The sequence below is a fragment of the Schistocerca serialis genome, chromosome 4, assembly GCF_023864345.2.
Source record: "Schistocerca serialis cubense isolate TAMUIC-IGC-003099 chromosome 4, iqSchSeri2.2, whole genome shotgun sequence".
Taxonomy (NCBI): domain Eukaryota; kingdom Metazoa; phylum Arthropoda; class Insecta; order Orthoptera; family Acrididae; genus Schistocerca; species Schistocerca serialis.
Genome location: NC_064641.1, coordinates 379,548,929 through 379,693,107, shown reverse-complemented (window position 1 = coordinate 379,693,107; position 144,179 = coordinate 379,548,929).

The window sequence follows — 144,179 nt, the reverse complement described above, 5'->3', positions numbered from 1 at the left end:
TTCTGAATCCACCGCTGGCACCTGAACAGCATACCACATATCTTATATCCCAGATGTATGTCTCTTGGCATTCGTATTATGTATTTCGTCCAGTCAGTGAACGTGATTGACCTCTGCTCTGTGTTAGCCCTGATGCACTAATATCAATTCATCACTCTGTCTGTAAATAGGCATACTAGACAAAAGTTGTTCTCCCCCAGAAGACATTACGCTAATAAAGTGTAACACCGTCTCTAGTTGATAGTAGCTTCAGTATCCACAAGATTTTTCGGTATGGTATCCTTATACAGCTTAAGCCACCGATTGATTACTAAATACTGTATAGTTATCAAACTGTGTGAATTTGATTACTGTGTTTTAATCTCTGTTCGAAATGATCCAGACAGCTTCTATGCGATTCGTATCTGGTGATTTAGCCGAGTTGCGTTAAGGCACCCATTCACAGCCCAACCGAACGGGCGACCCACTCGTCAAACACAGCAGCAATCTATGTCAGGCTTGAAGCCGACTGTCTCTGGCGAGGGGTGACATCAGAGGTTCCTGCTGGTTACTTTGTTTCTGTTTACGCTACTCCTAAGCAGTGTGACGTGGCTACGATTGATAAACTGTTCCTTGTAGACGCTTTGGACAGCTCGCGTTGTTGTAGCAACCAATCGGGGAACCTCATTCACAATGTGGTCATGGCGAAATCCAAATACGATAGCTTCCTTCTGTCATTTTATCACATCTCCAGACCGATCTGCCTTGCTGCTCTGACACCATACAACCGGCTGGCACGTATGTAACTGTCACGAATTGCAGGAGGGGTGGAACGTTACGCGTGCACCTGCTACCACGTCTACAACATGTACGGCGCTCTAATGTGACCAGTGCTTTGTTTGTAGGAGGCGGCTAGTATTTTGTCCAGTCAGCTGATCAGGCTTGACTGATGACACAGTGGTGCGAGATGGAGTGCTGCTTGTTATTTCTGTGAACCGTACAGTTCGTGGCGGCAGCGGTAATAGAATAATGCTGAAGAGGCTACGAAGAAGGCAGAGGAGCGCAAGGATTTGGCGGTGGCGTCTGAGGGATCGGTGGGGCCATACTGGCGGCCAGATCCACCGGGAATGCCGCCCCCTCCACCGCGGCTGGCGGCAGAGGCAGCGGTTTGGCGGCGCGTGGCTAACGCTGATGCATGGGCAGCGGCCGCCGCGATATTTCCGGCTTATCTGGGCCGAGGCCCAGGGCCAGCCGGGCCGGGAAAGGACGCGGGCCCTCTGGGGAGCGAGGGGGGCTGCCAGGGAGGCGGCGTCGCCAAGTTATGCAACCCCGCCATGATAGTAGTTCTAGAGGACAGGCGTGCTGCAACCCTGCTGCAAACTCTGTAGCAACTGAGCATATTCGCAACTTCGTCTGCATACCACCAACACTACTACCGCAGCACCATGAACGTGGCATCCAATTAATATCATAATAGTGCCAAGTGGTCTATAGGACAAAGCTGACTCGCATAGGCCAGAGAACGCACTTCCCGTTTTTTGTCCATATGTGGTAACATCAATTCTTTCTTTTCTTTCATTTACGCCATAGTCCCGCAGCGATCCGGCGTGGTTACAACGGATTTGGCAGGGTTAGTTTTAGGGGTGGCCGGATGCCCTTCCTGCCGCCACCCGGTACCCCCAGGGATGGAATCAGTGTACCCCAACTGTCTACATCTAGTGTAAATAGTGAATTAGTGCGGACGTATTTCAAATGTTTCTGTCACGTTTAACTGAGGCGGAGTGTGGGGACCAGCCCAGTATTCATCTTGTGGGATGTGGACAACCGCCTAAAAACAACATCCAGGCTGACCGGCACACTGGCCCTCGTTCTTAATCCGCTGGGTGGATTCGATCCGGGGCCGGCGCGCCTACCCAAGTCCAGGAAGCAGCGCATTAGCGCTCTCGGTTACCCTGGCAGGTCATGTGGTAGCATCAATCTGTGCTGCAAATTCTGTAGAAACTGTGAGCATATTCGCAAACCGAATGATGCAGCGATGGACAGGTTACTGAGGATGGCATATGAAGTGTTTAATGCTAGTCAGACGTTTTTTTGTACTGGAAAGCCAAGATGCGTCTTCACTAGCGCTTTAGGACAGTTGATGCATGACAGTAGTAGAAGCGAAGATTCAAACCTAACACGTGTACCAATTACTGTGCGGCAGTTTCGTGCTTAGGGTAGTAGCCTATAGTTTGTCTAAATCATCTGTGCTGTGCTTGCAGGTTACATACATCATGTCCAATATCTCTAACCGGAAAACGAATCCAGCTTCTTGGAATGAAGATGATTTGAGAATTGTGGCCAACGCTGTAATAACTCAAAGAAATTCAGTGGAATTGACAGTGTCAGTTGTTGGAATTTTACTCGCAAACCTGATCTAAAGCTGACTAAAAAGTGTGTAGTGTGCAAACGGTGGTTTGCGAGGAAATTGTTCAATTTACAACAAGTGTGGCCTTTGCGGAAAAAAATGAAAAGAAAAAGCAGCTCAAATTTAAAATATGTAACAGTAGAGTAATACTTCACGTCTTGGCCGGCCGCGGTGGCCAAGCGTTCTAGGCGCTTTAGTCCGGAACCGCGCGACTGCTATGGTCGCATGTTCGAATCCTGCCTCGGGCATGGATGTGTGTGATGTCCTTAGTTTAGTTAGGTTTAAGTAGTTCTAAGTTCTAGGGGACTGATGACCTCAGATGGTAAGTCCCATAGTGCTCAGAGCCATTTGAACCACTTCACGTCTTGTATTTTGTTTGTTTGTTTAGTTACCTATCTATGGACAGGTTAATTCAGTTTTTACGTTTGTACCAGTTACAACAATCTTTTATGACAGTTAAGCTTTACTTGCCCCCTCATTGATTCCATTGGCTTGAAATTGTAATAAAACCTTCTTAATCCAGTTGTAAACTAGAGTAGGCTACACTTATGTTTGTAACTAAACGAACCAGTTTCAAAGTACAGTCATGACGCATCTCTCCTACACGTGGTTCGTAATCTTACCTACTCTAGGAGGAGCGTTAGCAAAATACAATATTTTTCAGCTTATAATTTCATTAGTACGTTTGCAGAAGCGATCTTTTCTCAAAGAAGCAAGCACAGCACATCTGCTTTAGACCAACTATACTACCCTAAAAGCACAAAACGGCAGCATAATAAATAGATACATGGTTTTACATCTACATAGATAGCTACGTGATTACTCTGATATTCACAAAAAGTGATTGTCAAATGGCTCAATTAACCACCTTCAAACTGTCTCTCTATCGTTCCACTCTCGAAGGACGCGCGAGAAAAACGAGGACTTAAAATTTTCTGTGCGAGCCCTGATTTCTCTTATTTTATCGTGTTGATCATTTGTCCCTGTGTAGGTGAGTGCCAACAGAATTTGCGTCTTCTCTCTTACTGCTGTCAGGTGTAAACTGCCCTAAAGCCATAGTGAAAAAGACGCAGCTCGCCCTTCCGGTGAAAAAATTTCTAACTAGCCAATGTGCCCCAAACATCTGGCAAGCATTTATAAATGTTTTTAAGCGATTTAGACAAAGTTTCCGAAATATGCGTTGTCTCTATCCACTTTACTCCAAGTACGAATGTGCAAACAACTGTCATTTCAATGCAAAAGCAATACGTGTACACAAATAATGTCACGAACATTCTGTAAACGTAGGCTTCCGTGGCCGTTGTCACGGTCAATAAAATTCTTCTGGGCTTGTGGCAGCACTATCAACTTCAAAATTCAGACATTTGGGCGACTATGGCAAGACGCCTTCCTCAGGGTCTATTGCTCACTAATACGCTCTGAGGAAGGCGCCTTGCAATAGACACCGAAACGTCGGAATTTTATAGTTGACAATGCGGCCCAAAACCCAGAAGAATTTTATTGACTGTGACGTACATTCTGTTTATAACGAAGTATTAAATAGCGGGTCTCTCCTCCCGAGCTCGCATTTGAATGCTTTTATTCCAAGTTTTTTGCGATGCTTTTGTAGGAGACAGAATTACAATGTCATATACATTACTGTGCTGTATTGCGTGCTTAACATTATTCATGATATTGTATAAATTTTCCTGTAATGTATACTCCATTTAAAACATCTATATCCTAAATCAAAAGTTCGTTTTATGAATGGAGGCTTAATAAATATATAAATAAATCAGCAAAACTCAAACATTTTGCTCCTTCTTACTGAACTTTAATTCATTCTCCAAATTTCTCCTTGGCTTCCTTCACAGCTTGCTTAGTGTACAGATTGCATCACATCGAGGATAGGCTAAACCCTGTCCTATTTCCTTCCCCTCCACCGCTTCCGTTTCATACCCTTCGATTATTATAACTGTAAAAGCTGTAAATAACCTTCGTCTCCCTCTATTTAATAGTTACAAATACAGAATTTCAAATGGTGTATAGCAGTCAACATCATCAAAATCCTTCCCTAAGTCAACAAATGCTATAAACGTAGGTTTGCCTTTTTTAATCTACCTTCTAAGGTCAGTCGTAGGGTGAGGACCGCCTGGGTTGTTCCTAAACTTCGATCTCCCTTGAAATCGGTTTCTACCAGTTTCCCCACACTTCTGCAGAGCACTGGCGGTATATTTTGCAACCATTTCTTATTAAAGTGATGGTTCGGTAAAATACACACCTGTCAGAACGTGCTTTCTTTAGAATTGGAATTGCTATATTCCTCATGAAATCTGAAGGTGATTCCTGTCTCATTTATTTTGCACAGCGGATGCACTAGTTTTTTCAAGGTTGGCTCTTACAAGGACATCAGTGGTTCTTAGGGAATGTCTACTCCAGAGGCCTTGTTTCGACTTACCTGTTTCAATACTGTCAAATTCTTGCCGCAGTATTATACCTCCCATTTCATTTTCATCCGATTCTTCCCTTTCTTTCTACACTGTTAGCTGAAATTTCCTTTTCCTTGTATGTCCCCTTTACCCCTGTATGTACTCCTTCCGACGTAAAGCTTTCCCTTCTTCACTTAGTACCATTTTTCCATCCGAGCTCTTGATATTCATACAGCTGCTTGAGCTTTCTCCAAAGGCCTCTTAGTTTTCATACACTACGGGCCATTAAAACTGCTACACCACGAAGATGACGTGCTACAGACGCGAAATTTAACCGACAGGAAGAAGATGCTGTGATGTGCAAATGATTAGCTTTTCAGACATTCACACAAGGTTGGCGCCGGGGGCGACACCTACAACGTGATGACTGAAGGAAAGATTCCAGCCGATTTCTCATACACAAACAGCAGTTGACCGGCGATGCCTGGTAAACGTTGTTGTGATGCTGCGTGTAAGGAGAAATGCGTACCATCACGTTTCCGACTTTGATAAAGGTCGGATTGTAGCCTATCGCGATTGCGGTTTATCGCATCGCGACATTGCTGCTCGTGTTGGTCGAGATCCAATAACTGCTAGTAGAATATGGAATCGTTGGGTTCAGGAGGGTAATACGGAACGCCGTGCTGGATCCCAACTGCCTCGTATCACTAGCAGTCGAGATGACAGGCATCTTATCTGCATGGCTGTACCGGATCGTGCAGTCACGTCTCGAACCCTGAGTCAACAGATGGGGACGTTTGCAAGACAACAACCATCTGCACGAACAGTTCGACGACGTTTGCAACAGCATGTACTATCAGCTCGGAGATCATGGCTGTGAATACCCTTGGCGCTGCATCACAGACAGGAGCGCCTGGTATGGTATACTCAACGACGAACCTGGGTGCACGAATGGCAAAACGTCATTTTTTCGGATGAATCCAGGTTCTGTTTACTGCATCATGAAGGTGGCATCCGTGTTTGGCGACATCGCGGTGAACGCACATTGGAAGCGTGTATTCGTCATCGCCATACTGGCGTATCACCCGGCGTGATGGTATGGGGTGCCATTGGTTAAACGTCTCGGTCACCTCTTGTTCGCATTGACGGCACTTTGAACTGTGAACGTTACAATTCAGATGTGTTACGACCCGCGGCTCTACCCTTCATTCGATCCCTGCGAAACCGTACATTTCAGCAGGATAATGCACGACCGCATGTTGCAGGTCCTGTACGGGCCTTTCTGGATACAGAAAATGTTCGACTGCTGCCCTGGACAGCGCATTCTCCAGATCTCTCACCAAATGAAAACGTCTGGCAAATGGTGGCCGAGAAACTAGCTCGCCAGTCACTACTCTTGATGAACTGTGGTATCGTGTTGAAGCTGCATGGGCAGCTGTACCTGTACACGCCATCCAAGCTCTGTTTGACTCAATGCCTAGGCGTATCAAGGCCGTTATTACGGCCAGAGGTGGTTGTTCTGGGTACTGATTTCTCATCATCTGTGCACCCAAACTGTGTGAAAATGTAATCACATGTCAGTACTAGTGTAATCTATTTGTCCAATGAATACCCATTTATCATCTGCTTTTCTTCTTGGTGTAGCAATTTTAACGGCCAGTAGTGTATCAAGGTATCTATCTTCCTCCTCTTGTATGTGCTTCTACATCCTCACATTTGTCCTCTAGTGATTCATGCTTAGCCAGTTTACACTTTGTATCAGCCTCTTTTTTTGTACGTCTGTTTTCCCTTTTGCCTGCTTCATTTGCTGCATTTTTATACATTCTTCTTTCCTTAAGTAAATCCAGTACCTCGTATGATATCAAAGGAGTTCTACAACATCTTATCTTTTTACCTATTTGATTCACTGTTACTTCAACAATTTCATCTCTCAAACTTGCTCATTCCCAGTAACAAATGCCCTCCGTGACCATGATGCACAGTTAAGTAGGATAAATAAAATAGAATATTGCAATATGATTACTCCTCAATGGAAATCAATTAGAATACTTGATGACTCCAGGAGAAATGTTTTTAAGAATATTTCACAAGCGATGACCTAGGATGAAATTCATAGTGAACTAAATACTAGAACAAAATGTAATCTATTTCATGATGAATTCAAATCATTATTTGAAAGGTCCTGCAGGAGTCTCACTCTACAAGAACGTCTCAGATCCACGAAGAAAGATTATTAAAAAAATGGGGGAACATACACATAACGTCAGAAATCAGTAAATCTGATAACAGGCTTAAGGCTATATGAAATGTAGGGAAACGAGAGACAGGAGAACCAGCCACTAAGAAAGACAACATCACTATTAAACTGAATGGAATAGCGATAAATGATGTGTCACAGACAGCAAATGCATTTAATAATAATGTCTTAAACAGAAAAGAAAGCATAGGTAGAAACACTTAAGAGAAATATCAGAGCAGTACGTTGAAAACGTAGTCTTCATAAAATTTAACCATATGAATGTATCACCAACTTCTTAAACAGAAATAAAGAAAATTATATTTTCTCTCAAAAATAAAAGCTCATCTGGTTTTGATGGTCTATCGAGGAACGTGATAAAGATATGTTCCCATTTATGGAATCAAGTCTTATTTGAAAACCAACTGAGAAAGTTTCTCCTTGATAATCCCTTCCATTCTTTAGCAGAATTTCTATTATTTCAATTATGTGTAAGACATGATGGGTAGGAATTACAGACTCATATCAGTTTATTACATATCTGTATACGTGAAAGAGGTCAGGAGACACTGGAAGGCTTCATATAGGTTACATAATGGTAAAACAGAGATTTAGGAACCAGGTTTTAAATTGTAAGACATTTCCAGGGACATATGTGGACTCTGACCACAATCTATTGGTTATGAACTGTAGATTAAAACTTAAGAAACCGCAAAAATGTGGGATTTTAAGGAGATGGGACCTGGATAAACTGAAAGAACCAGACATTGTAGAGAGTTTCAGAGTGAGCATTAGGGAACAATGGATACGAACGGTGGAAAGAAATACAGTAGACGAAGAATGAGTAGCTTTGAGAGATGAATTAGTGAAGGCAGCAGAGGATCAAGTAGGTGAAAGACGAGGGCTAGTAGAAATTCTTGGGTACCAGAAGAGATATTGAATTTAATTCATGAAAGGAGGAAATAAAAAAATGCAGTAAATGAAGCAGACAAAAAGGAATACAAACGTCTCCAAAAAGAGATCGACAGGAAGTACAAAATGGCTGAGCAGGGATGGTTAGAGAACAACTGTAAAGATGTAAAGGGGATGTGTCACTAGGGGTAGGATGGATACTGCCCACAAGAAAAAGAGACCTTTGGAGAAAAGAGAACAACTTGTTTGGATATCAAGAGCTCAGATGGGAAACCAGTTCTAAGCAAAGAAGGGAAAGCAGAAAGGTGGAAGGAGTATATAGAGGGTCTATACAAAGCCGATATACTTGACGGCAATGTTATGGAAATGGAAGAGGACGTAGATGAAGTTGAAATGAGAGATATGATACTGCATGAAGAATTGGACGGAGCACTGAAATATCCAAGTCGGGAGTAGACAACATTCAATTGCAGCTACTGATGGCCTTGGGAGAGCAAGCACTGACAAAAGTCTACCATCTGGTGAGCAAGATGTATAAGACAGGTGAAATACCCTCAGACATCAAGAAGAATATAATAATTCCAATCCCAAAGAAAGCAAGTGTTGACTGGTGTGAAAATTGCCTAGTTATGAGTGTAATAAGTCACGGCTGCTAAATATTAACACGAATTATTCACAGACGAATGGAAAAACTGGTAGAAGATAACCTCAGGGGCAGATCAGTTTGGATTCCGTAGAAATGCTGGAACACACTGAGGCAATACCGACCCTATGACTTATCCTAGAAGATAGATTAAGGAAAGGCAAACCTATGTTTCTAGCATTTGTGGACTTCGAGAAAACTTTTGAAAATATTGATTGGAATACTCTCTTTCAAATTCTGAAGGTGACAGGGGTCAAACACAGGGAGCGAAAGGCTATTTACAAATGGTACAGAGACCAAATGACAGTTGTAAGAGTCGAGGAATACGAAAGGAAAGCAGTGGTTGAGAAGAGAGAGAGACAGGGTTGCAGCCTATCCACGATGTTATTCAATCTGTGTACTGAGCAAGCAGTAAAGCAAACAAAAGAAAAATTTGGGTTGTAGCCTATCCACGATGTTATTCATTCTGTGTACTATGCAAGCAGTAAAGCAAACAAAAGAAAAATTTGGAGTAGGAATTAAAATCCATGGAGAAGATACCAAAACTTTGAGATTTGCCGGCGACATTATAATTCTGTCAGAGACAGCAAAGGACCTGGAAGAGCAGTTGAATGTAAAGCAGTGTCTTGAAAGGAGAATATGAGGTGAACGTCAACAAAAGCAAAACGATGATAATGGAATGTAGCCGAATTAAATCAGGTGATTCTGAGGGAATTAGATTAGCAAATGAGACACATAAAATAGTAGATGGGTTTTGATATTTGGGGAGCGAAATAACTGATGATGGTTGAAATAGAGAGGATATAAAATGTAGACTCGCAATGGCAAGGAAAGCGTTTCTGAAGAAGAGAAATTTGTTAACATCGAGTGAAGATTTATGTCTCACGAAGTTTTACTGGAAGTATTTGTATGGATTGTAGCCTTGTATGGAAGTGAAACAGGGACGATAAATAGTTTAGACAAGAAGAGAATAGAAGCTTTCGAAATGTGGTGCTACAGAAGAATACTGAAGATTAGATGGGTAGATCACACAACTAATGAGGAAGTATTGAATAGACTTGGGGGAGAAGAGGAGCTTGTGGCACAACTTGACTAGAAGAAGGGACCGGTTGGTAAGACATGTTCTGAGGCATCAAGGGATCACCTTTTTAGTATTTGAGGGCAGTTTGGAGGGTAAAAATCGTAGAGGGAGACCAAGAGATGGATACACTAAGCAGATGCAGGATGTAGGTAGCAGTAGTTACTGGGAGATGAAGAAGTTTGAACAGGATAGAGTAGCATGGAGGGCTGCATCAAACCAGTCTCAGTGCTGAAAAGCACAGCATAAATATATGTGTATTTTCTATTTTTGGAAAAGAAAAAAAAATATTTAGAAATCTTCAAAATGTAACCATAAATACAAATTTTAATTTGCGATGTAACTGTAAAATGACTCGCTCCACATCCTTACGATTTATTGTGCAAAATGACAAATGGATCATGAAACAATTTAACTGACCAACTTCTACTGTATTACTTTCCCCTCTTTTATCAGTCGTTGCCTAATGCTCTCTTGGAGTCTAAATAATCTCTGGTTATTTCCCCCTATACAGGTCATATCTCCTTAATTTCCTACTATTTTGCATTTTTTTCAGTGTTAGCCTGCAGTTCATAATCAATAAATTGTCGTCAGAGTCAACATCTGGCACTGGAAATGTATTAAAATTTAAAATCCGTTTCTAAAATATCTGTCTTACCATTATATGATGAATCTGAAACATATTCGTGTCTCCAGGTCTCTTCCACGTACATATTATACTACCATTTTCCCTTTTTTCAGACCCCCAACGCAATTAAATTTTCCTATCACTTAACTACCTGAATCATGTCTTTTATCCCATCGTACATCGCTTGAACCTCTTCATCTTCTGTGGAGCTAATTGGCATATAATCTTGTACTACTGGGGTGGGTGTTGGCTTTGTGAACATCTCGGGTACGATGATGCGTTCAGGACGCTGTTCATAGTGGCTTAACGCATTCGTATTTTCTTATTGATTATTAGACCGACTTCTGCATTACCCCAATTTCATTTCATATTAATAACCCTGTTCAACTTGCTACCGAATTTCACTAATTCGCACTGTATCTAACTTCAATGTATCCACTATCCTACAGTTTTACACATGGCTGTTTCTCAGCAAACGTATACAATTTTCAAACATAGGAATTATACAGCCAATCTGTTTCAGATAATTGTTTGGTGCAATTGACCTAGATTTCGACATCTGTCTTCATCAGAATGAAATTTTCAGAAGTCGTAAAATTACATTGCAAGAAAGCACTGGTCAGAATTTAGAGCAGATATGCTCAAGTCAAAAATAAAATAAAATACCTTTCAGCCATGTCACGTATGCTTAGCTAGGAATCAGATGTCATACAATATGTGTAAGAGCCAAGAGGAAATAATAAGAGTGGACGAACGGAATGAACAGCCTAATGAGTACAGAATATGGATTGAGAGTAAATCAAAGAAAGAAGAAAGTAATGAGAAGCAGCAGAATTGGGAACAGCGAGAAACAACATCAGGCTTGATATTCACGAAGTAGATGAAGTTAAGGAATTCTACTACCTAGGTAGCACAATAACCAATGAAGGACGGAGCAAGGAGGACATCAAAAGCAGACTAGCACTGGCAAAAAGGGTGTTACCGGCCAAGAGAAGTGTACTAGTATCAAACATAAACCTTAATCCGAGGAACAAATTTCAAGGAATGTACGTTTGGAGCACAGCATTGTATGGTGGTGAAATATGGACTGTGGGAAAACCGGAACAGAAGGGAATCGAAGAATTTGAGATGGGGTGCACGAAATTAGCTGCACTGGTAAGGTAAGGAATGAAGAGGTTCTGCACAGAATCGGAGAGGAAAGAAATATGTGGTGAACACTGATAAGGAGAAAGTACAGGATGACAGGACATCTGTTAAGACATCTGGGAATGACTTGCATGGTACTTGAGGCTGCTGTAAAAGACAAAAACTGTAGGGGAAGACAGAGATTGGTATATATGCAGCAAATAATTGAGGACGTAGGTTGCAAGTGCTACTCTGAGATGAAGAGGTTACCACTGGAGAGGAATTCGTGGGGGAACTCATCATACCAGTCAGAAGACTGATGACTTAAAAAATATTATAATAATAATAATTTAACAGAAAGTGCAAAATGGCAAAGCAGGAACTGCTAGAGGAGTAATGGAAAGCTGTTGAAGCATACACGTCTATAAGAAAGATAGATGCTGCCTATATGAATATTAAAGAAAACTTTGGAGGAAAGAAAAGCAGTTGTATGAATATTAAGAGCTGAGATAACAATTCAGTAATCAGGAAAGAAGAGAAACCTGTAAGGTGGAAGGAATAAATGGAACGACTACACGAGGAAGTAGACGAACACGAGATGAGAGAGGCGCTACTTCGAGAAGAGTTTGTCACAGCCCTGAAAGACTTGAGTCGAAACATTATTGCAAAATATAGACACAAGTTATTTACAAAGGAATTGAATAAATTGGTGGAAGCGGATTTCAAAGATTTGTTTGATTTCCAGAGAAATATAGGAACACCAGAGACAGTAATGACACTACGACTTGTCTTGGGAGATGGGCTGAAGAAATGAAAACATACGTTTATACGCATAGCATTTGTAAATTTAGATGAAGATTTCAGAGCTCAGTGAAATTCTAAAGGTAGCCAGGATAAAGTACAGGGAGCGAAATATTAACTACAACTTACATAGGAACCGGTTTACATCTAGAAGAGTCGAAGGACACGAGGGAGGAGTGGGGGGGGGGGGCGGGGGGGGGGGGGGGGGCAGCAAGAGTTGAGAAGGAAGATGGGGCCTAATCTATCTCCGATGCTATTCAGTCTACACATTGACGAAGTTATGAAGGAAATGAAGGAGTAATATGGAAAGGGAATTAAAGCTCAGGTATAAGAAATAAAATCCTTGCAGTCGAGCAATGACATTGTAATTCTATCACAGACGGCTAAGGAACTGGAAGATCATTTGAACGAAATGCATAGTAATTGAAAAGAAGTGTGATAATAACACCAAAAAAAGTAAAACAAAGGTGGTGGAAGATAATCATACGAGTATTAATCCATGCAGTGCTGAAGGAATCAGTTTAGGAAATCAGACACAAAACGTGGTAGATATATTGTGTTATTTGGGCAACAGAATATGTGGTGATGACCAAAGCAGGAAGGTTATGTTACGTAGAGTGGCAAAAGCAAGGAAAGAATTTATGAAATTCTGGAATTTACTATCGTCGACACTAAGTTGAAATATACGGAAATCGTTTCTGAACATGTCGGTCTGAATTGTAGGACTGAATGAAAGTGAAAAATGGGTTCTAAACAATTCACACAAAACCAGAATATAAGCTTTTGAAATTTAGTACTACAGGAAAATGATCTGGTACTACAGGAGAATACTGAATTTTGACAGGTAGATCAATTGTGCAATGGATATCACATGGAGACGATACAATTAGCAAAACGAGAATAGATTAGGATTAATACGGCTGATCAAAGGCAGCATCAATATTGCAGTGAGAACCATTAGTCTATAAAAGTAAACTATTAGCGGGACTACAGTATAGTACGTAGCACAGTATGGATGACGACAGCCACACACACTCGGCACAAATACTAAAGACAAAATGTTGAATACTCAGAAATGAGAAGAACTGCAACTGTTTAACAGACGCAATATGGTGAAATGAAATGACCAACACAGACACGTAAACACAAAACTGATAGAATTAGCAACAAAGTAAGGCACAGTAACCTGGAAAATGAAATATTAACTAATGACCTAGCAAACTGAGCCATTAAAATGTTGTACGTTACCAACACTGTTATCCAACACATACGATTATACGATGTAGTAGTAACAGTAAAGACGACAGCACAATAAACACCACTCTGCCGGCCGAAGTGGCCGAGCGGTTCTGGGCGCTTCAGTTTGGAACCGCGCGACCACTACAGTCGCAGGTTCGAATCCTGCCTCGGGCATGGATGTGTGTTATGTTCTTAGGTTAGTTAGGTTTAAGTAGTTCTACGTTCTAGGGGACTGATGACCTCAGATGTTAAGTCCTATAGTGCTCAGGGCCATTTGAACCATTTTTTGAAACACCACTCTACGGAGCGCTGAAGTGTTATCATTCATCGAGTGAGGATTCAGAAGCATATGCAGTCCCTTTGAGATAAGTGATACGATGTGAACTTTAGACATTCTCAACAAATAAAATACACAGGGTCCTAACAGTAAAAAACATTCTGGCTGAAAGTACTTTACTACGTGAAAGCACACCTGTTCATATAAAGGACGAGAATGGATGTTTAACAATGAAAGTAGCTTGGATTTCACACATTAAGCAACCAAGATATACGTTCAGTCAGCATCAGGAAGACATACAGGGAAACTGGTAAATATTATAGGAAAAGTGTTCAGATCCACTCGCCTTCAAGCACTGAGAGCTAGAGTTTATACCGTAAATGCCTCAAGTAACTATGAAGTGTTGCAAATGGAGGCATTGCATCTAAAGCAATAATTAAAAATATTATAAAATACTGCTGACAACAACGGATGAAATGACAACCCTGTTAACTCACCACAATGTGTCAAACACTGTGTTTTCCAGGTAACTTGAAATTATTTCCCTATGACCTGCAGACAATGATTAATTCTGTGCTGATGACTCCGGAGAGTGTATGTTGCTGAAGGACAAAAAGTGAAAGGATGGGGTTCGACAGTATCGAATTTGACACAACGTAGGAGAAGAGGCTAAGCCCCTCGCAGAGTATCTGGCCATTTCCCCATTTCATTCATTGCTGAAACGCCTATGCTAGTGCCTGTCAAATAGATCACGTCCTCGGATCTTCTACAGTTTTTTTTAGAACAAATGCACTCATTTTGGAGTTCAAGAGTCGTACACCACCACCTCTGTCTTTGCTGCCCAGCAACATTCTGCCGACTCCGAAATGCCCTTCTGCAGCATTCTAAGCGACTGGCTCCAGCACGAGAGTCACGACGTTACCGTGGTTTAACAGCATCGACGGCTCGAGAAGACCAATAAACCTTCAGTTTATACGTTCAGGAAAACCAATATCCGGCTTTTAACGTAGCGGCTACGAGTAATCTCAGGCGACCCCTGCAGCTGTTACTTATTCTGTAGGAGGTACGGAAGACAGGAAATTAAACTTCATGCATTCGATACGAGGAGAGCCTGCCTGTAACCGGTGAAGACTCATGGACCATTTACAGTGCATGGAGGCTGGTAGGGGAACGAGGTGTCGATATGGAGGTTTGCTGTTCGAAACTATGTGAGTCCTAGATGGAAACCCCCCGAAGTGGTCCAGAGGTGATACCAGCAGCTGTAAACGTGGCAAATTTGTCGTTAGAGGTGAACGATAACGCCCTTATATTCTCCTTGCTTTATTCCACTTTGAGAGAGGAATTTAATCACAAATAATAGATGTTTAATCACACATAAATTCGAAAATTTCGCAGTAAAGATTTGTACAGACAGCATATAAAGCCCTGCTGAAAGATAATGCCTCTTAATTTTGTGTGTGAAAATTCTTAAAGATGTTAGAATAAAACAAACGATATTAACATTCTACGTCTTTTTTATTTCTTTTATTTATAGTCACTATGGCTACAAACAAATTTCTTACAGTGAGAGATCAGTTTGATGCTAACATCACAGTGGTAGGTTTGACTTGGTTACCGCAACCTCACCTCTGCGCGCATCGCTTCATCACTATCAAAGGAAGTCCTCGAAGGTGTCCTTTAAATTTTGGAAACAATTGAAAATCAGATGGGACAAGTCGGGACTGTGTGAAAGATGTGCAATGGCAGTGAACACAAGGCGTCGGGCTGTTGCAGATATCACAGCGCTCGTGTGGATGAACTCTTCGAATTCGAAAATCAATAACAGTCCGCTGATCTTACGCGACAAGATTAGTTACCTTACACACCGCCACTTTACACGGGACAGTTGGAGCAGTGTAGCGGCAGAAGGCTGCAAATAAGTAGACCTCATGGATAAAGATACAGAATGTTAATGAAATGTTTTATTTAAAAGCTTTAAAATTTTTGACATAAAAATTCGGAGGCATTACTTTTAAGCAAACATTCGTATATGATGGTATGTGCGTATTGTCATGAACAGGGAAGAATTCTATGGGCCTTACAATCAGAGGGAAACACAATTAAACGCTGTAGGTCGTTGGGACGAATTGCGAATTCAACAATAGGATCCGTAGCTTTTATAAAGTGATAGATCCATCTGAAAAATTCACATAAAGAAATCAGTGTAAAATAAGACAATCGTAATCATCAAATGAAAAAAAAGCCTCAAAAAAGAAATAAATCGAATACACATTGCAAGCAAAGGAGCAAAGCCTAATGTTTGCAATATGCAAATACTGTTAATTGAAGACGTCCAAGAAAGTAGTAGAACAACCTATATAAAATCACAAAGTGGGAACTGAGCGATGACATTTATTGCGAGATTTCAAAAAAATGGCTCACGTGGCTCTGAGCACTGTGGGACTTAACTACTGAGGTCATCAGACCCCTAGAACTTAGAAATACTTAAACCTAACTAACCTACGGATATCACACACATCCATGCCCGAGGCAGGATTCGAACCTGCGACCGGAGCGGTCAAGCAGTTCCAGACTGAAGCGCCTAGAACCGCTAGGCCACACCGACCGGCTGGGAGATTTCACTTAGATATTTATCTACCAAGGTAGTTTATGAAAATTAGGCCGGAATAAATACTAAGAAGGAAATTTAGAAAGAGTATATTACAGTTTAATAATAAAACGAAGGTCAACAAATATTTTAAATGAAAATCGAAAGCCAAAGTTCTCTGAATCAATTGAGACCATCAGTCTAACAAGAGGAAAAGATCTGAATCAATACTGTACTAAGCATGTTCATTGAGACGAAGAAACGTTTAATATGGGCTTGTTCTGAGGAGCAGTCCAGGTACATGACATGAGACAGTAGTAACATACACTTAATTCTTAAAGAAATGGTATCTGAAGTCAGTTACAGATTTGTGTATATGAACAGCGTTGGATACAGCTTTGCCCCATAACAAAAGATATAACTATGAAAAAAGAAGAAAATAGTAGCTCGTTTATAAAACGTATGGTATTTGTCAGGTAGGTTCTCTACACTGAGAATTTCATGTTGCTCACGTGCCGTTTACACATTTTGAAACTGCACTCCATTCCTGTGTGACTTCCCCCAAATGCAACCATTCATGAGCGAAATTTTAAGCAATGTTTGTGCACCGCAAGCAACCTCAGCTACTCCGTTTACCTAAAGCTCTCTCATTAACAAATAAAAGTGATGGTAATCCAAGGAAAATACACATATGTGAGATTAAACATATACTAAACTACAGGGTGTCCATAACTTTCAATAATCACAGCTTCATAATAAAATGAAAGTCAAGAAATATTTTAAATGAAAATCGAAAGCCAAAGTTCTCTGAATTTATGGAGACCATCAGTCCATAAAAGCTCTTATTATTTATATTAGCATGCGTTTATCACATGATACTTTCATCATAAGCACCATTCACACCCCATCACAACTTCCATCTGCTGGCTGTGGCCCGCCAGAGTGGCCGAGCGGTTCTAGGCGCTACAGTCTGGCGCCGCGCGACCGCTACGGACGCAGGTTCGAATCCTGCATCGGGCATGGATGCGTGTGATGTCCTTAGGTTAGTTAGGTTTAAGTAGTTCTAAGTTCTAGGGGACTGATGACCTCAGAAGTTAAGCCCCGTAGTGCTCAGAGCCATTTGAACCATTTTTTGCTGGCTGTGGCACGGAAGACATCCTGAAGCATCTGTGGTGCTACAGCTGCTGCAGCTCGTCTAACTCGGTCTCGGAACTCTTACAATAAGCTGATAAGATGTCAGGGAAACAAACGTCCCTTGATAAATCCCTAGACAAGGAAGTCAATGGGGGTGATGTCGGAAGAACGTGCAGCTCAGAGCTAGGGGTCTTGCATGCACAATACTTTTTGCAGAAATCACATCATTCAAAAACGTACGCAAGTCTAGGGCATGATGGCGCGGTGCCCCGTCTTATTGAAATATATACTATGTGATCAAATGTATCAGGACACACGGCTCAAAATGACTTACACAGTCGTGGAGCCCTTCATCGCTAAAGCTGGAATTCAATATATTGTTGGCCCACCTTTAGTCTTGATGACAGCTTCCACTCTCACAGGCATACGTTCAATCGGATGCTTGAAGGTTTCTTGGGGAATAGCAGCCCATTCCACACGGAGTGCTCCACTGAGGAGAGGTATCGATGTCTATCGGTGAGACGTGGCACGACGTCGGCGTTTCAAAACAACCCAAAGGTGTTCTGTAGGATTTAGCTCAAGACTCTGTGCAGGCCAGTCCTTTATAGGGATGTAATTGTCGTGTAACCACTCAGCCACAGGCCGTGCATTATGAATAGGTGCTCGATAGTGCTGAAAGATAAAGTCGCTATCCCCGAATTGCTCTTCAACAGTGAGAAGCAAGAAGTAGCATAAATCATCAATGTAGGCCTGTGCTGTGATAGTGCCACGCAAACCAACAAGGGGTGCAAGACCCCGCTATGAAAAACACGACCATACCATAACACCACCGCCTCAGAATTCTACTGTTGGCACTACGCACGCTGGCAGATGACGTTCACCGGGCATACCCATACCCACACACTGCCATTGGATCGCCACATTGTGAACCATGATTCGTCACTCCACAAAACCTTTTTGAACTGTTCAATCGTCCAATGTTTACGCTCCTTACACCATGTGAGGCGTCGTTTCGCATTTACCGGCATGATGTGTGGCTTATGAGTAGCCGCTCGACCAGGAAATCCAAGTTTTTTCACCTCCCGCCTGTCATAGTAATTGCAGTGGATCCTGATGTAGTTTAGAATTCCTGTGTGATGGTCTGGATAGATGTCTGCCTATTACACATTACGACCATCTTCAACTATTGGTGGTGGCTGTCAGTCAACAGACGAGGTCGGCTTGTACGCTTTTGTGCTGTACGTGTCCCTTCACGTTTTCACGTCACTATCACATCGGAAACAGTGGACCTAGGGATGTTTATGAGTGTGGGAATCTCGCGTACAGTTGTATGACACAAGTGACACCCAATCGCCTGACTACTTTCGAATTCCATGAGTTCCGCGGAGCGCCCCATTCTACTCTCTCACGATATCTAATGACTTCTGAAGTCGCTGATATGGAGTACCTGGCAGTAGGTGGCAGCAAAATGTACCTAATATGAAAAACGTATGTTTTTGGCGGTTTGCTGATACTTTTGATCACGTAGTGTACGTTATGCACTCGTTCATCTTGCACAAGCTATAGGAAAAGAGACTACTGCAGCATATGAAGATAGGCGCGAAAAAACAGGCTAACACTTAAATGTAAAAGCTTAGAGGTTAGTGTTGTCTATTGCTGGGTACAGGAACTATCTAAATTGACACTGGGTTCACCCTTAAATGTCATAATTTGATACATAGGGGTGAGACCCAGGAACAGATGGTAACACTTATCTCTAAGTTTTTACAGTTGTAGGTTAGCCCGTTCCTCCACACATGTCTTCATATCTAGGTACATTGCCCCATCGATGGAGTTTAAAAAAAAAAAAAAAAAAAAAAAAGGTTTTGTCATCGGATATATCTGTACACTCATTAACTTTGGAGTAGTCTCTCTGGAATTCCAGGTGCTCCAGTGGTGGTTGGTGGTGCTTTAGTCCAGTTGATGTAGTTACGTCTTGTAACCCATCAACAAGTGTGGCAGGTTGCTTTGTCAGTCAATAGAATGTCGTTGATGATGTTGCGATTTGCTTCTCCTTCATGGTAGATGTTCATACAACCCGCCAAATGCTTGTCATGTAGAGAATCTGCAGATGACGTGACTGTTTTTCAACGTGCACTTAACAGTTTACTTAGCTTGGAGCGTGGAATGTCCACTATCATCGACAATCGACACACCGATATTGGACTACATTCAATAGATATTCGGAAGTCTTTAGTTGGCCCAGTAGAGGTTGACAGATGACCTTGTTCGCACTCGTTCTCAACGGTACCAGTGCGATTAAACTTTTTCACTAATTCTTGAATTGCTTTATCAGTAGGTCCAGGTTTATGGAATCGGTGATCAAATGTCACGCGAACTCCACTAAGCAACTACCTGTGCATCATTCACCTCACAATGTCCATCCTTTCCTGCACAGATACCATCACGCTTGTTCAGGTACCTGTAACAACAAAACCAAAGGTTACCGCTTCTATGAAGCCAAACCATCGTTTTCAGCAATAACTACAACTTTTACGTGCACAATGCACCTGCAGGACACAAGCATACGAGGTATGTGGGACTGATTTTTTATCTGTCAAAGATTTTATTTGTTTCAAACAACCTTACTGACCCGTTCAAAGTAGGTGCTTTCGGAAGCTACACACCGTAGGAGTTGTTGTTCCCAGTGCTGGTAGCAGCGCTGAATGGCTTCAACTGATAGTGTCTTTAACATCTCAGTTACACTCTTCTGAATGTCCTGCAGACTTCCAAAATGTCGTCCACTTAAGACAATTTCCAGTTTCAGGAAAAGAAAAAAGTCACATTGATTCAGATCAGGTAAAAAGGGGGCTCTGGAACAACAGGAATGGTTTTTTAGGCTAAAAACTCCGTGATGGAAGTGGCTGTGTGACTTGGGGCGATGTCACGATGCAGCATCAACATGTCTGAAGTGTACAGCCTCATTGATTCACCGTTTTGCTGAGCCTTTCAAGAACGTATTTGTAAAACACTTGGTTGACAGTTTGTCTTGCAGGAACAGATTCTATATGGACGACACCCCCACTGTCGGAAAATGAAATCAGCATTGTTTTGATCTTTGATTTGCTCATTCGAGCTTTTTTCGGTCGAGGAGATGTCTCAGTGTGCCACTCTCCATTTTGTCGCTTTGTCTCAGGATCGTACTTAGAAACCCAGACTTCATCACTTGTGGATCATTCGTGATCATTGGTAGTCTTCTCAAAAAGATCAATGAACACGTTTATTCATTGTCCTTTTGCTAGTTGTGAGGTTTTTTGGCACTAATTTGGCACAAACATTTTGCATGTGCAAAACTTCGGTTAAAATTTGATGTATGATGAAAGTGTTGAAGTTTAACTGATCACCTACCATTCTTATTTCTGAACGGCGGTCTGATCTCATAAAAGCATGAACAAATTCGACATTTTCGACTTTTCTGAAGCTGGAGGTCTCCCTGAGAGATGTTCATCTTCAACGTATTCTCGACCTTCCAAAATTGATTTGTGGCAGAGAGCAGCTCTCGCTTTTCAGAGAGAATGTTCCCTGTGGAATTGTTTAAATTTTCCAAAGGCTGCACTCCTGGATTCCTCAAGTTAATAACAAAATTTGGTGGTATTATGTTGTTTTAAATTCCGCCGTTCTATTTTCGTAACACACAACAAAAACACATCTTCAATGATGGCTTTCTCAAAAATCATGTGATTCGTGTATGGAGCTCGGTCTGAGTGTCTGGAAGGGATGAACACAACGGTCTGCACAAGTAAACAATAGAGCGCTGCCAGATAGCTCGCATTGTTGCCAGTCTCATTATTTTCCTCACACACCCCTTACACATCTTACCCCTACACCACAGTTTTCCACAAAATCTATACTTAAATTCTGGACGTCTTTTATATGCTCATCAAGTACCTACATATAGAAAAGTTAAACACCAACAGAAAGTTCTCACTTAATGAGTTTTAAACGTATGGCTATGGTGCGACTTAGCTAGTGTTCTGTTCCGTTGTTTTTGTTTCCTAATTGCACACATTAATCGTATCATTTATGTATAAATTGAATGAAACTGCACAAAGACTCGTTTAACTCCTTAGGTACTTACAATACCATTCTTACCTATTTTGTTCCCTGTTTTCATTACAAATTTTGTTTCATTCTAGAAATATTTTTTGGTTCATATCAAGTGTCGAGGAATTCCGTTATCTTGTAATACTGACCAGAGATTTGTTCTATATCGCAATGCATGTGTTATTCTGATTACAATGCAAAGTTCTTTTGGACATGCATGCATGCCCAAAGGAACAGGCACTGCGGCGACTGCAGCCATTATGAAATACATTAAATGAATTCGGAGTTGGGAATGATGACAATGAAAATTTGTCCCGGACCTGGGCTCGAACCCGGATTTCCCGCTTACCGCGAACGGTCACCTTACCATTTCGCTATCCATGTACAACTCACTTACATATGTCGTCAACCATGCTTCTGTGACCTATACTCTACATCCGTTATGTATATTCCAGGACGACTTAGACGCAGTACTTGAATGTTGCTTACGTGGTATCGGCAGATAAATATGATATCGCAGTGCCTGTATTATTCTGATTACTATGCAGACTTCCGTTGGACATGCATTTGTTCTGTTAAATACGTCGCATGCCTTGACCAAATCTATAAAAGTTGCATGTTTTTCATTATTAAATTCTCTTGTCCTCACAGCTTTACTTCCGCCAGTACCTTGTCTCCTACTTTCCAAACTTCACAGAAGCTCTCCTGCGAACCTTGCAGAACTAGACCACTGGAAGAAAGGATTTTGCGGAGACATGGCTGGGGGATGTTTCCAGAATGATATTTTCACTCTGCAGCGGAGTGTGCGCTGATATGAAACATTCTGGCAGATTAAAACTGTGTGCCGGACCGAGACTCGAACTCGGGACCTTTGCCTTTCACAGGCAAGTGCTCTACCATCTGAGAACTTGCCCGCGAAATTAAATTCTCTTCTTTTATTTATTAATGTCTTCAAAGTGAATATATTAACCACTGTTGCTCATCCAAATCTAAATCCGCTCTGACATTCAGTTACAGTTGTTTTGGCTATCGCTCGTGAACTCAAATGAAATGTTTTTATATGTACTTTATATTCAGCTGTTTAACGACTTATTTCCCTACAATTAGCCACGTCCTTAAAACCTGAGCACACAACAGCTGTTGACCTTATTTCCGAAATTATGACTTTCTCACAGCATAAATTTAACAAATCTGAAAATCTAGATTTTCACCCCTTTATACAATCCTGCGTGTTCCATTACGTTTCGGTCATACCACAACTTTTTATAATGTCCTTCTCACTGTTTTTAGTTGATTTTGTGAATGTTTAATTGTCTCCTCCTTGCCTACTTAATTATTAAATTGTTATACTGACAGCTGCTTGTTTTTCAGAATGTCGTTTCCTAGATATATGTCCGTCCCTTCTCGTTCTGTCCCATCTTGCTCTGTGTGCCTTTTTCTGTTCTCGCTAAGCAATCACTCTCTTTTGATTGCACTGGGTGAATCATCTTAAAACTTGCACTGCAAATATTGCGGAAATGGAGAGTGCTATTGATGCCTGGCTTTCACACAATGGATTGGTAGTCGGAGGCTCTTATCGTTCGCCAATAAACGTATCACAAAAATACTTTGAAACTATATCTTTCGTGCAAACATACTTTTCTAAATGTTACAATATCTACTGACATTAACAAATTAAAAGTAGGGTAAATTAAAATGAATGTCTGTGTTGTTTGTTACACGATTCTAGTACGAGTCGTTTATGAAATGTCGTATTTTGAAAAGTTTGCACACCAACACTTGTTTATGCCATTCAACCTACGTGGTAGCTAGGTACAACGGTGTTATGTTTTCTTACAGTGTGCTTGTGTACTTCCGACTTCCAAGTCAGTCAGTGTGTGACAATCCAAGCAGTGGGTTGTGAGAGGACGAAGGGATTTACCAATACAGAAAAAGCCGACATGCTCATGGTGTATAGAGAGTGCAGGAAGCATATGCAGTTTATTCTTGTACTGCATGTGCGGGAAGATGTCCCAATAGACGTCAACCATCTCGGCAATTATTTATCAACCTCTTCAACATGTTACATGAAAGTGGTAGTGCAAAGCTAGACAACATGACACAAGGAAACACGTGACGATAGAAGGGGAGGGAAACATTCTTGCTACTTCTGCAGCGGATCCGCACATCAGCTCATGAGAAATCGCACGAGGAAGCGGCATGAGTCAGGCAAGTGTCCTACACATTCTCCATCCCTGTGGCATCTCTCTCCATCAAGAGCTACATGGAAACGATTTTGAAAATTGTGTTAACTACTGTACATGCCCATTGAGACAGGACATTCCAGATGTATTATGCATCTTGTTTAGTGATGAACCATATATACAAATTTTTTTGAAGGAGATAACCGCCCTCTGACTGTACAACAGATTTCATTCCACAATATAGATGTCAGCCTTCGTCGTTTGCAAGTGTTGTAACTGCGACAGATTAAAGCACAATGAAGGTACAAGTATCAGAAGAACAGCAGAGCAAACAGTTAAATTAATGTATGGCTACATGATTTATTCTCTTACTTATGTATCAAAAATCATTAGATTTGAATAGAGCTCAAATCATAGTCAAAATATCTGCCTTCGGCTGTTTAAAGCAATTCTGTCAAAAGTAAATGCGGAAACATTTGTGTCATATGTTAATTTACTGGAAATTAGCATGACGCATTCGCTTGATATGATTGTGGATTAAAATAGATGACCAAATCACAGATTTTAAACTTCGCTAGCTGTGTCTAAGCAGCCACTGACATAAGTGAAACAATCGTCAAAGACCATCATAAGGTCTTCGCAATTTGCACCATGTGATCTGTGGTATGTAATGGGAACAGGAGTGGTACTCTTTATTATACAAATGTTTAAATCATCTTTGTAGTGGACAAACGTTTCCAATGTTTGCATTATATAGCGAGAAGAGCCAATTTCCCTGTGGGCATGTAAAAACGGTACTTACACCATGGTAATGAAAGACACATAGAAGTACAATATTACAAGATAGTGAAATATTTGATACATGGACAATTATAAAATAAGCAGTTGTACATTGTTGTTAATCACTCTCATGTTCAAAAATTTGTCAGGTATGTTTTTTTTTTTTTGCGGTATTCAGTCCAGAGACTATTTTGATGCAGTTCCTTACGCTATTCTGTCCTGTGCAAACTCTTCATCCCCAAGTAACTACTGCAATCTACGTCCTTCTTAATCTGCTTAGTGTTCGTATCTCTTGGTCTCCCTCTAAGATTTTTACCCTGCACGCTGCTCTCCAATACTGAATTGGGAATCCTTAGATGCCTCAGAACATGTCCTACCAACCCAATCCCTTCTAGTCAAGATGTGCCGCGAATTTCTCTTCTCCCCAATTCCATTCGGTATCTCCTCATTAGGTACGTGATCTACCCATATAAACTTCAGCATTCTTCTGTTGCACCACATTTCGAAAGCTTCTCTTCTCTTCTTGTCTAAACTATTTATCATCCATGTTTCACTTCCATACATGGCTACACTCCATACAAATATTTCCAGAAAAGACTTCCTCACACTGAAATCTGTACTTTAACAAATTTCTCTTCTGCAGAAATGCTTTCCTTGCCATTGCCAGTCAACATTTTATATACTCTGTACCTCGACCATCACCAGATATTTTGCTTCCCAAATAGAAAAATTCATCTACTGCTTTATGTGTCTCATTTTCTAATCTAATTCCCTCATCATCCCCTAATTTAACTCGACTACATTCCATTATTCTCGATTTGCTTCTGTTGGTGTTCATTTATAGTCTTCTTTCAAGACAGTGTCCGTTCCATTCAAATGCTCTTCCAAGTCCTTTGCTGTCTCTGACAGAATTACAATGTCGTCAGCAAAGTTCAAAGTTTTTTTCTTTTTCTCCATGGATTTTAATTCCTATTCTAAATTTTTATTTTGTTTCCTTTACTGCTTGTTCAGTATACAGATTGAATTACATCACTGAAAGGCTACACCCATATGTCACTCCCTTCTCAACCACTGTTTCCCTTTCATGCCCATCGACTCTTATAACTGCTATCTTGTTTCTGTACAAATTGTACAAATTGTAAATACCCCTTCGCTCTCTATATTTGACCCCTGCCACCATCAGACTGTGAAAGAGAGTATTCCAGTCAATATTGTCAAGAGCTATCTCTAAGTCTACAATTGCTAGAAACGTAGGATGCCTTTTCTTAATCTATCTTCTAGGATAAGTCACAGGGTCAGTATTGTAGCGGCACCAACCGTTAAGATAAAAAAAAAAAAGTGAGATTCGGTGCAATATTTCTGAGCACCAAGCTACAGCCAGGTGCTGGCCTGTTGCTAGTAATTACGCTTACCAGCAATTGCGAAGTAGAATTTAGACCACAGGGCCGTAGACCTGGTGAAAAGAGTAAATGCAGCATTTTGCATGGCGCAAGTTACAGGCAGAAAGCGCCCACTGGCCTACCTAGGAGTTATGAGTACATGACTCGGACCAGCATGTTAGCAAGACAAAGGCGCACAACCACGTATAAATAGGTGCGAGTTTTCGACCGAGGAGATTCAAGTGTGGCAGCTCTCCTGGACGGCAGGATATGTCACACCACTGTCTACACGCAGTAGCAGATGGGACGCCAGCGTTCCGGTAAACGGCGGGTCACTGTTTCGACCCTCAGAGGCCAACGCGGGGTCCATAGCCAGCCAGCAATCGACCACTCCACGGTTTACTACTGCATGCAGTCTTGTTGGCTCCCAACACATGCCAGAGGCATCCTGAAGCGAGGGCCGCTGATTCGGTTGCCAGCGCATCCTGACGTCGTCAGAACACCACGGCTATACATGGCCAGCACGCCGCAGTATGTTGCTCGGATCGTTGAGTTAGCCCTTCCGTGCCAAGCTGTTTTATGGACAGTGAAGAAGCTTCCTCGGCATCACGGGATCTGTTACATAGATAGCAAGGAACGCAGCACTGTAGCTAGGAATAATAAAACACATGATGATCACGGTCGAGTTTTAACAAGGCACATCCTGACAGTTTCCACCCACGTCCTACATTCCTCCACTGCACGCCAACATCTACATTTGGCCGAGATGGCTACAGTATTGCCTCACGTGTTCCAACATTTCTACGGAATCCAAAGTGATCTTCCCGAAGGTCGGCTTCTACCAGTTTTTCCAATCGCCTGTAAAGAATTTGTTATGAAATTTTGCAGCGTTGACTTATTAAATTGATAGGTCGGTAATTTTCACAGTTGTCAATACCTGCTATCTTTGGGATTTGTAACTATTACATCCTTCTTGAAGTGTGAGGGTATTTCGCTTTTGACTCATACATCTTGCTCACTAGATGGTAGAGTTTTGTCAGGGCTGGCTCTCCTAAGGCGATCAGTTGTTCTAACGGAATATTGTCTACTCCCGGGGTCTTGTTTCGACTTACGTCTTTCAGTGCTCTGTCAAATTCTTCACGCAGTATCGTATCTTCCATTTCATCTTCATCTACGTCCTTTTCCATTTCCATAACACTGCCCTCAATTACATCGCCTTTGTATAGATCCTCTATTTACTCCTTCCACCTTTCTGCTTTCCCTTCTTTGCTTAGTACTGGCTTCCCATCTGAGCTCTTGATGTTCATGCAGGTGGTTCATTTTTCATCAAAAGTCTCTTTATTTTTCCTGTAGGCAGTGTGGTGAAATAAGCACTGTATCGTTTGAGAGATACGGAGGCGAGCTAGTGTGCTGCGACTTACCCTAGTTCACTGCTGGTAGCGCCACATCACCATGAAGCATCTGTGCATAGCACACGAGTATTGAACCATAATTAAGAATGAAATTAAAAGTTGAAGTTGCTTTTTCAACCTTTGTCAACATACGGACTAGTGTAATAATGCTTAAACTGTCAAGTCTCAGATTGATTAGGTCAATATTTTTGCCTCAATACGTTGTTTTAAGAAAAAAAAGTGGCTCTAAGTAATAAAGCTAGGAAGTCAGAAATTGGTCATAATGTGCAGATGTATGTCAAAATTAACTGGAATAAGTCTCAACATGATGAATTCAATCTTTTGGTCAGAATCCACGTTTTTAAGAAAAATTGAAGGCACTAAATATTAGACTTAGAAATGTGTGAATTTGTATGACACTTCAGTTCAACATAAAAATAATAACTACGTGACCCCATTAAGTTACCTCTGATAGCGTTCGAGTAATTTATTGAAAACTAGATTTGTAACAAAAACAACCTTATTTGTAATAGTTTCAGCATTTGTTATATTAATGTTAGAAATTGTTGTTTACAGCACGTGATGAAACCTATTAAATAATACTGCTATAACAAATCTTAGGACATTGATGTTAATAACAAACAATACAAGATCTCTTAATGTTGTAGTTCAGAGGTCATCTTCTAGTGACACTTCCGTTCCAAAAATTCTAGAAAGCAAAGTTTTAAAGCAGGCGAGATAAAACTTTTTCTGTGCTTTTAAGCAACTTACCTACATGCATAAAAAATGACGAAGATTCTGAATTGATTCATAACATTGTTATTAAATATTGTGTGTCCGAGAAAGCGGCCATTTAGAGACTGCTGCCGTGTGCATAGGCCGGATGACAGCAGGTGTTCCCTTGGACTTCCACTGCGCCACATACATAAATACAGCCCGAGAGGCAAGACTAGGCTTCTCTTCACACCCAGTCACCGTAAGATCCGCGCCAGTCAAACGCCGGAATGGTGCTGCTTCGGACGACGTCAGCGACAGGCTGTTACAAAAAGCTTATTTTCAGTAATAATAGAAAGTAAACTAGTGAGGACTGTACACCGTCCTGCATCGTTTATATTTCACAAAAGTAACTGTTATTGTGCAACCCGTAATCTTAAAAAATATGCGTGGCAAGTGGTGACCATTATTTTGATTATCAGAAGTCAGGGCGAAAGACAGTTTAGTAGGAACTTACCGTAGAGGTCGCCTCTGAACTGCTCAAAGTGCTGTTTAGGTTACAGAGATTTCCTTGTGTTGTTCTTTAGTGTGTGCTGCCGTAGGTATTGTACAAGTTTCGGTGTGAAAAGTTTTCAAAATGCGATATATCATGAACTACTCGGACTAGAATCCTGCAACAAACGCCACAGACGTTCTAATTAAATAGGCATTGGTCCATTTTCTGAAAAAAGTATGTTTCCACAAAAAATACAATTTCTAAGTATTACTAAAATCTGTTTATTCGCTAACAATACGAACCCCTACTGTGAATAGCACACATCCGTAGCACTTTCCATTTCCGCAATACGTGCGGTGCAAATTCAGGGTGATTCACCCTGTGTTTTGCTCTTAATTATGGCGGTTCTTTTTAAATATTTCAGGTATGTTTTCTTCTTCTCTCTGTGATTACTTTTTCTAATAATTTCCATAGTCACGTTCCTTCTTATTATATCTTTTAAATCTTGTTACCAGTGCTTCAAAAGGTGCTTCCTGAACACTAACGCTGATATTCAGCATTCTTCGTTAATATCTTCAGTGGTGGGTTTCATTGGAAGTTATCCCATATTTTCGTATAATAGTTGCATGCTTTTATTTTGTAATAGGTTTACTTTGTAAGAAGTTTCTTTATTTGGTTAGTACTATAACTCAATCATGTTAAAATATCAATTTTAGAAATTACCAAATAATTGTCGTTAAGCCTCTGTAGTAGCCTAATTTCTCCAATTTTCTCATCGTAGTCGTATGGAGAGATGTATGTGACAGGAAGTAATATGTTGTGTAACTCTTCTTGGAAAATACTCTCTCGAAATTTCAAATGCAAAACTCTCTGTGATGCATAACGCCTCTCAAGCAGCGTCTGCCACAGCTTTTAATGGAGCATCCCTGTAATGTATTTGTGCCTTCTAGCCGAACACGTGATGAAACACGCAGCTCTTTGTTGGATCTTCTCGAGCTCTTCTATCAGTCCTATCTGGTAAGAGTCTCAAATTGATGAACAGTACTCAAGTGCGAGTCACACAATCTCCTTGTACTCCACCTCCTTCGAGCGTGAGTTATATTTCCTTAAGATTCTTCCTACAAATCTCAGTCTGGCATCTACTTTTCTTACAATTTGTTTTATGTATTCAGTACACTGAGAGCCACCCTGTATATTTACTCCTAGATGTTTTGCACTACATACTGTTTACAGAAGTTTGTCATCAGCAGTGTAGCTGTAGAGTAGTCGATTTCGTTTCCTATGTATGCGCAATGTGTTACATGTATTTACGTATAATGTCAGCTGCCATAGCCTGCAACATTCACCAATCATCTGTAAGTCTTTCTGCAAACCATCACTATCTCTGGACTGAGAGATGAGGGGTGATTTCTTCCATTATGTACAAATTCAAGGGACTGACTGATGAGAGGATAGGGAACAAAAACGGTCTAACGAATGTATGTTCGGAAATGCATGGTTTCCATGCCAGAGACAATTTTTTCAGTCTTACATTGTTACAGAGACGACGTGCTGTACCAAGTAGCCACAGTTACAGTATGAGTTGAAAATGGTTTTCACGTGCCTCAACGCTTGCACGTACTCACCGTATCATGTTCCGTCTCAGACGTACGCGTCGGCCAGGCTGCATCTGAAGAGCGTCAAAGACAGCATGAATACTCTGTTCCAGTGTCTCCACATCTGGATTGGCCCTGCGTACGTGACACTTTTGAGATGTTCCCATAAATCTAACGGTTTGAGATCTGGTGAACGAGTAGGTCATGCAACTGGTCCCCATCGTCCAATCCACCGACCATAGAAGACACGATTAAGATGCGTCCGGACGTTAACGACAAAGTGGGCTAGAACACCATTATGTAGCAGCCACGTAATGCTTCGAATCAGCCATGGGACTTTATCCAGAAGGGTAGGCAAAGTCACCCGCAAGAAATTGGGATAGTTCCGACCTGTTAGGCGAAGTGGAAAGAGTACTAGTCCCAAAACACAGTCGCCAGTTATCCCGGCCCACACATTCCGGCTTCACCGATGCTGATGATTCACTGTCGCCATACCACGGGGGTTCTGCATTCTATCCCATAGATGACTGTTGATATACTTTCCGGGATGTGAGGTCGTGGTCCAAGAACTTTTCTGCTCCTTACGTTTCGTCCAGGACTGCGCTGGACTTCCTCAGAGGCACGCTCCGCTGAGTCTTGCCGACTGACTGGTCGGGTGTCTGAGAGCGACTTATATATTGTGAGAAAGGGGGGCGTGGTTCAGATGACACGTGATAAGCAGTGATAATCCATAGCAAAGATGTTGACTATCGATTACCACCTTGTCAAAGATAAAAATTGTTAGCAATTTTGTAGAGCCACTGTCCATATATCGCTAAGTTTCATAGCCTCCTCTTTCCTATTAAAATTATCGTGATGTTTATAAATTTCAATAGCTTCTCTATATAGCCGTGGATAGTAATTTAACGTTGTAGATAAAGCTTCGGTATCCGAAAACTTCACTTGGTGGTTGCCTGGTTGAAGAGCATGTTCCGCTACAGCTGATTTTTCTATTTTTCCAAGTCGACAAAGTCTTTTATGCTCTTTCAGTCGCGTGTTTACGCTTCTTTTGGTAGTACCAATATAAACTTTATCACAGGTACATGGAATTTTATACACACCACATGTCGACAGTGGAGGGCGTTTATCCTTCACAGATCGTAGTACTTGACTTATTTTCTTTGTTGGTTTAAAGACCGGTTTTATGTCACGTTTTCGTAAAATCTTACCGATCCGATCTGTTACTTTTTTAATAAAAGGGAGAACTACTGTATTTTTCTGTCGTTGTGGTTCATTCTAATCTTTTGGTCTTCTGTTCCTTGGACGCAAAATTCTATTTATCTCTTTTCTTGAGTAGCCGTTTTTTTCAAAAGCCTGCTTCAGATGTTTCACTTCAGCATCCAAATGTTCAGGTGTACATATCCGTTCCGCTCGATCGACAAGACTTTTTATGACACCCCTTTTTTTTGTTGTGGATGATGATTGGAATTTTTATGTAAATATCTGTCCGTATGTTTTGCCTTCCGAAAAACTTTATATTCCAAGCTTCTATCGGACCGTCTCATAACTAAGACATTCAAGAAAGATATTCTATTATCCTTTTCTATTTCCATGGTAAACCGTATTTTTGGGTGAATTTTATTTAGATAATCAAAGAAATCGTCCAAGGCCTTTCTACCACGGGACCAAACCACACATTACTGTTATGAAAGCTGAACGTACCACTTCGCTTAAAGGTGGGCTCATGTGTGAATAGGATTATTGTTTCCTAGGGTGAAATAGTTTCGGAAAACCAAATTCAAACTCTGTGTCCTCTCTGCTATCTTCAGTTTTGAGTGCCTGCGCGGTCACTGAGTGACTGAATGGGTGCTTTCGAACCGCTAAGTGATTTTACGTAAGACCAGATCGTCTCAGGGATTTTAGTCGGATCGACTCACAAAATTTTACGTTCAAAACCGTTGAATGCTTCTCTCATTGTTCTCGCAACGGTCTTTTCCACCTTGCTGAGTTTTTGTTTGTCTACCAGATTTTGACTTCTCTTGAGTCTGAGATGAAATTATATTTTTAAGTGGCTGTTTTCCCATCCCTTAATACCTTTCCCGGAACATACTTGTCTAAGGTATTTGAATGATGATTTTAAATTTTTTTCCACTTGAGCTCCACAACTTCGTCCTCAGTACGGAGCATTTAATGCTGACGTCTCAGATACACTGCAATTTGTATCCTGTCACACTTGCTCAGCACAAAAAGGCTTGTCCATTTTTAAAATAATTTCCTCTCGGTTGGAAATTACTTAGTTATACGCTAGTTCCCTAATCTTGCTCTCTTTTTCTGGTGCTTATATTGCCACTACTGGCACGTAGCCTCTGTTGTACTTTAATCTTACCGTCGTTATTCGCTCATTAATATAGAAAAGTATCTGAGTCCACTTTAGACGCCCATGTTTTGTGTCCACAAGCATTGCTACTCCTGCTTGAACTCCACTGTAAAACATGTTCATTGATCCTTTTAACTTCTTGTTCATTTGCGTGGCTGTTGGTGTATCTATTTACTTGTCATTGGTTTTTTTAACTAATGCAGATTCTTTGTCGGCGATTCCTCTGTCTTCCAAGTTGCTATCTTTAAGCTGTGCTGTATATATATATTTTCAACCTGTGCTTTTCCATGATATCGCTGTCCGGATATTTATTTACTGAAATTTGTAAGTGGTTTATTTCTTTTAGTAACAGGCTTCCCCATAGCTCATCCCGTCCAGAAAGCTAGCGAGCTTGACTCCCCTGGAACGGGTGTCAGAATCGCAGGATACTGAGCCTTCTTACCATTATAATTTTAGGCGTGCAGGAAGGTGCAGAACGAGATAAAGGTTACATTTACCTCAAAATACAAAAGATTTAAAGAAAAGCAATGGCTTGGTTTGACGTCCGTAGAGTAGTAACAAGTCGCATTTTTTTCGAGCCATCGGTACAGGGACATGGTGAAAGATTTAGGATGATTCTTGTTTCATCAAATCTGACACTACGAAGAATTCTAATTGGAGAATGTAATGCAGATTAATTTATGAGCTTTGCTGTGTATTATCCGTTCGACTATTGGTAAGCATGCAGTAATTTTCGAGAAGAGTGTTCCATATACCAAAGAAAAGACAAAGGGTAAGCCGAAAGTTTTACATCTTTTCTATAAACGCCAATATCCGGAAGTCATTCCATTGATTAGAAACAATGAACCAGTAAATAATTTATTTATTCCCTGGGACATTTGTAATATGTGGAATGGAAACAAAATTTCTCGTGAAACACTTACCTACAGCATTACACAAATAACAACTGGAAGACCATTCTCGTTGTAGCATCAGGCTTACTATAACTGTAGGAGTTTCTCCAAAATTATGTTTGCCTGTTGCTGTGTGTATTCGTCCATAATTAGGTTCTGTAACCTTCAAAAATAAAACTATACTTTAAAACTGAATTTGACGTGATTGTCACTTGTTGTAGACGGAAAGAACGGTCTGCTTTACAAAAAGTTGAAACATGTCTTCTACGTGTCAACAGGAATGGGTTATCGGAATATATTCGACCACTATAGTAATTTTACCTAGCTTAATAACGGTAGTGCAAACCGTTGTAGTTGCTGAGGTACTGAAACCGTTTTTAAGACTTTCCAGGAGACATTATAACCTGCTAGAGGGATGGGATACTCTCATTGTTTCCACCCTTACAGTCATGCGGCAGCTTTACCCAAATTTTGTGCAGTATCGCACTCAGGACTTTTTTCAGTGCACGCAGTATTTATATTGATTACTTTGCTATATACCACGAGTGTGATTCGTGAGGCATATCATCAAGTAGAAAATTGCTATTAGTTACAGGGAAAATGAACCAACGAGAATGCTCATGGGCAAAGCAAAAGTCCGAACATTCTGCAGCTACAGTGCGAATTAAATGGAATGTGTAAATGAGTCCCAGTCGTTTAAGGAACAAGTGCAACGTAAGATAAAGCCTAGTGCGGACACTGCACCACTATTGCCCTGGAAAACCACCTCTGTCTCTTGCAGTAGTTCTTCGAGTTTGAATAATCGTATAACCGACTCATATAGTTAAGCATACATATTATATACTTACTGTCGTTCTTTAGTCGTTAAGTAGCATGTTGGTATCCACTTAGGGTGAAAAATTCCACCTCTGCATCTAAATGAACGGCTGTTCACTTGATTTCTAGCAGCATTTCCCTCTTTTTTCATTTTCGAATCGTCTTCCGTAGCCCATAATTCATATAATGGCTCTCACTATATATTTAAGATGTGTGATGAAATAGTTATGAACATGTCTTCATGTGTAAAGAAAAACCCTTACAATAAACAAGAATGTAGCTATTGACCAGACCAACGTAAGTAATGACTCACTGATCATGATACACAAATATACTTCAGTACTACAATAAACCCCCCATGAACCATGGACCTTGCCGTTGGTGGGGAGGCTTGCGTGCCTCAGCGATACAGATGGCCGTACCGTAGGTGCAACCACAACGGAGGGGTATCTGTTGAGAGGCCAAACAAACATGTGGTTCCTGAAGAGGGGCAGCAGCCTTTTCAGTAGTTGCAGGGGCAACAGTCTGGATGATTGACTGATCTGGCCTTGTAACATTAACCAAAACGGCCTTGCTGTGGTGGTACTGCGAACGGCTGAAAGCAAGGGGAAACTACAGCCGTAAATTTTCCCGAGGACATGCAGCTTTACTGTATGATTAAATGATGATGGCGTCCTCTTGGGTAAAATATTCCGGAGGTAAAATAGTCCCCCATTCGGATCTCCGGGCGGGGGCTACTTAAGAGGACGTCGTTATCAGGAGAAAGAAAACTGGCGTTCTACGGATCGGAGCGTGGAATGTTAGATCCCTTAATCGGGCAGGTAGGTTAGAAAATTTAAAAAGGGAAATGGATAGGTTAAAGTTAGATATTGTGGGAATTAGTGAAGTTCCGTGGCAGGAGGAACAAGAGTTTTGGTCAGGTGATTACAGGGTTATAAATACAAAATCAAATAGGGGTAATGCAGGAGTAGGTTTAATAATGAATAAAAAAATAGGAGTGCGGGTTAGCTACTACAAACAGCATAGTGAACGCATTATTGTGGCCAAGATAGACACGAAGCCCACGCCCACTACAGTAGTACAAGTTTATTTGCCAACTAGCTCTGCAGATGATGAAGAAATTGATGAAATGTATGACGAAATAAAAGAAATTATTCAGGTAGTGAAGGGAGACGAAAATTTAATAGTCATGGGTGACTGGAATTCGTCAGTAGGAAAAGGGAGAGAAGGAAACATAGTAGGTGAATATGGATTGGGGGGAAGAAATGAAAGAGGAAGCCGCCTTGTAGAATTCTGCACAGAGCTTAACTTAATCATAGCTAACACCTGGTTCAAGAAACATAAAAGAAGGTTGTACACCTGGAAGAATCCTGGAGATACTAAAAGGTATCAGATAGATTGTATAATGGTAAGACAGAGACTTAGGAACCAGGTTTTAAATTGTAAGACATTTCCAGGGGCAGATGTGGATTCTGTCCACAATCTATTAGTTATGAACTGCAGATTGAAACTGAAGAAACTGCAATAAGGTGGGAATTTAGGGAGATGGGACCTGGATAAACTGAAAAAACCAGAGGTTGTGCAGAGTTTCAGGAAGAGCATAAGGGAACAATTGACAGGAATGGGGGAAAGAAATACAGTAGAAGAAGAATGGGTAGCTCTGAGGGATGAAGTAGTGAAGGCAGCAGAGGATCAAGTAGGTAAAAAGACGAGGGCTAGTAGAAATCCTTGGGTAACAGAAGAAATATTGAATTTAATTCATGAAAGGAGAAAATATAAAAATGCAGTAAATGACGCAGACAAAAAGGAATACAAACGTCTCCAAAAATAGATCGACAGGAAGTACAAAATGGCTGAGCAGGGATGGCTAGAGAACAACTGTAAAGATGTAAAGGGGATGTGTCACTAGGGGTAGGATGGATACTGCCCACAAGAAAAAGAGACCTTTGGAGAAAAGAGAACAACTTGTTTGGATATCAAGAGCTCAGATGGGAAACCAGTTCTAAGCAAAGAAGGGAAAGCAGAAGGGTGGAAGGAGTATATAGAGGGTCTATACAAAGCCGATATACTTGAGGGCAATGTTATGGAAATGGAAGAGGACGTAGATGAAGTTGAAATGAGAGATATGATACTGCATGAAGAATTGGACGGAGCATTGAAATATCCAAGTCGGGAGTAGACAACATTCAATTGCAGCTACTGATGGCCTTGGGAGAGCCAGCACTGACAAAACTCTACCATCTGGTGAGCAAGATGTATGCGACAGGCGAAATATCCACAGACTTCAAGAAGAATATAATAATTCCAATCCCAAAGAAAGCAGGTGTTGACAGATGTGAAAATTACCGAACTATCAGTTTAATAAGTCACAGCTGCAAAATACTAACGCGAATTCTTTACAGACGAATGGAAAAACTGGTAGAAGCGGACCTCGGGGAAGATCAGTTTGGATTCCGTAGAAATTTTGGAACACGTGAGGCAATACTAACTTACGACTTATCTTAGAAGAAAGATTAAGAAAAGGCAAACCTACGTTTCTAGAATTTGTAGATTTGGAGAAAGCTTTTGACAATGTTAACTGGAATACACTCTTTCAAATTCTGAAGGTGGCAGGGGTAAAATACAGGAAGCGAAAGGCTATTTACAATTTGTACAGAAACCAGATGGCAGTTATAAAAGTCGAGGGGCATGAAAGGGAAGCAGTGGTTGAGAAAGGAGTGAGACAGGGTTGTAGCCTCTCCCCGATGTTATTCAATCTGTATATTGAGCAAGCAGTAAAGGAAACAAAAGAAAAATTCGGAGTAGGTATTAAAATTCATGGAGAAGAAGTAAAAACTTTGAGGTTCGCCGATGACATTGTAATTCTGTCAGAGACAGCAAAGGACTTGGAAGAGCAGTTGAACGGAATGGACAGTGTCGTGAAAGGAGGATATAAGATGAACATCAACAAAAGCAAAACGAGGATAATGGAATGTAGTCAAATAAAATCGGATGATGCTGAGGGGATTAGATTAGGAAATGAGACACTTAAAGTAGTAAAGGAGTTTTGCTATTTAGGGAGTAAAATAACTGATGATGGTCGAAGTAGAGAGGATATAAAATGTAGACTGGCAATGGCAAGGAAATCGTTTCTGAAGAAGAGAAATTTGTTAACATGGAGTATAGATTTAAGTGTCAGGAAGTTGTTTCTGAAAGTATTTGTATGGAGTGTAGCCATGCATGGAAGTGAAACATGGACGATAACCAGTTTGGACAAGAAGAGAATAGAAGCTTTCGAAATGTGGTGCTACAGAAGAATGCTGAAGATAAGGTGGGTTGATCACGTAACTAATGAGGAGGTATTGAATAGGATTGGGGAGAAGAGAAATTTGTGGCACAACTTGACTAGAAGAAGGGATCGATTGGTAGGACATGTTTTGAGGCATCAAGGGATCACAAATTTAGCATTGGAGGGCAGCGTGGAGGGTAAAAATCGTAGAGGGAGACCAAGAGACGAATACACTAAGCAGATTCAGAAGGATGTAGGTTGCAGTAGGTACTGGGAGATGAAGAAGCTTGCACAGGATAGAGTAGCATGGAGAGCTGCATCAAACCAGTCTCAGGACTGAAGACCACAACAACAACACTATAATAAACAGAGATAATCCATGCAAAGCTGTAAGTCACACAAACTCTCCAGCAGCACCACATTTATCTTTGTGTAAAATAAAAATAAAACACAGATTGCTATAGAAGGGACACACACATAAACACACACACACACACACACACACACACACACACATACTCCTGGAAATGGAAAAAAGAACACATTGACACCGGTGCGTCAGACCCACCATACTTGCTCCGGACACTGCGAGAGGGCTGTACAAGCAATGATCACACGCACGGCACAGCGGACACACCAGGAACCGCGGTGTTGGCCGTCGAATGGCGCTAGCTGCGCAGCATTTGTGCACCGCCGCCGTCAGTGTCAGCCAGTTTGCCGTGGCATACGGAGCTCCATCGCAGTCTTTAACACTGGTAGCATGCCGCGACAGCGTGGACGTGAACCGTATGTGCAGTTGACGGACTTTGAGCGAGGGCGTATAGTGGGCATGCGGGAGGCCGGGTGGACGTACCGCCGAATTGCTCAACACGTGGGGCGTGAGGTCTCCACAGTACATCGATGTTGTCGCCAGTGGTCGGCGGAATGTGCACGTGCCCGTCGACCTGGGATCGGACCGCAGCGACGCACGGATGCACGCCAAGACCGTAGGATCCTACGCAGTGCCGTAGGGGAACGCACCGCCACTTCCCAGCAAATTAGGAACACTGTTGCTCCTGGGGTATCGGCGAGGACCATTCGCAACCGTCTCCATGAAGCTGGGCTACGGTCCCGCACACCGTTAGGCCGTCTTCCGCTCACGCCCCAACATCGTGCAGCCCGCCTCCAGTGGTGTCGCGACAGGCGTGAATGGAGGGACGAATGGAAACGTGTCGTCTTCAGCGATGAGAGTCGCTTCTGCCTTGGTGCCAATGATGGTCGTATGCGTGTTTGGCGCCGTGCAGGTGAGCGCCACAATCAGGACTGCATACGACCGAGGCACACAGGGCCAACACCCGGCATCATGGTGTGGGGAGCGATCTCCTACACTGGCCGCACATCACTGGTGATCGTCGAGGGGACACTGAATAGTGCACGATACATCCAAACCGTCATCGAACCCATCGTTCTACCATTCCTAGACCGGCAAGGGAACTTGCTGTTCCAACAGGACACTGCACGTCCGCATGTATCCCGTGCCACCCAACGTGCTCTAGAAGGTGTAAGTCAACTACCCTGGCCAGCAAGATCTCCGGATCTGTCCCCCATTGAGCATGTTTGGGACTGGATGAAGCGTCGTCTCACGCGGTCTGCACGTCCAGCACGAACGCTGGTCCAACTGAGGCGCCAGGTGGAAATGGCATGGCAAGCCGTTCCACAGGACTACATCCAGCATCTCTACGATCGTCTCCATGGGAGAATAGCAGCCTGCATTGCTGCGAAAGGTGGATATACACTGTACTAGTGCCGACATTGTGCATGCTCTGTTGCCTGTGTCTATGTGCCTGTGGTTCTGTCAGTGTGATCATGTGATGTATCTGACCCCAGGAATGTGTCAATAAAGTTTCCCCTTCCTGGGACAATGAATTCACGGTGTTCTTATTTCAATTTCCAGGAGTGTATATTGTGAAACTCATTTGATATTTCTTGTTCCTAATAAGGTTTAACAATATTGCAGCTTTAAATACTTATAGACTTAAATGTAATTTTGAAAAGAAAATCTTAAAATTGTCGGTTATATATAGAAGATAAGAATTTGGGGAGGCAGAAAGAGGTTATGATATATTAAAATTATAAGATAAATTATAGATTCAGAAAATTTTTCTTAAGTATCAAGATTTCTGCATTTAAGAGGGAGAAATAAAATAGAATAGGGAAGTATGTATTAGGCATCCCAACAACTATCTCAGATGTGGGGGCTCAGCAAATCATTGAGTCTGTCACATTCATACAGCGAACAAAATACACCTTCAATAATTTTTTTCACGTGCAGGTCCAGAGCCTTAATGTACGCTGGAACCATTTTAAGAGCTGTAGGCTGTCAGTTTTACTCTTTTAACGCTCTGTGACTATAAACTAGATAACTGGCCAGCTTTGCCTTAGGCTATGTATGTGTCACATAACACAAAGCAAAAATTTTAAATATGACATCACCAGCATCACTCATTTAATAACTCACACACACATGAGCGCTGTCTCTGGCTGCTGGGGACAGAGTACCAGAACTACACATGACAGAGAAGCAGTCTGGAGTTAGGGATAAAGAGGAGGTTGGGGAAGGGAGGTGGAGGGATATGAGAGCATTGATGGGGAAAGGTAAAGTGCTGTTTATGGAAGCAGATTGGGACGAGTTAGAGAGGGGGTAGGGCAGATAGGTGCAGTCGAGAGGTTAGGCAGAGGGTAGGAGGGGAACAGAGGAGTGGGAAAGGAGAGAAGAAAAAAGACTGTAGGTACGTGTTGGTGGAATAAAAATATGTGTAATGCTGGAGTGGGAACAGGGGAAGGAAGAGGTAGGTGAATGACAATAACGCAGGTTGAGTCCAGAAGGGTTATGGAATGTAGGATGTATTGCAGATAGAGTTTTCACCTGCGCATTTTAGAAAAACTAGTGTCGTTAGGAGGATCCAGATGGCCTAGACTATGGTGCCGCCGTTGGATAAGCAGCTGCAGCAGCAAGTCGTATACTCTTAGCTCACTTATTTGTTACATAGTTTAATTCTTAATTTCTTTGCGTGTTTTTGGTATTTGCGTTGTTTAATTCATAAATTTCGGGCGTATTGTAGTATTTGAGAGTTGTAGCATCGCATTTTAGTACCTGAATAGTGTAAAATCGCGAAGTCTCCTTCCGCCGCCGAGCAGTGTGTCAGCAGTGCGCAAGTAGCAGCATTACTGCATTTACTAGGCAATTTTGTATTTTAATAACGATTTAAATTTTGTGTCGAATTGTTTGTGCTCTCTGTAGATTAGTTCAGACGTTCTTTGCACAACAGTTTTTAGCATGGATAGGGACTGCAAGGTACATGGATAAAATCGTGAAAGATGTGGGATGTAACACCTATAAAGAAATGAAGAGAAAAGCTGAAAGACGCATAGAATGGAGACAAGCTGCCATTGTAGCTGTTGCAAACCAATCCTTGGATTGACCACTACAGAAGAGAAGAGAGGAACTGCAACTGCTGTGTTCGGATGCAGGCTGAGTTGGCATCCCTTCGCTCCCAGCTTCAGGCAGTGTTGGCTTCAGTCACACAGCTTGAGGCTGTTGCCAATGGGCATCACTGTGGGGGTCCGGATGGGGGTTTGTCAGGGACGTCCAGCTCGTCCCCCGCATCCCCCGATCGGACTACGACTGTGGCTGTCCGGAATACTGCCCACATTGAGGCTGATCCCTCACCTGTGGTAGAGTGGGAGGTCGTCTCGAGGTGTGGTAGGAGGCGAAAGACATTCCGGAGGGCTGAACGGAAGGCCTCTCCAGTTTGTCTGACCAACCGGTTTCAGGCTCTGTCTCAGGCTGATACTGATCTTCGGCTGGACATGGCTGCTTGTCCTGTTCCAGAGATTGCCCCTCAGTCTGCAAGATCCGGGCGGACGCAGAGGGTGGGCGTACTGGTAGTTGGGAGCTCCAACGGCAGGCGCGTAACGGGGCCTCTTAGGGATATAGCAGCAAGAGAGGGGAAGAGAACCAATGTGTCCGTTTATCCGGGCTGTTATGCCATGGTCGGTCGATGAATTCTGAGGTGAATTTAATTTTTTTTTTTTTTAACGTTTCGTCTCCGACTGCGGGAGACATCTTCAAGGGGGTCCGTAGCTTGATGGAAGGTCCAACACACACACTGGCTCGCTACCGACTGCCGCTAAATTCAGTGTCCGCGCGCCCCCGTGCCGCGGCGTGACTTCACGTGTTTTGAAAACGTCTGTGCAATTGGCCGCTGTCTGTCGCCGTCGATCGCCGTTCCCATCACCCAGTAGTGGACGAGTGGTACACATCTTCTTTAACACCGGCATCCATATACCGTTTAATTTGACGCCCTCCTCCTTTCGGTTGAAATTATTTGGGTGTTTAGCGATTTCGATTGCCTCCCTGTAGAGCCTTTCGTAGTATCCGCTCGTGGCCGCTAGTACTTGCGTCTCCTCGAAACGAATATTGTGGTTCCCTGGCTGGAAAGCATGCTCCACAACAGCTGATCGTTCCGTTTCTCCTCTTCTACAATTTCTCTTGTGCTCTTCCAAACGTTTAGAAACAGTTCTTTTGGTGGTACCCACATAAACATCACCACAGCTGCATGGGATCCTATACACTCCAGATTTTTCCAGTGGTTTGCGAGCGTCCTTGGCAGGCCTAAGGTATTCCTGTATCTTCCTGGTAGGGTTGTAAATTACGGTAATATTCCGCTTCGTCAAGATCCTCCCAATTCTTTCCGCTACATTTTTAACAAACGGCAGGAAAACCTTAGATTTTGCAGTAGCCTGTACGTCAGTATGATTTCTGCGTGGCTGCCTCAACGCACGTTTTATTTCGGCGGACGAATATCCGTTCTTCGTTAGTGCATTGTGGAGATGTTCCATCTCAGCGTCGAGCAACTCAGGTTCACAAATATTTCTAGCTCTGTCCGCTAACGTCTTGATAACACCCCGCTTCTCTTGTGGGTGGTGGTTCGAATCCCGGTGCAAATAACGGTCCGTGTGCGTAGGTTTGCGGTACACTGAGTGGCCCAAACTACCATTTTCGTTTCTAAACACAAGCACATCGAGGAAATGTAGTTTGCCGTCTACCTCCTCCTCCATTGTAAACTGAATTCTTGAGTTTATACTGTTCAGATGTTCGTGGAACCGGCTTAGTTCCTCCCTACCATGTCTCCACAACACAAACGTGTCATCCACGTATCGGAACCATACATTTGGTTTCTTGCTGGCAGTACCTAAGGCCTGTTCTTCGAATTTCTCCATAAAGAAGTTTGCAATTACGGGACTCAGTGGGCTTCTCATAGCCACGCCATCCGTTTGCTCGTAAAACTGTTCATTCCACTTGAAGTATGTGGTCGTCAAACAACACTTAAACAGCTCTAAGATATCGGCAGGAAAAATTCGATCCAGCTGTTCCAATACATCATTAAGTGGAACCATGGTAAACAGCGATACCACATCGAAGCTGACCAATATGTCCTCCGGCTGCACCAGTATGCCATTCAATCTGCTGATGAAATGTGTCGAATTCTTTATATACGAGTCCGAACGGCCCACATGTGGTTTTAACAGCGTAGTCAAAAACTTGGCTAACGAGTAGGTGGGCGAACCAGTGGCACTTAGTATCGGTCTTAACGGAACATTTTCTTTATGAATTTTGGGCAATCCATAAAGCCTCGGTGGTAGCGCAACCGAACTGCAGAGACCTTTCTGTACACTCTCTTCAATGGAGGACTTTTTTATTAACCGCGACACAGTTCTGAGAACGTAGTTAGTGGGGTCCTTATTCAGCTTCCTATATGCTTGCAGATCCAGTAGATCCGTAATTTTTCTCTGATAGTCGGCCACATCCATAACCACCGTTGCGCTTCCTTTGTCAGCTGGGAGAACCAAAATACTATCGTCGTCATTCAGGAGTTTTAAAGCTCTTCTCTCACCCGCAGTTATATTACTTTTCGGCGGTTTTGCATTGGCTAATATTCTCACTGTTTCTATACGGATTTCTTCAGCTGTTACAGAATCTACACTGCGAATTCCTGCTTCTACATTGGCTATAATTTCTTCCGTGGGCACAAAACGCGGACTAACAGCAAAATTTCCTCCCTTGGCAAGCACAGATGTCTCATCGTCAGATAACGAACGTTTGGACAAATTGATAACGGTCCGGAAAACGTCTAAATGCCGAACAGTCTGATTAGGTAGCAAATTATCAAACTTTTTCTTCTGTCTACTAGACGTCGTCAACATACGCTTCCCCATGGTATCATGCAGTAGTCTATCAATTTTATCCCAGTCACCGCTGCACAGTTTATTACTGATCGTAATACGGATAGACATTAACTTACAGTTTGTGCTTGCCAAGTCCCGTCGGCTCTGCTGAATGCGCTCTCGTAGTAAGGCCTCCTCAGTCCGTTTGAAAATGCGTTGTGCCTTTCCCGAATAGAACAGTCGCTTTATCTTCAGAAACTTCGGTATAACGCCGACGACTCTGCAACGAGACAGGAATGTGAGGGAACACAAAAGCTGCAATCTATTCTTCTGGAGTCCTTCCAGGCGTCGCACTTCTCTTGACATCTCCTCCCCGTAGAGGCGTCTGATACTAAAATGTAAACTTTCACGGCCGGAAATATCATGTCCATTGTAATTATCCGGGCTGTTATGCCGTGGTCGGTTGATGAATTCTGAGGTGATTCCCACCTCAGAATTCATCAACCGACCACGGCATAACAGCCCGGATAATTATAATGGACATCATATTTCCGGCCGTGAAAGTTTACATTTTAGTATAGAGAACCAATGTGCACTCCGTGTTAGTAGTAGTTTATCGTGTAGTGAAGTAGAAGTGGATAGTTCCTGTGAATTATTATGGGTGGAGGTTACACTCAACAACCGAGCTAGGTTAATAGTTGGCTCCTTTTACCGACCTCCCGACTCAGCAGCATTAGTGGCAGAACAACTGAGAGAAAATTTGGAATACATTTCACATAAATTTTCTCAGCATGTTATAGTCTTAGGTGGAGATTTCAATTTACCAGATATAGATTGGGACACTCAAATGTTTAGGACGGGTGGTAGGGACAGAGCATCGAGTGACATTATACTGAGTGCACTATCCGAAAATTACCTCGACCAATTAAACAGAGAACCGACTCGTGGAGATAACACCTCAGACCTACTGATGACAAACAGACCCGAACTTTTCGACTCTGTAAGTGCAGAACAGGGAATCAGTGATCACAAGGCCGTTGCAGCATCCCTGAATATGGAAGTTAATAGGAATATAAAAAAGGGAGGAAGGTTTATCTGTTTAGCAAGAGTAATAGAACGCAGATTTCAGACTACCTAACAGATCAAAACGAAAATTTTTGCTCCGACACTGACAATGTTGAGTGTTTATGGAAAAAGTTCAAGGCAATCGTAAAATGCGTTTTAGAGAGGTACGTGTCGAGTAAAACTGTGAGGGACGAGAAAAACCCACCGTGGTTCAACAACAAAGTTAGGAAACTACTGCGAAAGCAAAGAGAGCTTCACTCAAAGTGTAAACGCAGCCAAAACCTCTCAGACAAACAGAAGCTAAACGATGTCAAAGTTAGCGTAAGGAGGGCTATGCGTGAAGCGTTCAGTGGATTCGAAAGTAAAATTCTATGTATCGACTTGACAGAAAATCCTAGGAAGTTCTGGTCTTACGCTCGAAACAGCATATCCAGACACCCCGGGATGATGGTGGCATTGAAACAGAGGATGACACGCGTAAAGCTGAAATACTAAACAGCTTTTTCCAAAGCTGTTTCACAGAGGAAGATCGCACTGCAGTTCCTTCTCTAAATCCTCGCACAAACGAAAAAATGGCTGACATCGAAATAAGTGTCCAAGGAATAGAAAAGCAACTGGAATCACTCAACAGAGGAACGTCCACTGGACCTGACGGGATACCAATTCGATTCTACACAGAGTACGCGAAAGAACTTGCCCCCCTTCTAACAGCCGTGTACCACAAGTCTCTAGAGGAACGGAAGGTTCCAAATGATTGGAAAAGAGCACAGGTAGTCCCAGTCTTCAAGAAGGGTCGTCGAGCAGATGCGCAAAACTATAGATCTATATCTCTGACGTCGATCTGTTGTAGAATTTTAGAACATGTTTTTTGCTCGCGTATCATGTCGTTTTTGGAAACCGAGAACCTACTCTGTAGGAATCAACATAGATTCGGGAAACAGCGATCGTGTGAGACCCAACTCGTTTTATTTGTTCATGAGACCCTGAAAATATTAGATACAGGCTCCCAGGTAGATGCTATTTTCCTTGACTTCCGGAAGGCGTTCGATACAGTTCCGCACTGTCGCCTGATAAACAAAGTAAGAGCCTACGGAATATCAGACCAGCTGTGTGGCTGGATTGAAGAGTTTTTAGCAAACAGAACACAGCATATTGTTATCAATGGGGAGACGTCTACAGACGTTAAAGTAACCTCTGGCGTGCCACAGGGGAGTGTTATGGGACCATTGCTTTTCACAATATATATGAATGACCTACTAGATAGTGTCGGAAGTTCCATGCGGCTTTTCGCGGATGGTGCTGTAGTATACAGAGAAGTTGCAGCATTAGAAAATTGTAGCGACATGCAGGAAGATCTGCAGCAGATAGGCACTTGGTGCAGGGAGTGGCAACTGACCCTTAACACAGACAAATGGAATGTATTGCGAATACATAGAAAGAAGGATCCTTTATTGTATGATTATTGATAGCGGAACAAACACTGGTAGCAGTTACTTCTGTAAAATATCTGGGAGTATGCGTGCGAAACGATTTGAAGTGGAATGATCATATAAAATTAATTGTTGGTAAGGCGGGTGCCAGGTTGAGATTCACTGGGAGAGTCCTTAGAAAATGTAGTCCATCAACAAAGGAGGTGGATTACAAAACACTAGTTTGACCTATACTTGAGTATTGCTCATCAGTGTGGGATCCGTACCAGATCGGTTTGACGGAGGAGATACAGAAGATCCAAAGAAGAGCGGCGCGTTTCGTCACAGGGTTATTTGGTAATCGTGATAGCGTTACGGAGATGTTAAGCAAACTCAAGTGGCAGACTCTGCAAGAGAGGCGCTCTGCGTCGCGGTGTAGCTTGCTCGCCAGGTTTCGAGAGGGTGCTTTTCTGGATGAGGTATCGAATATATTGCTTCCCCCTACTTATGCCTCCCGAGGAGTTCACGAATGTAAAATTAGAGAGATTCGAGCGCGTACGGAGGCTTTCAGACAGTCGTTCTTCCCGCGAACCATACGCGACTGGAACAGAAAAGGGAGGTAATGACCGTGGCACGTAAAGTGCCCTCCGCCACACACCGTTGGGTGGCTTGCGGAGTATAAATGTAGATGTAGAAAAGCTTTGTGTTGGGCAGCGTGCTCAGCAACTGGGTAGTCCAGTTCTTTCTTTGCCACAGTTTGCCAGATTCATTCGTGCAGGCAGACTTGATGTTGGATGTTATACCCACACAGTCTTTCTGTTGTGCCTGTCTGCGACTCAGCATCTCCTTATGGTGCATAGCAATCTATCATTTTCATAATATTATCTTGAATACTCATTTTATAAATTTATTTGTACAGACATGTATTTGTATTACTCTTATATTACATTTGTAACAGGTTATATGTGCTTTACACAGGGCATAATCGATAAATTATTTGTTCATCTCTGACTTCCTTATTAGCACGGATTGTGTGCGTGGTGTTTGTGTTATATATTAAAACTCTGTCTACACTTAATAAGCAATTACATCATTATCATTACAGATATTATTTTACTGAAGCTTAATAAACAACTATCTCATTTAAATTGAACGTGTTACACAAGACGTTTCTACATATATTAAAATACTTTATAACAGCTGATCCATTCCTGTGTTCTTTGATTTAGTATTATCCGTACATATAGGTCTGTATATTGTTCAAACTATCTGTATCTGCTTCAGCGTCTGTGTCGGTTTCTGTTTTTGTGTCCGTGTCTGTGCCGTTCCAAGTACCCTTCTCCTGCGTTTTGTGTTTGCCATTATTCATGTATGTGATTGTTCTTATTTTTATAGTTTGTGTAAATACATGACACGGTCTCCGTAGTGTCATTCAGTATGCAGTAATCGTCTGGCTGTCATGGAATTTGTCCTACGTTCTCATAGACATTTCGGGGACATATATTTGTAAGCCTGTCACAATTTAAAGTGGCATGTTATGGAGTTCCTAGTTCTCCTCAAGTGCTCAAGGTGAGACTAAACAGACTGGTCGAAATTGGTAACGTTACAAATAATAACCACACGGATTAAATGTACGATTCCGAAAAATATTCGCCAAAATAACGAAGTCTCAATGTGAAAAGTGCACACCTATGCCGATAATGAATGTTCTAAATTGTATAAGGCAACTAAACAGTATTCTATTGCGGACACAAGTTATGTGAAAAGGATCACACGAAGTCGTGTGTGGAACGAGAAACTGTTGAAAAAGTGGAGTGAATTATTCACCAAGAAGTAGTTTGTAGCCCACAAATATGTAAAAAAACTGTAACGTGAAACCAAATCATAATTATTTCACAAGAAACTTAACTCACAAATACAGTGAGAGGCAAAATACATATTGTTGGCCGCCATAGAATGCTAAATAAAGAAGCGAAGCGTGGGTTGCAACCAAACAAACAGCCTTTCATTTAGTTGCACAGACCAGAGAAAGCACTCCTAGTCGCTGCGGTCGTATCATGAATGAGCGTCAGAATAGTTCTATATCTATCCAGTAGCATGGAACAGAACAACTTACACCACTTTCCTCCAGGATGCTGTCCATAGTACAATACAACACGATAATACACTGAGGAGGGGTCCCTCTCTCCTGTCTGCTCTCTCTCCAACAGTATTTTCACTGGTTTGACGCGACCCACCACGATTTCCAATTCTCCACTAACCTCTTCACCCTGTATCAATAGTTATTTGTTGGATGTGTTCCAATCTCTTCCCCCCCCCCCCCCCTCCCCTTGCAGTTTTTACCCTTCACATTTCTCCGTAGTACCATGGAAGTTATTCCCAGACATCTTAACACTGCCCCTTCTTCTTGTCAGTGGTTTTCGTTTGTTCCTTTCTGCGCCGATCCTGTGGAGAACCTCCTCATTCCTTACCCTATCACCTGTAAGAGTTTTGTGATCCCTTACACAACCATGAACACATTTGTGCCTCACAAATGTCGATGGTAGGAAAAATCGATTGTCAACCGCCGTTATTGCTGAGTGAAGTGTCAGTCAGAGGTTTTTTCGAGTATTGAGCACGGGCGGAACTGTGGAACAGTGAACTACGTGTCGTGTTATACCGGCTGAGTGATTCCCTACCGCCATGGGTTGACCCTCAGCAAAACATTACCGATTCGTGACATGTGATACTCCTGACAGGGCCTTACAAAGGCTTGCAGTATATTCACGTTCGCATCCACCCTGCCGGCCATCCATTAGATTGCAGTGAGGATTGTGTATGATACCTATTGTCACTGCGACTGATCCAGTAGCAAAAATACTGGCCTGCGATGAGATTGACAGTAATTAGAAGTGTGAGGCGAAAGTAGTGTCTCTCTCAAAATTGTGTTTAATAAGAAGATATCAGTCAAACAGAGTAAAATGTCTTGATATTGGCTATTGAGAAACCCTTTTTTTTTCATTGTATTGAACATTACTGAGCAGACGCATCCTGATTAGAAATGACTCCCGAAGCAGCTTAATCCGATTAACGCTTATCTGTTAGCCCACGGTTACATCAAAATTAAAGTCAGGCTGCTATTTCGGTTGATAACAAACGACGTCATATTAATCGGCAGTTTCACAGTCACCAAATTTTCAACACTCATCTTAACACCACATCTAAAACGCTTTGACCCTGTTCTGTTCCGATTTTCCCACTGTCCATGAATCGCTACCATACTATGTTGCGTTAGAATCGTATATTGTCAGAAATTTGTTCGTCAACTTAAGGCCCATGTTTGACAGCGGTAGACTACGTTTGATCAGGAATGCCCTCTTTGCCAGTGCTAGTCCGCTTTTTATTTACTCTTTACTCCGTCTGTTGTGGTTTATTTTGCTGCCGAGGAAGGAGAATTTCTTAAAATTCATCTACTTCGTGATTACCAATTTCGAAGTTACATTTCTCGCCATTCTCATTTCTACTATATCTCACCAATTTTGTCTTTTCTTTTTTGGTATACTCTCAGCCCATATTATGTACTCAGGCTGTTCATACCATTCAACGCATCCTGTAATCCTTCTCCGACATCACTGAGAATAAGCAGTGTCATACCCTTTCACTCTAAATTTCAACCCCATTCTTGAACCATCGTTTTACATCCGTAATTGCTTCTTAGATGAACAGATTGAAAAACAGGGCGATAGTCTGCATTCCTATTTTACACCTTTTTAAATTCAAGGGCGCATTTCGTCTTGGAATAATATTGTTCCCTCCTGGTTGTCTTACATAATGTATGTTACTCGTCCCCAAATCTTACTCCTATTTTCCTCAGAATTTCCAACACATTGCACCATTTCACATTGTCGAACGCTTTTTCTAGGTCGACAATTCCTATGAGTGTATCTTGATTTTATCTTTAGCCTTGCTTCCACTGTCAAGCGCACCGTCACAACTGTCCCTCTCTGGCTTTTCCATTCTTCTATATATTTTTCATGCGAGCAACTTGGATACATGAGCTGTCAGGCTGATTGTGTAATAATTCTCGCATATATCTGCTCCTATTATCTTCAAAACTGTGTGAATGATATTTTTGTAAAGTCTGATGGTACGGCGCCAATCTCTTACATTCTATACACCATTCTGAATAGTCATTAGGCTTCCGCTCCCCCCCCCCCCCCCCCCCAAAAACGATGGAACGTTTTCTATCCCTTCTGCGTTATTTCATCTCAGGTTTTCCAGCGCTCTTTTAAATTCTGACTCTAACACTGAATTCTCTATGTTTGCCATGTGGACTTCAGTTTCTCATCCTATCACGCCATCAGACGAGTCTTTCCCTCTTAGAGGCCTTGACATTCAGTGCTTCCACCTATCCGCTCTCTCCTCAGCGTTTAATAGCGGATTTTCCATTACACTCTTAATGTTACGACCGTTGCTTTTAATTTCACCGAAAGCTGTTTTCACTCTTCTATATAAGTCAGTCTTCCCGGCGGTCGTTTCGATTTCTTCACATCTTTCGCACAGTCATTTCGCATTGACTACCCTCCACTTCCTATTTACTTAATTTGCAATAGATTTATACTGCTGTATTCCTGTCTTATCCTGGACGCTTTTGTACTTCCTTTTTTCGTCGATCACGTGAAGTATTTCTTCTGTTAATCAAGGCTATTTTGCAGGTTCCTTCCTTGTACCTACGTTTGTCCATCTAACATCTGTGACTGCCCTTTATAGAGATGTCCACTTCTCTTCACCTACGTTGCCTACTTTGGTACTCCCTACCGCAGTAGCGACGTCCTTAGCGACGTTTAAACACATCTTACAATCCCAGAGTAATTCGATGTCCCACGTTCTTCCACACTGAATCTTCCATACAGTTCTTTTAAATTTCAGTCTACTCTTCATTATTAGTAAATTATGAAATGAGTTTGTATCAGCACCTGGGTCTACCATACAACCCGATATCTGACTGCGTAATCTCTGTCTGATGATGATATAGCTGGAACCTCCACGTGTCTGTGGATCTTTTTAAAGCATACCTCCTCTTCTATCGGTTCTCGAACAGAGTAGTTGCTATTACTAACTGATGTTTATTGCAGAACCCAATTAGTGTTTCTCCTCTTTCGTTCCTACTACCAACCCCATATTCTCCAGTAAGCCTTTCTTTCAATCCCTCGCCTACAACCGCACTCCAATCCCCCTTGACTATTATGGTTTCATCTCCCTTTACTTACTGAATTACCAGTTCCATTTCCTCATATATGTTCTCTATCTCCTCGTCCTACGTCTGTTATGTCTGCATGTATTCCTGAATTATTGTTGTCGGTGTTGGTTTGCAGTCATTCTTATGCGAACAACCTAACCTTTGACCTGTTGACAGTATCTCACTCTTAGCCGCACGTTTCTATACATAACGAATTCTAATCCCGTTATATCATTTTCTGCTCTTATTATATTTTACTGTACTCGTCTCACGAGTCATCCTTGTCCTATTTGCATTTCAGTTCACTGACTCCCACTATATTTGGTTCGAGTATTATGCATATCAGATTCTCTAGCTTCCCTACCACGTTAGAACCTCCCGATTCATAGAACTTTTTTTGTTTTTTTAAAATTGCAGGCCACATATCCAACGAATACACGTCGTGTGTGTTTAATGCAGTGGATTCGATTGCCTTCTACATCATCATGCTGTTGTTCATTGCTGATTCTTCCGCCTTTTAGGGGCAGTTTCCTACCCCAAAGGCAAGAGAATGTCTTCAACCTCTGTCCGCTCCTCTGTACTCAGTGACGATGCCGTTGCCAGATGTCTCATGAGGCCAGTGCTGATGATTGTTATTCAAAACATAAGCAGTGCCGAGGTTCGAACGCAGAACCCAGGACATTTTCGATTATTTGTCAAAGATGCTACCCCTAAAGCAAGGTGGGTGGGAGGCGGTAGCCCTTATATTAAAGAAACAGAGCCATGTATCGGCTCGTATCGATAGAGAGCTTCCGTCTACACTATCTTTGACGCTGAGCTTAGCAACAAGCGTCATAGCGTCTCGCTAACGGGCACTCCATGCACAACCTAGTGACTTAAAAGCGTTCTGTCCCTAGTTTTCCATCTCAGTGTATTCCTTGTTTAGTGCATTGATTTGTGAGAGATTCAGCTGATCCGGGAAGATAGCCACCCGTCGAGCCCCTTTGGTGCATCACTCGGTTTAGACCAGTTCGTTGAAAGAGACACAAACGGTGTATTACAGTTGGGGACGAAAGTTGAGGTCCTAAGGGTGTGGCTAGCGACAGGCCGAGTTCAGTGGCAGCTAAGAAACTAGCTTTTGATGACTTCGTTTATTGCACTGTTGAAGTTAACTAAACCAAAGAAAAAATGAACCTATCAGAGCACAAAAGCCCGAATATGTTCCTCTTTAAAAGAATACGACGGATAGTGGGGAACCAGATGCCTTGGTCCTTATTCTGCATTGAGCACCAAAAATTTTGGCATGTGAAGACAGAATATTATAAATTATTTTACCCAATCTCATCTTTCTTGTAAGCCGTTCCTCTTGCCGCTACTGTCTATACACGTCTCTGTCTCTATACCGTCTCCTTCTTCTCCCGTTGATTTACGGTATAGCCCACTGCCACTGTGTGCTCTCTCGCTTACAATGTCTTCTTTGGTCTCTCTTTCCCACTGTCACTGTCTTCACCATGTCTCGGCAGCTCAAAAATTCTGGGGTCCAACTTATTTTTTCTCCTATACACATATGTTTAAAATTTCGTTCCCAAGTGCATGCTCCCTTGTGTCTGTGTTTTAAAATAAGCTGGTCTGGGAGGGTCCAGACTCCCAACCCTCTGTAAGATCTCTACTCGTTTCTCTCATCGACGCGCAGGTCGCCGAAGTGGCGTCAAATCGAAAGACCTGCACCAGGCGAACGTTCTACCCGACGGGAGGCCCTAGCCACACGACATTTCCATTTTTTCTTTTTCATTGCCACTGTCTCTTCTCTATTTTCGCACACTGCTTCTATGACCACCCACGTCTCTTTCTCTTTTACTGCCGCTGTCTCTTGTGAAGTAACGGGCGAGATGTGGGGCCCCGAAAATATTTGAAGTTCGGAGCTGTCGTGGCCGCACAGGCTGCTCGGCAAGCCAGGGCTCGTCAGCAACCTCGTGGTGCCGAATGTTAGCCGGAGCAAGAGGTGTAGCCCCAGCGCGTGGTCCAGGCCGCCCACGTGGCTGGGTATTCCATGTTGGCGCTGTGTCGATTATCGTGCTTTGTGTCGATGAAGGAGATTCGTATGCCGGGAGTGCCAAAGATGGCGGACTTTGTGAAACCATAACGGCAGACATTTCACAGTTCATGTAGAAATTAATAATAGCCAGAGGAATGATGATACCTTAAAAAGAAACATATACATTACCATTATTTGCATGAACATTCTGATGGTGCAATCAGATTTTCAATATCTTTCTTAGTTTAAAGTTTAGTATCTGACTGTAATTATACAAGTAACACCAAGCAACGAATTTCCAAAATCTATACGGTTCATCCGATTTTGCCGATCGACGTCTCTTTAGAAAGCTATTAATGTAAACCTAAATTGGTATGAATTACAGGTATGTAACTTGAACAGTACACGACTTATTGGAGATCAAAGTGGCCGATTGCAATTGATTGCGTCAGGCCATAAGTACTCCTCACTTACACAAAAAACGGTAGCAGCATGCTTATAAATATATTTATTCATCTATGTGTTTGTTTATATCCGATATAAGCTATTCGTGAAGAAACTGGTCAATATTTACTGTGTTTTAGGAAACACAGAGACATTAGGCTACTGGCCAACGTTTTCTTCTATTCGTATGATATATGTTTATTTAATTTGTTTACATACACTCCTGGAAATTGAAATAAGAACACCGTGAATTCATTGTCCCAGGAAGGGGAAACTTTATTGACACATTCCTGGGGTCAGATACATCACATGATCACACTGACAGAACCACAGGCACATAGACACAGGCAACAGAGCATGCACAATGTCGGCACTAGTACAGTGTATTTCCACCTTTCGCAGCAATGCAGGCTGCTTTTCTCCCATGGAGACGATCGTAGAGATGCTGGATGTAGTCCTGTGGAACGGCTTGCCATGCCATTTCCACCTGGCGCCTCAGTTGGACCAGCGTTCGTGCTGGACGTGCAGACCGCGTGAGACGACGCTTCATCCAGTCCCAAACATGCTCAATGGGGGACAGATCCGGAGATCTTGCTGGCCAGGGTAGTTGACTTACACCTTCTAGAGCACGTTGGGTGGCACGGGATACATGCGGACGTGCATTGTCCTGTTGGAACAGCAAGTTCCCTTGCCGGTCTAGGAATGGTAGAACGATGGGTTCGATGACGGTTTGGATGTACCGTTCACTATTCAGTGTCCCCTCGACGATCACCAGTGGTGTACGGCCAGTGTAGGAGATCGCTCCCCACACCATGATGCCGGGTGTTGGCCCTGTGTGCCTCGGTCGTATGCAGTCCTGATTGTGGCGCTCACCTGCACGGCGCCAAACGCGCATACGACCATCATTGGCACCAAGGCAGAAGCGACTCTCATCGCTGAAGACGACACGTCTCCATTCGTCCCTCCATTCACGCCTGTCGCGACACCACTGGAGGCGGGCTGCACGATGTTGGGGCGTGAGCGGAAGACGGCCTAACGGTGTGCGGGACCGTAGCCCAGCTACATGGAGACGGTTGCGAATGGTCCTCGCCGATACCCCAGGAGCAACAGTGTCCCTAATTTGCTGGGAAGCGGCGGTGCGGTCCCCTACGGCACTGCGTAGGATCCTACGGTCTTGGCGTGCATCCGTGCGTCGCTGCGGTCCGGTCCCAGGTCGACGGGCACGTGCACCTTCCGCCGACCACTGGCGACAACATCGATGTACTGTGGAGACCTCACACCCCACGTGTTGAGCAATTCGGCGGTACGTCCACCCGGCCTCCCGCATGCCCACTATACGCCCTCGCTCAAAGTCCGTCAACTGCACATACGGTTCACATCCACGCTGTCGCGGCATGCTACCAGTGTTAAAGACTGCGATGGAGCTCCGTATGCCACGGCAAACTGGCTGACACTGACGGCGGCGGTGCACAAATGCTGCGCAGCTAGCGCCATTCGACGGCCAACACCGTGGTTCCTGGTGTGTCCGCTGTGCTGTGCGTGTGATCATTGCTTGTACAGCCCTTTCGCAGTGTCCGGAGCAAGTATGGTGGGTCTGACACACCGGTGTCAATGTGTTCTTTTTTCCATTTCCAGGAGTGTATTTAGTAATGTGGGTTAGAGTGTGTTTATGGTCCAACCGTAGGAATATATATTTAATTTCAAGTTATTTAAATGTAAATCCAGTATTTCGTATGTGTTTCAATATGTTTGTGTGTGTGTGTGTGTTGGCTTGGAGAGATGGACGGAGCGATCTAGCCAATCACAGCGCTCGTTACTACGGTAGGCGACTACCGAAGTCAACGGAGAGAAAGTGGGGGAGGAGCATGGGGTCGCTCAGGACATGAAGGGGTGCTGGACAGGAAGGCACGATGGACGGTCGCGGGAAATACTTGGAGAGCGTTGAGGAGTTTCCGCGTGGTCGCGGGGGATAGAAATAGTTCGTAGTGCCGATTGGCGCACTTGTGAAATTTCCATGGCTTCTGCAGTGAAGACGTAGTATGTGTTTAGACGTGAATATCTCGCGAGCTATGTTGTTGTTCATAGCTAATTACGTGAAGTAGTAATCTATTGTTTCCCGGTTATTCAACTTTTATTTTATTTTATTGCTGGACCATCGACACCAATTAGTGTTTTTCAGTAATAAATGGCATTATTCAAGGTTCTTCTGCTATCATACTCATCATTTAAAGTCGTTAAATTAGTACGTAATGATTTTATTTAATTGCAATCTTTCATTTGTAAATTTCTATGTTACATTAAAAATTCGCAATTGCCGAGTGATAGGAATCTTCGACGATTCGATTCATGTGTATGTTCATATTGTATACTGTAGACTCAGCAGTATTTGGCGTGTAATGCGGCAACTATGTATCCCAGCTCCTTGACAATAAAAACAACCAAAACTTTTAAATTTCAACTCTGACTCTGAGGGTACAAATTTGAGGGTCAACATTACTTTTATTTGAAAGCCCGCACTCTCAATGACCACCAATACCTTCTCTGACTTCACTATTAGTTAAGGTCTTTAAACCCAAAGAATTTGGCGGTATCTCATTCCATTCATTATTGTTTTCATCCATCTCCACTTCACTGCCAATTTCTCCCGCCCACGATCACTGATTCCTCTCTCTTGCTCTCCAACTGGCATTCTCTCCGCTCTCCTCCAACGTCACTTTCTCTATGCTGCACTATTTCAACATAAACAGTCGCGGATATGTTCAAATGTCAAAATTTTTGGTGAAGAAGGCGGAACGAGGTTTGAGGCAGCTAGTTTCCGACTATTTTGTGAGTGTCTTTTAAAGAGGTTCATATTCAATTTTTTGTTCTCCGGCAGATGCGTTGTTCCGCTAGTTCTGTTGTCTTCTTCCTACAGCAGAGTATGTTGCTTATATAAAACCAATTATAAAGGTCAGTAAAGTTTCGACGGTTGATTTATATATTTCGGCACATTTCTATATTTTCAGAAACATAAACAAAAAATAAATATGCATAATATAAAGTTATTACAAAATCGTTTGCTTTACATTTTTTGGGGCATTTTGACCATCTACAGCAATCTGCCTCAGACGCCCGAGCTATGATTTGTAGCTGAATAGTGGCTGCGTTGTGTTATCTTTGGATCCTCTGAGCGACTGGCGCCCAGGTAGTAGGCCCATTGTCGCACTGACTCTCTCGGCTGATGGGTGTTTCGAGTGAGGAAAAAGCGGGACTTGTGCCTGGGTGTTGGCACGAGGCGGCAGCAGGTACGGACCGATCGATTGATATGGTGGTCGTGGGGGCCATATAATCGATTATAGTTGATTTCTGGGTTTTGAAGAGAGAGCGGACTAACAATTTGCCTTGTGCAACGTTTTCGGCCGGAACAGTTCTTTGAACGACGGCATATGGAGTACTAAAGAAGTTATGGTGCGTATTGTGTTTATTTCCTCTGTGAAACATACGTGTGGAGCTTGAAATATGAAGTTTTCTTCCAGTCACTCTAACCTATTTGAAGCCGCGAGCATAACTTTGCCGATTTGCTTAGTGATTCTCATCAATGTTTTTATAAGAAGAGTTGTACGGGCAGTTGGTCTTGGTCTATTAGAAACTCCGAGTAAGTATTGGGTTACGTGAACGTTTGCTTAGATGGGCCACTAGCTGCAGTCGTAAATTTGTTTTGAACTGTTGTGCTCCGATTCTGCCAGCGGTACTTAATGTGCACTGGTGTTTTCATTTGTTGTTCCTTACCTTTAAGCCATTCCTTATCTGCTGTAAATTTCGAGCAGTGTTGAATCAGGTTTTATGTATTAAACTTATGTTCATTTAAATTAGTTTTAGACGGGTTTAGAAGTCCATGCCAGGCTAGTAAGCTTTACCTATTAATCTGTAGTTTCGGAAGAGCATTCGATGTCTTTTGGTAAATCTGCTATTTGTTGCGAAAAGTGTCTTATCCTTTTTATAACTGCAGTTTTAATACAGTAATTGAAATTTCTGCTCACAATTAAAAGATTTAAGCCTTATTCACTTGTCTTAGAGTTAAGTAATTGATTAGGTAACTATACTTTACTTTAAGGCCTTAATAAAGTTTTGAAAGACCTGAACAGCTTATTGCCTGAGCTCTTGACTGTGGTCTCGTCGTGTTTATGCTATTTGTTGACAGCCTTGGCTTCTAAGTTAAGTTTTAGTTATGTCATGTTCCGTAGATCATTTTCCCGATTATTTTATCGATATGACGTGGAACAAGTCAGATTACAAGATATATATACACGCATGAATAGTGCTAATATTGATATTACTGAAATTTTTTAGTTCTACACATGCAACTACATTTAGAGGCACATTTTTTTACCATTTCTGAAACAGAAACTCGTCCATGGAGTAGAAGGAGTTGACCAAAAGAAATGATTTTAAGCTATATTTAAAACTTGATCTGCTACCTGTCAGACACTTAGTGTTGTTGGTTAAATGATCAAAGATGTTTGTTGATGAATAATGTACTCCTTTTAGGGAAACGGCAGCTTCAATAGGAAACGTCATTTTTCCCTCTAGTGTTGTATGTATGAACGTCACTGTTCTTCGCGAATTGAGATGTATTATTTGTAACGAATTTCATTAGTGAATATATGTACTCTCATGGTGCAGTTAAAATATCTAACTCCTTGAAAAGGTGCCTACATGACGTCCATGGGTGAACACCACTAATTATTCTCAGTGCTCTTTTTTGTGCAATCAATACTTTATGTCTAAATGGTGAGTTACCCCAGAAAACTATTCCATAAGACATTATTGAATGGAAATACGCAAAGTACGTTAGGAGGCTGATGTGTTTATTACCAAGACTAGCCATTATACGAAAAGCGAAAGAATCTGAACTTAGTTGTTTGAGAAGCTTAGTAATATGCTTCTTCCAGTTCAAGTTGTCAAAAATTTGGAGAAATCTACCCTGTTAATTGAGCCCTGTTCATATGCTACATCAATTGTTGGTATGACTATGCGGTATACAGAACTGAATATAGTGAGTTTTTTCAAAATTAAGGTAGAGTACATTTTATGAGAACCACTTGATAATTCTTTGAAAGACATCCTTATCAATATCTTCAGCTGCTTTTTCTGGAATGGGATTTATTATAACACTCGTGCCATCTGCAATAAGAACTAGCTCCAGTTGCTGAACGTTAAGTGGAAGGTCATTCACATGAATAAGGAACAGCAGAGGACCTACAATTGAACCCTGTGGGACTCCCTTTGGAAACTTCCCGTTCACTAGACTTTACCACCCTCCCAACATTATTTGTGCTATTCAGCACAACTTTTTGTTTCTGTTCATTAAGTATGATTCAAACCAGCTGTGTGTATAGCCTTCAATTCCCTAAAACCTGAGTTTTTCTAAGAGTGTGACGTGATCCACACAGTCAAATGCCTTGGAGAGATAAGAAAAAATACCGAGTGGCGATAATTTGTTATTTGGGGCTTGTACTATTTGCCGGGTAAATGTGTGGATAGTATTCTCAGTCGAGCAACCCTTCCAGAATACGAAATATGACATACTGAGTAAATTATTTTAATTTAAATGTCAGACTAATCTTGAAAACATAACTTTTTCGCATATTTTAGAAAATGAAGTCATAAATGTGATTGCTCCATAATTATTTAAGTCACTCTTGTCTCCTTTCTTATGAAGAGGTTTGACAATTGCATAATTCAATCCGTCTGGAAAAATTCCCTGTGCCAGCGAAGCATTACATATATCGCTAAGGACTCCACTTATTAAATTAGAACAACACTTCAAAATTCTGTTAGAGACTCCATCATCACCACATGACCTCTTGTTTTTCAGTTTATTTATAATTCCCTTAATTTCGGTGGGGAATGTTGGTGCTATTTCTAAAGGCCTAAAACCCCGGGGAATGAAATTTTTAACATATTTTTTTGCTTCTTCAACTGAAACCTTTAAACCTATTTTTGCTGCTACATTCAGAAAGTGATTGTTAAAAATACTTGCAACTTGTGAATTATCATTGACGTCATCATTAGCTTTATTGCTATGATATGCTGTGCACTGTCAGGCTGCCCCGTCTCCCATTTCACAATATTTGACAGTGTAATTGACGCTGCGATAGCCCACGTGTACGCACTCCTGCACTTCGGCCTGCGCATGTACCCGTACGGCGTCTCCAGTGGCAGTTAGCTCTCGGTGGAGTTTTGATTCCAGATGCAGCTGGATGTTCTATTTGATTGGAGGTTTCAATTAATTGCCTTTTCGAGCTTGCCCTGTCTTGTGAAGTAACGTAACGAATATAAGAATCTATTTTACTGTACGTGAGTTTCGACAGTAAATTCCACCTGTAAACACTGCTCTTTTTAGTCAGCTTGACTAACTCCTGTTATAACACACGTTATAATTCATTGCAAGATAACCAGACTTAAAATTGCAAATTTGCCCTATTTCTCGGAGCATTTGTTATTGTTCTACGTTGTTGCGTAAAATAATTTAGGAATCTTTACTTAATTTCACTAGTACACTCATTTGAGTTTTATTTAATGGCTTTATGGCCGTTTAAGATTTGGGCGCCTTAAACTTGTTGTCTACTGAGTTTTAAGAGTTGCGCCTGTGGGGGTGATTGTGGCTTCGGCCTACTTATTGTGATAAATAGTTGTTTATACAGTTATTGTTTCTCCGTTTAAAATTTGCTTGTCTAAGTCAGACTTGTTGTTTAAATTGACATATCTCTTGCCTTAACGACTGCTTATGCAAGAGGAACTTTGTGTTCATTATTATATATCAGGCGCAAGACAAGATTGTGGTATTAGTAAACATTCTGATTGATGGCGTACTGCGGAATGTTGTAATTGCTTCAGGAAAAGTGATGTGTTCAGCCTGGGTCAGCCTTTCTACATCTCCTATCCTTTGTCCATCCTATTTTTTGACTGTTCTGAGGCTTAAAAGAATAAAAACGTTATTAGAAATACCTTACTCAATTTTCAGTCTTTTCAATTTTACAAAATTTGTTGCAGTCATTTTAAGGTCTTTTCAGGTATGTTAAGACCCTTTTTAGCACCATTTTTAGTCAACACACTTTGTGCATATTTGTATAGGCATGAAGTGTCCATTACACAGACAACGAGTCAGAGTTGTATTCTTGAAGAAAAACTGAGTGAAAAAATAGTTTGGAGACCTCAGAATCCTTGTAATGATCGTAAAACCCTGGTCATAGGGTTCGCTACATCACTTAAAACTACATTTACGCCTCAGACCGGATTTTACATGAATATTTTATGTGCATAAATACGGTAACTTTTTGAAACTCTTGATCTTGGTAACTGATAATGATATCGAAAAAAGTTTCAGGTTTCCCCGAGAACATCTTCAGAAATTAAGGTAAAGATTTCGACAACATGCCGTGTGTAGAAATTATAGAATTGATCCTCCCCACAAGTGGTAGTTTTATTACCCAAAACTCATGGTTTTAGGGGTTTTCTCAGGAGCGGCCCATTAACACATTGTCCTTTTATAAAACGCCTAAAGTCGACTGTAGACCACATGTAATGCCAAGAAACAAACGATTTGCTCAATTTGTCTCTGCTGGGGAAGCTGCGTGATGTTTAGATTTTGATCCTGTACCGTAGGATAAGCTACTACGGCAGTTGTTCTAATAGGTATGCAAATGGTCGTAAGGCGAAGAGCTATCGAAAACCTTGGACCTCTTACCGCTGTGATCAGTAGAGCCCGAGAAATGATCCCATGAAAAATCGCATTTTCGTGCTCGGCTTTTTAGAACATACTGGGACCGTGCACTGTCGTGCATCGAGTGAGTGGCAAGAAATCGGTACGATACTCGCTTGCCGCTGTTCGACGTTCCACCACCAGTGAGTGGTGTGTCTGGAATAGACGATGATTAGCTAAATTTGTCTCATCAAACTTCGTTCGTTCCTGCAGCGCCACAACGGTGCGGTATAGCTCTAGTTGTGTTTCCACTACAAGTCGTGAAGTTGCTGAGCACTGCCGTTGAATCTGATATGTGACTATCCACCATAGGTAATATTTTAATTTAATTAGTAGTTGCTGTTGGCATAAATTATTACCTTCTCCTGATTTTTAAATGTTAATAGTTATTTTATTTAATATTATCAGATTTTTTAAAAATACTTGTTCAGAGGTGAGAAAATTACGAATTTACAAGGCCTGAATGTAATATTTGCTAAAATTTTTGTGTACGTTTCGTTCACTGCAGTGTTCAATGAGAGTTACCATGTTCGGCCAGTTTACTAAGTGAAACTGACAAATTTTCCATGCATAGTGCGCATCTTGGTGACAAGGCCAGCTCCCGAAAGTAAATTACCTGCATCGAAATATGTTGTTGTAAATGATTTAAACGCCAGTGTGGCACTTGTGTTTATCGTTAAGCCTTACGGGAAAAAAGTTTCAGATTTTATTGTTTCGGAGCAGCACTGATTTAAAAATAATATAACTTCTTTCTTTGGAGTAAATATTGTCCTTGTATGGCAACTTCCACTCCCTTCTCCCTGCTACAAACATTTCAGAAATATTATAAATATTTTTATAATATAAAATTCCACGACGTTATTGAGAGTAAGCCATTGCTCACTCTTTGTGTGTTACCACTTTACACTGTGTTAATATCGTACAACGAAGCATATTAACGCTGAAATGTGGATGCGTAGCGCACTTCATGTAAAACCAACGACGAGAAAATCCTGAGGTAAATTCCTGGGTTGTGAGTGGCCATTTTCAAAGTGCTTGGAACAAGTCATGACGGCGTTTTCGCATGAAACATTATCCTATGCTATGGTAATCTGTTGATCCACTTCAGTCGCCCACAGGAAGGTGATTCTTACAGCTCTGTATCGCATCGGTAAATAATTTTCAAATTTTCCGTGTTTTGGTATTAACTGCATTTAAATTAAATGGGGGGGGGACACTGGGGAAGGGGAGGGTAATAATTACAGCATATGTTAATTCATGGAATGAGCAGTGCAGAAGGATGCAGGCGGCTTACATTGTCGGCGTGACGTGTTGACGTCAGGAAGGCTAATGAGTCGCATGGCTTTTATCTCTGAGCCGTGTAATGGACCATTTTCTCTCAAATGTCGAGGATGATATGCAAATTTCTTAGAGCAAATACCAGTAGTCATTCTCTACACTGTCCTGAAACTGTAGATGTGGATTAGCAGTGCTAGTGGCAGTTTCCGCCTCACAGTTTGTTCTTCTGTAGCTGATGGTGGTTTCGGTGCTGCAGGCTCACGAGCTGCATGCGTGAGATATCCATTTTAACAGAATTCTGTAGCTATAAAACTGTAGTGTTTCGGGCAGTGGCCTGTACGCGGGAAGCGAGCCTGGAATTCGCATCCCCCAGCATACTCTATGGAAGTGATGGGAAACACATTCCTGTGTCCAAGGAAACATCGAATTCCTGGCAGAACCCATTCTAGGTAGGTGAGAGATCTCTAGGCAGGTGTAACTTCTCTCAAGGGGTGTGGGTGTTCGTTACCATGCCTCGGAGTAATGCCCAGTTTAAGCTTTCAGAATAGCCTGTCGTCATTAGCAGAACCCGCGCTTTTGCGCTGTGCCTACCTGCAGAGAATTTCTTTCGTCTTTTTCAAAATTATGTCATCAATGGGAATAGTCTCCTGGCTCTAGCTACCCGCTTCTGAACAACTGGCTGAAATATAATGAAACAGAAAAGAGTAGGAGACGCTGTTACATATTTTACATGCGTCGGAACTCGGAATCTCCACGCTCATCGCTGACAGTTAACATTGTGATAGCAAGACAGGCGAGTTTTGGGTGGCTCTTTCAGAATACACTTCTTACTCTCTCGAGTAAGCACTTTGCTTTAGCTCTCGTAAAGTACACTTTTGATCAGGTTATTGAAGAGCAGATTAAGTCAGGAGGCAGGAATGATGAGGCTGGCCTTGATAGCGCTCGAAATATGTCTGTACTTCTGCGCTGAGTACAAAAGCGGGTCTGAAATCAAATCTTCCAGCTGGTGCCGCCGCCAGGCTGTTTGTACACGCCCTAAGAGAGTGATAATATGGCACATCATCGCAGCCGCCGAAGCAGTTTAAAAAACGAATCTAACGCGCCCTTTATAGGAGTCGAGTGTGTGATCAGCATGCTTCTTTCAGTACATATTTTTGGCAATCTAGTGTTGTTCGCTGCTATCTTTCTGTGTACGCCCTATATTTAATTAACTATTTACGCAGTCACTGGCCGTATCTGCGAAGTACTACGGTAATTGTGCTTTATCCTCTCCGCCCACCTGTTCCGAAGTTATACTTTGAATTTTACTCCCTTTCCCGATTATTAATGGTTCTTCTTTAAGATTTCAGTGGGTAACTTTCATCTCGAAAGTCAATAAATTTACTTATTACAGCGTCCGTTTATTTCCATTCATAGCTAGAAGATCCCTCCTTCCATTAATATGAGTGGCGAGGTAACCATTTGCTACATGCTTACCTGTGCCAACCCCCATCAATATTCATTTAAATAAGACTTTCCGTTGCTCGACAGTATCCTTGTTTTCAGTTAATTTGCGCGATCAGCTGGGGTGCATCCTCATGCTGTTAGGCACCAAAACTTGTTTTTGTGCATCCTAGGGGTGTGCTCTGTGGCCGAGCGGTTCTAGGCGCTTCAGTCTGGAACCGCGCGAGGGCTACGGTCGCAGGCTCGAATCCAGCCTCGAGCATGGATTTGTTTGATGTCCTTAGGTTAGTTAGGTTTAAGTAGTTCTAGGGGACTGATGACCTCAGATATTAAATAAAGTACTGTACTCTGAAGGAGGCCTTACGTGAATAAGAATTTATAAATAACGCAATGTTGATGAATAATAAGTCGGAGTTGACAATAATACACAAAAGGATCATAGCTGATGCGCGTAATTGACAGCTTAAGAAACAATGAGACGACATGAAAACTGTGTGTCAGCGAGCCACTACGTCTCCACTAGAAATTATTCTTAATCTTTCTTCCTTCTGTCCACAAGGTACACAGTATCTACAACTCAAAGAACTTACGTAAACTTGCATTGCAGTTTTAATCTCACTGTTAACTTTTCTTATCTGATAATAAAGATTCGGTTTTTACTTCTACTTACTTCTTAGCCTCTTGGACAGGAACACTTAAAAGATATGTTTTATTGACTTTTACTTCATTTTGTTCGTTATTTAGTGTTTAGTTACTTTATGTACTGTAGTGTTAAACAGCCAGTGTTTTGAGACTGTGCCTGTCATGAAAACAAACTGTTGCTTCAATGTTTGTCGCATTTTCGGAACGTTTGCATTAATTTACAGTGCGGACAAGTCGGCATGATACCAGTAGGCCATGGATGTGAGAACCCTTCCCCGAGAAATTAGGTAGCACTAGCCTCGGTATAATGGAGATATCAAATACTAAATGAGAGAGCGTTCATCAGAGCGACGATGGAGTTAATGGAACAGTTATTCTGCAGAAGTTGTGAAACAAACGCTGCTGCTAAATTATTCTGAAACGAATATATATCACGCAAAGGAACTTACACTGATTAGCCAGAACTTTATACCCGCAGACCTTGATATAAACCAGTGCAGGCGAAAGGAGTTTCACTTGTCGTGGAATGACTGTTAGTCAGACGCACGCACCGTACAAGTACTATCAGTGAGCGTGCTGTCCGTGTGTAGAATGCGGAAGGCGTACGATCTGAGTTTGGCTGAGGGCAGATTGTGATGGCAGGGAGGCTCAGCACGAGCATTTCGCGAACAGCACGGTTTGCTGGATGTTCCAGGATTGCTGTGGTGAGTGTTTCAACATGTGGCGAAACCAAGCTACAAACACGTCCAGACGTCGTGTGGTTGGTCGGCCACGCCTCACTACAGATTTCGAACGTCGTAGGCTGGGCAGAATAGTAAAACAGAACAGGCGGCGAACTGTGGCGGAACACAAGGCTTTAATTCTGGGTTGAGTAAAAGTGTTTCTGAACACACAGTGTATTGAACTATCCTAACGATGGGCCTCCGCAGCTGAAGCATTTACCAATGTTAACACCACGACATCGGCAGCTACGACTGAAAGAGGTCTTTAGGCACTGTACGTTGACGCAGTGTCCCGAGCCTTCGAGAGGGACAGTCCTTGACACCAGTACTGCAGACCGGAGTCAAGCTGGCGGTGGCTTCATAATGCTCTGGGGAATATTTATGTGGGCATCCATGGTTCCAGCGGAGGTCGTGCAAGGTACCGTGACGGCGAAGGAGTATCGTACAGTTACATCCATTAGTGACTACCATGTTTATCAAATGCTGTGGCGTTTCTCAGCAAGATAATGTGCAGTCTCACAAGACCAGGAGTGTGATAGAGTGGCTCCAGGAACATAGTGGATGTGGTAGCCCACAAACTCACCAGATATGAACCGGCTATTAGGAAGGTGGTTGAATTGTTCTGGCTGATCAATGTATATTGTATGGGAGATATTTCGAAACTAAACTGATAACGACACTGTCAAGATTATAAACTGGAAATAAAGTATTTTGGGATGTAAAAGAATTTGTTTCCTGTTGTTTTTCTCCTTGTTCTGCAGTGAGAGAGGATGTATTGAAATAATTTTTATATTGCTTCCAGCCGCCACGCGCTGTTGCCATTTTTCGGGGTGCACTCAGCCTCATGATGCCAATTGAGGAGCTACTCGACCGAATAGTAGTGTCTTCGGTCAAGAATACCATCACTACAACCGGGAGAACGATGTGCTGACCCCACGCACCTCCTCTCCGCATCCGCCTCTGGGGATGACACGTCAGTCGGATGGTCCCGGTACGCCACTCGTGGCCTGAAGACGGAGTGCTTTTTTCTTTCACTCTTCAAGGCAGCATATTGGGTGTTTATAACAATGCCACAGCCGAAGAAGGCGAAACACAGTATTTCATTATTGTAAAAATAAATCTTATTATTGTTTTGTGAAAAACCAGATATTTTCAGTAGCACTCGAGGATGAAATTAGGGAACAACGAAGTTGGTAGCCGGAGCTACACATCAGTTGAAGAAGAAAGAGTCATAGAATCTTCTCTGCACAAACTTGGCAGATGAGTTGAATAGAGACAGCCAATGTATATGGCTGTCCTTGTCTGTTCTCTTCTTCGTTGCGTGATATGAATATTTCTTCACGATTGTACATGGGCGTAAAAGCACTCTTGTCCAGGTGTAGGTTCTGTTTTGAATTGTATTCTACATCTGTGTCTCCAATTGTCATTTGTTGAGGTAGCAGAATCTAATCAATTCTACCCACTATCCTTCAGCTTTTGTTACTATAGAGCCCCATAAAGCTTACACACTCTAGGAATAATATTTCACTTCGAACAAGATATAGTCTAACTCTCAGCATACTGATTAAAACTCCGATCAGTGGAAATTTTTACCGAGCAAGTTGGGGTGGTGCTATGACAACAGTTTCACATTATGGCTTATATATAGGCCCACCCATCCAGAAATTAAATTTCTGGAAGTCCACCATTATTAAGTAGGAGGACAGGACCACAGCAGACAGGAATATCAGAATTTTCAACGCTACCGTCAGCTGTAATTTCATTATCAATTTATTGGAAACCGATTTCGATGAAACACTTCATCATCAGGCCCTCTAAATATACTGCGGATTTTTGCCGAAAGACATCAGTCAGAAACTATGACGTGAAAATAACAGATAACCGCTTCAGCTGCTGTAGTAAGCAAACACGCACTGTGAGATCGCAAACTTACGTTCATCTGCACAAATAGACTGTAAGACACCGTTTCGTACGTGGACCACTCCTAGTCATTTCCGTCCCTGTTCAACTCGCATAAAGAATCTTCGTAATTCACTTATCTGTGTTGCTCATACGCGAAATGCACGCTGTCTTCCGGCCAGGAATTCCCATTTGCGTTCAAGAAGCATCTCTGAAATATTCGAGTGTTGATTGGACCTCCCGGCAACAAATCTAGCTGCACACCTCTGAATTGCTTCGATGTCTTCCTTCAATGCGACATGGTGCGGATCTCAGAACTCAACCGGTATTCGAAAGTAGGTGGCCTAGTCTTTTATACGTGACCTGCTTTATATATGAGCTTTACTTTCCTAAAATGGTTCCAATAAACTGAAGTCGACCATTCGCCTTCCCTACCATCGTCCTTACTTGATCTTTCCATTTTTAACGCCTTTCAGTGTTACTCTTAAATATTTAATCTATGTAACTGTAGAGAGAAACACACAACTAACGCTGTGCTCAAACATTAGGGGATTGTTTCTTCCTACTCATCCGCAGTAACTTACATTTTTCTACATTTAGAGCTAGCTGCCATTCATCACACCAATTAAAATTTTGGTCTAGGTCATCTTGTATTCTCCCAAGGTCACTCAACTACATCATCTTTCCGTAAACGACATCCTCATCAGGAAAGAGTTGCAGATTATTGCTCATATTTTCCGCCAGATTATTTATGTATAGAGGGAGGAAGAGCAGTTTTATCACTTTTCCATGGTGCACTCCTGACGGTACCCTTGACTCTGAACAATCGCCCTGGAGGACAGCGTACTAAATCCTATTACTTAAAAATTCTTCGAGCCACTCACATATCAGGGAACCTATTGCGTAAGCTCGTACATTCATTAACAATCTGCGTTGGGACACCGTGCCAGACGCTTTTTGGAAATCTAGGAATATGGAATATGCCTGCTGACCCTCACCCATGGTTCGCAGGATACCATGTGAGAAAAGGGCAAGCTGAGTTCCGCACGAGCGATGATTTCTGAAAACCGTACTGACTCGTAGACAGAAGCTTTTCTGTGGCCAGAAAATTTATTATATCCAACTGAGAATACGCTCAAGAATTCTGCGAGAAACCGATATTGACGGTACTTCTTTGTGACTTTGCGAATGCGTTCTTTTATCCTTCTTATACAGGAGGCACCTGCCTCTTTTCCAGTTGCTTGAGGGGTTTGCCCTGGGCCAAAGCCTTACAGGACGATATGTAAAAGTGGAGTTCCAGCCGAAATTGGAAAGTTAATAGTTTTCAAGTCTTTCAGTTGCTTCTCTATGTCGGGGATACCTGTTGGTATATGCTTCATACCAGTCTTTGCGACCGCCTCCTGAGTAAATGATTCCTTAAAAATGAAGTTTAAAACTTCAGATCTCCTTTTGATGTCTTCTATTGCAACAACAGTGGTGAAGCTTAATCGTATTTTCTTCTTCTTTTGGACTGAAGAGACAATTCAGTATTCATTAACGATGGAGATGAATTCCAAGAGTTCGGTCAAGTATGACCAAACAGGTATGCAAATTCCTGTAAACATTAATTAGTCGATCAGTGTTGTCAGGCTGCTGCGTGTCTAAAATGCTGGGCGTGCGAATGATGAGTTCCTTTTATTTTTTTTTTTTTTTTTTGCCTTACGGGATTAGCCGAGCGGTCTCAGGCGCTGCAGTCATGGACTGTGCTGCTGTAACCGGCAGAGGTTCGAGTCCTACCTCGGGCATGGGTGTGTGTGTTTTTCATGAGGCTAATTTAGGTTAAGTAGTGTGTAAGCTTAGGGACTGATGAAAGGTTCAAATGGCTCTGAGCACTATGGGACTTAACTTCTAAGGTCATCAGTCCCCTAGAACTTAAAACTACTTAAACCTAACTAACCTAAGGACATCACACACATCCATGCCCGAGGCAGGATTCGAACCTGCGGCCGGCGGGACTGATGACCTTAGCAGTTTAGTCCCATAAGATTTCACACACATTTGAACATTTGATTATTGGATGGTTTTTTAAAGTGTTATTCACGCGTGTGTGTTTTGTACTTTCTGTTCACACAACTTCAAACAGCGATTTTCATCAAATTTCAAATACTATCAGTTAAGTAATATTTGCAGTGTCATGTACCTGCGGCCAGATGTGTGTGGGTCAGAATGGGTGGAGATCTACAGATGTTCGTAAGAAAACAGAAGACGTTTAATCCTTTCACAGCTGTGTACGCCACGACAGTGCGATCATCCGTGTGTGGTCGGGCCGCTAAACAAAACTGTATCGTGGGGGGTAGCCGTGCGGTCTGGGCGTCTTGACACGGTTTGCGCCGCTCCACCCCGTCGGAGGTTCGAGTCCTCCCTCGGGCATGGGTGTGTGTGTTGTCCTTAGCGTAAGTTACTTTAAGTTAGATTAAGTAGTGCGTAAGCCTAGGGACAGACGACCTCAACAGTTTGGTCTCATAGTCCTTACCGCAAATTAATTAAACGAAACTGTGCCCGCCGCCCTGGGCACGATGTGGTGCGGACTGCTGCAGCGCCAGCTGCACTGAGCTGTGGTCATCGCAGGCTATTCCGTATTTCTTGTCACCAATAAGTTCTTAAAATAAAGTATATTTAAATATGCGTTATTTTCGAAGTTCCTAAAATTAGATAACATTATGAAAAAGCATATTTCATAAAGTTTTTTTCTGTGATATGGCATATCGCAGTCTCACATCACTGTTTACAGAAGTTACACCATTCATTTCACATTTTGTTCTTGCTGCTTATGATGCATCTACTTACAGCTTTGTGTTGTTTTACTGATGATTTAACGGTGCCTGCAAAGTGCGTTTCTCTAAGCCGCAATGAATTTTCCTCCCGCTGTTGCTTTCCTTTCTTGATGGTATGTGCCTAAAATCTCACGAGTGAAGCTGAGATGAGATTCTACGATCGAGATATTATTTCCGGTATGAACCTCGTAAATAACTTAAAAATTTAGCACTTACATGTCCAAGGAGTAAAAATAAGTTTCCTGTGCTATTTCAGCGTTTCGAGAGTACGTTCCGTTGAGCATTTCTCCACTGCACCCGAAGACTTGTAATCCGACACAATTTTGATTGGAATGTTTCGGTATTATTTTGGCTTCTCATTTCGTTTCACCTGTTTGGAAAGTCGTCAACATACACGCTTCTCTTGCCATGGCACTTAAAAGCCATAATTAACGTCTGTTGTGCTAAGTTCCATCTCTACTCTTTGCAGTTTAGCATCAAATTTTGGGATACCTGTCCAGTTTATGGTAACTATACATACTTCGTTTGTTCCTCATTCATGCAAACAGTGGAAGAGAGGTTGAATTTTGTACCAGTTGTCGACATATTGTCAGTAATTTCCAAATAGTCTTCACTGAATAATGTGTCATAAGTTAAAAAGTCAAGTATAAATCCTGTTTCACAATCGCACAGAACAGATATTTTTTATGCCAAAACGACATCTTTTGGATGAAATGTACTCTTCCAAAGATAAGGGATGCTTGAAGAGTAGACGTCTTTGGTAAATACAAATTTTTTGGAACTGAGTGCTATTCTTGACTATCCTTTCAGGTATGAAACAAATGATTTTGTTTTGTAGCGTCTGTGATCGTGAGGAGGAAAATCTTTGTTACAAAAACGCACCATTCGCAGTAACAGCATCTGTCATGAGACATTATTTGACCACTGATGGGAATTTCGAGGCGACGATAATTTGACCATTAACAGGAATATGTGCTTTAGCTCTTTTTAATTTTCTCATTTTCTAAAGCCAAGTTCGCATAAATATTTCTTTATTTAAAATGACCGGTTTCGACAGAAATTACTGTCATTTTCTAGTCTTAAAAGATCTTTTTGTTAAGAAACACGGTCTGTCGCAACTGGTTGTTTCAAGTAAAGAAATATTTATGCGATCTTGCTATTGCTTCCTTCTGTGTGTTCTTGCATGAGAGGAGATACTGCCAGGACAGTATGCACTACTCCTATACGTCCTCAAACGCCGTTTCCCACCAAGTGATGTGCCCTGAACTATGTAGTATATACTAACTGAGAACAACTACTCCGTGAACACTCTGCGAAAACTTGTAGTGCACTAGGGTTTTCCGGAAGTTTAAGAGTCGCAACAGAAGGTGCAGTACCAAAATCGTGAATCCTGCTATTCAGCTTCTTCCTATAACGCTGAAATTTATCCGAAAGCTTGCCTTTCTTCACTGGGGGCACGCCATCGCTGTCAGGCTAATGCATGCAGCGGGGAAACTGCTTTCCGGCCACCGAGACAACGTAGGACGAGTATCAAGACTTATTGTCCTCAGTTACAGACGGAGAAAGAGAAATCTCACTCTCATTACCACTTTCCACGAAAATAAGTTGTATTTCCTCGTAAGACAGCACATGCTTGCACATTTTGAGGCACAATGGAAAAATTCAAAGCAAGCGACGAGGCCTGAAAAACCACCGCTTTCGCTATCTGACTCCTATCGTGGAACCCCTGGTAATCTACAAACTACTCGAATCTCTACCAGTGACGTCGTGTTACAATGTCGTTACCATTTACTTTAAAATCTCGAAATACATAGTCTGACGTTAGTACTCCTCGCACGCTCAGTTAAGGTCGCATGTATACGTCATTTCCGCTGGATCAATATAGGTTTTACGATTCCAACCACTGTTTCTGATGGAGAGCGAGTTACGATTTCACGACAATGTAATATTTCGTAAATGCGCGTTTAAATGCGGTGAGCTCTCGATAACACATGACAAAGTTAAGAGATTTAGAGAGCATGTTTTCATTAATATATGATTTCTCATCTGGCCCTGGATGTAATCGAGCGTTCGCGATGTATTTCGGGCACAGTGTGACGTCACATCGTCTTTTCGGCGCTGGTATTTCTCGTGGGCCCCGTGCTGTATGCACGTATGTTGTGTGGGGAGGCACGCTGATCGGTTTTCAAGAAGGAACACATAACTGGAAACGCATTACGTCAGTGAACGTAACACGAGTGGCCCATCAGCCTTTCTTCGTTATACACTGGCTTCGAAGCGCGTGCCGCGCGGAGTGGCCGCGCTGTTAGGGGCGGCATGCCAAGGATTGCGTGGTCCCTCCCAACGGAGGTTCGAGTCCTCCCTCGGGCGTGGGTGTGTGTGTTGTTCTTAGCATAAGTTAGTTTAAGTTACTTAAGTAGTGTGTAAGTCTAGGGACTGATGACCTCAGCAGTTTGATCCCTTAGAAATTCACACACATTTGAACATTTAGAGCTATGTACCTCTTATGTCAATGCAGAGCCTACATCGGCGGTGCTGAGATTCGTGCACATGAGCCTCATGCACATGAGCTAATATGGGCAGTTATCTTTGAAGTAATTCAATCGCTCCGTGGACTAGAGTCCAACGTTGCATGTGTACCATACACTATACTCTTCACACTGACCCACAGAAAATAAATGAAAGTTGTCGATCTGGCGACCGTGCTGGACATAGAACTGGCCCACCTCCACCACTCAGTCGATTGGTATAGGCAACGTTGACATGACACCTCATCGACATTAAGATGTGCTGGAGCTCCGCCGTGTTGCAGCCAAATACCCATCTGAACATTTAGTGGCACTATCTCACACAGGGTAAGCAGAACATTTCTAATAAATGTGAGGTAGATCGATCCTGTTAGTCCTTTCGGCAACCGATACGTCCCACTGATACGGTCACAGAAGTATCCCTTCCCAGATGTTAATGCAGACCCTGTTTAATGATTTTGAATCACCTGCGCACGCAGATTTTCCTCTGCCCAAATATGCATGTCGTACAAGTTTAATACGCCATCCCTACTAAAAGGGCATTCATCCGTGAATAACACCATGTTCGGGAATTGTGGCTGGAATATGCATTGTTGAAAATACCACTGCGCAAACTGTACCTATCGTGGGTAGGCCACTTCCCATAATACGTAGATTTTCTGCAGATGATATGGATCGACCCGCTGTACATGGATGACACACCACACGGCACTTTTATTCCTGTGCCGCCTGACTAGTGCTGGTGACCAGGTCCTCTTCGAACATTGTCAGCACGTCTTTCTCCAACTGTAGTGATAGAGCAGAGGGTGGATGACCCGCATCACGTTTCGGCACCTATCAGAAGACACAGTAGATTGTGCGGACTATTCACAAGTACCAAGTACAAATTCTTCTACTTTACTGTACAATGGACTCACATCAGGCAGGAAATAGCTACCTGCAACTTTCTCTGTCGGTATCAGTAACACAAAACTTATATATGGCAGAATTCATCTACAAGGCCACCGAATGCGTGTAAAAGTGTTGTGATTGATAGTCGCGAACATGGAATGCAGTGGGGTACAACTGTTTGAAAAACTTTCCACGTACGATCTTGCATCACCTCTCCCATTGGCCGTATGTAAGTACCATATCGGTTATTTCCGCAGCTACATTTTATATGTCGCGCTGCTGTCGGCAACATTTCTGCACTGGCACGGAAAACACAGCAAGGCCCGCAGTAGGATGCGCACGTTCGCTGTGTGGAGAAAAGTAGGGCACGCGCAGGAATATTATTAGGATCAGATCGACCATCGGCAGTACGCAGATGGCTAAGGGGTTGAATACCTTCTGTGTTCAGACATCAAGACGAATCGGAACGAAATGTCTCAAACGTGCGTTCTCAGCCTTCGATGCTCTCCATCGTCCGATCTGTGTATTTCCGGATACTGGTTCCTTCTTGCGAACTGATCAGTTTGCTTTCCCGTACAACATATTAAGTATTGCTAGTTTTTTTTTTGTTCGTGACATCTGGCACACGTTGCTAACTTTAAAGAGTTAGGAGTTAAAAACCAAAATAATGTATTCTGTGATGTTGAGTACAATGAGTGCGCCATAGAGCCGGTGTACAAACCAACGACGACAGCATAGGCTTCATAGTGGCAGATCAGTGATGGACCAGAGTCTGCCAACCAGCAAAGGAGAGTGACGGAGGAAACCACTTCTTGCTTCGAGAGCCAAGACCAGAGACAGAAAGCGCATCCCGATCTGGTCGCGTCTCTGAGGCCAGCAAGTGAATCTCTCACCACGAATCTTTAGTGGCTGCTACACTCGGAGAATAGCTTTACTGACAAGTAGTTTATATTGGAACCAACTACGTCTAGGTTGTAGCGATATTACAAAATGTCACAGAGACCAAGATAGGAAGTATGCAAGGTGGAAAGCACCCAAAGTCTTGACTGTTAAGAAATAAAATTCGAAATGCTATTGAATTACTTTCGCTACCCCTAAGGTTGGTGCGGCCTGTATATTCAGTTGTTTAAAACGCTGATACTTCATTATCACCGGTTTAATTTAGTTTTGTGTACGGCAAAAAATCTGTACATGATGGGTGTGAAGCACTGTGTCAGTGATGAGCCATGAGCTACAGAAAGGAGAGCAACCAATCACCTTTACGGAGTACAGAAGGTTTGTTTTCCAATAATGTACAAAACTGCTTAACAACTAATCATGCGATATGATTCTTAGATACAAACGATCACTATCAACCGTATCGCGTGATGAGAATGCGCTGACTTGCAATAGGTAACAGAAAAATGAAAATCCTACCATCCTGACAGTCGATTGATTATTTTTGAGGTTGCAGGATGAATAAAAATGCTAATCGTTTTAAATCATTGCTTTATTTAACACAAGTGATTCATCAATCACAACACTTTTACATACCTTCGGTGGCCCAGTAATGTTATTGATACCAATAGACTACTGTACAGTGGATCCACAATCAAAGAGCTTTATGTTGCCTTTGCTTTCCTAAGTGAATCCCTAATACGTGTCCACTAACACTAGCCATATGAATGACTTTTCCGAATGGCACCTTTTCAAAATTTTAATTAATATTGTGTTACTATTAAAATGGCTAGAGCGTTTTATCAGCTGTCATGCTCTCGAATTCACGACAAGTACAATGTTTGTTTTTACCGGTACGTGTTGCAAATTTTGTGCAGAAAAAAATTCACAATATTTACACATTAGCTCGGCAAGACGGAAAGAATGATACACTTCGTCATATAAAATACTTTGATGTTAAAGTGATCACGAATCTTAATTTATAATTATTTGCGTGGGTGTCTTTAACTGTGTTTTAGTGTAAATTGGGTCTATGTGTTATCTACCTAATCAGTAAACGTGAATATCCATGTAAATTACACTTTTACAATTTAAACTAAATTAATTTTGTCCCTACTGATTGTGGGATGAACAGCAGTTGGTGAAGTGGCCTTTCCCCTTCGATGCCTGTGTTTCTAGCAGGTGTCTGTATTATATTAACCCACAAGAAACATATTTTGTCTGGAATTTTACGTATAAGAAACTAATTTTGTACGTAATATTAACGCGAAATGGTATCTTTGAGCGCAGAAAACCGCTTAAGTTTGATATGATTTTGGTCATAAACCTGAGGTGATAGGGGTGAGATTATGTCGCAAATGTTTTATTTACGTATTTACCAAATATTACATACACCAGTTCAGGTGTAGTAAAGAGTAGCAGTAACATGGCTGCATCCAAATCATTGTTTCAGAACACGGAATCAAGAAACCCTTGTCAGAGCCAACATATGAAGCAGTCTGCTCATGCTGTATTCTATATGAAATTCACAATCTCGCGCAATAAAACAGGTTTCCTTATTTAACTTCAATTACTTGCCAAATCTACAGTCTTTGTGGTGTGGCTGCTTACAGATTCTCTGAGAAACTTGCAGAACAAATTACTAGTAGCATAAAGCAAAATTGTACCGTCAACTATTTTCGAAATTATCATGAAATTACATGTCTCTAATGTGACTTTCTGCCTACACAAGAATATATAAATAATAACCTCCTACAGTCTGACACAGTAGCCTGTGAATAATAATAATATTTAAAGGCTAAAATTGAGATATCTGTGATTAAATTATAATTGTGGGAAACAGTAAGTTCTGAAAATTCCTGTCAGAATAAAAGTTTATGTGTATCCGGAACTCGAACCTCGAACCTTTTCTTTACAAGCAAGTGTCCTATAACTGAGTTATCTTTCTTTTTCGCTCAAGATCATTTATTATACTGAAATACTATGAACTACAACGTTGTACATGTTTTATGTAAAGCTTAGCCATTTTTACCACATCTTTCAAATTATTTACGCTAAGCAAAGAATTGATTAATTTAAAAAATAAGAAAAGACAACACCAGTTCCATTTTCTAGTTACAAGAATACTAATTTTAATATCACAACTGATTTTAACTTCTTCTCGCTGCAAATTTTCTCTGTACTATCGCGATATATTTTGTGAACTGCTTTTAGATGCAAATTATAATAATTAAAGAGCAAAATTGCAACAATTGTCACAAAATATATGTTCTATTGCTACAATAAGAATTTTAGGTGTACGGACTATCGAAGCACAGATTGAAGGGGATGTTGTACCGTCCTCCACAAGCTTCACTCAAAATACTTGCATGCTAATAAATATGTAATCGATCACGTTAGAAGTCGTACTTCAGTGAACAGCGCCCAAGTGTTGCCGATTATAACGTTAGATGTCAAATTTGCAAGCGTGTCGCTTGATATACACGGTTTCTTCTAAGAGTCAGCAGACGTATTTTCTCCGTTGTTTCGGCAGTTATTTGTCATTCCGTTTCTGCAATGTGTGCCTGGAGTCATACCAAAAAGTACTGCTCATCAGGCCTTTCATGTGACGCTCAGTTGCGAGGGTCGCTTTGTTTTTCGTTGCAATATAAATTACTTTTAAAGCGGCATTTTACGTGCCCAGTCGGTAGAGCGGTCCCAAATAAGTGTAGTAAGATATCTGTCTTATTGACGTGCATTGACAGGGACAGTAAAACACAAAGAATAATCAATACTCCACACGTGACTGAGCAGCACTCCTGCATGACTGTAGCAGTCTGTGCGGACCAGGGCTGTAATGGGCTGGATGATGAGCAGGATAATGAGTGGGACGTTGAATCAGAAGTGCTGCGACATAAACATCATACTCTACGTAAAAAGAACTCGTACACTAATAGAAGGTAACATCTCAACGATATGCGTGGACCCTGAACGTCAGAGCCCAAAAAGCATAAAATATGTCTGCGTGTGTTGGCACCGCCTGGACGCCAGCAGGCAGCAAGTAGCCCCATGATAGTCACTGGATGCGCTGCCTTACGAGCATGCTGCTACGTCAAACGTTCCGCCGACAGCAAAGTGAAGAAGCGTCGGACAGGCAGTTCCCAGCGGTAGGTCAGAAAGACACTGCAAGTATTGTGGCCATAAGTTCTGCGTCCTCCATCGCGGAGTAAGCTGGGCCGTCTGGTCCTTGTAGTGTGAGAATGTAATGTTTCTCCGTGGTGAAGTGTCTGTCTAGCTTCCACACGCCAGGACGTGAGGTATCTAGCCCAGCGAGTTTCTGTCCCCATTGTTCGTTTTTGAATGTTTGTATTTTATCCCGTATTATGACCTGAAGTCTGTTGACGTGCAGTTTATAGAACGGGCGCCTGGTACGCTGCCAGTATCTCCTGAGGCGGTTCGTCATTGAGATAAGACCAAGGATCTCCTGGGGCAGCGCCGTCGAGTGTTGTTTTGGTGTTGTATGTGGAATGGCGCTAGTCATTGCGTCCTGGATGGCAGTTGTGAGAGCCTTCACAGCCTCACCGATTTGCTGCGTGTTGTTAATTTCGTAGGTGTCAGGATTACGACTATCAAGCGTTTCCTTGAACAGTGTCCAATTCGCGCGCTTGTAGTTAAGTATCCTGCGTGGTTTAATGTCCTGCAGTGTTTCTTCCGTGTGCAGTATTACAGGCATGTGGTCTGAGTCCAGATCGTTTTCAGCCGTAAGGTTGAGAGTGCATGTGATGCCCTTTATGAGGGCTATGTCTAACACGTCTGGCCTGTATCGGGGCTGTGTCGGCACGAACGTGGGAACGTCCGGGCCAAGTATAACGTAGTTTCGGTCTAGCGTGTTTTCGTATAGTTTCTTGCCGTTGGAGGTTCGTATTCGTGAGTTCAAATCGGGGTGTTTTGCGTTCAGGTCTCCAGCGGCGATTACCCGCGGTGCTATGTTGAGTACTCTGCTGACATCGCGTGTTACTATGTTTCTAGGAGGATTGCACATCGACACCTGCGCGGCGTTGGCTCCGTTGAACTTGACCCTGACGGCTTTGGCCTCTAGTCTTTCAACCGCAGGGAGCTCGATGTTTGTGTGTTCTATGTCTCTGTATATAATGATTGCTGTGCCGCCTCCCCTCCTGCCATCCGCTCGGTCGGTACGATAGACACAATATCCTAGGATGCTGAGCTGTTTGCGAGTCATAAGCAGTGTTTAGTTCACAAGAGCGATTCGGATACCCTTTCGCTCCATGATCGCGGCCATTTCGGCTTTTTTGTTTGCGATCCCGTTGGCATTCCAAAACAGGATCTGTGAGTTTGTGTTAGCGTCTGCGTTTCGAGGCTGGTGTGGTGTATTGTCCATGTAGTAGTGTAAAAAGTGGCGTGACAGTGGCTTGGAAGCTAGTCCATTTGAGCGTGCTTGACATGAACTGTGTGAAGAGTTGTGTGATACACCCCATAATCTTCGCGACTACTTCGGTGGTCGTGAGTCCGGGGAGTAATGTCTCCATTATTGTCCGGAATGTTGACGTAGTGTTGGGCGTGTCGGCCTGTGTGTTGTTGGTCGTGTTAGCGGCCGCTGGTGCCTGTGTTGGCGTCTGGTGAGGGCTGGCTTGTGTGTCAGCTTTTCGTGTGAGGGTTGTTGGCGCCTGTGTGTTCCTGTGGTGAGTGGGTGTGTTCTGTGGGTTGTCGAGTTGGTGTCCGGATTGTGTTGGTGAGGAATGGTGACCTGTTGCCTGAGTACTTGTTGTGGTGTGGTCGTGTTCCTCCTGTTTCGATTGTTTCTCCTTCTCCTCCTCTGACGCTGTGGTCGTCCCTGTATTGGTGCGACTTCTGTAGCCTATGGTGGGCTGCAGTCCGCCATATCAGGGGGTAGGGTGTTGTTGTTACTGGTGTCGTGTGGTGTACCCGATGCGGTTGTGGTGTTAGGTGTTGTGTTTTGTTTGCTGGATATATTCCAATCTCTGCCTTCCTCTACAGTTTTTGCCCCCTACAGCTCCTTCTAGTAGCATGTAAGTTATTCCCTGATGTTTTAACAGATGTCCTGTCCTCCAGTCTCTTCTGCTTCTCAGTGTTTTCCGCATATTCCTTTCCTCTCCGATTCTGCACAGAACGTCCTCATTCATTACCTTATCAGTCCACCTAATTTTCAACATTCGTCTCTCGCACCACATCTCAGATGTTTCAATTTCTCTTCTGTTCCGGTTTTCCCACACTCCCTGTTTCACTGCCATACAATGCTGTGCTCCGAAAGCAGTTTCTCAAAAATTTCTTCCTCACATTAAGGCTTATGTTTGATACTAGTACGGCCGGCCGATGTGGCCGAACGGTTCTTGGTGCTTCAGTCTGGAGCCGCGCGACCGTTACGGTCGCAGGTTCGAATCCTGCCTCGGGCTTGGATGTGTGTGATGTCCTTAGGTTAGTTAGGTTTAAGTAGTTCTACGTTATAGGGGACTGATGACCTCAGATGTTAAGTGCTCGGAGCCATTTGAACCATTTGATACTAGTACACTTCTCTCGGCCAGGACAGCCCTTTTTGCCATTGCTAGTCTGCTTTTGATGTCCTCCTTGCTCCGTCCGTCGTTGGTTATTTTACTGCCTAGGTAGCAGAATTCCTTCACTTCATTTATTTCGTGACCATCAATCCTGATATTAAATTTCTCGCTGTTCTCATTTCTGTTACTTCTTATTACTTTCGTCTTCCTTCGATTTAGTCTCACGCCGCATTCAGTACTCACTAGATTGTTCATTCCGTTCAGCACATCCTGTAAAGCTTCTTCGCTTTCACTCAGGAAAGCAATGTCATCGGTGAATCGTATCATCGATATTCTTTCACCTTGAATTTCGATTCCACTCCCGAACTTTTATTATATTTCCATTTTCGATGTAAAGATTGAATAGTAAGGGCAAAAGACTGCATCCCTGTCTTTGACACATTTTATTCCGAGCACTTCGCCCATGTTCGACCATTCTTATCAATCCCTCTTGGTTCCTGTACAGATTGTATATTACCGGTCTCCCCTTATATCTTACCCTTATTTTTCTCAGAATTTCAAACATTTTCCACCATTTTACACTGTCGAATGCTTTTTCCAGGTCGACAAATCCTATGAACGCGTCTTCATTTTTCTATAGCCTTGCTTCCGTTATCAACCGCTTCTGTGTATTTATATACTGTGTAAAAGTAGAGAAGGAATAGCGATGGAATTTATTTATTTATTTTTTTGGGAGGAGGAACCATGATGAGTGGACATAAGTACATAGCAGTGTGATGGAGTGTAGGTTAGAGGCGAAGGTGAGGAGCGAGAGGTGAAATGAAACTGTGAGTGGGCCGGGGGGGGGGGGGGGGGGAGGGGTTTGTAGGAGCGTGGGAGGGGGTGAAGGATGGAAAAGGCTCTTTTCTTTTTCATGTGATTTCATCGATTATTCTATGTAGAGGTAGAGTCTGCTTTCTAATATTTATCTGGTAATTTAGCAACTGTTTATTTTGTGTTAATGCTTTTTGTACGAGGAAATTTTCTTGGAAAGGAAGGAGGTGTCAGTCTTTACTAATTTTTATGATATTCATGTCCTTTTTAATATTGCTTGACCTATGGTGTGCTTCCTTTAGAAGATCCGCAAATGTTGAATGACTTGTACCGTATTTGAATGCTCTGATGTGTTATTTATATCTTGTGTTAAATGTCATCTCTCACTCCTCACCTTCTCCTCTTTTGCGTTTAGGGTAATTTCCCCCTCCTAGGACAAGAGAGTGTCCTGAACCTCTGTACGCTCTTCCGCCCTCTTTGATAAGGCCGTTGGAATAATGAGCATAATTTCAGTATATATAAATGATCTGTTGTGTAATGGTCGAGGCTCCGTGAAATTATTCGCCGACGATGCTGATGTCCCTAGGAATGTTAGATCGCCAGAAGATTAAAAAAAAAAATTAGGAAGACCTGCACAGAATCGACGATTGGTGCAGGGTCGGCAAATATCCCTGAAGGCAAAAGAGTGTAAAATATTGCATATAAATAGGCGAAGAGTTCTACTGCTCTTCTATTACGCCGTTGGTGGCATATTAAACAAATGGAAAAATACCTAGGAATAGCCATCCAGAACGGCTTAAAGTAGAATGACTACATAGAACTGAGTGTAAGCAAAGGGGATGGCCGGCTGAATTGATCGCGAGAAAAGCAAATATAGCTAATCAACACCGAGAAAGGTGTCGCAGTGATTAGCAGACTGGATTTCCATTGGTGGGGAGAGAGGAGGGGGAGCGTTCAAATCCGCGTCCAGCTGTCCTGATTTAGGTTTCTGTCATTTTTCCAAATGGCTTCATGCAAATGACGTGATGGCTCCTTTGAAAGGGACGGCCATCTTTCCTCGCCATCCTTCCCTATTCCGATGGGACCGATGACCTCGCTGTTTAGTCCACTCCCCAAATCAACCAATCAACCAACCAACTAACTAATCAACGAAAAATTTGGTATAAAAGTATGTCCGAATTTTTGAGAGGTGCTAACCAATCCAGAAAGCTTACAAAGTAGGATTAATGGAAAATATACAAGAAAGTTGTAAAAGAGCGGCCCGCTTCGTTACAGGAAGGTTTAGCTGTCATTAAACTGTGACGGAGATGATCAGCGAATCACACCAGCAGACGCTGCAAGAAAGGCGTTCTGCGTTACGGAGAGGTTTTCTACTGCAATTCCGGGATCGTAAGTTGCAAAAAGTTTCACACAACACGATACTTCCTCCTACATACGTCTCGTGAAATGAATTGACGAGAAAATTGGAGAAATACGCAAATTATTCTTCCTACTCATCATTTGTGAAAGAAACAGGGAGGGGAGGCAAAGACACTGGTAGAAGTAGTACCCTCCACCACAGAACGTAAAATGTCTTGTGGAATATAGATGCAGATGAAGAGTGATACTTCTATTAGGACACTTTGACGCTAAACCGTCCGTTTTGCTTTAATACTAAAGCCTAGATATACGTTCCAGTAAATATGCTAATGACATTTAAGGGCAAATAATCTGAACGTCCAAAGATTGTATTGTTGAGAATAAGATAACAGAGCAGGTCAGAAAATTTAATTGCATTCTAGGACAAGGAAAGAGATTCACAAACAGAGCAAGTTAATAATGCATTGGTCAACCTCTGGCTCTTATGCAATCAGTTATTCGGGTTGACATTGATCCATAGTTTCTAGATGTGGTCCTGAGGGATTTCTTGTCAATTTATGTCCAGTTGGCGTGTTCGATCGTCAACAGGTACTTTCTAAATTATTATAGCAAGTATATCAAGATAACTAGGTTGTGAATAAATACAATATTTGTATCGTAATTGTACCGAATATCTTTTATGATGGGCATTATGTTACAGGGACAGACAGAACAGTACAACAAAGATCGCTGGCGGGAAATTATATGACTTTGGCATAGACAGTTACGTTTATAACTACTGACGGCGGTGCAAACGTAGTGGCAGCGGCACGATTGTTTTTAGGAGACGAGAAGAGGTTTCCTTGTATGACCACAAACCAAATTTAGTAGTCGATGGTGCACTAAAAGAGAATAAATTGTTTTCAGTGCTTAGAGATCAGGTCAGAATCATTGTGACATATTTTTAACACTCAGTTAACGCTATGGACTTGCTGAGAGCTGAACAGGAAGCAACTGGAAAAAAAGGAGATGTGTTGACTTTAATACAAGCTGTCAGCACAAGATGAAACTCCTGCTTTGATATGGTAGAAAGATAATCAGCAATTGTAGCTGAAAATCTCAGCAACAAAAAGTCAGTGAGTTAGGGGTGCAACTGATACGGTTTCAACGTCGCAGCTTAATGTGATAGATCTTGTTGACCTTGCCCTTTCCAAACAAGCCACTGAAGAGGTTAGTGGCACTAAGTACGTGACTGCAAGCTTGTGCACTTCTATCACAAACATACTTCGACACGAAATGGAGCGTGCAACTCCTTCTAATGATGTGGGGTTGCCAGTAATAAATTGTCTGCTTGTAGGAGTACCAGACAGTCTACGTACTTTGGAAGGAAATACTTTACTTGCCGTAGCTACAATTTTGGATCCGCGGTTCAAGCGCATTCAATTTGATTCTCCCCTTGCAGTGTCAGCTGCAATAGTGGAAGTAACTAAGGAATTTCGTTCCGAGGATAGGTGGATTGGTCAACTGTCACTTGAACAAAAAGCGTCAGATGTAACACAAGAGGATTCCGACAAGTCTTCAGTTTGGTCACGGCATGAAAAACTGTTGTCTAAAAATTCAGTGACAAGAAATTCCAAGCTCTGATTCTCTGCCAGACGAGCTAAAACAAAACCTCGATCAACCACGTGTAGGACGGAACTGTGATCCTGTAAAGTTCTCTACTGATAGTCGTCATTTCACATATATTTTGTCAGAAACTGCTCAAAAATATTTAATTTGTCAAGCCTCTTTTGTTTAGTTTGAAAGAGCGGCTTCCTTAGCAAACCTTGTTGTTCCAGATAACAGAAGCCGATTTATGGGGGAACACATTAAAGAAAGGTTTCTGTTAACGTCTTTTAGTGATGATTATTGGTTTCATTAATTAGTTTCTTGTAAATGAGTGATTTTATAGTACATTGTATGTCTTTCATTGGTTAATCTCGGCTATAATAAAGTATTTGCCAATTTTTAAACGCTTATTATTGATTTCTGTAACTTTGTTCATTTTTTTAAAAAATTTCTTTAAACGTTGAAAATGTCAACCAGTACATAGTAATATCGGTATTTTTGTACCGACAATATCGATATTACTCAAACATATCGATACGACGTATATCTCGATATTCTGAAAACGTTAGCTCATTCCTACTGCAGAGGATGCTCACTTAACAAAACCCTAATTTCCTGTCGTGTATGGTACTGCGGTAGTTCAGTGGGGCAGCGCAACCAAGAGTCCCATACCAAGATCAAGCAGCAGAGAATTTGTGGTCTTACTTTATTCAATACCTATACCGTAAATAGCTTCGCAGATTTTCTATTTATTACCATGATGGATCAAACACGGTTCACTAGCTGTAGATTTAATGATCAAAATGACTCTCAATCCGGGAGATATTTTTTGTGAGACAAAAGTACAAGATGACTGCCTGTCACACTCATTTGGATTGTGTATGAAGAATGATGGGCTTCTCGATAAGATAACTGGTGAAAAATGAGTTTCACCAACATTATATTGTCAAAGGCATACAAAAATAAAACTTTTCAACTATCACACGCAGTATTTAGTTCACAAACAGACGTTACACCATTAACGAAATGCGTAATATTAAACCTCTGAGAAACGTAATCTGTACAGTACAGGAGATACAGTTCAGGAGAGGTTGTTGTTGTTGTTGTTGTTGTGGTCTTCAGTCCTGAGACTGGTTTGATGTAGCTCTCTATGCTACTCTATCCTGTGCAAGCTTCATCTCCCAGTACCTACTGCAACCTACATCCTTCTGAATGTGCTTAGTGTATTCACATCTTGGTCACCCCATACGATTTTTACCCTCCACGCAGCCCTCCAATACTAAATTGGTGATGCCTTGATGCCTCAGAACATGTCCTACCAACCGATCCCTTCTTCTGGTCAAGTTGTGCCACAAATTTCTCTTCTCCCCAATTCTGGTCAATACCTCCTCATTAGTTATGTGATCTACCCATCTAATCTTCAGCATTCTTCTGTGGCACCACATTTCGAAAGCTTCTATTCTCTTCTTGTCCAAACTAGTTATCGTCCATGTTTCACTTCCATACATGGCTACACTCCATACAAACACTTTCAGAAACGACTTCCTCACACTTAAGTCTATACTCGATGTTAACAAATTTTTCTGCTTCAGAAACGCTTTCCTTTCCATTGTCAGTCTACATTTTATATCCTTTCTACTTCGATCATCATCAGTTATTTTTCTCCCCAAATAGCAAAACACCTTTACTACTTCAAGTGTTTTATTTCCTAATCTAATTCCCTCAGCATCACCCGACTTAATTCGACTATATTCCATTATCCTCGTTTTGCTTTTGTTGATGTTCATCTTATATCCTTCTTCTTTCAAGACACTGTCCGTTCCGTTCATCTGCTCTTCCAAATCCTTTGCTGTCTCTGACAGAATTACAATGTCATCGGTGAACCTCAAAGTTTTATTTCTTCTCCATGGATTTTAATACCTATTCTGAATTTTTCTTTTGTTTCCTTTACTGCTTGCGCAAGATACTGATTGAATAACATCGGGGATAGGCTACAACCCTGTCTCACCCCCTTCCCAACCACTGCTTCCCTTTCATGTTCCTCGACCCTTATAACTGCCATCTGGTTTCTGTACAAGTTGTAAATAGTCTTTCGCAGGAGATGTAACAACTCGAATATATCATAACACAAAGCGAAATAAGTAGTATGGAATTCAACAAAAAGCTTCCAAACAGTTGTGAATTACACAAGATTTAAATTGGAGTGATCTTACCGGGTTAGTTGTTAACGGAAAAGGCTGCTCAACTACATGTATCTCCATTTGACAAATGCAGTTGGTTTTCAATCCCATGTATCCTAGAGTACAGCTCTCCAACTTAAAACATAAACCAGAACAGACCACCATGGAAAGAATTGTAGAATAGCACTTCATTCGGACAAGGAAGCTCTATGGCTTGCAACTGACAAATGATTGCTGTTGGTCGAGAGAAGAACGACTCGTCAGAGTCTTCGTACTGGCACAGTGAATAAGCAGAGAACTAGCGAAATAGCTAGTATCGATAGTAATACTGATTATATCCAGATCTGATAGACTATAGTAAAATAAGTATAGCGATTACAAAAATCGTAAATTGTAATGAGAGAAAATGAACACTCTGAGAAACAGCCACCTTTCAAGCTTTTTGCAATGCTACGGTCTTGACAGACCTCCGTAACAGCTTGTGCTTAAGGTCGTATCCTTCTGTGACAGCTTGCTCATCAATAGCATAATGTATTAGTATCACAGCTCAGCAGTCACAAAAAACACTGAGCATCTCATTCACAGGTAATGGCTGGGACTTAGCATATATCGGGGGTAGTGAATCGACATTTTCCCAGCGCTAACGTTAATTTGTCTTGGAGTGTTAGCGACACAGGCAGAAATAGTCCATGGTAGGCGGTTAAAGAAGTCGTCTGGATTGGAATTATAAAGCTGCAACATTTCTTGCTGCCGGGATTTTGAAATGGGTGTGAGCAGTTACGGAACCTTGCGAGCAGCAGCCATAGTCTGATTTCAAATGTAGTGAACTGCAATTGATTTTCACATTTTCCATTATCATCTCGATAGTGGTACATTCTCGAGCAACAAAAACATCATTTGTCTTCTGATTCCCGGTTTTTGCACAGTATGATTATCTACTGGCTCGTTCTTCATTATTCCAACCAGCAGGGACAAATGTGTCGTTAGGAGTGCCACAGGGAAGTGTGATAGGAACGTTGCAATTTTCTATGTAGATGAATGGTTTGGTGGACACTGTGGGCAACCATCTACGGTTGTTTGATGGTGAACCTGTGGTGTTCGGGAAGGTATCGGACTTGAGTGACTATAGGAAGATACAAAACGACTTAGACAAAATACACACATGAAAGAAAGTTTAGCATCAGCGCGATCCCCAGAACTCCTGAAGAAAGACGTTAACTGTGGATTTTATATCACAGACACAGTTTCTTTTACTGTTCAGAGATGTCACTAAACCTGCCCAAAGACGTAAACAACCATGCATGAGCAGCGCCTATTAGACGGAGGGGGTCAGACAACCGATCATTTATATTCATTCCATCAGGAAGGAGGTACACGGCTCATGTTGTCTTCAGTTCAACCATGCCTAGACGGTCAATATCACGGTTCGATCGCGTCCGTACTGTGCTAGGAAGGGCTCTCAACAAGGGAAGTGTCCAGGCGTCTCGGAGTGGACCAAAGCGATGTTGTTCGGACATAAAGGAGATACAGAGAGACAGGAATTGTCGATGACATGCCTCGCTCAGGCCGCCCAATGGCTACTATTCAGTGGATAACCGCTACCTAAGGATTATGGCTCGGGGGAACCCTGACAGCAACGCCACCATGTTGAATATGCTTTTCGTGCAGCCACAGGACGTCACGTTACGACTCAAACTGTGCGAAGTAGTCTACATGATGCGCAACTTCACTCGAGACGTCCATGGCGAGGTTCATCTTTGCAACCACGACATCATGCAGCGCGGTACAGATGGGCACAACAACATGCCGAATGGACCTCTCAGGATTGGCATCACGTTCTCTTCACTGGTGAGTGTCGCATATGCCTTCAACCAGGCAATAGTCGGAGACGTGTTTCGAGGCAACCTGGTCAGGGTGAACGCCTTAGACACACTGTCCAGCAAGTGTAGCAAGGTGGAGGTTTCCTGCTGTTTTGTGGTGGCATTATGTGGGGACGACGTACACTGCAGTTTGTCATGAATTGCGCCGTAGCGTCTGTACGATACGTGAATGCCATCCTCCGACCGATAGTGCAACCATATCGGCAACATATTCGCGAGGCATTCGTCTTCATCGGCGGCAATGAGCGCCCCCATCGTGCACATCTTGTGAATGACATCCTTCAGGATTACGACATCTCTCGACTAGAGTAGCCAGCACGTTCTCTAGACATGAACCCTATCGAACATGTCTGGGATATATTGAAAAGGGCTGTTTATGGACGATGTGACGCAGCAACCACTCTGAGGGAACTACGCCAATCGCTGTTGAGGAGTGGGACAATCTGGACCAACAGTGTGTTGATGAACTTGTGGATAGTATGCCACGACGAATATAGGCATGCATCAATGCAAGCGGACGTGCTACTGGGTATTAGAGGTACCAGTGCGTACAGCAATCTGGACCATCACCTCTGAAGGTCTCGCTGTATCGTGGTACAACATACGATGTGTGGTGTTCATGAGCAGTATAAAATGATGTTTATGTTGATCTCTATTCCTATTTTCTGTACAGGTTTCGAATCTCTCGGAACCGAGGTGATAGAATACTTTTTTTGATGTGTGTATTTAATTGATATGATGAATGACAGCTAGCTCTAAATGCAGAGAAATGCAAGTTAATGCTTATGGGTAGGAAGAACAAATCTGTAATGTTCGGATACAGTATTAGTAGCGTCGCCTTTGATAGTCATGTCGTTTAAGTATCTGGGCGTAACGTTGCAAAACGGTATGAAATGGAAGAAGCATGTGAGAACTGTGGTAGGGAACGCGATTGGCAGACTTCGGTTTATTGGGAGAATTTTAGGAAAGTGTGGCTCACATGTAAAGGAGATCGCATGTAGGACGCTAGTGCGACCTATTCTTGAGTACTGTTCGAGTGTTTTGGATCCGTACCAGGTCGAATGGAAGAGGCCATCGAGGCAATTCAGAGGCGAGCTGCTAGATTTGTTACCGGTTGGTTTGATCAATGCGTAAGTGTTACGAAGATGCTTCGGGACTCAAATAGGAATCTCTGGATAGAAGGCGACGTTCTTTTCGAGGAACACTACCGAGAAAATTTAGAGAACCGACGTTTGAAGGTGACTGCTGAACGATTCTATCGCCGCCAACCTACATTGCGCGTAACGACCGAGTACACAAGATACGAGAAATTAGGTATCACAAGGAGGCACATAGATAGTCGTTTTTCCCCAGCACTATTTGCGAGTGGAACAGGGGAGGGACTGACTAGTAGTAGTACATGGTACCCTCAGCCCTACACCGTACGGTAGCTTGCAGAGTTTCTGTGTAGATGCAGATGTAGATTCAGAATTGTTTGATCATGCTGGACTCATGTCCAACACGTAAACATACGGTGGTGCATTGTTGCCTCACCCTTCCCTCGAGCTGAGTGTGGACTGAGGCAGTGTTGATCCTCCTAAAAGCAGGAAAATGATTACCGCACAATAACTCGTTTTATCAACGACCCGCCCTGATAGCCGAGGCCGCTTCCCACTCATCAGTGATACGACAGTCCCTTGATCGGTCCGTTAGACCTCTGACGTGTGTGGACTTATTGTTCTAGGAATTTAAAGGACAGTGTTCACACTCACCCGTCGCGTGACCGCGACAGTTCAAAGCGGGCTGCCGCTGACACCGTACCTTCATCGGTATACTTTTTGCAGCCGATATTTTCTCTCTTCATTGTCGCGGCACAGTCAGTTTGCTGCGCTGTCGTGCAGTAGTGTATCATCATAAACATGAATGGCGAAAAACTTATTGAAATAGTGCGCTACTGTCCTGTCTTGTGTCATCTCTCCAATCTCAAATACATGGACACAACGCTGAAGAACGTACTCTGTAATAAAATAGGAGCAGAAAAGAAAACATCCGGTAAGTACATACGTGTATATGTCTATTTTTACATCAATGAATACAACCAGCTAAGTAAAACCTGTAACATTTTCTTTTCCGTATACCTGTGCATCAATAGCTAACTAGTTATTTATACTGAGCGTCTACAAGAGGCCACTAAGTATGGAGAATATCTTTGTATAATAAAAGAAAGGAGATCAGATGTTCGAAGACGCCTGAATAAAAACGTGTTTCCCATGAGAAGCTTTTATACATTTCGGAAAAATGCCACATTTCATAAAAACCACCGATTTTCTTTAACATTTCTTCTATCGGTGTAGGCATTAATTCGTCCATTATATTGCCTGAATTTCTCCTGCAGTTTCCCCGTACGATCTTGTGAACTGCAGTATGCCTAATATGATGGCTAGACGAAGTCCTGTTTAGTGGATTTCAAATGACCAAATATCTGAAAAAAAGTAAACACTATGGGAAAATAGTTCATTTTAGTGAAAAATGTGAATATAAAAATCTCAGTTGCTAAAATAACTTTTTGTGCGTTGCAGGGCGGTCGTGCAATGCTATCCGATCAAATATTCGAGGTAACTTCAGAAGCCTACCAAGAAAACTAAAACTGTGAATGGCCAACAGAGGAAAAATGTGGAGCCTTAGAAGCATTTCGAGCAGCTGAGCTTCATGAAATAACTCTTCGAGGAGAAGGAACCAGGACAAACATTGATGACGAAAGAACAAACGAAGTCACAGGTGGTCTTAGCGGTAACGAAGCAGAATCACAGAAAAATGGAAAAAACACTCAAGAATACCCAGCAGAAGCCACTAATCCTGAAAGTGTAGAATCACAAAATCTCACCCTGCACAATTCAAAACCAATAGGCTCTATTCAGTGCGTTATACCAAGGAAAAAAGAAACAGCTGGTACCAAACGCTGCTTTCCCAAAAACTGCTGCCGCTACTTTAATGGAGTATTTCATTACAAAGAAAGGAAGTACGAGCTGCCCTTCATCGCCTCCTCTATATCTCCTTGACTTTTTTATGTGGAGTTGCTCCAGCTTTGAAAAAATTACCCCCATATTACTGGAATAACAGCAAAGCAGATATACATGCTGCCGTTCAAAAATATGAGCTCGAACTTCGTATGGACCACCAGCAAATTACGGAGTCGTTTCGCTTGGCAGTTTATTCTGTATCAGTGCGCTCTGAACTATCTTTTTCTGTCGGAAACTGTCATCTCTCTGCCTCAGGGAATGAATATCACAACACAGCATCTACTGATCAAAGCAAACAGAGAACTTCTCCCTATCATTCATAGCAACAATTCGAAGGAATCTGTTATCAGACTACTTCAGGGAATGAACTGCAAACATCATCATCTGCTGATTGCGGCCAACAGTCCATTTCATTCACCTCTTCAATAGAAGAGTATCTTCATCCTGCTGCCGAATGAAAACGAAGCTAAAAGACAGTTTTATATGTAGTTAGTTTTCTGTCACAGTCGTGATTCATTAGAATGTCTAAGCGAAACTGTTTACATGTTTACCACGCACGTAAACTAACACACAGATCAGAGGTTTATTTCTTGTGTGCTCTTACTTATGTAACATATATCGGATTTGTTATATGGATGTTCTGATTAACTGTTATATATGAATGTTGATTTCAGATATTTGCCAATAATGTGTTGAAGTTTACTGATATTCATGTGTGTGCGGATTATATTATATAGAAAATCTGAGCAATCTGCAGCACAGATCTCAAGAGTATAGTTTGTGAATGATGCAAGCAGCAACAAATACATTTTGAGTGTTTTATTTTACTGTCATAACACGTTTCCGGCTACCACGCCGATATTCAGGTAGCTAACACAGATGTTTTGGTTAACAGCGTGTTGTCTGCTTCACAGTGCACACGAATATTTGAGTATTTAGTACCACTTTATCAATTGTTTCATTAATAAAAATACGCTAAAGTACTAGCATTATATATACATATATTTAATATATGACATATCACCCCATTATATCCTAAACGAACAGCTGCCGCTAGGCAATAATCATATTGTAAATACTTTTCTTGGACTGCTGACAGAAACCAAACACAAATTGCACCCCTAAGAGCAACATAATTGTAGTTTGAAACAGCAGTACATAATTGTATAAATATAAACTACCATGTGAACAAACATACAGCTCTCATCACACCCTCCATCATTTTAATACTGTATCTCCTGTAGTTAACTTATGAACTGCAGTAATACTCAGACATCTGTATACATAAATTTGTGTACATATACATCTACTTTATAATATGCAGTGAGTTGCCTTTTAAGTATTTCGTCAATATTAACCACTGACTGCACAAAAGAAGTCCCACTGAAAACAATTTATCCTGTCTTTTAATAATAAGGTGCAAATATTTTCTTGTCATCAGCATGTTACATTTTCCACGTCCAACATCATTTTGCTCTGTTTACATCTTTGGTCGATATTTAATGAATGATACCTTCGTGTCTTTGCTTAATCATAAACTTTGAATCTTAAAGAAAAACGTGAAGTGTACAACACATGTGCGAGGCTCAACACACATTTTAACAATATAGTGAGCCGTAGCACTGTAACTCTGTTAAAATATGTGTGTAATGGTGGAATTCAAGAACATATATATCCAGAAAGAAAAGCACATGGACCATAACAAAAGGTTCACTGTCTACTAGAATGTGTGTAAGTGAACACAACCATTTTGTAATATATGAAAAAACTGATAAAATGGCACTAAATACGCAATTATTCTTGTGCGCTGTTGAACAGACGACATGCTGTTAACCAAAACATTTATGTAACGAAAAATGTCAGCTATCTGACGATGAGTGAAATCTGGTTTCAGAGGATAGAGCGGATCAGGTTATGGTTGTGGAGGGGGCCGTAATCAGTTACTGTTAGCTGCACACACAAACATTTATTTTGCTAAGAACCACTTAATTACACATTGCCTTAAAAGGACAAGATTAAAACAATATGGCTGAAGGCCTAGTTAAGAAAACTTGCAATACCTTCTGGGCTGAAGGCCCAAATCCACACCAACAACAAGAACGGATGAAGGCTTGAAGACAAGCTGTAAACAAAATACTTCAAAGAATACACGCGGCTGAAGGCCTTATTTAAAAATTAAAAAAAAATCACGTAAGTACCCGGGTGAAGGCCACACACAAGATATTGAAGAACTCAGGGCTTAGGGCCTGGATAACAAGAACTTCAGATAGAGTAAAATAAAAATATCGTTTTAAACAAATGAATCTTCAAATTTTAATTTAACAGGGCTGAAGTCCTTATCTTAAAGATATTTCACGTAAAAGCTCGGCTGAAGGCCACACGCTGGACATTGAATAACTCAGGGCTTAAGGCCTGGATAACAAGAATTTCAGATAGAACAGACTTTCATAATTTAATTTTTAAACAAATCAATCTTCAAATTTGATTTAAGTCAGCTGAAGGCCTTATTTTAAAATTAAAACAAACTAAATTAATACACGGCTGAAGGCCTCGCACAGTACTTCAGACTAAAATGAAAATCATAATCTAAAGCCCAAAGAACAGAAGTGTACCAAGGGTCGGCTTGAGGAGGTAGCTTTAATGTAAGGTGAGGTGAGACAGACAGACCCAGGGATGGCTGAAGGACTGACCAACAACGTAATCAATTCCCTTCCGCCTGACGAATGGCATGACAACGGAAAGTATCAGCCAAGGATGAAGATACCAGCAGCACTACATCTTCAAAATTGGCGTCTAAAAATAGCCAAGAAAAAAATATGAACAAACAACTAAAAGGCAGAAAACACCGCTGGTGCACTTCACTGATAAGTAACAATCAATTTAATAGTTAAAGACCGTACAGGAAGACAGCTGCAAAATTTTTCTGACTCCAACACACCATACGTTGCTGCTAGCCGGAATGGCCCAGGAAGCAACAACTGGCAATGAACGAAGAGATGTCACAGCAGTTGAGGTTTCATAACATGATAACTGGTCACTCAACTTCAGTTTCCAGGTTTGGTGGGCAACGAACTTTGCAGCTCTCGCAGCTGGCGCCTCACAATCCGACTGTGCATGAACGCCCCCAGTGGTCCTGGCCTGACCTTGCGCCGCAGGGACTTACTCACTGCACTGCCCCAGCCGACCGACTGACACACACCACACGGAAATATAGCGGTCACACCAAAGATCGTACAGTAGTACTACTATCGATAAGCGCTGCTGCTGCCACTGACAGAGGCAAGTCAACAACTCGTTATGGTAGTAACTCAAGGAGAAATAAGACGCCACTCAATTGTGACAAAATGCCAAAGAACAAACGGCATCAACGCGAGCCGGACACGGCTCAATGAGCATGGTAATCCAAAACTGGTTGTGACAGTAAAACAAAATCTTCAAAAAGTATTGGTGGCTGGTTGCGTCATTCGTCAACTATCATTAACGGCTGCGGAGTCGCAAGGTCCAACATGCATAAAATAACATCTCAAGAATGTACTCTGGAACAAAATAAGAGCATAAATAAAACAAGTTTTAATTGAGTACATGCCTATCTCTCAATTTATATCAATAAATAGAATCAAGATAGGCAAAAAATTACTGTTTTGTGAATGTTGACTACAGCTCAACATTTTCTTTTTCCTAGGTATCTGATAATTATGGCAGGGACCCAGCTTCAGAATATAAGTATTCAGGAAATGCATCTTCCGTTGCGTTATCTTCTTGAAAACGTAAATTTTGTAATATGTGGCACCCAGTGCTCATATCGACTTGCTGAGTGACGTAATTATATATAGCTATACAGCACTTTTTAATAAAATTATGCAGTAAGCAAGTGGCCATAATTTCGTAATCTATATACTTTGGAGCAGATTGAATCCGACAATTGGAGAGTCTAAATTTTGGAGACTGTATACCAAAACTTTTTTCTGATGTCCTCTTGGCACGACTCAGATGAAAGCTGAAGTTAGGCTTTCGATCCTCCAAAGTATCACCTGGATAGGTTCACATTAAGCAGTTTTTTACAAGGAATGCTGCATCAGCTAAATTACGTATGGCACCTGAGTATCACTGCTTGCTATGGTAGAATTTGCTGGGTGATTGAAGGAGCCTTGATCAAGCGCCTTACCTAATTATGAATTGGAATACCCCCCAACCATCATCCATATTCCCCAACATCAACAGCAATAAAATTACACTGATCATCTACAAGGGCTAACAAAAGTATGGACAATGTCTTTTTGTAATTAAAGAAAAGTGACCCAGTATTCGAAGGAGCCTGAATAGTAACGTGTTTCCCATCCAAAGCTCGTATACAGTTGGGAACATTCCACAGTTCTTAAAAATGTACTTCAAAGTTTCTTCTATCGAAAAAGGCACCAATTCGTCCATAATATTGACTGTAATTGTCTTGTAGGTTTCTCGGATATTTGGCAACTGGAGATACGCTAAACATGATTTCATTTATTTATAGCGTGGGGCATAGCGCAGTTCACAGCAGTGGCATAACAAAGTTTTCGTAGGTAGTAAATTACAATCGCGCGAAACAGAAGAAACACTCAAGACTATACAACAGAAACAAATAACGATAAATGTTGATTTCGTATATTTAACTAGTAATGACCTATCAAAAAGGATGTTCATTATAATATATACTAACAAAGCTCAACGAAACGGCAAACCATTCTCTTTGGCTTTTATCCAGTGTATGTTCCGCTGTTCTGTATGAACATCCAACATAACAAGATATATGAATTTTCTGACGTTCTAAACTTTTCATATAACTTTGCTCCATCATTCATCAATTCACTGTACAAAGGCCCTCTTTCTTTCCACGCCTGCTGAACCTACTTCCGTATTTTCCCTTGTTTTTCCTGTTCATTGTCCAAAATCACAACAGTCAGCACGAGACAGTCGTCCGAAAGCTTCGCCATCCCGGCCGCTAAAGTGCACCGCCACGGTCTGGAAGAAACACTGACCACTTTGAATAAGCGTCACATCCGATTAGTTGAATGTCGGGCTTGGACCTGCGTCCCGCCTGATTTACGTAATTCGCGAGTATTTAGGAACAGTATTTAGGAAACTTTCTTAAAGTTGTGGATGCGACAACACTAGTCGCTGACAGATGAAGAACACAAATTCCGGGCTCGGATGTCGTGAGGTCGGGAACGACATCCGGCCACCCACAACCACTAACGCTGCAAAATCCGAAATAACACACTGACCCCATGATGACCCGGGATAAGGCAACAGAAAAGATCAGAATCTTTTTTATCAATGGACTGCTAGATTTCATTTTGGCGCCAATACAAGGGTACTACGGTACTGGGATTTCAGTGTGTGCCCAGAAACACAGAAGAGATTATGTAAACTCTGTATAAATATCACTACCAATCACGAGAGTTGTTGACGGCTCAACCTGCCATCAAGAGGGGATGAAGTTGAGGAATTTTGGACTTTACATTTAAATATTTATAAAAGCACTAAACCAATAAACTTAATCTATTCGTTTTTCTTTTAAGGCCTGGGTATTAGTTTGTAGTAATGAAACTTCTGGTCTTTGTTATCTTTCGCTGTTATCGGACCGTAAAATTTATAGCAAAAGAAACTGCGTCGGACAACAGCACCCTTCCAATTATTTGTCATGTGATAGCTGTGGATTGATTATGACTATCTGGTGACTTCAGTTGTCCTAAAACTTTATCAATAACTGAAAAATAAATCTGTCAGAGTAATTAAATTTTAATACTAGTTTCAGAATAACACGCACAGAAAGTTTGAGGAGGAAAAGAGGTGATCATAAATTCACTTTATGAAATTCTGAAGAAACACACTTCTGCAGCACTAAAAACCGGTGATCGTTTAGTGTTTTACCATGAAGAGTACGAATCCCGTTTATTAGGATTCCTCTTAGAATTTTATATACGTAGCTCTTGTATATACATACGTATTTTCTTCAGTTCAACCGATTTACGCGGTATTTTCACACTGACAACTCTAATGTTCTCTACCGTGTGATGTAACAAACAAAACTGCGGCCTATGTTACAAACTCGTAAGGCAAGGTACCTACGCTTGCAACAATGACGTCCTCACTTCACCCCTACACTATAACAGACAAATGTTGCTGCTTCCATTGTAACCAACAGTTCCAACATTCATTATGCAACACTCTTGCTACGTTAACGTATTTTGCTACTATAAGAACAGCACGAGAATAGACCGTCAACTTCACCCCAATTCCACCTAGAATTTGCAAAGTCTTATGTAAGTATTTAAAGCAGGTAATTATGAAAGATTAACTATTTTCACTGTTCTAGTTGTCGTTGTGTCTGTTAATGCATTATGCACTTAACACCTAGACAGATGACTCATTGTATGCTAATAACACAAATAAAAGTTTGAGCTAATTAAAAAAGGTTAGAAAATCAGTACTTCTGAAAACCACTGATAATCAGACAGAGGTTCGGTGCACTGTACTTAAACCACTGCCACAAATTAAGGACTTTAGAACTGTAAATATAATAACTAAAAAGAATTTTGATTCCCAGTTTATAATTATTTAATATAATTTTTTTGGACTTTTTAGTCAACTGCATCCCCCTTTGACAGTGTTTAATTAGCAACAGGTTTCGAGGTTAGATATCATAAGAGTATAATGTCAGTACAAAGAACAGTTAACATGAGTGCAGAAAGACACTGATTTGTTTTAGTCTTGCCATGTGATGTGATTATCGTGTGGAGAAAGTGAATTATAACCTATAAGGGGCGGGTTTCCTGAGCATAAATGGACAAACAAAAATGACCAAAGAATTGTTGAAACGTACAAAAATTAACCTTAAAATCATGTCAACACATCTTAAGCAGAACTTTTCCAAACAGAAAACTCGTCGGGCACCCAGTATATATATTGGGGAACTTCAAATCGGTCTTGTACCAATTTCATTCCCTAACTACAAAGAAATTTTGATTGTCCAAGTTACGAAAGGGGATAATATTGATTCTGACCATTATTTAATGCGAATGAAAGTAAAACTTCAATCTCAAAAACTCTCCAAAAAACAAGTTATCCCAAATTTTGACGGTGCTAAAATAACCCCAACTCTAACAAGCAAACTTGACAAATCCGACTATTGAGAAAACCTAAAAGAAAAGTTCATCAAAACAGCACAAAATTTAATTCCACTTAGAAAGAAACAGAAAAGGTTTTAGTGGAACGTTGTGAAACAGCAGTGTAAGCATTCAAAAATTAAAATAGCAACACAACTGATAATACGTACAACACATTTCTAACTGTAAGAAAAGACGTCTAAATTAATGTAACAACCTAAAAGAAACTACGAAAATGCCAAACTCTTAGAAATCGAAAAGGACTTCCAGAGGACACTACAAGAAAGTTTTATAAAACATTCAAAACGAAAACTAACCGGTTGTCAACCTCAACGTCTTTTCTTCAAAAATGGAAATAGCAGTTCGCCTCTCAACAACCAGGCAAACTGTAAGGTATTTGATACTTATTTTGAAAAATTATTAAACGGTCCAGAACCATCGAATAAATACCAACCGTAACTCTAAAGAAACTGAGGAAATCGAAGTAACTAAACAAATTAAGAGACTTAAAAATAATAAAGCGTCCGTAGAAGACGGTATAATTGCAGAACTACTAAAATCAGCTTACCCTAACGCTGTAAAAGACATCACTCAAGTGGTAGGACATACTTGGCAATCTGAGAAAATACTTGAGGTCTGGAAAACTACCGTAATTCATCCATTTCATGGAAAAAGGGGATAGAACCTGTGTTAATAATTACCGAGGAATCTCTCTTCTCTCGGCCACATATTAAATTTTCTCTAAATGTTTAATTAGAGCCCAAGAACAGTTATAACCTAAAATTGATGAATTCCAAGCAGGATTTAGATCAAACAGATCCTGTCCAGAACGAATTATCAATTTAAAACTAATTGTTAGGCACCAAAGGATTTCTATTAATATTATTGTATGTATATTGTGGATTTTAAAAAGGCCTAGGACACAGTTCATAAGCGAGTCTCTTTTACAAATTTTAAAGCAACAAGGGCAAGATAATAGAATTTAGGAACCGTTAACCGATACTGGCTCTAAAGTGAAACTCATGGGAGAAAATTCTGAACCATTTGATATAAAGACCGATGTCAGACTGTGAGGTGAACTCTCGCCATTATTGTTTGACTGTGTTTTGGGAAAGGTAATTAGAGAATGGCGAGAGCAAAGATCGAGTCAAAATACCGATCAGTCAACCAGGTTAGGTAGGTAGAAGTAATAGTAGAATAGACTGCCTTGCCTTTGCAGATGATCTGGCAGCTTTAACTAGGGATATTACCACAGCTCAAAAACAAATTCAAATTCTTAAAGAAGTTGCCGGAAAAGTAAGACTACAAGTATCATTCGAAAAAACGAAATAGATGATATGCAACAAAAAGCACCAAAGTTTTTGAACGAGATATATGGAAAAATAAAAAGGGTTTCTCAGTTTAAATACTTCACGGAAATCATACAAGGAAACGGTACGGAGAAAGCTGCAATCGAAGTTCGCTGTCAAAAAATGGTAACTGCATTCAAATTATACGAAATATATATAATAAAAAATTGCTTCCTAAATTCAGTAAACGTAGGCGTTACAGCACTGTAATCAAATATGTATAATATTGTAAGAGGTCCGAGCAGATGTAATTTCGATGTATTGCTCATGCGCTGCCTGCGATATGCAAGGCATAAAAGAATCTCTGACCAGAGAGCAGTGTTGACTGCAGTAGGAACTGTGTAGCTGAAGCAGTAAGTTGTTGCTAGTCTGCAGTCTGCACTGGTCTGCTCTGGTGTATCGTGTTGGGTGGCCGGTCGCGGTGCAGCGATGTCGGAGCCTGAGTATTATTGTATAAGGTAAAAAGCAACCTCGCGCATATGTAGTAATGTTATCTCAAGTCCCATGTAAATGTTTTTAAAAATCTCGTAATAATAATCTTTCTCATAAAAAGTAACTTTTAACAACCATTCATTTCAATTTATAAAATTTACTAATTTTTCCAATCCATGATCATCCCGATTATTGCAAAAGAAAAATCAGTTGTTTCCCTGTCATAAATGACAAATCTATCGGCCAGCATTGCACAGGGCTGTGCCAGAAAAATTTATTGTAAGAGCAGATATATATGCGTTATCCGGTGACTTCAGTGAGGTAAGAATTTTTCTTTTTTTTATTCAGAATGATCTTTGAGGGCCATGACGCAGCACTGCTGACGTCCAAAATTTACCAGGTAAAATTCACAGTCAATTATTGAAAGGTTATAAGTGACCGACAATTTAATTGAGAGGTTAGTTATATTGTATTATCACCAGGTTACTGAATTTATCTTTTGTTGGGACGTTACAATGAATGTGAACGACATAATTATATTTTTTACTGTTGACAGGCTTGGGTTATTTTTTCTGTTTTGAGCTTAGATTAAATGTGAAACAATTTTGTGGGGAGGTTACACTTGGCGACAACCGGCCAGGATCGTATTTTCTTTGTGAATTTCTGAGAAGTAGTCATATATCTGCTCTTATTTACTTAAATGTAGTTTGCATCTGGCGCAACGCATTTACTAATTTCTTACTCTTTCTTTCACAGATCATCGGCAATTTATTGCTCTTTGTTGTAATTGTGTTTGTTCCATTTTTGCTTCGTCTTTGTTTCATTTTGTGCTTAATTTTGATTTGTGTAAAACGCCGCTAAAAACTGTTAACAGAACATCGCGATGTTCAATGAGTGAAATAGCCGACTCGCATAATTTGACCGATAATACTTGAGACACTCAGTATAATAGCGATAATCCTCCATTTACAGACAATCAGTGCGTACCGACCACTAGTAATGATTTTAATGCTAATGATGAGCGAACAAATTCAATTGTGTCCTCTGTTAATTTAACGACAATTGATGACGCGGCACGTTCCGATACAATGAACGCTGGCCAGTTTGACACGCCTGATTTGCAAAATTTGCTTAGTGAACAGATAATTTTTTCTCCCGAAGATGAGCAATGTAGTCAAAATACGTCAGACTTATTTGATCCGAGGTAGTGACCCACAGTGCACATCCGATTGGCAAACCTTTTCGAGAATCACAGAATGACCAAATGGTTACACTAAACGTGACAACTGCAGGTACGCCATCAAACAGCAGAGAGAATAGAGTAGGTAATATTGGCATGGATCAAGTTGTGGCATTATTGCTACAACTTAATGAAAATTTCAAACAACAAATTAATGAATCGAACAAACAACTAAATGAAAAACTAGACAACAATTCCAAACAGTCGAATGATAAGCAAGATAACAATTTCAAACAACTTAATGAACAGAACAAACAACTTAGTGAACAGATTACATCTGTCGCCGTGCAATGTCATGATACTAAAGAACAATTACGTGAGGAAATTAAGGCTTGTGCTAGGAACAGTAGTGAAGAAATTAGATCTGTGGCACAAGAATTAAGTAATACACATGCAGCCACAACAAAATTACATAGAGATGAAATTAGTGCAGTCGCTAAACAATGTTCTGAAAACGCAAGACACTTACGCAGCGAGTTTAAATTAATGTCATTAGAACTTTCACGCAGACTGGATGCGAAAGTAGACACGAAATTTGACCAACAGAACAGCCAAATTAACGAACGTTTTAATCACCACCTACAAAACAGTGAAACGCGTTTCCGTAAATTTATACAGGAACAGAATAAAGTAAAGCAACAAGTCATGGAAACAATTACTGCACAGAGACAGGAAGATAAGCGTAAATTGTTTACGAAAGCAAAAACATACGTAGACAACAATATTGCTACAGTATCAGAGGAAATCAAACAGTTGAACACCGAATTGCATGATGAAATCTCCGATCTTAAAAACAGACACACACACACATTAGACTTTCAGACAATGACCAACAGACTTGAAAAGTTGGAACTAATACAGGATCCCGATGCCATCAAAGCAGACGTTAAAAAATTGAACAAAACCACACGTAAAATACAAAAACAAATTAATGCTTGTGATACTAAAAACGCTGATCAGGTAAAAGCACTGACTGAAAAATATGATGAATTGGCCAGTCGTATTGATGTTATCGAAAATAATAATGACACCAAATCAGACGATACGTCACCAGTTTCGCTTAATCAAACACCCGAATTCCAAAATTTACAGCAGACGATCAGTGAGATAGGTTCGTCTAATAATACATTACGTGGAAAATTGTCATCTTTACAGCACGAATTGACGGAGATGAAAAATATTTCAGCCTGTAACACATCACAGCATACGCCACTTTCCGAACATTTGTCAGACTCACACAGCCAGTATAATTTAGGTAATTTACAGAGAGTACATGAGTTAGATTCCGAACAGTCACACACAAATAGATTATCATACAATCCTGAACCTGTTCAGACATACAGAGACGATAATTTTGATTACAAGCACTTTCTATCCGTGAGAAAATGTAAGGTATTTAAAAATGACAGAACACAGATTCGCCCCTTGGATTGGATACAACAATTTAGTTTTGCTTTTCCACCAACTTGGCCCGTAACGCACAAACTTGAATTTATTTGCAGTTTTTTGGAAGGGGAACCGGCAACTCGTATGAGACCGATCGCGAGACGATGCTACTCCGTAGAAGAATTTCAGAATGCTTTTCTGTCAGCGTATTGGTCGAAAGCGACACAGCGCGGAATCAAGGATCAATTAATTAGTTTACCGAATTATGAGAACTCAAATTTTTCCACTGTCACGCAATTTTTTGAGCACATGGTCCAACAAAACCAGTACTTAAGTGAGCCATACAGTGAATCTGCACTTATCCAATTATGCATTTCTAAATTACCACGATCGTTAAGAGTATCACTTTTAACGGGTCAGCAGAAAGAAAATATTTCGGCATTCAGAGATCTGTTACAGCTTTTGGAAGTTCAGCAATCAGATTATTCCTTCATAAACGAAAATTTTTCACATCATAACCAAGACCAACCAACATACAGTAATTACGATCAGCCACCCTATTTTAATAGCAAAGGTAATAGACGCTCCAGGAACGACAACCACCAGAACTTCAATAACAGACAAAATTTTAATTATCAGTATCGTCAAAATTATCAGCAACAGGAACCACATTTTGGTAACAATAGAGGTTTTTCCCAACAACAGCAACCAAACCAGCCGGTTAGCATACCGAACCAACAATGTAATGTGCAAGGTCAACCAAGCTTTAATGTTTCGCCGCCTACACGTATAGCGTCGGCTCCGCCAAAAAGTAACGCGCAGCAACAAGGAAATAACTACGTACAGAAAACACATCATTTCAATTCGTATCGCAACGTGCCGTATAGAAATGACTATCATGACAGACGTAAATGTAATGAGCACAATTTTCAGCGTACGTTTAATAACAGTCGGTCTTACCAGCAACAGAATCATCCGCAACAACAGATTATCATGAATGAACCAGACAGTAGGTATCATCCCGAACGTAACACGTCAGGAAGAAATAACAGAACAGTACAAATAGTTGAAATGCCACAGCATCCTCCCGCGAATAACAGCACGTCAGAAAGAATTTGACTAGATACAGTACAGGTTGCATCTTCCGGCAACGCAAGCAGTACTTTTGACATAGAGAATCTTGTTCACGAAAATGTTATTACTTTTGACGACATCCGAGACACTCTTTTGCAGGATAAACCAGTTATTCAAAAAACCATTTCCCACCCTGTCACTGAAGTAAAGATTGGATCATCCAAATTTTCAGCAGTAATCGATTCTGGATCACCTATGTCGGTTATAAATGAAGAAACTTTCAACGAATGTAACAAAGAGAATACCTATCCTACGTTACCATTAGGCAAAACTAAAGTAAAAGGAGCAGTATCTGGTAAAGGAGTAGATGTAAAGTTACAGACACACTTATCATTTTGTATTTGCAGGTCATACGTTTCACTCAAATTTTTGGATTGTTCCCTTATTGACAATAGACGTTATTTTAGACACGAATTTTCTGGTACAACATGACGCAATTATTGACTTTCAAAATTCCTATGTAATGTTAAAGGATGAAAATGTACAACTGGCATTAGAATTTCAGCACTCTTTATCTGTAGAAGAACAAACAATTAATCGAACAGAGGTCATTTCTACATCGCGTTACATAGACTGTCATTTGACATTGTTTACAGATACGTACTTACACAATTATAATACACCAGACGAAGCTGACTATGACGTTATGCAAATGATTTCTGATAAAGCAAAGCAGAGCAGTGCAAATACAGACGACGAACTTTCAGAGCTACGCAAAATTCTTTCACAGCATGCTCCAGTTTTTGACAACGTCCCTGGTACTATGTCCGGTTTTATGTATGAATTTCAAGTTAAACAGCACGATAAATTTAAAGCCAAACATCATCCCATTCCATACATTCACAGAGATCAAGTTAAGAATGAATTGCAAGCTATGCTTGACCAAGGAATTATTGAACCGGTAGTTAGTCCGTACATAAACCCACTCCATATTGTTAAGAAAAAGGATGGTTCACTTCGCCTCGTACTTGATTCGCGTCACATCAATGACATTATTATTAATGAAACAGATTGCCCACAGACACTAGAAGAACTTCTACAGAAATTTCATGGTACTGCTATTTATTCCACATTAGATTTGAAATCGGGATTTTGGCAAATTAAGCTCCATCCGAACTGCAGAAAGTACACAGCTTTTCTCTGTTTTGGTGACTGTTATCAATTTTGTAAATTACCGTTCGGTTTAACTATTTCTTCAGCAGCATTTATTCGCGGTTTGAATACTATACTTCCAACAGAACTTAAAGACAGAATCACAACGTATGTAGACGACATTCTTATTGCAGAAGCTAACTGGTCCGAACACAATTTGATTCTTGAACAACTGTTACGAACCTTTCGTGCACAAGGACTCACAGTTAATCTTAGCAAATCGCACTTTGGCAAAACTTGTATAAAATTTCTTGGACATGTAATTTCAGCAGAAGGCATTGCGCCTGACCCGGAAAAACTTCAAGCTTTACGTGACATTACTGTACCTACGACGAAGAAACAACTACGCAGCTTTTTGGGTTTAATTAACTTTTTTCGTAAATTTATCATTACTCTGCTTTAGACACCCCTAGATTATGTCAATTGATGGGTAAAAACACTACTTGGTCCTGGGATAGCCAAGCGCAGTCTGAATTTGTCAGTCTGAAACAAACTTTGTTGAATGCACACTTCTATCACATCCAGATGTTACTAGAAATTTTTCCATTGCCACCGACAGTTCTAACACCGCTTTAGGCGTACACATTTTTCAGGAAATTGAAGAAGATGGTTCTACAGTAATTAAAAACATCGCCTTTGCGAGACGCATTCTGTCACCTGTTGAACGCAATTATTCTGTCACAGAACTTAAAACATTATGTGTTGTATGGGCATTTACGAGATTTAGGGATTTTCTTTATGGAAGACACACTACCGTTTACACAGATCATAGAGCTATACAGTTTTTACTTTCAGCAAAATTTACACATGATAGGTTAAACAGATGGAAACTTTATTTACAGGAATTTAATTTTACAATTGTTCACATTCCCGGTACACAAAATGTAGCAGACGCACTATCCCGTTCTCTCAGTAACAATCAGCAAGACATCGCAACCAACTTCTGCAAAGCAAATTTCAGCGTCATGTATATTCAACAAGTTGCATTTGAAAATGTCATTTCGTCGTCACTACGAGGTATAGCACAGGAGCAGAGCAAAGACAATGTGTGGAAAGAAATTAAACACCTTTGGCAAGATAGGAATAATGTTACCATCAGAAACCATTACACTGTACGCAATAACATTCTGTTTCGCCGCTCTCACCCTGACAGCAACAACTGGTTACTATGTATTCCTGATGAACTTGTTAACAAATTAATTTGGTATACTCATTTAAGTTACGCACATTACGGAGCCAGGAAATGTTTTCTTATACTGAGATAGAACTGTTATTTTGGCAACATGGAGAAACGTATACGTCGAGTTTTAGCGTCATATAAAATCTGCCAGAAAGCTAAGTCAGACACGACTTCACATATTCCTCCGTTACATTCCATTGTACCTGTTAAATTGACACACATGGCCGCTGTAGACATTTTTGGTCCGATTCCCAGATCTAATAGAGGTTTTTGTTGCATCTTTGTCGCTGTTGAACTCACTTCGAAATTTTTTACCTTCACTCCGTTACGCAAAGCTACTGCTAAATCTGTTTCGAATGGATTTGTAAAACATTTTTTATTTCATCTAGGGCATGTATTGAAAGTAAATTCCGACAATGGACCACAGTTTCGATTTGCGTTATGGAAACGTATGTTACGAGCAAGAAACATTTCTCCGATCTATATATCCAGGTATCACGCTTCTTCGAACCCTTGTGAACGTCTAATGAAGGAAACTGGTAAACTATGTAGAATATACTGCCATAAAAAACATATCGATTGGGATACACACATACTGTCATTCCAGGATGCAATTAACTCGATACCAAATGAATCTACTATGCTATCTCCGACTGTTATACTGAAAAATGTTGAACCACCTAACAAAATTAAAGAATTAGCATCCTTTCCTACATCTCGTCGACTACAACACCATGAAATAATTGACATTGCACTCAACAACATCAAACGTGCCGCAGAGCGCCGAAGAAGACAGCAAAAACAGGTTTGTACACGCCGTGACTTTCACATTGGACAGAAGATATTAGTACGTACACACTATTTACCCAACAGAGGAAAGAGTAGATGCAGTAAATTTGAGCTTCTATACGCAGGTACATATCGAATTCGCAGCATTCCTCACCCCAACGTAGTACACGTCGAAACTTTGAGAACCAGGAAAAGTAAAGGCAATCACCATGTCTCCAATATTAAACCCTTTCTTGAATCAACATACTTTATGATTTGTCGCACTGTAATGCCATTTGCAGATATTTATATGAACACTTATTGATGATTATCGTATTTTTTCTTGGCAAGTGCCCAGCAAGGTAAGGTTAGCAGGTCGCTTTTCGTGTCGTTACACATCAGACCGTGCACATTTTTCCAGATAAATTTACATATTAGATTACCACTTATGCAATTCTATGTATGTGACTACTTACTGATGATTATCATATTTTTTCTTGGCAAGTGCCCGGCAAGGTAAGGTTAGCAGGTCGCTTTTCTTGTCGTTATATATCAGACCTTGCACATTTTCCATTTTTTGTGTATGTATGATTGTTTTCCTATCGAAAGTAGAATTTTTGTCTGTATGCACTATGTAATCTTTAAGATATAACAAACACCAGTTGACTTTGACATTTTTCCTTATGACATCTCAATATCTTGACTATTTTACATTTTTTTTGCTACTACATTATGATACTCTGTGTACATTTTCTTTTTTTTTTTTTGCACTTGAAAACTGTCTATGTTTTTGACATAATACGTTTTCTGTCATGCTATGCTGTATGCTTAATTATATCACTAGAAACAAGTTTTTATTTAATGAGTATATGATTTAAATGCAAGTTATTAATCCTTATTCATCATTTTCAGAAAGCAATAACGTGTAAAAGAAATAAATTAAACAAACCACAGTGGATTACTATGAAATGGGAATTTCACCTTCGGAATGAACGAAAGAAAATGCAATACCTTGTGATGAAGAGTAAATGGATCAGAATTAACAAGCATTAACAAGAATATACTCTACACATGTATGATAGCAGTCTTAACTAATTATTTTTCTTTCAGAATACGAGGCGATTGATGCAGGCTGTCAGACAGAACTACACATCTTAGTTTTAGTGACGAAATATGCTAGAAATAAGAAACTCTATACTATGAATAGTTGTATGAAGTAAATGGTAATATAAATAAGGAATAATGAAGTGTCTTTTTTGCAGATGATAATGAATGATGATGAATAATTATATGAAGAATATGCTAATATGAATAATGAAGTTATTCTTTGCAGGTGATGATAGTGATGAAGTTATGGTAATATGAATAAAGAAGTTTTTCCGTGCAGATGAGGATAATGATGAAGTTTATATATTTACTGTTAGTTAAGGAATGCTAAGTAGTTATTTAAGTATTTGCTGCAGTTCGTTTTGACAGTATGTCTTATGTCGCATGTTATAATGACTGAATGTTTTGGAAAGGACAGCTAGAGTACATACATATTGAGTACACGTTTCATTACCTGTTAATTGGAAGTTCACTACTTTTCAGCATAATATGCGTTTCTTCTTTCAGCTCAGTAATTCATTTTATATTTTTTCCAGGAGAAGCTATTCATGAAATTAATGTGCTATAAGCAGTTAGTCATTAAACCTGGTCTAGTACTTGCATTTTTTACACATTTGTGTGTGTCATTCATGAATGTGATCACATATTCTCTACTTGTTTCATAACCTTGCTACAGCTGACTCATGACGAATGACGTTATTAATCGTTATTTGCAGCAATAAGTCAAAAGCAAATATTTTCATGCCCCAGCAGTTAATTATCGATCCCAACGCAATGCATTGCTAGCACAAAAAAAAAAAATTACCAGTCCCAGCTATTACCAGTATACAACCAAATAATGCTCTTAGTTTAAGAGATATTTCTAGTTCTAAATATAATGCAAATTTCTCAGATGTATTGAATCCATTATATCTATGTATTATTGGACCACAGACCTTGAGTAATATAGTGTGTTACATTTTAAATATGTCCTATGTTACTTGAATGATGAGTTCTGAGTAATACTGAATGATGTTTTGTAATAATGCATAAATGCTATGCCAATAATTTCTGTAAATAATATTTTTGTTATACTCTATAAATGATACACCAATAATTAACTCTCATTTTGAATGATGACTTCTGAACAATGCATAAAAATGGTTTGTAACTGGCCAATGAGTGCCAATATTTACTGTAATTAGATGACTTATGAGTAATGTTCTGTAATACTCCATACATAGTACAGAAATGTTTAGTAACTAGGCAATGAGTGCCAACAATTACTCAAATCGGTTGATAGACTAGTGTAATTCCCAATGATGACTAGCATAAGATTTAATGTCCTTCGCCTCCTGACCTAATTACCGGAAATTACTGCAATATCCGTTTGTCCTGTCCATCCTCATGATCATGGAGCACTATATTTGGGTTTTTGCACTAATTATACGTTGGTGAAAGAGTATGGATTCTGCAGCAGTGTGGTGTTGACACATCATGCTGTCCACCACCTTGAACGATGGAGATATTATGGTCCCACTGTTTGGTGTACCTAATGTACTACCAAAATGATAACATTGAATATTAATACAACATTTCAGTGTCTTGGCTACACTGATTAATACTTCAGGGAAGAGAACTTCAGAATGTCTCACTTGGTGTTGTGCTTCTGTAGAAAGATATGGACTTTCAGTGCAGCTATGTGCAACCTACTGTGCTACAACCATGATGCAATCCTTCCCTTTCCTTTCCTAGTTCTTGTAAAATGGTAAAAATATATACAGTGCGTGTGCACTTTATGTCATTTGTTAATATGTTTTGTACTCATTGCGTATACATTTTGTCATTTCTTGATATGTTCTGTACTGAGTGCATGTGCACTCTATTTCATTTCATGTTCTGCACTTATATATATGTATATACTCTGTGACTGTATACTTAGTTAATTAAGTAGATTATAGAAAAATTTGTTGCTCATGGCAAGTCCAATTGACTCACCATCGCTGCCAAAATTTTGCCCCCCCCAGTGGATGCTTATGTAAGAGGTCCGAGCAGATGTAATTTCGATGTATTGCTCATGCGCTGCCTGCGATATGCAAGGCATAAGAGAATCTCTGACCAGAGCAGTGTTGACTGCAGTAGGAACTGTGTAGCTGTAGCAGCACGTTGTTGCTAGTCTGCAGTCTGCTCTGGTCTGCTCTGGTGTATCGTGTTGGGTGGCCGGTCGCGGTGCAGCGATGTCGGAGCCTGAGTATTATTGTATAAGGTAAAAAGCAGCCTCGCGCATACGTAGTAATGTTATCTCAAGTCCCATGTAAATGTTTTTAAAAATCTCGTAATAATAATTATCCTCATAAAAAGTAACTTTTAACAACCATTCATTTCAATTTATAAAATTTACTAATTTTTCCAATCCATGATCATCCCGATTATTGCAAAAGAAAAATTAGTTGTTTCCCTTTCATAAATGACAAATCTATCGGCCAGCATTGCACAGGGCTGTGCCAGAAAAATTTATTGTAAGAGCAGATATATATGCGTTATCCGGCGACTTCATTGAGGTAAGAATTTTTCTTTTTTTTTTATTCAGAATGATCTTTGAGGGCCATGACGCAGCACTGCTGACGTCCAAAATTTACCAGGTAAAATTCACAGTCAATTATTGAAAGGTTATAAGTGACCGACAATTTAATTGAGAGGTTAGTTATATTGTATTATCACCAGGTTACTGAATTTATCTTTTGTTGGGACGTTACAATGAATGTGAACGACATAATTATGTTTTACTGTTGAGAAGTTTAAGAATTTTTCTGTTGAGGTTACACTAAATGTGAATGAATTTTTGTAGGGGGGTTATAAATTGGGAAAGATTTTTGTGGGGAGGTTACAATATGTATAGTAAAAATTACTTCCTAAATTCAGTAAATGTAGGCATTACAGCACTGTAATCAAACCTGAATGTCTTTATGGAGCAGAAACTTTAAATTTAAATAGAAAGAGGGATATTGAAGAAATTCAAAAGAAAGAAAGAAAGATTATTTGAAAAATATTAGGCCACAAAGAAACTAATTGGCTGAGAAGTAATAAAGAAGTAGAAGAATACACAGTCATAAATAATGACATGAGAAAACTAAAACTTAAATTTTATGGGCACATTGAATGAATGGCACCACTGAGCCAATTAAATGGATCGCTGCGATTAAGTGCGATCTTAGAGTAGCCGGTATAACTCAGGCAGACGTTACAGACAAAACATATTTCATTGGAAATTTGTTCGGAGGGAAACTAAAGAACGGACTGGAACACCGTGGTGTGATGAATGAAAGAGACTTCATTCTGAAAGGATGTAACAAATTGACACAAATTGGAGGGTCAAACATCAAAAGGCGACATTGATTACTTTTACCTCGCGTGGTTCTATTGTGCCCATACGTGAATAATATGAGGCGAATAAAAGCTCAATTTGATCTTTTGACATGGCTGCCTCCTTATGATGTGATCAGATACCTTCATTTCTATGAGCTGAACTTTCTCTGAACTTTTCACAAACGATACGATGCGACATGCAGCTCAACAGTGCAGGAATACAAGTTGGAAATCAAAACAAAGCTTTTTTCTATGTAATACTCGACCACCTCCTGTGGGAAATCATCGGAAACACTCGCGACTAAGAAAGACGCACCAAGCTGTGAATGATTTCAAGACAGTTGTGCATATACTATCTGTCAAGGCAGACGGAGCGTCCTCGTGAAATAACACTACAAAAACTCATGATAAGCCGACTGAATCGGCTGCACCCTCAGATACAATAATATTGTTATCTACTAATCAACATCAGTTAAGGCCTGAAGATTGTGTATTGATTCACCGAAGCTGGTTGCTGTCGAATAAGTAACATCGAAAGGACGGCTGCAGATGTTTCGTTTTATTACATAAGTGAAAGGCCGAAGGACTTCGCGGTCCCTCCCACCGGAGGTTCGAGTCCTCCCTCAGGAATAGGTGTGTGTGTTGTTGTTAGCATAAGTTAGTTTAAGTAGTATGTAAGTCTAGGGACCAATGGCCTCAGCAGTATGGACCCTTAGGAATTCACACAAATTTGAACATTTTGAACTGCCGAAGTCCTCGAAACCTTCAGTCACAAGAATGGACATTCAAATGCAAGTCGAAAGAGTTACTTGCAATGTTTGCTGTCACATGACTGATTTTGCTCGGCGAAATACAGGGTGTGACGGTATGAGTGCAAATATTTTTAGATGTGGTAACTTCATATGTACACACATCAGTGAGTTGGTTGTTTTTTCACCGAGTCGAACAGACTTCTCACGAACAAACAAAAATGGTTCAAATGGCTCTGAGCACTATGGGACTTAACATCTATTATCATCGGTCCCCTAGAACTTAGAAATACTTAAACGTAACTAACCTAAGGACATCACACACATCCATGCCCGAGGCAGGATTCGAACCTGGGACCGTAGCGGTGACGCGGTTCCAGACTGAAGCGCCTAGAACCGCACGGTCACACCGGCCGGCTTCTCACAAACACGTCACAATTTTCTGAACTGATGTTTTCTGCACGGTCGTACTGCACCACTAAGTGGACTACGCCTGCCAGTATTGACTAACCATTTCGCCTTCGGGCGTCCACACTTCAACACCTGCTCAGAGGAGAATGAGCACTAATGGCCTGCCCTTGCGAGATGTACTTGGAGGTAGTAACCGACCTAAAAACATGTGACTTGTAACGGCTACATTTGTTAAACAGCAAATGACTTAAATATTGATCTAATGTTATTCAGCACGCCGTCCTCAGCCACCAATAGAAATATCTGCACTTATACTCGTTACACCTTGAATATTAGAAACTGAGCAACTGTTGAAAATTTTCTATTAAAAATTACAGTACGCAAATTAATTTTAAAGAGTTACAGTGATGTTGCTAGGACTTATATTCATACACAATTCTGATTGTTATGTATTAATTAATGAAATAACTCATAATTTACGAGGTGATAATTAAAACTTTATTACTACCACTGATACAAGCACAGATAAGCAAGTACTGTCGAAGGTGTGAGGGTTACCCTCCGTTTCAGACGATTAGTCATATTTCATAGAGCGTACGGGCCGTAGGCGTGCCTCTTAATTGTGCCGTTAGCGCGGGAGGTGCGGAACCCGAACTGTAGCGCGTGCAGCAGGGTGTTTATTTGGTGCGTGTCAACACAGCTGTGGCGGCGCCGGCAGGATGTGGCCGGCCGTGCGTGTCGCGCCGAGCCGAGGGTAATTCACAGCGCGCCGAGTCAATACGCCGCGCACGGCAGCCGCACGTGGCGCGCCCACACAGCTACCGCCGACAGGTGGCGGCTACGTGCTTACTCCATTCACGAACCTGACTGTCTTTGTTCTGAGGCTACCGTGGGGCTGGCCGCTGCAGCGCTCAACGTAGAAGCGCTCTGCGTACATTGTAAATAAACAAAGTTGTGCGTATTTAAGCTACCGTAAATCGTTTCCCGTCCACGGTAAAAGCATTGGTGGCCCAGTGATTAAACCTAGCCGTAGGAAGCTCACGTTAATTAAAAAGTCATTAAGTACAGATTTAAATATCAGTTTATCCATGTGACTTATCCCCGGCTGTTAGTAATTACAGTGAATACAGAATGTCAGCAGTATGTTATGCCCTCAGAGGCCTGTCATCAATGTGTAACAGTCAGTGTCTTTCACTGGTATACCATTCACACGTAGACTCAATTATTAGCTGTGGAGTTCTTTCCTGGGGAACAAAGGCACAAAATACGAAATGCTTTCCAAACTACAGGAACGGGCCGCAAGAGTAATAACCTAAAACAGGACTCGAGCACATTGTAGAAGCCTATTAAAAACACTGGAGATTTTAGCTACACCGCGCGAGTACATTTACCAATCTGCAGTATGAACCGTGGATTTACTTTCAAAACCTTTTCTTAAAGAATTTACTTTATTTACTAGCGATTCATCAAAAACATTAACACATTTAATCACATTATATGAGCGTGGAAGTAGTTGCCAATTTCTTTCAACAAATGGAAATTTTATTCCTAAAAACCCTTTCTTAAAAAAAAAGAAACAAAAAACAGATTTAAAAATTATAATCAGAAAGCACCCTCTAAATATCAAGTTACAATTTATTCAGAGGCAGAAATAACATTTTTTTTTTGACAGTATGAGCTTTCGGGCTGAGAAGCTTGCCGCTCCCTTTTAACACGGCCTTAGTCACGACCGCTCACAACAACCTCTGAAAGACTACACTGGTGCAAATCTGTAACACACCAGAGTACTTTAAACTAAAAATTTTAACAACTCACACAAACACAAAAACTATGCATCCCGTTGGAGGGATGGAAATGGTACAAAACACTCACATTAAAAAATTACTTGCCACCTAAAGCGCAACTTGTTTTTAAAAGAAAACTCTTACGGTGGAAGGGTGGCAACTTTATATACTAAAACGACCATTTAAATAAAAACCCATGGAATGCAATCTTACATAAAATGTACAAACATGCTCTACGTTACACATATACCGCCTCTCAGGATGACAGGAAATACAAAAACATATTTCAGGAATTCAGCCTTTACACCTTAAGCAATAAATTCGTTAACACCGAATCCGACAAACATGACAGAGGCAGCTATTAACGTACAGCAGACCGACAGACAGACATTAACTGCCTAACAAATGCGGACGGGAAACAGACGAGCAAATTGGGGACGAGAGAATGACCAAGAACACAAGTAGAATTTAACAAGAGTAAATGAAACAACATATCACGAATCACCTAACTTTTAATAAACTGCGATGTCTGGCGAAGACCTGGCGCAGCACGCCTAAAACGCTCTCCCGAACGTCCGCTGCGAGTCGATTCAACGGACGCAGGAAGGCGCGCTGATCTCCCGTCTCACAGCGTCGCAGCTCGCGCCGGCCAGACCGATGTCGTGGGTTGACTCCTGTTGCTCTCGTGTCGGCCGCGAAGCCACTACCCCTCGCTATACGGCGCGGCCCACTGGACTGACGTGGCGACCTCACATGCGCCGATGCTCAAGACGGACAAGTCATCTTGTGTCCCGGCGCGCGACTGACCAACCGATCGGTCGATCCAACCGCCAATGACCATTAACTGGACAAACTCGAGCAGACTGCATACAGATACTGACTCCCCCACACTGACCCGGCTGACCACCTGACCAGACTCGCCCCTAGCGAGCTCATAGCGCCCCTTAAATGCACGTGAACAGGCAACATTCCCCCCCCCCTCCCCCCGAGGGAGACACCAAAGCTGCGATAGCCACAGCGGCGCCACCGCCAGAAGCGGAGGGCGACTGCTTTACACTACGCGCTGCGGCGCGCACTTCAAAGCAGCAGATTTTACCATGGCTCACAGTACACATAAGAAAATAGTTATGGTAAATGCTACACAAACAGCTTTGTCCATGACGATGGGACAAGAGCTAAACACTTATACTTACAAAAAAATCCATGAGCATATATAAATCAACACAGCATTTTCTTCTACATGTGTATTTTTCCCGCATGGTTGCCTTGAAGGGAGAGCAGTTGTCCTTCCTGTTTCCACCCAATTACCCCCCCTCCCTTCACCACGGGAAGGAATGCGTGTGCACTACGTGTCTAATTATAAGCGTGTAGGGCCATTTATACAAAAGTGAGCAAAAGTATTCGAAACGTTTGCAAATGGTCTAGCTGGAGCACAACGTGAACAACAGCACGTTATTCAACTATTGAAGCGTGGAAATCCGCTTAAAAAGCGCATACAGCCGGGAGCACATCCGTTCCCCGTCGTTAATCCGGGCGAATTCCATACGAGGCCTGGAACTCTCGTTCCTGCAAACTGAGCCTCAACAGGCTTGGCAATCCGGGCAAGTCGAAACAGCGTTTTACACCAATGAATAAAATTGTACTCTAACTTCCCTAAGAAGATTAAAGAGATCACTAAAGCAGCCTTATTTAAAAAGGCTGTTAAAACGTACGTGTGAAGCAGTGCATTCTGTATGAAGGACTGCTCATACAACACAGAGTAGTGGTTTAATATCAAATGTAACACAAGTAAACAGTAATAACAACGATAATAAACTGTCAACTCACACTAATGTGACCACCTGTCCGAAGCCCGAATGACCACATTTTGGAAGCGCGGACCTCTGTGAAACGTGGTAGAAAAGAATAAGTGAGGTTCCGGAAGATAACGACAGGAATGTTAAGCCAAGGCCGATTCAGTGTTGTAGCCAGCTGCGTTAGATTTCTCGCCTGAGCATCCACGACACGAATAGTCCAGTCGAGAGGGTCCCACAGAGTCTCGATGGGTTTTAAAATCGAGGAATTTGGTGACCAGGAGAATACGGTAAATTCATCCTCGTGCCTTTCGAAACACCGACAGACACTGCGAGCTGTGTGACATTTTGCATTGTTCTGCTGTTATGTGCTAATGTGCCGAGGGAAAACACACTTCGTGAAGCAGTGGACGTGTTCCCCGGAGGATAGATGCATCTTGTATTGCCCCGTTGTGCCTTACAGAATAACGTGATCACCCAGGGAATGCCCTCCAGCCTGGTCTCTTCCGACGGTTGTTGCAGGGTGTTTACTTACAGACGTTTCACGCCGTACACTCCAACGACCACACGTTCGATGGAGGATAAAACGTGATTCATTTCGAAAGGCATCCTGTGGCCTCTTAGAGGACGTCCAATTGCGATGCTGGCGAGCGAACTACAGCCTTCATCGCCGATGACGAGGAGTCAGCTTGGGTTCGTGGACCGGACATCTGCTACGGCGGCCCACATAAAGCAACGCTTTCTGTGCGGTTTTGAGGAGACACTATTGGTACCTCTGGCTCATTTGAGTCATCAGTTACTCAACAGTCACACGTCTACTCGCCCAATTTAAACGTGCATATCCGTCGTTCACAAGCGCCTCCGCGGTTGTTTTGAATAGTCCTACTGTACCGTGGACAGTATAGATCACGCAACAGTTTACTAATTTAGCTGCTTTGGTAGTGCTTCCACTGTTGGTCCGAAAGCCACTGATCGCGTCCTTTTGACTGTCAGATAAATCGATCCGTTTCCGCATTACGACAACGACTGCCCTGTTCTCCGCCTCCGCGACACGCTTTATACACCCTCCATTGCTAGTGGTCACAGCTCGTTATATCATACGTAAAGGGTGGTCATATTAATTTGACTGGACCGTGTATATTACTTCAGATAATAAATTCACACTATATTTCTTCTTTATTTTCTTTTCTGGAAAAACTTAATCGCTGACATACACATCAGAAAAGTTTCGCATCACCTCAGTTCCGAGAGTTCCGGAACCTGTACAGAAAATTGGAATAGAGATCAATATAAACATCATTTCCGTCCTTTAATTGCTCATGACAACCACACACTGGATGTTGTACGGCCATACAGCGAGACATTCAGAGGTGGTGGTCCAGATTGCTGTACACACCAGTACCTCTAATACCCAGTAGCACGTCCTCTTGCATTGATTCATGCCTGTATTCGTCGTGGCATACAATCCACAAGCTCACAGGCTCATCAAGGAACTGGTGGTCCAGATTGTACCACTCCTCAACGGCGATTCGGCGTAGATCCCTCAGAGTAGTTTGTGGGTCACGTAGTCCATAAATAGCCCTTTTCAATCTATCCCAGACATGTTCGATAGGGTTCATGTCTGGAGAACATACTGCACACTCTAGTCGAGCGATGTCGTTATCCTAAAGGAAGTCATTCACAAGATGTTCACGATGGGGTGCGAATTGTCGCCCATGAAGACGAATGCATCGCGAATATATTGCCGATATGGTTGCACTATCGGTCAGTGTATGGCATTCACTCGCGCTATTCGTCCACGAGACTCAGAGGGCCATAGACACGGGTGGCCAGGTAGATGCCGTGTTTCTTGACTTCCGCAAGGCGTTCGATACAGTCCCCACAGTCGTTTAATGAACAAAGTAAGAGTATATGGACTACAGACCAATTGTGTGATTGGATTGAAGAGTTCTTAGATAACAGAACGCAGCATGTCATTCTCAATGGAGTGAAGTCTTCCGAAGCAAGAGTGATTTCAGGTGTGCCGCAGGGGAGTGTCATAGGACCGTTGCTATTCACAATATACATAAATGACCTTGTGGATAACATCGAAAGTTCACTGAGGCTTTTTGCGGATGATGCTGTGGTATATCGAGAGGTTGTAACGATGGAAAATTGTACTGAAATGCAGGAGGATCTGCAGCGAATTGACGCATGGTGCAGGGAATGGCAATTGAATCTCAACGTAGACAAGTGTAATGTGCTGCGAATACATAGAAAGAAAGATCCCTTATCAGTTAGCTACAATATAGCAGGTCAGCAAGTGGAAGCAGTTAATTCCATAAATTATCTGGGAGTAGGCATTAGTAGTGATTTAAAATGGAATGATCATATAAAGATGATCGTCGGTAAAGTAGATGCCAGACTAAGATTCATTGGAAGAATCCTAAGGAAATGCAATCCGTAAACAAGGAGGTAGGTTACAGTACACTTGTTCGCCCACTGTTTGAATACTGCTCACCAGTGTGGGCTCCGTACCAGATAGGGTTGATAGAAGACATAGAAAAGATCCAACGGAGAGCAGCGCGCTTCGTTACAGGATCATTTAGTAATCGCGAAAGCGTTGCGGGGATGATAGATAAACTCCAGTGGAAGACTCTGCAGGAGAGACGCTCAGTAGCTCGGTACGGGCTTTTGTTGAAGTTTCGAGAACATACCTTCACCGAGGAGTCAAGCAGTATATTGCTCTCTCCTAAGTATATCTCGCGAAGAGACCGTGAGGATAGAATCAGAAAGATTAGAGCCCACACAGAGGCATACCGACAATCCTTCTTTCCACGAACAATACGAGACTGGAATAGAAGGGAGAGCCGATAGAGGTACTCAAGGTACCCTCCGCCACACACAGTCAGGTGGCTTGCGGAGTATGGATGTAGATGTAGATGTACAGCCATTACGGCACCTTCTATGACCACCAGTGACGCACGTCGGACCCACATAATGCCACCCCTAAATAGCAGAGAACCTCCACGGTGCTGCGCTCACTGGACAGTGTGTCTATTCAGTCTGATCGAGTTTCCTCCAAACATGTCTCCGACGATTGTCTGGTAGAAGGCATATGCGACACTCACCCGTGAAGAGAACGTGATGCCAATCCTGAGTGATCCATTCGCCATACTGTTTGGTCCATCTGTACCATGATGCATGGTGTCGTGATTGCAAATATGGACCTCGCCATGGACGTCGGGAGTGAAGCTGCGCATCACGCAGCTTACTGCGCACAGTTTGAGTCGTAACATGACTTCCTGTTTCTGCATAAAACATATTCAATATGGTAGCGTTGCTGTCAGGGTTCCTGCGAGCCATAATAATAGGTAGGTAGCGGTCAGCCACAGCAATAGTAGCCCTTGGGCTGCCTGAGCGAGGCATGTCATCGATAGTTCCCGTCTCTCTGTATCTCCTCCATGTCCGGACAATATCGCTTTGGTCCACTCCGAGACACCTGGACACTTCCCTTGTTGAGAGCCCATTCCGGCACAGAGTACCAATGCGGACGCGGTCGAACCGCGGTATTGACCGTCTAGGCATAGTTGAACTACAGACAACACGAGCTGTGCACCTTCTTCCTGGTGGAATGACTGGAACTGATAGGCTGTCGGACCTCCTCCGTCTAATAGGCGCTTCTCATGCATGGTTGTTTACATCTCTGAACAGTCAAAGGGACTGTGTCTGTGATATAAAATCCACAGTCAACGTCTATCTTTGGGAGCTCTGGGAACCGGGGTGATGCAAAACTCTCTTTGATGTGTTATATGCAATGTATAACATTAATACTTAATCCTCTTTTAGAGCTCATTATCTCACTCTTTGTAGAGCGATGCCTATTCAGTTTTTCAGGCTTGCAGATGAGAAGCTGCAAACACAGAATAGAAACCAGGTATCGTTCATATCTTCCTGAAATCAGATGATAGTTTATCTAGCACTACGCTGTGAAACTGTTGTGTACTGTGTGTTAGCCGGCCGAAGTGGCCGTGCGGTTCACGGCGCTGCAGTCTGGAACCGCAAGACCGCTACGGTCGCAGGTTCGAATCCTGCCTCAGGCATGGATGTTTGTGATGTCCTTAGGTTAGTTAGGTTTAACTAGTTCTAAGTTCTAGGGGACTAATGACCTCAGCAGTTGAGTCCCATAGTGCTCAGAGCCATTTTTTGTACTGTGTGTTAGAAATGAATGAGCAGTGTAGCACTAGCCTTTTACAGTATTTCATAACTTCGTACAGTACTGTACACCGAATGAGACACCACTATTTTAACAGTGAGTCATCCCACGCTCCACTCGCGAATGTAATAGCGGTGGGAGGATCAGTTAGTGGTACCAGAAATACGCTCCGCCACACACCTTGAGATGGGTGACGCAGTATGGTATATAACTGACGGGGACCCTCAACATCACATGTAGGTTTCGATGCAATGCAGGAAAACACCCTTACTAAAAGGTTAGCAATAACAAAAATGAGAAAACTTCGTTTATTATTGACTGTGGTTAAATTGGCTTTGTAAGTATTCATACTACGAGTGTTACGAAATATACCAAGTGAACCTAACCTTTTATTCCTAAAAACCCTTTCTTAAAAAAAAAAACAGATTTAAAAATTATAATCAGAAAGCACCCTCTAAAATTCGCAGGTGAGTCTGTGATATTTTATGGACAATTTGGGACAAGGTACCCGTGGTCTACAATGAATCGTTACAGAATAATGATGAAATTTTAATTTACTCGTTTTGTCACGATATCGAAAGTGAAAGCCTGCATTTTAGCGCAAAACACAGAGTAACGCACCAATCCTCAAACAGTGCGAAAGTAATGTAATGAGTTTCTCATCGTTTGGAGAAAACCTCAGCATGGCGGCTTTACGCCTCTCTTCCATTCCTTACAGTGAAGCCACACATGAGATGCATGTCGGGAAATTCTCTATCAATAGACTTCCCCGTGTTGCTGTGTATCACTGCTAACCAAAGACTAAATCAGCCGGAAAAAAAAACAAAAAATAAAAAAAGGGACGAAAGCGAGCAGTGCTGAAGGTGTCTTTTGGTCGAATATAAAGTGTGCTTTACTGTTGTCAGCGACTAGTAATTAATGTGAGTGAATGGAATAAGAGTTTCGAAACAAGTCAAAGTGCATACCGTCCCCATTTGCAATGTTATATAGACATTTTCAGTACAGTACAGATACAAAGCTAAATGATATCAAGAAATGAAACGAAATATAATTACTATGTAACGATACCTGAACAAACACAGAAATTTAGACGTTGGAGTTCTGGTGCACACCGCATATTTCTATTCTATTGCTACAGATCGTATTGCTTTGATGCAGTGTTTATTTCTATACGTTCATAACGAGACGCAGACCCGCTCTTTCCAGCTACCGAGAACACGAACTACGATTTTTATCTCAGCTCCGTCAGAGACCACGTGCTACCCCGTCTTCTTCACCTTCATGATGAGCATAATCTGGAACTCCCGTCTTCAAGGGTGATTGTAAACATGTACACAGGACTACAGATAGAAGTCCCTGGTTTGACGAAACCTCACGCACCCAATCGCTGCTCAACTGTCCCGCTAGATCACCTGATTAGCTGATGTGAGACTGCTGTCAGTTAGCTAAAGAGACAGCGTATCTGTTGTGTACTTTAGCAGTTCGTCTATAGGTCGTCTTCGGCGGCGTTAGAGAATCCATAGCAGAGTTCCAGGCAGAGTCCAGGCGAATCGTAATTGATCGTTCATCGTGATGAGCTGACGTTATCCAGGAAGCACAATCAACAGCCAATGTGGCTTCTACTCGCTGCATTCTAGTTTCATAGTCATTCTGGATGTGCCCAAGAATCATGCGATGTTGCTTATCGATAAGCTCTCTCATTAGTGTCAATTACGCTGGGAATGGGAAACTCTTCTTAGTTTCCTTTGGCCGCCCAGCAAAGCTGAAAGGCGTGTTCTCGTTACATACACAGTGGCCATACGCGTCTTCAGTCTCAATGGTGTTGTGCTTAGAGGAAACATAGTACTCCTCATTCCTAGAATATAGCTGATACGGCTAGGAGTGTTTGATGCCTTCTACATCTGCAGTGCTCGGACTGGGCCTCAGAGACAGATTTGTTCAAGGATTCGGCTCACGAGGCTTCAATCTCGTCATTTTGGGTTACAAGCTCGTCTTGGAAAAGCGCCGAGGAAAGACTCAATCCTGAGAGCTTGGGAGGAGGGAGATCCATCTCTTCGTTGTTGGATGATGGCAGCATCTGGAAATAATCCTGTAAGTCGGCTGGAACCTGCTCTGATTCCGTTGCTCAGTGGCGGTGGCTCAATGAGCACTGGAGCACTAGGTGATACTGCAGCTGGGGTAATCTGCCTCTCAGGTTGGTTTGGAGGCTGTTATTGAGGCACTGGAAGTGGTATCGTCGCCTGTGATGTAGGCTGCGAGGCAGAGCAGCGGGGTGAAGTGGGTATCCACTCTGTAGGGGTCACTGTAGGGCACTTTTGCATAGCGGCTGCGGAATTTACTTCACACCATCCATGTGGGGCAGCTGGATCAGCGTGCCATGTTCCTCTCCGGTGAGCTATCGATTGGAAATCATCCTAAGCGTTTTGTCTTCGGGCACTGTGAGACCTTAACTTTTCCCGGCGAATTGAATGTTCAAATAACTTACGGGTTTGCTGCCGGGTGACGTCGTCGAACACCGCCGATATTTCGAGAGGAGCACACCCTGCCATTCTCAAGGCACAAATGCAAGGAAGAAGAAATGTACAAGGAAATTTAATACCTCAGATCACAGAGGAGAAACAAAGAAGATACCACACACAGAACAAATGTCAACACAAACAAAGATAACCAACATCAAAAATATCGATACTTATACTACACTCCTGGAAATGGAAAAAAGAACACATTGACACCGGTGTGTCAGACCCACCATACTTGCTCCGGACACTGCGAGAGGGCTGTACAAGCAATGATCACACGCACGGCACAGCGGACACACCAGGAACCGCGGTGTTGGCCGTCGAATGGCGCTAGCTGCGCAGCATTTGTGCACCGCCGCCGTCAGTGTCAGCCAGTTTGCCGTGGCATACGGAGCTCCATCGCAGTCTTTAACACTGGTAGCATGCCGCGACAGCGTGGACGTGAACTGTATGTGCAGTTGACGGACTTTGAGCGAGGGCGTATAGTGGGCATGCGGGAGGCCGGGTGGACGTACCGCCGAATTGCTCAACACGTGGGGCGTGAGGTCTCCACAGTACATCGATGTTGTCGCCAGTGGTCGGCGGAAGGTGCACGTGCCCGTCGACCTGGGATCGGACCGCAGCGACGCACGGATGCACGCCAGGACCGTAGGATCCTACGCAGTGCCGTAGGGGACCGCACCGCCACTTCCCAGCAAATTAGGGACACTGTTGCTCCTGGGGTATCGGCGAGGACCATTCGCAACCGTCTCGATGAAGCTGGGCTACGGTCCCGCACACCGTTAGGCCGTCTTCCGCTCACGCCCCAACATCGTGCAGCCCGCCTCCAGTGGTGTCGCGGCAGGGGTGAATGGAGGGACGAATGGAGACGTGTCGTCTTCAGCGATGAGAGTCGCTTCTGCCTTGGTGCCAATGATGGTCGTATGCGTGTTTGGCGCCGTGCAGGTGAGCGCCACAATCAGGACTGCATACGACCGAGGCACACAGGGCCAACACCCGGCATCATGGTGTGGGGAGCGATCTCCTACACTGGCCGTACACCACTGGTGATCGTCGAGGGGACACTGAATAGTGCACGGTACATCCAAACCGTCATCGAACCCATCGTTCTACCATTCCTAGACCGGCAAGGGAACTTGCTGTTCCAACAGGACAATGCACGTCCGCATGTATCCCGTGCCACCCAACGTGCTCTAGAAGGTGTAAGTCAACTACCCTGGCCAGCAATATCTCCGGATCTGTCCCCGATTGAGCATGTTTGGGACTGGATGAAGCGTCGTCTCACGCGGTCTGCACGTCCAGCACGAACGCTGGTCCAACTGAGGCGCCAGGTGGAAATGGCATGGCAAGCCGTTCCACAGGACTACATCCAGCATCTCTACGATTGTCTCCATGAGAGAATAGCAGCCTGCATTGCTGCGAAAGGTGGATATACACTGTACTAGTGCCGACATTGTGCATGCTCTGTTGCCTGTGTCTACGTGCCTGTGGTTCTGTCAGTGTGATCATGTGATGTATCTGACCCCAGGAATGTGTCAATAAAGTTTCCCCTTCCTGGGACAATGAATTCACGGTGTTCTTATTTCAATTTCCAGGAGTGTATTAATCAACAGGTGAGGTAGCACTAATTTTGTCCGAAAGTTATTTGAACATTCAATCCGCCGGGAAAAGTTAAGGTCTCACATTGTTTACCTCTACGGGGAGGAAATGTATCGTTGCTTGCGGAGGTTCGCTAAAATTTAGCAGCAGTAGAGTAAAGTTGGAATGTGCATTATCGCTTTTATTCAAGTGTCGAAATCATAGTATGGTTCCGACCTTTGCTATGGTTATGCATCATATTAATTCTCCTGCCGCCAACAGCATCAAGCAACGTGCTGGTTTAGCTCTTGGTCGTGAAACGATCCACTATACTCGCCGTCAATTAGAATTTGTTTCTAAGGAATTATTTCAGCTTCATTTAATTATGACCCGCCATAAACTCTGAGTTTATGGCGAGTCATGGCCCATCGAACATAGGCCGGTGTGAGGTGGAGGTTACACCATTAAGTTAAGTAACGGTTTAGACTTTGTACATATGCACTGTTTGTGTTTTTCTTTTTCTCGTTTATAAATGTATAGCTATGGTGTTCTTTTAATCATTGACAAAGATCTTCTTAGGCACTTGTCGGTTTTATTGTTCTGAAGAAGGTGTAGTTATCTACACCGAAACCTAGGTTAACACTAGGTGCTTTTTTCGTAGTCGAGGCGGGTTTCTAGCTTTTTAATATGTTTATAAATTACCTTCCGAGGCTGCGGAAGAGGTTAGGTGGGAAGCTTGTCGTGTGTTGACTGGGGCCCGTCCACCCAAGTGTAACATTACAGCAGCTGAGGCGGCTGCTTTACGTTCACTTAGAATGGATCCTGATATTGTTATTTTACCTTCGGACAAGGGAAACGCCACCGTTTTGTTGAACAAGCACGATTACAATCAAAAGGTGCAGTGTCTACTTTCTTATTCGGCGTATCACAAAATCGGTGCTGACCCTACGAAGAGTGTTGAGAGAAAGACAAATACCCTCCTGAAGAAAAGTTATTGTCACAGGTGACTATCAAGGGTCTTAATTCTTTCTGTGCTCTACCACTTAGATTATATGGCCTCCCTAAGGTCCATAAAGAGGCTGTCCTGTTGAGGCCTATTGTTACTAATATTGGTGCTCCAACATATCGTGTAGCTAAACATCTTGCTAGTTTCAAAAAAATGGCTCTGAGCACTATGGGACTTAACTTCTGAGGTCATCAGTCCCCTAGACCTTAGAACTACTTAAACCTAACTAACCTACGGACATCACATACATTCATGCCCGGGGCAGGATACGAACCTGCGACCGTAGCGGTCGCGCGGTTCCAGACTGTAGAGCCTAGAACCACTCGGCCACCCTGGCCGGCTCTTGCTAGTTTGTTGAGCCCACTAGTAGGTAGGTGTGAACACCATATTAGAAACTCTGCAGATTCCTTACGTCCATTGCAGGGATTGCGTTTGAATGACTCTGATATTTTAGTCAGTTTTGATGTGGTTTCTCTTTTCACTCGCGTTCCTCTCTCTGATTCGTTGCAGCTAGTTGAGGTTAAGTTTGGTGTCGAGTTAACAAATTTGTTTCGACATGTGCTGACTTCCACTTATTTTTTATTCAATGGTCAGTACTACGAACAGGCTGATGGAGTTGCAATAGGAAGCCCGTTGTCACCTATTGTGGCCAATTTGTTTTTGGAGGACTTTGAGGAACGTGCATTGGAGTCAGCGACCTTTAAACCTGCGTGTTTTTTCAGATATGTAGACGATACTTTTGTTATTTGGCCTCATGGTAGTGAGAGTTTAAACCGGTTTTTGGAACACCTGAATTCAATCCACCCGAATATTCAGTTCACTATGGAGGTGGAAAAGAATGGATGCCTTCCCTTCCTTGATGTGTTGGTCAAAAGGAAGACTGATGGTACATTGGGACATTCTGTTTATAGGAAGCGTACCCAAACTGACTTGTATCTGCGAGCTGATAGTTGTCACCATCCAGCTCAGCGTGAGGGAGTACTTCGCACCTTGGTTGACAGGGCCCACGTTATCTCAGACCCTCAAAGTTTGGCAGCTGAGCTATCACACCTCGAAGTCACTTTTCGTCAGAATGGTTATAGTGAGAGGCAGATCAAACGTGCGTTGCGCTATCAGCCTTCTGTGCAACGGGTGAGTGACGATAGCAACGAAGTGACACCTAAGTCTACGGCCTTTTTGCCTTACGCAGGAAGCATTTCCAACACGATTGGTCGTATTTTGCGGAAATATGATGTGAAATGTCTTTTTCGACCACCTTCTAAGATTAAGGCCCTGTTGGCGTCCGTAAAAGATGATCTTGGTATGCGTAAGGCTGGGGGTCTATCGTATTCCTTGCAGTTGTGGCATGTCATATATTGGTCAGACAATCATGACTGTGGAAGACCGGTGTATTGAACATAAACGTCACAAACGCTTACAACAGCCGGGCAAATTCGCTATTGCAGAACATTTCCTTGACACCGGTCAAGGTCCTATGGAATACAACAACACGGAGATTCTGGCTTGCACGTCCAGCTATTGGGATAGTGTTATTAAGGAAGCTGTTGAAATCAAACTATCAGGCAACCTTATTAACAGAGATGGTGGATTTTGTTTAAATGCTGCTTGGAATCCGGCTCTGCATCTCATCAAAAAACTAATGGACAGAATTAGTGCTACCTCACCTGTTGATAGTAACTATCGATATTTCTTGGTTGTCTTTGTTTGTGTTGATACTTGTTCTGTGTGTGGTATCTTCCTTGTTTCTTCTCTGTGAACCGAGGTATTAAATTTCTTCGGACATTTCTTCTTCCTTGCATTTGTGCCTTGAGAATGGCAGGGTGTGCTCCTTTGTCGGCGGTGTTCGACGACGTCACCCGGCAGCAAACCCGTAAGTTAACTGAGTACCGTTATTACTTGGCGGAATACTGTGCAGCTGGGCTAATCTGTCTCTCAGGGTGGTTGAGGATGATGACGGTGAACATAAGGCTTTGATAGCAACCATGAGTTCGCTGAACGAAAAGAAAATAAGCGTAAGGAAAGCACTAAAACGTTAGAGACCTTTCAGTGACTTTGGAAGAAGCGTTTTGTCAAACGATCTGAGTAAAATTCCTAAGAGGTTTTGGTCTTATAGAAATTCCAGACGGGCGTAATCCAGGTGAACCCGTGAATAGCAATTGGTCGGAGTTCATCGTGATGAGTCATGTTATACAGGAATCATTGAAAGTGGCTCCTGTTTGCTGCAATCCGGTTTCATTGCCTGAAGCGGGGGACCAAATAATCATGACATGCTGCTTATCAATAGTCCCTTACGCTTAAATAGTGAACGTGGACTCTCTTCTTAGCTTCCTTTGGCCAGCCTGTTCTCGTTGCGTACGCCATAGCCATGGACACTCCAGTTCAAATTCAAATGGCTCCAAGCACTATGGGACTTTCTGAGGTCATCAGTCCCCTAGACTTAGAACTACTTAAACCTAACTAACCTAAGGATATCACAGATATCCATGCCCGAGGCAGGATTCGAACCTGCGACCATAGCAGCGCCGTTCCGGACTGAAGGGCCTAGAACCGCTCGGTCACCGCGGCCGGCGACACTCCCGTCTCCTAGCGGCTATGCCCGAAGCAGTCTTAGTCCAGGACAGAAAGAATGCCAGCGTCGGTCGTAATATCATCTAGATTTCAGCTAAGAGTGCAGTTACTATCAGTGCCTTATAGGTAGGCATGTAGAATCAGTTGTAACGACACGTACACACATATTATAAAATAGATGTAAGTATATACGAATGTGTATGCGTAAGATTATGTTTCACATCTCTTTCTAAACCACAGGACCGATTTCAACCAAAGTTGTCATACGTATCACTTACTGTCCGAAGACTCGCTGTAGGAGTAGGAACTATCTGCCTTTGAAAGGGATCGGGGTGAAGGTGAAAAAGGAATGCAGCCCACTATGCGCGAGTACTCATAATTTAGTATGTGAGAATGAGAGCACTTAGTGACTTGCAGCAAACTTTGCACATAATTTCAGACCATCACGAAACTCGTTGTCACTGCCCCCCCCCCCCCCCCAACAATATGACCCAAGGAAAAAAGCTTTCCCCTACTACTTTCTAGGTGAAACTTCCTGGCAGATTAAAACTGTATGCCTGACCGAGACTCGATCTCGGGACCTTTGCCTAACGCGGGCAAGTGCTCTACCAACTGAGCTACCCAAGCACGACTCAAACCCCGTCCTCACAGCTTTACTTCTGCCAGTACCTCGTCTCCTACCTTCCAAACTTTACAGAAGCTCTCCCGCGAACCTTGCAGAACTAGCACTCCTGAAAGAAAGGATATTGAGGAGACATGGCTTAGCCACAGCCTGCGGGATGTTTCCAGAATGAGATTTTCACTCTGCAAGGGAGTGTGCCCTGATATGAAACTTCCTGGCAGATTAAAACTGTGTGCCGGACCGAGACTCGAACTCGGGACCTTTGCCTTTCGCGGGCAAGTGTTGTACCAACTGATCGACCCAAGTACGACTCACGTCCCGTCCTCACAGCTGGAAGGTAGGAGACGAGGTACGGGCAAAAGTAAAGCTATGAGGACGGGGCGTGGGTCGTGCTTGGGTAGCTCAACTGGTAGAGCACTCGCCCGCGAACCGCAAAGGTCCCGAATTCGAGTCTCGGTTCGACACACAGTTTTAATCTGCCAGAAAGTTGCATATAAGCGCACACTCCGCTGAAGAGTGAAAATCTCATTCTACTTTCTTGCTGTTCACGCAGTAAAACTGCAGCATGGAGCATGACGTTTCTATTTACGGGTATTGCTTCTTTACTACTAACTCCACTCGCAACACATTTTGCAGACGGTAGCCACATATACCACGGAATGGCCCTGCAAATATATATCGTTGTACTGCACATAGTTGAGGAGGTACGACGTCATAAACATTGAGCTGCGTGGAAATGAGACTGTAGCGCGAAATTCGCTAGAGATACAGGTGAAGCACTCTCCATTTCCCTTAGCACCATAGAAGTTAGCACGCGATGTCTTAACAAATGTCCTATAATCCTGTCCCCTTCTTTTATGTCCATCATTGCTCTTCTTTGATGTACAGATTGGACAGTAGGCGCGAAAGACTACATCCCTGTCTTAAAAAAACCCTTTTTAATCTGAGCACTTCGTTCCTGTGCGTCCACTCTTATTATTCCCTCTTGGCTCTTGCACATATTGTATATTACCCTTCTCTCCCTGTAGCTTACCCGTATTTTTCTCAGAATTTCGAACATCTTACACCATTTTACACTGTCGAACGGTTTTTCTAGGACAACAAATCCTATGAACAAGCCCTGCTTCCATTATCAACTGTAACGTCAGAATTGCCTCTCTGATGCCTTCACCTTTCCTAAAGCCAGACTGATCGTCATATAATACATTCTCAATTTTCTTTAGCTTTCTTCTGCATATTATTCTGGTCAGCAGCTTGGATTCATGAGCTTTGAAGCAGACTGTGCAATAATTCTCGTATTTTTCGGCTCTTACGTCCTTCTGAATTGTGTAAATGATATTTTTCCCAAATTAATGTGGTATATCGGCAGATTAATTTATCCTAGACGCCAACGTGAACAGTCGTTTTGTTGCCATTTCACACAGTTCTTTTAGAAATTCTGATGGAATGTCAGACAACATCCCCTTATACGTTATTCGTTTGAAAGTCAGCGAAAGCTCTTTTAAATTCTGATTGTAATAGTGAATCCACCACATCTTCTATATTGACTCATGTTCCTTCTATCACTTCATCAGGAAAGTCTTCCCCTCATAGAGGACTTCAGCGTGCTTTTTCCATGTATCTGCCCTCTCTCCTTGCATTTAACAGTGGAATTCCCATTCCACTCTTAATGTTACCGTCCATGCTTTTTAGTTTCACTGAAGATTCTTTTGACTTTTCTGTACGCTCACTCAGTCCTTCCGACAATCATTTCATTTTCTATTTCTTCACATTTTTCCTTGAGTCATTTCACCTCATCTTCGACTGCACTTCCTGTTATATCTAAGTGACTTGTATGTCTGTATTCTTGAATTCTCCGAATATTTTTGTACTTCCTCCTTTTTTTCGATCAAGTGAAGTATTTCTTGTGTTACTCATGGTTTCTTCGCAGTTATCTTCTTTGTTCCTATGTTTTTCTCTTCAGCTTCTGTGATTGCCCTTCTTAAAGATGTTCATTTCTCTTCAACCTAACTGTCTGCTGAGCTATTCCTTATCTCAGTATCTATAGCCTCAGAGAACTTCAAGCGCACCTCCTCACTCCTTAGGTCTGCCGTATCCCACTTCTTTGTGCCTTGATTTTTCCTCACTAATATCTTAAATTTCAGCTACTCTTCATCACTATTAAATTGTGATCTGTGTCTATATCTGCTCCCTGGCACGCCTTACAGTCCAAAGTCTGATATCGGAATCTCTGTGTAACAATGATGTAATCTAACTGAAATCTTTCTTTGTCTTCCGGCCTCTTCCATGTATATCTCGTTGTGATTCTTGAACAGAGTATTCGCTATTACTAACTAAAACTTATTGTAGAACTCTTCTCTCATTCCTAATACCAAGCCAACATTCTCCTCTAACGCTTTCTTCTACTCCTTCCCCTACAACCGCTTTCCAGTCCTCCATGACTATCAGGAGTTCATATCCCTTTATGTACTGAATTACCAATATAGTATCCTCATATACCTTCTCTACCTGTTCATCCTCTGCTAACGACATCGGCACGTACACCTCAATTATTGTTGTCGGTGATGGTTTGCTGTAGATTATGATGAGAACAACCCTATCACTGCACAGTTCACAGTAACTAACTCTCTGTCCTACCTCCCTATTCATAATGAATCCTACTCGTGTTATACCATTTTCTGCTGCTGTTGATATGACCCTATACTCGTCTGACCAGAAATCCTTGTATTCTTTCCATTTCACTTCACTGGCCCCCATTATATCAATTTTGTGCCTTGACATTTTCCTTTCCAGATTTTCTAGCTTCCCACCACTTTCAAACTTATGACGTTCCACGACCCGCCTCGTAGAACATTACCCTTTCGTTGGTTATTGAGTCTTTTTGTCATTGTCATCACCCCCTTGGTAGTCCCCTATTCGAATGGGGAACTATCATTTGCCAATAGAAAGATAATCATGACACTTTTTCATTACAATCCCCATGCTCTGTTGACACAAACTGCGTTTCTTCAATGCAATGGTTTCCATTGTCTTCTGCATCCTCATGCCGTTGGTCATTGCTGATTCTTCCGCCCTTAGGACAGTTTCCATTCACGGTCAAGAGAGTGCCCTGAACCTCTGTCCGCTCGTCCGCCCTTTTGATAATCCGTTGTTAGAATTAGGTCGACTTCTTATACCGAAAGTCTTCGGCCGCCATTGCTGTTGATTTTTATTCAAAATTTCAGCGGTAGTGGAGTTCGAAACGGGAACAGAGGACATTTCCTGTCAGTAATCAAAGATGCTACCGCTATGTAATATGTTTCGTTACACCTATAAAGCACTGACAATAGCTGCGCTGTTAGCTGAAATCTAGATCTGCAATAAGATGCAGATGATATTACGACCGATACTGACCTTCTTTCCGTTCTGGATTAATTCTTATGGAATCAAACCTGATGAATCTCACTGCCGTAAAAAATATCTGGAACTACTTGGAATGGAGAATGAAATGTAACAGTCAACACTGGATTTGGTTGCTCTGTAGGATCTAAGTCTAAGTGGCTGGATGTGGGAGACCTGAACAAACCTGCGGACTCTCCTCCTCACTCAGCTGAAGCCATTTTCAAGACTGGGGCGCTGTTAGTTTTAATGTGATGGCTCCTGGGTGTAGCTAATGGTTTTAGGCGCTTGCCTCACCTGTATAGTTAATGTTCGAATGCCATCAAGTGATCAAACAGAAGTTTAGCATTAATTCAATTTAGTCTTCTCTCTCACTTTTGAATTTTTAATCTGACTTGTAACCCAGATCAGTGCTTTTGATTGGGAACTAGTAAGATGTGAAGACCGTCGTGTGTAGACTGCTAAGAAAGAAGCGAGTGAAGCACGATCCAGAGGTGTGTGAACGTTGCTCTGCTGTCGGTTCAAGGCTAGAATACCCCTAGGAGACGATCCGGGATCATTTGAGCCACATTAGCTCTGAGTGCTGTCACTCCACGCGCAGGCTTCACTCCAGCTTCCAGCGGGTACATCGATCTGCTCTTAGAGCTACGTTATAAGCATTTGACTCCTTTTTTTTCTCCATGTAACAGTAATCGCCTCTGCAGCAGGCTTCACAGTCGACAGAATTCTGTACAAAGGTTAAATAATTTTTGATTTTCTGGTAGTAGCTTTCTGATTATTTGCTTACTGCTCATAAGAAGGAAAGTGCTTTTCTTTTTTGCCAAAAATTACATCCACTCCCTTTGCTCAGTTCTTTGCATTTAAGGTGTATGTGAAGAAAGCTATTACTTATTTTACGAAATTTAATACGGCTGTAATTGGTTTTTATTTTGAGCTTTTCCTTATTACAGAGGGTTATATCCAACATAAAATTTACTCGGAAATCACAATACAAAGAATAAACGTTCTTAAAATATCTTTTCAAAATATTCCTCCAGGTGTTTCGATCTTGTGTGTCCTCTTCCTCTGTGCCTATTCTCCTCATTGTGTGCTGTATATTTTGGAGCCAGGTGGTCATAGGTCGTCCTCTTCTTCTTCTCCCCTCCGGTTTCCACACCAGTATCAATCCTGGTATTCTGGCATTCTCCATTCGTCGTAAATGCCCGAACCACTGTAATTTCTTCGTATCCATTACATCATATATTCTTTCTTTTATTTCAATTCTCCTTATTATTTCGGTGTTCCTTATCTTTTCTTTCCTGGAGATTCTTGCCGATTTTCTCCAAAAGTCCATCTCTAGAGATTGTAATTTTTTAATGTGCTTTAGGTTAATTGTACAGGTCTCCGTTCCATACAGAACCACACTCTCCAATATGGATTTGTATATTAATATTTTAGTTCTGCTCATTTCATTCCTATTCCGTTATCACGACTGTCATTCTCTTATAAACATTTTTTGCAGTTTTAATTATAAAAATCATCTGCAAAAATAGTACTTCGTATGATACTGCTACACGTTTAAGCTTCATTTGTAACTGGCGTCTGTCAGGCCGTACAAGATTACACTTTACGCAACCCTGCAATGACAAAGAAATACAAATTTTATGGAGTATATAAGACATATAGTACGATGTGTGGTGTGTGTATGACTCTGCTGAGTGGTTTTACAGCGTACAGTGCTCAAAATATGCCCTGCAGTATCTCTTCTCACTGACCACTTTGTCATGATGGACTTTTGTTCCACGAACATGAATCGAACAGATTTCTAGCATCCGAACATCTATACCACTACAATTCAGTGCTCTCGGTTGCTGTAATGCACTAGATGAATCAGGATTGGATTATTTTACCTGTGGCTTAATTATGTTGTACTAATTATAGTGTGTTCCAATAATTATGTTGTACAAAAGTCAATCAATAAGTAGGGAGAGTGTTCTACCATAGAAACCATTTCAGACTTCCTCCTCTAGCCAGCCCTATAATAGAAAATTGATGTGTCGTCTTACTCCGTTTTCAAATGATAGTATTCACTGCTTCGTTGGTCATACAATCTTCTTCCCATAGTCACCTTCCCCTTGGCACTCCCCTCCCGTAGATCTGAATGGTGGCCTAGTCCGTAATCTTTTGCCAAATGGAGAGATCATCTTCACACTTTGTCAATCACAGGCCACATGTGATGGCATATGTACTGGGAATAAATCGAAGAGAGACAATAGCAATGAGAAATAGCATAAATGAGAGAAGTGAGAAACTTAACATCAGAGTTAGGGCAGTTAAGGAGTTTTTCTGCCTAGGAAGGAAGATAACGCACGACAAGCGGAGCAAGGAGGGCATAAAAAGCACTCTAGCCCTGGAAAAAAGGAAGTGTTGTACTAGTGTCGAACATAGACTTTAATTTGAGGAAGAAGTTTCTGAGAATTTACTTTTGGAGCACAGCATTGTTGGTAGTGAAACATGATGTGGGAAAACCGGAACAGAACAGAATCGAAGCATTTGAGATGTGGAGATATAGACGAATGTTGTGGATCAGTGGACTTATCAGGTGAGGAAAGAGGACGTTCTCCGCGGAATCGGCCACGAAAAACACTAAAATGGAGGCGGGAAAACGGTGCAGGACGTTTGTTAGAACTTCAAGGAATAGCGTCTATGATGGTAGAGGGTGCTATAGAGGGTAAAAACTGTAGAGGAAGACAGGGATTGGAATACTTTTAGCAAAAAGCAGATAATTAAGGACGTAGCTTGCAGTTGCTACACAGAGATGAAAAGGTTGGCACCTGAGAGGAATTCGTGGGCGGCGGCATCAAACCAGACAAAACGCTGATTAAAAGAAAAAATATTCCGGAAAATTAAAGTTCTCCGAAATGTGGAATCATGTTGCAAGGTACAACATGGTCATGTACCAAAGAAAGAATATTGAACTGAAATTAAAAATTTTGAAATTGAAAAAATAGGGTCATATTGTATTTAATAGTCTACCTGTTGCATTATTACTCTACTACATGTAAACAACCAGTAAGTGAAATCAAAGTAAGCAGAAGTATTATGAAAAGCCAGTTACAACTTAAAAACATTTTGAAATAAAAGCTGTTGGCAACTAACTCAAATTTCCATTTTTAATACAAGAAAAATTGTTAAGACATTAAAGAAATTTAGTGCTTGGGCACAAATCACTTGTGTCGTAGTAGAAGACCTTCTTCTCTTTCGAGGTACAAGATGATGACGACCGACGAAGTATGGCTTAACCGTCCACACATCATGAAAACACTTTTAAAAATACACCACAAGATTGTGTAACTGAAGAATTAACAACAGGTTTCATATGTTACACAGGACTTAAATATGTAGAACACGTAATATTTACCAACGCTGTACAAAACGCAACCTCATCTCACACAACAACAAAAACAGCAGAACATGTCGGTAACTGTTTCTGACGATTTCTAATGTGATTCAAAAGTCAGTCACAAGACTGAAACACCACTAGATACACTATCCTCGAGCTGCAACCCTCTCCCCTACCATACGTTTAGACCTGTTTATGTGGCCACACTAAAATTTGCTACGGGCACGAATTTGTCAGTTACAGAGTCAGATGCGTTGTGATTAGAACTCTACCGTTAAATTCGTGCTCCCGCCGGAGGTTCGAGTCTTCCCTCGGGCATGGGTGTGTGTGCTGTTCTTAGCGTAAGTCAGTTTAAGGGGAATTGGAACGCCCTATCCGGACAATTTTCAATTTAGTGACTTGGTTTCCCTGTATTTCAGGAACCACTGTAGCCATTGACATGAAAGTTTTACATGATGACATTCAGCTGTATGTTCTGAGTCGACTGAACTACAGTAATTGCATTTCAGCCACTTCTTTAGGAAATACAATTTTTTAAGTACTCTGTTAAAATTTTGTGTACTTTTTTGTACGTTATCCTAAATAATTTTAATTATACATAACATTATTTTCTTCTTTTAGTTCAGTAGACTCAGGATATACATGTTATTGCTCCCTGGAAATTTGAATACTCTACTCGAAGTGGTTTCTGACATTTAGGGAAAATGCAAAAGAAAATGCACATTTTCAGGAAAGGCTTCTAAGATTTTAGAAAACTATAACTGATTTAATATATGCTTAATTTTTTATTTTTAGTCACTCAGGCAGCATATTGTACATCATCCTCTTGATCTTTTTCCAAGGTTTTTCTTCTTTTCTTCGAACTGGACTCCTTAGTGACCATCTGTGCTGCATACTCTGCTTTATCAAGGCGAACATTGTCCATCCGTTCAAGTTCTCTGATGCAGTTTCAACCAGGATTAACTCCAATAAGCGGCAGTACTTTCACCCTACCTATGTTGCCATCGTTAAAAGCAATAACAGCATCACTGACCCTTCAGTATTGTGTCTTCATTCCAACAAAATCATTTTTTGCTAAGCGAGTCCATACAAGAATATTGAACATTGGGATTTTGAGTTTGACCATGTAGATACACTCCCTCAGTAATTCAGGATTTGCCAGATCTCAGTAAATAGGTTTCATTATATCCATGACTGCTGCTGGGATGGATTGTTTAGGGCTGTACGAACAGTTTGACTACTGGGAATTGCGGTAATTGCACTAAGAATCAGGTCTAGGAGGATGTACTGGTTTTTCATCAGTTGACAGTCTATGGAAGGAGGTAGCCCATACTGCCTGCTTCATTTTCAACAAATCCTCAGTATTATTTCTAATGGCCACCACATAATACGGCAGTAGCTCATCAACAGTTTTGTCTGCCAGCCTGCCTCTTATGGTTTTATAATCAGAAAATTTCTTGTCTCTCAAACTTCGTTTCGACTTTCTCAACCTGGTGCCCATCCTCTCCTGGACATGACCAAGACTGTTAACGTTTATACCAAAGCAACCCACAGCCTTCTATATAAAAATTTACCTATTTTATTACATTTTGAAGTAAAGCATGTAAAAATCTTAACATTTACAACTGGTGTAGATTATATTTAAAAAATAAAATAAAATACTTTCCATGTGAGTTTATAAGTGATATATATATATATATATATATATATATATATATAGGGTGTTACAAAAAGGTGCTGCCAAACTTTCACGAAACATTCCTCACATACAAAGAAAGAAAAGATGTTATGTGGACATGTGTCCGGAAGCGCTTACTTTCCATGTTAGAGCTCATTTTGTTACTTCTCTTCAAATCACATTAATCATGGAATGGAAACACACAGCAACAGAACGTACCAGCGTGACTTCAAACACTTTGTTACAGGAAATGTTCAAAATGTCCTCCGTTAGCGAGGATACATGCATCCACCCTCCGTCGCATGGAATCCCTGATGCGCTGATGCAGCCCTGGAGAATGGCGTATTGTATCACAGTCGTCCACAATACGAGCACGAAGAATCTCCACATTTGGCACCGGGGTTGCGTAGACAAGAGCTTTCAAATGCCCCCATAAATGAAAGTCAAGAGGGTTGAGGTCAGGAGAGCGTGGAGGCCATGGAATTGGTCCGCCTCTACCAATCCATCGGTCACCGAATCTGTTGTTGAGAAGCGTACAAACACTTCGACTGAAATGTGCAGGAGCTCCATCGTGCATGAACCACATGTTGTGTCGTACTTGTAAAGGCACATGTTCAACATTACTTTCCTTCAATTGGGCCAACTGGCGGTGAATCGAGGAAGTACAGTACATACTGACGAAACTAAAATGAGCTCTAACATGGAAGTTAAGCGTTTCCGGACACATGTCCACATACCATCTTTTCTTTATTATAGAGGGTGTTACAAAAAGGTACGGCCAAACTTTCAGGAAACATTCCTCACACACAAATAAAGAAAAGATGTTATGTGGACATGTGTCCGGAAACGCCTAATTTCCATGTTAGAGCTCATTTTAGTTCCGTCCATCTACGCTCAATGGAGCACGTTATCATGATTTCATACGGGATACTCTACCTGTGCTGCTAGAACATGTGCCTTTACAAGTACGACACAACATGTGGTTCATGCGCGATGGAGCTCCTGCACATTTCAGTCGAAGTGTTCGTACGCTTCTCAACAACAGATTCGGTGACCGATGGATTGGTAGAGGCGGACCAATTCCGTGGCCTCCACGCTCCCCTCTTGACTTTCATTTATGGGGGCATTTGAAAGCTTTTGTCTACGCAACCCGGTACCAAATGTAGAGACTCTTCGTACTCGTATTGTCGACGGCTGCGATACAATACGCCATTATCCAGGGCTGCATCAGCGCATCAGGGATTCCATGCGACGGAGGGTGGATGCTTGTATCCTCGCTAACGGAGGACATTTTGAACATTTGCTGTAACAAAGTGTTTGAAGTCACACTGGTACGTTCTGTTGCTGTGTGTTTCCATTCCATGATTAATGTGATTTGAAGAGAAGTAACAAAATGAGCTCTAACATGGAAAGTAAGCGTTTCCGGACACATGTCCACATAACATATTTTCTTTCTTTGTGTGTGAGGAATGTTTCCTGAAAGTTTGGCCGTACCTTTTTGTAACACCCTATATATATATATATTCGTAAAATTTCAAATTTTATAATGAGATAAAAATTCTAAAATACGAAAATAAATTTTCCGCTATGGAGATTTACATTGAAAACCCGGAAGTAAGACCTATGTATTTTTTTCCGTTCAAACTCCCCTTGTTAGTTTATGTAGTGTGTAGGTCTAGGGTCCGAGACTTCAGCAGTTTGGTCCCTTAGGAATTCACGCACATTTGCCACACTTTTTTCATATTTGTGAGGGACTATGGTTGTTATTGTTGTTTTCAGTCCGAAAACTGGTGTGATTCAGTTCTCCGTGCTTCTCTGAAGAGTGCAGGCCTCCTCGTCTCTGCACAGTTGTTAAAATATACTTATATTGTAACATTAGTATACCCAAAATGGTCGTAAGCGAGAAAAATTGGCAAAGGTCATTTTCCGCTATAGAGATATGCATTGAAAATCCGCAAGTAAGACCTATGTATACTTTCGTTCATCCGTACCTGTTGTACACAGTCTCTCAACATGTACATCTACATATAGACTCCGCAAGCCACCTTGTGGTGTGTGGCTGTGAATACTTTGTGCACTAGTGTCACTTTCCTCTCTTCGTGTTCCAGCCGCGAACAGTTAGCGGGAAGAACGATTTCTGATAAGCCTCTATGTGAGCTCGAATCTCTCTGATTTTATCTTTTCGCAGGAGGAAGCAAAATACTGGTTGACTCCTCCAGGAATGTACGCTCCCGGAATTTTAACAGTAAACTTCACCGTGTTGCAAAAATCATTTCTTACATCGCCTCTCACTGCAGTTGTCTGAGAATGTATGGGACGCTTTCGATGTTATTAAATAAACCATTAATGAAACATGCTGCCCATCTTTGAATCTTCTCTATTTCCTTTATCGGTTCAATCTGATACGGGTCACACATTGACGAACAATATTCAAATACTGGACACACTTGAATTTCAGTCTGGAATCTGCCTTACCGGCTATTAATTTTATGTGGTTGTTCAACTCGAAATTACTCTGTATGTATACTCCTACATATTTTGTGGAAGTAACTGCTTCCAGTAATTGTTCTGCAATCATGCAATTTCACAATAACGGATGTTTCTAGTTCTATATACGCAATACGTTATATTTGTTTACGTGCAGTCAGTTGCCATTCCGTGCACCAAGCACGAATGCTCTGCAGTTCTTGCTGCATTTCGCTAAAATCCTCCGGCATTTCGACTATCTGTATGTAACATCACCATCCACGAAAGGCCTCATGGAACTTCCGATGTTATTCATTGCGTCGTTTACGCATGTTGTGACAGTTAAGAATACCATAACACTTCCAAGTGGTACGCACGAAGCTACTTTCACGTCTGCATAGTTTACTCCGTTGGGAATGACGTGGTGTGTATTGTTTGCTAGAAATTCCTCCATCGAATCGTACAGTTTATCTGATGTTCTGTACGCTAGTACTTTGTTCATTAGGGGGAACTGTGTCGAACGCCTTCCGGAAGTCAAGAAGGAAGGACTTGTCTGTGCGCCTGTATCTGCTGCTTTCCGGGTCTGGTGGACGAACGCAGCGAGCTGGGTTTCCGCGATCGCTGTTTTCGGAACCCATGTTGATTCCTACAAAGGAGATTTTCAGTCTCAAGATATGTCATAATACACGATCATAAAACACGTTCCAGCTTTATAACAGACCAGCGGCTGAGTTATGTGCGTCAATTGGACCAACCTTCTTGCTTGCCTCGAAATTAGCACGTTTTCAGATTACTGTTACTTATTATTGTTGCTCATTACATTTGACACTTATCTTGCTTCTTTTGATTCGCCCATCATGTAGTCAGTTCTGTGATTGGCTTTCTTGCTGTTGTGCCGCTCGTTGTTGTTGCCCGTTCGTGAATGCATTTACCAGCTGAACAACAACCGCATTTCTCTTCAGATTACTTGTGGTTATTTGGCTGAAGATGATACATGCATTTATTGCTGTCATATCTAGGTTACTGTAAAAAACATGCAACTACCATCATCTGCAAGCAACCATAGTTGCGTATTTATGAAACATTTGATCAACGATGCCACATCATATTTTAAGGCTTTGTAGAAGGCAACAGTTTGTTCCTTCCCCCTTCACTTATTGATAGTTCAGGATGCGGTGTGGAATGCGTCCGTCAGTTCTCTGGCTGACTCGTATCACGAGATACTCATTTCCGTCACTCTTGTGAAGAAAATACAGTAATTTCGAAGACAAGCAATTACAAAAAAGTAGTAAGTATCTTTTACGGCCCGCCCTTTTCTTGCGGTTTTGCAGCGGAAGTGTATGAGCAATTTTTGATTTTTTACTAAAATCAGTTCGGCCTTGTTGCCAAATATTCTGACGACAGGGGCTCCTCAGTACAGTCTCATCCCACACTATGGGCTGACAAAGGCTCAGCGTTTAGCCTGACAATTCCTGGTAAGCAAGCACGTATGTTCCACGAGGGTGCTAGTCGGTTATCTTCAGAATTTTCTAGGACGAGAAGCTCCTGATGGCAGTCACCTCTCATACAATGGTATGGCAATGGTCCAGCGCATCTCCTGGCCGTTACATGTTTAAAATGTGTTACTTTTTTTCGCTCGACCGAGTTGCAGATTTGAAATGTTTGTTGTAGCTGGACTTCACAACGGTTCGGCACTTCACCTGTTACCAGGATAGACATTCTTTTTTGTGGGGACCTCTGGTCGGTTCTTTCGAAGTTTTCTCTTCGCAGGTGGAACTGCGATGGTGATGACATCTTATGGCACTGGGTGATTACGGGCCACATGCTTTGATTGTCTGATGCTAATCTAGGTGGATTCTTTTTCAGAGGGACCCCAGGAGGAGAGAGAACCGAAGTTTTTGATCTCTCTGCCGGTGAAATCTGACTCTCGACGTAGGTTCAATAAGGGCTGCTTTGTTTACGAGGTTGACTTGGACAAAAGGGGAGAATGTGCAGTTTCACTCGAGCAATGATTGATATTAAAGTCCCCACAGTGACACGGGGACTGTTGATTTGTTTAGTACCGTATTTATGATTTCCTTACATCTCTTGCTTCACGAGTGAACTTCATCTTAATGAATCTTTGGTCACATGTCTCTACGTGATTGCTCATTACAGTGTCAAGTCTATCTGATTAACTCATTTGCATGTCTGTTAACACCCCATCTGAGAATATGGCTAATAAAACTGTTTCTGCAGTACTGATGGATGTGGATTCGAGTGTGATCGCTGCAGACAATGATTTTCATATCGCTTCTGCCATACCTTGCTACTCAGTCACGGGTGTGTTAAGCATGATCTGCGTATGATTTAAATAATGAAAACTGCACCAGTAACTTATTTTATGTTGCTTATCACAACACGTTTAGAGAATTTATTCTGATTTTCAAGTGCATTTGTGCATTTGTTTACATGAATATGTTTGGTGATGTTTGAATGCGTTATTTACTGCCATTCTTGCATCACAGGTGCAAACCTCGCCGATCATATTCATGTAAACAAACGTACAAATGCGCTTGAAAATGAAAATAAATTACCTAAAAGCGTTCTGCTAAGCAGCAAAAAATAAGTAACTGCTGCAGTTTTCATTATTTAAATCATCAATGATAGTTCAGGATTTCCAAAAACATGTAATATGATGAACGGAAGTAAGTGGTTTGTTTAAGGTAATACTTTCTTTCATCTGTATATTGATGTCTTTTTCCATTTGTAGGTAAATATTCTTTACATTCTGTTTTTCATTTGTGTGCTCGTTAGAGTAAGTAAACTGGGCAATGACTGAACCTCTTCTACTAATTCTGTAGCTAATAAACCCCTTACCCTATTATTTAATGATTTTACTAGGTTCACACCGATGGTCCATTTACGAGGGTGATTTACTATTAAACCGTTGCAGAAGCTTTAAATTGCATAACTATGTAAATGGGGAGAGCTCAGAATGCCTGAATTTCCAGGCGACATCAGACATTAAACCGACAAGTTACATCGATGCTCATGGCTGGCTTCTTGTAAGTGTGCTGAGAACAACGACATCATTGTTCTCCTTCACTTGGTACACTGTAAGGGTGGATTGTGGGTTATCAGTCTCTTCCAAGATGATGGAAAAATTTGAACCAGAATTTTTCTTCATGCAATTGGTGTTATTTAGGTGAATCTTCTTTTCATCACTAACGAAATTTTCTTATGTTGAAGTTTATTCACAAACTGAAGGGATCTGAGAATATTTTCTGTTTTCATTTTCCTTCCATGGCTTAGAAATATCTCCATGAGAGAAAGGACGACATTCTCTTCCAATAATTTGATGTCTCTCCTTTCCAAGGCACAAGAAGGCATTTCAAATGTAATTTGATGTCTGCAGCTATTGAGAACTCCTGTCCGTATTCATTAGGTTTGTTTGACATAAAATGAATAAACCTACTACTTCCTTCACTTACAAGTAGCTGCTCCTCATTCATAATACTGCCAGCAAGACGGTAACAGCACGAAGGTTTCCACGAAATCATTCCATATTTTCGAAACAACTTCTCAGCAGGGCTGCGTTCCGCTCGGGATGGCTTTTTATCGAAGAGAAGGAATCTGCTGAGTTCGCAGAATCCCTGTCTTGTCATTGAATCCCTACGGGAACAAGATCAAGCGCCAGCAAATGAAATATCTTTGGTATAAAATACTTAAGTATGTGATAGCAATATTAGCCTCCAGTTCCTACAACAACAAGATACAAGCGGTGTTTTTCATTTCATTCTGAGTATTTGATGCTTAGTGTTATTTTTACAATAAGCAGCACAGACTGAGTAGAATAAATCAGAAGGCACCGATAACGAAATAATGCACTCTCTCGAAATCATAGGCCGTGGGCCCATCTCTCTAGTCAGGTGGCGCCATGTTAGCGACCTTCCATTCCGTTCCATCTCTAGCAGCCAACTGCAATGTTGCGTCAGTTAAGTCCAGAAAGCACTATGGAGAGAAATGAGGGGGAGTAACTGACAGTAACTCCTCTTCATCCCCAGTTGTCTCTGACAATAAATCATCTGAAAGTGATCAGTCACTTTCTGATTCAGTATCTGAATTCTTGAGAGTCTCAAAATATCTTACTTCGCACGACAACAAGGATGCGATAAATTGAAAACGCTTGTTACACTAAAGAAACATAAACACTATAAAAATGATGAGGTGAAAAACAACAGCAACGGAAGAAACGTGACTGAAAAGTTAGACGGCATTGACCAGTGTAGAAATCTTTCCGAAAACGCGTATACCGTCGCTCGAAGTAGATAGCTGATTGAAGCAAACTGCAGGGTGAGTAGTTATGTAGTCATAAGAGTAGTAGTATTCCAAAAAGAAATTACACCGGGGATCAAGAGCCCTCTCCTGCTGTTCTAGGTATACTTCATGATGTTACACGAATAGTGACAAATCACCAAATTGCAGTACATCATTATCAAGAACGGAAGAAATAAGTAAAAGTCACAAATTTTGACAGAAAAATGCATAACTGAATTTTTGACTGCTGAAATAAATGTAGAAATGTGTCTTTATACATGTTTCGCTGTTCTGGTGTTAACCGGCTTGTTGTAGTGAAACTCTGGCTTCCGTCTACAGTTTTTTCTTCCCCCTTACCCTCCACCGCAAAACTGACTACAGCATGGGTCCTATTAACAGATATCTGCGTGTCGAGTTGTGTCATATATTTCATTATACCTTATTTCGATAAAGCGAAAATGACAATCAAATGAAAACCAGAGAGATGGAAAAAGTAAGTAAATTGTTGATTACTTCAAAAGTAA